Source organism: Arvicanthis niloticus, chromosome 8 (genome assembly GCF_011762505.2).
Source record: "Arvicanthis niloticus isolate mArvNil1 chromosome 8, mArvNil1.pat.X, whole genome shotgun sequence".
Classification (NCBI taxonomy): domain Eukaryota; kingdom Metazoa; phylum Chordata; class Mammalia; order Rodentia; family Muridae; genus Arvicanthis; species Arvicanthis niloticus.
Window position 1 is genome coordinate 61,735,473 of NC_047665.1, and position 144,179 is coordinate 61,879,651.

A 144,179-nucleotide genomic window follows, 5' to 3' on the forward strand; every position below is an offset into this window, starting at 1 on the left:
CATGGAGATCATATGGTGTTATTCTGCATCCTGTGGCACAGAAGGAGCTGTACCAGGGAGGGCTGCAGAGTTCTGCTCCTCGGCCCCGCTGTGGCAAGCTGCCATGGCTATTCCTCTCACCACTTTCCTTCTCTCCTGCCTGCCTTCGTGCAAGCTCCCGGCTTCCTGGAAGGTGTTTGCTTCCTTCTCTGCAAACCCTCAATCTCCTCATCAAGTAATATCCTGTGTGTGTGCAAGCACGCATACGATATGCTCACATGCGTTCACATGCTTGTAGGGGCCAGAGTTCAACATTTGGTAGCTTCCTCAGTCACTAACCCCTTTTTGTTCTCTTTGTGTGTGTGTGTGTGTGTGTGTGTGTGTGTGTGTGTCTGTGTGTGTCTGTGTGTCTCTATGTGTCTCTGTGTGTCTGTGTGCATCTGTGTGTGTGTCTGTGTATGTGTGTATGTCTCTGTGTATGTGTCTGTGTACATCTCTGTGTGTGTGTGTGTCTCTCTGTGTGTCTGTGTGTGTCTGTGTGTATGTGTATGTCTCTGTGTATGTGTCTGTGTGCATCTCTGTGTGTATGTGTGTCTGTGTGTGTGTCTGTGTGTGTATGTGTATGTCTCTGTGTGCCTCTGTGTGTGTGTGTGTCTCTGTGTGTGTCTGTGTGTGTATGTATATGTCTCTGTGTATGTGTCTGTGTAAATCTCTGTGTGTGTATATCTGTGTGTGTGTGTGTGTGTATATATCTGTGTGTGTCTGCATGTGTTTTATGTTGTTTTGAAACAGTCACTTTAAGCCTGGAGCCCATCCCTGGGCAGGACTAGCTGGTCAGCAAGCCTCAGGGATGCTCCCGTCTGCACCTCCTCTGAGCTCGAATTGAAGCTGTACACTTCATGCCCAGGTTTTCATTTGGATCTGCATTTGAACTCACTGAGCTATCTCCTCATGAATCCTTTGTGTCTGCCCCCCAGTAACAGTTCCAGTAACAAGCTATTTGTTTTCCTTTTTAAGATTTGATTTTTAAGTGTGTGTGTGTGTGTGTGTGTGTGTGTGTGTGTGTGTGTGTGTTGCATCTGTGGGGGCAATATATGTATGTGAGTACAGGTACCTGCAGAGACCAGAGGCGGGTCTGGAGATCCCCTGGAGCTGGAGTGACCAGAGGGTCCTGGGAACTCATTTCAGGTCCTCTGGAAAAGGAACCCTTGGCCTTTCCATCACCCTGAGCCTTGTCTTAACTTCCATGAGGGCAGGAATTTATCTTGATGATCTTTGAGTCCTCCTGGCCTGACTCAGTAACTTCCTATTGGATGATTCTCTTCTCTGTCCTTCAGACTAATATCTCACCCCCTGCCTGTTTTTCGGTTATCTATTATCACAGGATAAACACACATACACACACACACACACTATCTGTGGCTTTTTTGAGACAGGATCTTATGTAGCTCAGACCAGCCTTGAACTCTATCTGCAGCTGAGGGTGAACTTGAACTCCTGATCCTCCTGCCTCTCCCTCCCCAGGATTGCAGGCATGTACCACGTTTACACAGTGCTCAGGCACACACAGCAAGCACTCTGCCAACTCAGCCTCCTCCACAGCCCTGTTCCATCACTTCCTATGAGTCCATGGATAATTGGCTCAGCTCACCAGTTCTTCTGGATCCTGGTCACACATGCTGCTGGCTTCTACTGGGAGCTCAGCTGGGCAGAACACCCATGGAGATGTCACTCAGAAGACAAACAGCTGGTGCTAGTCTTTGCTTGGGCCTCTGGTTCTCCTCATCATGACCGTCCTCCTCCACAAACTAAAGAGGGTTTCTCAGGATGTGGCAGCTGGGCTCCAAGAAAGCAGAGATTATGTAGACATGGGATTCTGGTAATACTGCCTCTGCTCCATTCTGTTGACCTATACAAGCCACAAGACATCCCAGATCCAAGGGAGGGAAACAGAATCCACCTGTCAGTGGAGAGACATGTACAGCAAGGGAGAAACAGTTGAGCCAAGTGTGGTAGTGTATACCCATAATCCCAGCACTTGGGAGACTGAGGCACAAGGACTTTGAGAGGGACTTGGGCTCTATAGTGAGTTTCAGGCCAACATGGGCACCAACCCTATCTCAAACAAACAAACATGATGGTAATCTCCCATTGTGATCATTGCAGGATCTTTGTTTATGTTGCAGAAGTCACTCTATTCCAAAATGCTTGGCAGCTTATTGGCCTTCCTAATAAACAAGCACAATGTAGTCTCTCTGTCTCTATCCCTGCCCTGTCCCGTGTGTGCGTGTGCGTGTGTGTGTGTGTGTGTGTGTGTGTGTGTGTGTGTGTGAGAGAGAGAGAGAGAGAGAGAGAGAGACTTTATCCTGAGCTAATTTGCATTTTCCCTGACCTCTCTGCTGCCTTCTAATCTACAGATGTGCCTGCAGATCCAGCTCTGCCTATTGAACAACTGAGATAATGCCATTAAAACCTACACTGACCAAGGGTTCAGGGTCAAGCTAAGCAGGAGAACACTTACCCAGCATGCACAAGGCCTGGATGCCAGCCCTGAAATCATTTATTAATACATAAAAGTGGAACTTCTGTTTTGAAAGAAATGGGTTGCAGTATGTTGTTCAATTAGTATGCACTTGCCTAGGTAACGAGTTCAAGGCCATTCTGAGCTATATAAGACCCATTTTTAAAAAATGTAGTGGCATATACCTGTAAACCCAACTCTCGCAGTCTCAGAGGAATGAGGCAGGAGGATTGAAGTTAAGGCCAATCTGGATTACACAGAGAACTATTGTCTTAGAAAGCCAAAAAAAAAAAAAAAAAAAAAAAAAAAACAAAACCCACACACACAAAAACAAAAAAAACAAACCACAGGGGTCAGAGGAGAACTTTTACATCTCCTTGACAGGGATGGTCTTTTCCTATTCAGAAGGAAAATTCCCTATTGCAGGAAACTTGGTTATTTCCTATGAATGTCCCCTGCAGGATTGCCCCATTGAGGGGCTGTTGGAGTTTTATCAGATAATGTTTATATCCATTAGGTTTGAGTGATTACTGTAACAAACCTTATATTTTCACCCTAACATATCTGACTTTAATTCTTATACCTCTGACCTCCCAGTATATGTCCAAGTCTAGGCTCCAGGCGACCTGCTAGGACTCAGGGCAATGGCAGCTCCACCTTGACCTCCAAAGCTTATGGAGGAGAAATAAAATGAGGATTTGGGGTTGTTGTTGTTGTAAAGTCACTTTACAGATGTTATATACATTACTTGCTTTTGCATTTCATAGCCACCGCTTGGTCATGTAGCCTAATGCTGAAAACCCTTAAACAAGCTGTGGACACAGAAAAGAAGAAAGAAAGTCATTTCCATGACAGCCCCGTGGCTTTTGCCACCATAACCTGCACACTGTGCCTGATGCACACAGCTCAAGATCTTCGGGAGCCCTGGGAAGAGCTTGGTGAAAGTACAGGGGGACTTAAGAGACTGTTTAGGCTAGTGCACAGCGCCATCTGCTGCTCAGGACAAGAAACTGGCGGTGGATTACACTGGACTTGGGAATCCGGTTAGAAGAATCAGAAAATGGTATTACTACACTCAAATCCTAACTGGTTTGGAAACCACGGATATCCATGCAGATGCTCTTTTCCCCTTTTAACAGACACTACTTGTGCTGGTTAGTCTTTGTCAGCTTGACACAAGCTAGAGTTATTTGGAAAGAAGAACCATATAATTTGAGAAAATGTCCCCACCAGATTGCCTATAGGCTAGTCTGTGGGATCATGTTGTTGTTTGTTTGTTTGTTTGTTTGTTTGTTGTTTTTTACTAAGTGATTGATGTGGACAGGCCCAGGCCACAGAAGTGGTGCCATCCCTGGGCAGATGATCCTAAATGGTAAAACAAAGAAGGCTGAACAAGCCATAAGGGGCAGGTGAGTAAGCAGCACCCACTCCTCCATGGCCTCTGCCTCAGTTCCTGCCTGACGGTCCTGCCCTGCTTGAGCTCCTGCCCTGCCTTCCATCAGTGATAGACTGCTACCTGGTAGTATAAGGTAAAATAGATGCTTTCATCTAAAAGTTGCTTTGGGTCATGGTGTTTTATCACAGCAATAGAAACCCTAAATAAGACACCAACAAATACCGAGAGGATGGAGCACAGGAGTTGCTTGGTTTTTTGTTTATCTTCCTTTGAATTTAGACTAGAAAGCAAGCACAGGGATGAGAATCAAGAAGAGCATGTGAAGCCTCCGATGTAGGGATGCAGCTCTGCTGTTCTGTTGGTGATGGGATGCTTAGCTAGGACAGAAAGACCTAGATCTAGCCCTAGTTCACCTCAGTTTTAGAGTGAGGGAAACAGTGACTTTTAAATCCTCCCAGCTGAGAATTGTAAACAGGTCATATATAACACATTTCAAGATGGCAGCTGAAGCCAAAGGAACATACTGGGTTCCTCTGGGACTATTTTGTTTTGTTGTTTTTTATTTTTAATTTGGTTTATTTTCTTTTTTAAAAAAAAGTCCAAATCCGTATGCTATGATTTCCATATCTAAAACATCTGCCACTCAAAAGATTCTGAATATGCATGCACTCGGAAATCAGAGAGACAGGGCTTGCTAACTAATTGCAAGTTGGTGGTGAGGGGATACATTCACTAGCTTGGTATGGCTGATGACGTTCTATAATCAATCATGATCAATAGCTAATCAACTACTGAGTTTCAGCTGTGAGTCAAGAACATGCTACTTGCTGTGCATGTGTTGTATTAATTTGTATGTTATACAATTTATATATTAGATAATAAGTGTAGAGCCCTCCTGAATGGGACTAGTATCTCAATAAAAGATACTGATAGAAGTTCTTTGCCATTCACCATGTGAACACACAGTTAAGAAGAAACCATCAGCTCACCAAGCCTGCCAATGACTTGATCCTGGGCTCCTTGGCCCCCAGAATTCTGAGAAATAAATCATTGTCACTTATAAACTATCCAGCCTATGGTACTTTGCTATAGCCTCCCAAATAGACAAAGACATCAGTTCCACACCCTCTCTGGAGAGTAATATTGTTAGGCTGTGTTACCAGACAGAGAACAGAGACTCGGGAAGAATCGGAAATGTAGAAGAAGGGAAACTGTGTCAGGCAAGTAACTGACCATCAAAATTGGGTGCTATGCTCTGGTCACGATATGCAGGCAAACCGCTGGAACCTAACATTTCCCAGTGTGTACTGCTGACCTTAGGTGAGCCCTCTCTGTTCTCTCTTCTGCTCGTTCCTCCCTCCATCTGGGTGTTGACATCAAAATAGCTTTGGAAGCCAAATATTGAAGGTGGTAGTGTCGCCTTCAGTGTTGACCTTTGACTTAAAAAATGAAACATGTGTGTGTGTGAGAGAGAGAGACAGAGACAGAGAGTTTTACATATGAGCCAACTTGCAGGTGTCAATTCTCTCCTTTCATTATGCGGGTCCTGGGATCACTCAGGTTGTCTGGGTTGGTGGCAAGCTCCCTTATCCTCTGAGTCATCTCACTAGCCCAACCTTTTACTTTTGAAATAGATCTGTACCCAAACTTACACTCTATCTCCTGCCTCAGACCACCTCCCCTGTGCTGTTACACAGATAAGAAGTAAATGTTTATTGGCTAAGTCCCTTGAATCTGAAAACTTCTGCTACATCAATAAAGCAGAGTGAAGAACTCTCTGCATCCACTTAAAACCCTGGGAGCCAGTGTGATATGTATACTGATATTCCCAGCTGAGGCAGGAGGCTGAGGCAAGAGGATCTCAGGTTCTAGGACAGCTTGGGTTACAGAATGAGACCGGGCTTTTCAACAGTAACTGCTTCGTGTGTGATTATGGGGATGAAGTGTGAAATGAAATCTTGCAGAAAGTCAAACAATTAGAAATGAAGGCTCATTACGGTGCTTCTCAGGCACCAGAAAAACTTCCTCTCCGTGAAGCAACGAGCCAAGGTCCAGAGACACTCAGTCCCATCTCTCCGTAGAACTGATTCAATGCTGTTTTCTGGCTTCTGCAGGCACTAGGCACCCAGATGGTACACAGACATACATGTAGATAAAACATCTATACATGTCAATAAAATTGTGTATGTAAAAGAGCCTAAAAGGGTACCTGACAGGCAGTAGAACTCCAGGGATAAGAACTCCACTCCTTCCTTGGTAGAATGTGAATCCCTTAACAACAGGGCCCAGGCACAGTAACTTTTTGAAAGTTTAGTTTCAGAAAGAAAGAAAGAAAGAAAGAAAGAAAGAAAGAAAGAAAGAAAGAAAGAGTAAGAGGTATTATAAGAATATGTTTTTCTTTTAATTCCAGGTATGGGTCATGGGGCTGCTTCAGATTGACCACAGCAGCCGACTATGATTTTCCTCATGCTCTAGCAGGGGTGTGACTTTACCAGCAGCAGATAGTTGCTGTGTTTGTGTGACATTTGGAATTCTGGGGACTTTTTGCAAGGTGGGGTGGGTTGTTGGTTGGTTACTGTTGGTTGTTGTTGCCATGGTTTGTTAAGCCATAGTTTGGTTGCGTGAGAAATGTTACAGACCATACTCCTGTGAAATCCATGAAGTTTGTTTTCTAAAAAAAAAAAAAAAAAAAAAAAAAAAAAAAAAAAAAAAAAGGCTGAAGATATGGTTTAGTAATCGTGCAGCCTCATCTCAAAGGCAGTGTTCAGAAATAATATGTGTCAATGTCTTAACAAGAAATGTGCTCACGTATGGACTTAACATAAGGAATAATCCTTCTCTTGAGCAATTGGCCTCTGATGAGTAAACCAGTCAGGTTTCCCTTTTTGCAATGGTTGCTAAGAAGCTTAAAGCCAAATGTGTGGCCTGCCCATTGCATGTACAAAGGAAAACTAGTGTGCTTTTGTGTCTCAGTTTATGGTTACCATTGCTGTGATGAAACACCATAACCAAAAGCAAGTTAGGGAGGAAAGGGCTTGTTGGGCGTACACTTCTACAATGTAATCCATCACTGGAGGAAGTCAGGACAGAAACTCAAGCAGGGCAGGAACCTGGAGGCAGGAGCTGACCCAGAGGCCATGGAGGGGTGCTGCCTGCTGGCTTGCTCTCCAAGGCTTTCTCAGCCTGATTTCTTATAGAACCCAGGGCCACTAGCCCAAGGGATGGCACCGCCCACAAAGAGCTGGCTCCTCCCCCATCAGTCACCAATCAGGAAAATGCCTTACGGCCGGATCTTATGGAGGCCTTTTCTCAATTGAGTTTCCTTCCTTTCAGGTAACTCTAGCTTGTATGACATAAGACTTGCCAGCACACTTTGTATACATGTGTGGTATATGTATGTGTACACATTGTACACATGCCTGTGGAGATATGATGCCAACATTAGCATCTTTCTCGATTGCTCTCCATCTTGTTTTTTGAGACAGGGTCTCTCATTGAACCTGGAGCGCATAGATTCTGATAACAGGTTGACCAGTGAGCTCCAAAGCGCCTCCTTTCTCCGCCCTCCCCCAACGCCCACCTGATGCTGGAGCTATGGATATGCTACCACACTTGGCTTTTCCTGTGGGTGCTGAGGAGCCAAACTCAGAACCTTGTGCTTGCACGGTAAGCGTCTTGACTGAGCATCTCCCCAGACCCGGTATGCACGGTTACCACTTCCTTTGTCCTTGCCCTTGCTAGTCTCTAGCTTTAAACAAACACAATGCAGTTTTAGATTACACATTCTTACAAAGAGTCTTAAATACTTTCATCACAAAGAAAGAAGAAAGGAAGATTCTTTTTCAGCCCCATTTTATATTTGATTTTCAAGGATAGTTCATGAATCTCCAGTCTACCTGTACACTCCATGAAAATGAAACAGTCAGGTCACCGTGTATCATTGATCTTAGTCTAGGCCAGTCTGAATGAATGGCTTACACATATGCGTATGAATGTGCATAGAGGCATTCAGTCATCATAACCTTTTCATGGCTGCAGACAACCACTCAAGTTTAAGTGGCTGCAACAAAGACACACAAGCAATAAGATGGAACTGGGATTGTAAACTCAATCACTGGGCTCCAGAGTCTGTTCTACCCATTGGACTATCCTACCTCTGTAAAACATCCCTAGAATACACTTTGTTAGTTATTCTGGTGTAGGTACTCTGTAAGATAGTAATAGAGAGAAGGCTGAGTCTGGGGAAGGAGGACCAGACTCAAATTTCTTTTACATAATATGATGCTGTCTTAGTTAGGGTTTTATTGCTGTGAACAGACACCATGACCACAGCAACTCCTATAATGGACAACATTTAACGGGGGCTGGCTTACAGGTTCAGAGGTTCAGTCCATTGTCATGGTGGGAAGCAAGCACGGCAGCGTCTAGGCAGGCATGGCATTGGAGGAACTAAGAATTCTACCTCTTGTTCTGAAGGCATCTGGGATACAACTGACTTCCAAACAGTTAGGACGAGGGTCTCAAAGCCCATCCCCACTGTGACACACTTCCTCCACACTTACTCCAACAAGGCCACACCTCCTAACAATGCCCCTCCCTGGGCCAAGCATTTTCAAACCACCACAGATACTAAATTTTAATTCTCAACTTGATCGATAATAAACATGTAGGAGGTTGGTAACGTCCGCCTCTGGGTGTGTCCATGAGGGCATCTTTACAGGAAGATTCTTATCTACGGAGAGTGTTGGAAGTGGAGGCAGGGCCTCATGGAGGAAGTGGGTCCCTGCAGGAATGTCCTGGGGGGGGGGGGCTGATTTTATCCTAGTCACTCCTGCTTGTGCTCCTCTCCTCTACTTCCTGTTGTCATCCTGTGAACTACTCTGTTTGCTATATTCTCTCTGCCCTGGTAAACAATAGCTCTGAAACCAAGAGCCAACATCCATCCTCCCCCTTTTGAAGTTGCATCTTTCAGCTGTGTAGTCATTGGGACTAAAGCTAATGAATACACGTCTAACAAAGTCAGCAAAATGCAGGCAAGAAAGACAGCATGCTTAAGCAGAAGAACATAAATTCGCTTATAAATAGAAGTATGCTTAAAATAGGATGTAACTTTTAATCACATAATGTACCTCCCTTGACCCCAGGCCGAATTATCATCTACGATTATATCTATTAACATTCTTTGTGTGCCCTACTGTCAAATTTTAACTTTTTGGAAGTCATTGGACAAAGCAGACATAATTCCATGATAAAGATAGTAAATAAGCATGTAAGTTCACTGCATCAATGTTCCCTCGAAATTACAAGCAGTGTGTTTTATTTTGCATACATGGGTGTGTATATATGCATGTATGTCAGTGCACATACACTGTACACATATGTTGGTACCCGGTATTCATAGAGACCAGAGGTGTCAGATCCTCTGAAACTAGAATACAGATGGTTGTGGGCTCCCATGTTAATACTAGAAGTCAGCCTCAGAACCATCCACTGAGCTCTCCAAATTTGCTTTTTGGTACCAACACCAAATGGTCTCCTTTAAATCAAATGAAAGCATGGAGGCTTATGGGATTGCTCGGCAGTTAAGAGCACTTTCTGCTCTTGCAGAGGACTCAAGTTCAGTTCAGGTTCAGTTTCCAGAACCCAGATGTTCTGGTTCCATGAAATCCCAGGCTCTCCTTTGACCTCCGTGGGCAGCAGGCACACATACAATACATATGTGCAGGCAAAATACTCAGGCACATAGAAAGAATACTTTGTAAAGCAAGTTGGTTTTGCTGAGTCAGGCTTCTCCTCCTTCATTTCTCCTCTATAAGTGCTTAATGAGATTAGAGCTGTAATCCCTAGCCTGGCTTTGCTGCCTGGCTATCTTTAGTGTAGGCTAAAGAATATTAGCCATGTTCGTGCTTTGGAAGTAAAATGTAAAGCTAATTCTTCTCCATGGTCTTCACTAGTGTACTGTTCACTACTCATCAGTCAGCCCAGACAACATCCCACTGGGGACACAGACCAGCTGCTCCCCCCTCTAGTCTGGGTTCACATGATGTCCTTCAGAGGTCCCACAGCATCTAGGTATGGTGACAAATTCTGAAACCAATGCTTGAGATGTGAAGGCAGAAGGATCGAGAGTTCAAAGTCATCCTCCCCATTACAGATCGAGTCTCAAGGCCTGCCTACGTGGCATGAGACATATCTGAAAGAAAAATAGTGAAAATGTACCAATAAGCAAATACATTCCTGCAGCATAGTGTGTGAGATATATATGTACATGTATATTCATTATTTGCCATCTAACATTATAATTATTCACATAATATGTGACAATATATATATGGCTATATATGTCACTGTGTGTGTGTGTGTGTGTGTGTGTATCCTGCCAGGCAAGAATTGAGTCTTCCTTATATGTACTGAGTCTGGTGTCACAATAATAGAGCATAGAAATGGGTGTTGAACTAATAGACTCAAGAAAGGAAGGAAGGGAGGGAGGGAGGGAGGGAGGGAGGGAGAGAGAGAGAGAGAGAGAGAGAGAGAGAGAGAGAGAGAGAGAAGGAAGGAAAGAAAGAAAGAAAGAAAGAAAGAAAGAAAGAAAGAAAGAAAGAAAGAAAGAAAGAAAGAAAGAGAAGACACTGAGTTTGAAGGCCTCTCCAATAGGCCAACCTTTGCTTAGGTAATATTTCTCTGTGAGGTCTCTGGCTTCACATAGTACACATACTCATCCTATTTCTGGGGAGGCAGAGACAGGAAAGGCCTGTCTCTTGTCAAGACTTCCAGGCCAGGCTGGACAAACAAAAGAAAAATAGGTCTTGCTGTCCTCTGCACCTTAGTCCCCTGAAGTTATTGCTTAAACTGTCAACTTCTCTTTATTTACCTAGAACTCAGCTGGGAACCTGTATCTTGAAAAGTGAGTCTTTAGGACACAGAATTGAGCTGCTGATTTACCAGAAAATCTTTCATGGTTTGGAACTTTCTAAAATTATTAATTAGAAAAAAAAAAAAAAAAAGCCAGGCGGTGGTGGCGCACACCTTTAATCCCAGCACTTGGGAAGCAGAGGCAGGCAGATTTCTGAGTTCGAGGCCAGCCTGGTCTACAGAGTGAGTTCCAGGACAGCCAGGGCTACACAGAGAAACCCTGTCTCAAAAAAAAAAAAAAAAAAAAAAAAAAAAAAAAAAAAAAAAACCACACAGGAGAAGACTGTTCCTCTCTTACAGATTTTGTAACTATACCCAACCTGGTGGTATTCTTTGTGTAAGACATGGGCTTTCCTGGCAGGATGGGACTTTTGGTTTTGAGGCAACTGAAACGGTGGGGTGGGACGACGGGAACTTAGGTAGAGCGTGACGGCCAGTGCTGATGCAATGCTCCAAAGACTGTGCCTCCCGGTGCCTTTTGTCTTCTTTCTAAAATGTCTCAGAGTAAGTGACAGAACATTGAAGTGTGTGTGTGTGTGTGTGTGTGTGTGTGTGTGTGTGTGTGTGTGTAATCCCAAGGCCTTCTTGCAGGGTAGCACTCACTCCACCACTGAGCTTTACCCAACCCCCAGTCCCCAGAAGTGGCTTCCTAACTAGGCAGTGCAAACCGGTCTTGACTCTTATCCTCCTGCCTCTCTTCTGAGTGTAATACAGTTCCTGACTCACAGAGTTTATTTTAACGAGAGCTTATAAAAGCTTCACAGAGAGAATGTGAGCTCATGTTGACTATTCAAACTCACCAGTGAGTTTCCTGTCCCAGCCCACCTTTTTTAGCAGGACCCTGTCAGTGGGGCCAGTCCCAGACTCTAAGAGCACTGGATTTGAGTCTCTTGAAATGAATAACTCCACAGGATGGTCTCTGAATGAGCTGGAGCCCAACCCATCCCCCAATCTTCCATTTATACAATATTCATCCGAGATGACTGGAAAAAAAACAGGTTTGAGTAATTTCTTTGGGACTTCTAATGAATGCCTTTATATCAAGGCCTGACTCTCATATTCACTTGGACATACACACTCACACATACACACACACACACACACACGTTTGCACACACATTCACCTTTAATATCTTAACTCTCTTCAGAAGTTCTTCTAAATATTGTATGTCAGAACACAGTCCAAGAATGGAGTCCGGTGAGGAGAATTCTAAGTGCTTGTGAGAAAACTCCAAGAAAACAAGGCAAGAGTGTTGTGACCTGTTTCTTCCAAACACAGACTTGTTCCTGGAATGTGTTTTCATATCCCTCCCAAGTATGGAGACTAGGAGGGAGTTTACTTCAGGTTATTCATTTCAGCTGGCTATTGTTATTTGTTTATATGCCTGTGTAGACAAACATGTTTCTGCCATGCGTGGCTTGTCTTTGTGATTGTAAACTGTACTCATGTGATTCCTCTTAACTCTCAGAGTATAGGTGGTCTGATGCTCTGGGTGACGTTGGCTACGGCCTGAAACTTTAGTCTGTCTCAGTTTTTAGGCTCCATTCTCCCAGGTTCCACTGCCTCAAAGTGGCAAGCAATTGTCCCTTTGCCCTTTAAAAATGTGTCAAACCTTCCATTCCTCATCTATTTTATTCTTTAATTTTCCTCAAAGGTAAAAATATACATGCATACAGTCACACATGACTATATACATACATGTGTGCACACATACACTCATATCCCTCACAATCATACGCATCACTCACACATAACGTACACTATGAGCACGCTTGTATGTGACCACAGGCACCTACTCGCAAACACTCAACACATAGAGACACTATACATAAACCCCCGAGTGCACTTCTGCCCATATATTCACACACACACACACACACAGACACACACACGCACATACATACACATGTACGCATGTGCACACTCACGCATACACTTCTATACATGTGTAGACTCAAAATGCATGAGTACACACATGTATGCACAATCACAGGAGTACTTCCTGACCTCTGGTTCCATGATTCCACAGTCACAGTGAGGGAGGCCATTTCCTTGTCTGTTTTGTTGTTGTTGTTGTTGTTGTTGTTGTTGTTGTTGTTGTTGTTGTTGTTTTGATACACATGTACTATTAAAATGGGACAAATTAAAAGGTCTTAGTCTGACAAAGAGCAAGTTCCTTAAAAATGCTGACCTTGCATAGGCTCAACTTGGATTTTCCCTGAGAGGGCAAGCCAATGGACTCAGCCAGTCATTTGGCGCCATCTGCTGGACACAGACAGTCTGAGCAAATCACAGCTGAAGACCCCAGAATCCATATTGAGAACTAATAATTGTTAACTAATAATCCTGCCTAAACCGAGCTGTATCTGGCTTTTTTGCAAACCTGCAACTTCCTGTGCATATCTCCCGGTGACCTCATCCTATCCTCTCTGAATTTCTCAAAACAACTTTGCTTTATTGCCTCGGCCAAGTCAACTCACAATGGAGACCAGAAGCCACATCTTGCCACCATTGCATTCCCAGCATCCAGCACAGGGTCCAGGATATGGTAGGAGGTGTGCCACGTGTTTCTTCTGCTCTTTGGCTTTTGAATGGCACAGTGACTAATATGAGCCATAAGAGATGATGAACCATAGACACCATAAAGCTAGGGGTGAACTTGAACTCCTGATCCTCCTGCCTCTCCCTCCCCATGCCGGGATTGCAGGCATGTACCACCTGGTTTACACAGTGCTGGGCCTCAGGCACACACGGCAAGCACTCTGCCAACTCAGCCTCCTCCACAGCCCTGTTCCATCACTTCCTATGAGTCCATGGATAATTGGCTCAGCTCACCAGTTCTTCTGGATCCTGGTCACACATGCTGCTGGCTTCTACTGGGAGCTCAGCTGGGCAGAACACCCATGGAGATGTCACTCAGAAGACAAACAGCTGGTGCTAGTCTTTGCTTGGGCCTCTGGTTCTCCCCATCATGACCGTCCTCCTCCACAAACTAAAGAGGGTTTCTCAGGATGTGGCAGCTGGGCTGTGAGACAGCAGAAGTTATGAAGGGACATTGATGAAACAGAGAATTTTATTGCACTCAGACATGCATTGAGTAAGGGTTAAGGTCTCACTGGAAAGGGCTTCCTTGTGTAATCCCAATCCTCTAGTAGCTATGGCAGGAGAGTTAGAAACCCTAAGACAGAAGTTGGTACCAGGATCGGGGTATTGCTGATAAGCCTGACCATGTGGCTTCTTGGAAGAATGTAGAGTTTGGGACTGTGGATTAAAAACTTTGAATGCTCCTTCCGGTCTGGGCCCAGGAACTGAGCAGATCCAAGACGGTAGCTCTGCCCCCAATCACACAGAACCCAGAGGAAGCGGGGCTCCCAAGAACTCTAACCCGGGCAGTATCTTAGGTAAGCAGACAGCAACATTCACCCCAAACAGGGAGTAACTGGGACCCACAAGGACCCAGGAAGTCACTCCCAGCCCAGAGTACTGGTTCCTTCTGGTCTGGGCCAGAGCACTGAGAAGATCTTGGGTGGCAGCTCTGCCCCCAATCTCTAAGAACCCAGAGGGAGCAGGGATCCCAGGTGCTCTAACCTGGGCAGCATCCTGTCTGCACTTGAGCACTGAGCAGATTTTGGGCACCAGCGCTTACCCCAGTAGTTACACCCACCCCACAAAGTTCTGATACAACCAAGATAATAGGAAAGATAGGCTCCAGTCAGGGACAGGACAGGTAGCACTAAGGAGATACAGATGGCAAAAGGCAAGTACAAGAACATAAGCATCAGTAACCCAGGGTACTTGGCATCATTAGAACCTAGTTGTCCCACACTAGAAAGTCCTCAATTCCCCATATCACCAGGAAAATAAGATTCAGATTAAAAATCACTTCTAATGATGATGATAGAGAACTTTAAGAAGGACATAAATAACACTCTCAAAGAATTTGAGGAGAACACAAATAAACAGGTAGAAGCTCTTAAAGAGGAAACACAAAAATCCCTTAAAGAATTATAAGAGAACACAACCAAACAGATGAAGGAATTGAACAAAACCATCCAGGACATAAAAATGGAAGTAGAAACAATCAAGAAATCACAAAGGGAGACTATGCTGGAGATAGAAAACCTAGGAAAGAAATCAGGAGTCATAGACACAAGCATCACCAACAGAATACAAGAGATAGAAGAGAGAATCTCAGGTGCAGAAGATACCATAGAAAATATCGACACAACAGTCAAAGAAAATGCAAAATGCAAAAAGCTCTTAACACAAAATATCCAGGAAATCCAGGACACAATGAGGAGACCAAACCTAAGAATAATAGGTATAGATGAGAGTGAAGATTCCCAACTTAAAGGGCCGATGAATATCTTCAACAAAATTATAGAAGAAAACTTCCCTAATCTAAAGAAAGAGATGCCCATAAACATACAAGAAGCCTATAGAACACAAAATAGACTAGACCAGAAAAGAAATACCTCCTGTCACATAATAATCAAAACACCAAGTGCATAAAACAAAGAATGAATATTAAATGCAGTAAGGGAGAAAGGCCAAGTAACATATAAAGGCAGACTATCAGAATTATACCAGACTTCTCACCAGATACTATAAAAGCTAGAATATACTGGACAGATGTCATATAGACCCTAAGAGAACACAAATGCCAGACCAGGCTACTATACCCAGCAAAACTCTCAATTACCATAGATGGAGAAATCAAGATATTCCATGACAAAACCAAATTTACACAATATCTTTTCACAAACCCAGCATTACAAAGGATAATAGCAGGAAAGCTCCAATACAGGGAGGGAAATTATACCCTAAAAAGAGCAAGAAAGTAATCCTCTTCCAACAAATCCAAAAGAAGATAGCCACACAGAGATAACTTCACCTCTAATAACAAAAATAACAGGAGACAGCAATCACTATTCCTTAATATCTCTTAACATCAATGGACTCAGTTCCCCAATTAAAAAACATAGGCTAATGGACTGGATACATAAACGAGACCCAGCATTTTGCTGCATACAGGAAACCTACCTCAGTGCAAAGACATACTCTAACTTAGAGTAAAAGGCTGGAAAACAATTTTTCAAGCAAATAGTCCTAAGAAACAAGCTGGAGTAGCCATTCTAAAATCTCCAGCCCGAGAACACAAAGGGAGGGACTCATGGCTCCACCTGTATAGGTAGTTGAGGGTGGCCTTGTCAGGCATCAGTGGAAGTGGACAGCCTTGGTACCTGAAAGTTTGGATTCCCTAGTGTTGGGGAATTGCAAGAGCAGGGAGGCGGGAATGAGAGGATGGTGGGAGCATACCCTCATAGTAATTGGAGGGGGGGGGATGGGGTAAGGGGTTAGGCATTAGTGGAAGTGGAGGGCCTAGGTGCCCGAAAGCTTGGATTCCCTGATGTTGGAAAATTTAAGAGCAGGAAGGCAAAAATGGGAGGATGGTGGGAGCACACCCTCATAGAAACTCCCAGAATTATATGGATTAGACATGACAGAGGCAGGCCACCAGAAGACTAAATTCCAGAATTCAAACAAACAATTATCTTGATACTAAAATTTGTTTTGAGAATTATATATTGCAGAACGCATAGCCTTGGTGTATCTACTCATCAGGCAAGCTGAGCAGACCTGCTCGAACCTCTGATGTCCTGGAATTCCAGCTGGATGCAGTGAAGACACAGTGTCAGAAGCTTATCAATTTACTCTTCCCCCAACCCTCCTTCTAATATCTCAACACCCATAATCAGCTTGAAGAAGTTAATGAAGAGTCGGCGCCCCTATTCCCTGGGCTTGGGGACTGAGGTGGTTAATATTGGGCTGTCTTTCTAGGAAAAAGTAGTGGTTTTGGTGGAACAGGGAGGATTAACTAGGATTTATTGCATAGCCATAACTTACTGATAGAAATATGTATAATTATTATTAAGATGAAGTAATTTCTTAAATGGTACAAAATTTACTTTGATTTCAAATTTAAGGTTTTCATTGGTACGAGCTTCTTATTAATATAAAAGTGAGATGAATATTGTTACTATCATAGGCATTGCGCCTGTATAACACATTTAGGAATACAAGGCTTAGATCCAGTCCTTCTTTAAGTTTTTTAACTTATTTGAGATGGTTAGCCTGTGAGTTAAGGGCCTATAGCAAATTCATGGCTTTGAGTTTATTGTTAGGGTGTTTTCTATATTCTCTTTAGAAATAGCTGAGAGGAGTTAACAGACAACAGTCCAGATTGCCTTACATAAATAGTTGGTTTTCAAAACATCAGAAATCCACAGAATTGACGTTACAAACATTTCTGTATTAATGTTCATTTTGATTAGAGACCTGTCTGCTCCTGACAGCTTCCTTTCTTGGATTCTAAGAAGAAATTGAGCATCTTTGGAGTTATTCCAATTGTGGTGAGTCAGCCACTAGGCAAGAATTGCCTCTTTCCATCTACAGACAAATCACTGTCCAGAAAAGGACACACTTGCAGAATAGTCGATTGATTATATCTGCCAAAACAGAGTAATCAGCCCTTAATAATCCTGCATCACTAGGTCTGTCAGATGATCCTGGGCCAGAAGGCTGAAGATCGAATGCTCCAATGTTCTGTAGTATAGGGACTGTCCAGGTGTTCAGCGGTCTCTATAAATTGGCTATGTTTTAGAAGCTATGCTGTGTGCTTCCCATAATTTCAGTTAACTCAGTCATTCTGGATTTCTGATGGGGTTGAAAACTTATAGTCTCATAGCCAATCCTTGCTATTTACTTTGAGAGAAAAGATTTAAGAGGATGGTTTTTAGCTGACATTCATTCTAAAGCAAAAAAAAAAAAAAGCCAGGTTCAGAACTAAGTCTTTTATTTAGGAGAGATGACAGAGGTTCTGCTTAATCAACAAAATGATGAAATGATGGACTGGGTATTAGGTCCATCTTGCACCTTACTGACATAAATTGGTATAGTTATGCTCTAACTGTATTTTAAGAGAAAAGTTTTATTTTAACAGGAAGGGTGATATGTAGGAGGAGCTAAGGTGGGAGGAGTAAGGAGAGAAGGAGTAAGGAGAGGAGAAGGAAAGGAGGAGCTAGGTGATGAGAGAGAAGGGGGGGGACAGAGATGGAGGCAAATGTTCACATGTCTCTGCCAGTCAAAGATAGTTGATATATCTAGGTTGGGTATTAACTTCTGATTGATATTGAGCATTACCAAATTTATAAAGCCATTGGTTAACATTTAAAAAATTGTATAAAAGCAAAAAGGAGAAGGGGGTATGGGATAGGGGTTTTCTAGGGAGGGGAAATGGGGAAAGGGGGTAGCATCTGAAATGTAAATAAAATATCCAATAAAAAATAAATTTTAAAAAAACTTTGAATGCTTTGAGAAGGGCTTAATGGGTCATATCAGTAAAAGCATGCAAAAACAATATTGCTGAAAGGGATTTGAACTGTGGGAGCCCAGCTTAAGAGGTTTCAGAGGAGAAGAGTATTATTATGTGTCCTAAAGACCATTCTTGTAAAATTTTGGTGAAGAATGTGGCTTCATTTTGCTCATGTCCAAAATAAGTCTGCCTGAAACTAAATTGAAGAATTTTGGATTGTATTAGCAGAGGAGATTTCAAAAGAGCTTAGTGTTGACTTTGATGTATGGTGATTAGTGGCCAGTCTTACGCAGATCTATAGTGAAAAGAAGCAAGCTGAGTAAGGGAAAATACAAAATGTTCAGTCTGAGGAGAAAAGGGGCACAAGGAAGTATAAACAGATTAAAGAAAAGCCCAAGGCCAAGAGATAAAGGGATCGGTTAACTCAGAGCAAGTCCCCACCCGGCTAAGCTTCCAACTTGTTCAGAGGAAGTTTTAAAAAGTAAAAGGAATTTTTAAAAAGCTTAAGACCAGGTGCATGGTGCCCACTTTGTGGTTGTGAGCCTAGCCTTTAATGGCTGAGGCATCTCTCCAGCCCTCCGTGCACACTTTTAATCTTAGTACGCAGAAAGCTGAGGCCGGTGGATCTCTGAGTTTGAAACCAGCCTGGTCTACAGATCAAGTTCCAGGACAGCCAAGCTTAGGCAGTGAAGGAAACCATTGAAAACAGAAAGCTCGTGGAATGTATTTGAATGAGGAGGGCTATGTTTCAGTCCCAGCAAGGACCAGAACTTGGCAGCTTCAGCCTCATGGTTCTGGCTTTAGAGTCAAAGCTGTAAGGAAGGTGTTATGGGATCTCCCTCTGAGACTAAGAAAGGTGTTGAGATGAGTCAGGAGTGGTAAGAGTGTCCCGGCATGGAGACCCAGAGAGACCTTTTCTTGAAGCCATGAAGTCAAGCCTAGACTGCCTTTGAGAACCCAAGAGGCTGGAGATACCACAGCCATGGGATACCTACCAAAGAGAGCTGCTAAGAGGGGATGGAACCAGCCCAAGAGAGGTTATACTCAACATGGCTGAAAGGAGTTAGGGATCTGAAGGGCACACTGACATTAGACATGAAGATGCGGAGTTTGGAGTTTGCCCAGCTGGTTTCAGTCTTGCTTTGGTCCAGTCTTCCCTCACTGTGATCTCTTTCCTCCCTTTGGAAAGGTCATGTATATCCTGCATCCTTATATGTTAGAAGCATGTAATCTGCTTTTTTTATTTTGATTTTATAAATAGAGTACAGTAAAGATACTGCCATGAGTCTCAGAAGAGATTTTGGACCTTGGACTTTTACCCAGGGTTTAGACTCATAGACTGAGTTCTGTGCCTCCCTTACGGAATCTCATACCACACACTGGCATTATTAAAGGCTTCTAAAGGAAAGAAGTCCAAATTTTGCCAAACGAGAGTTTTTTTGAGCCTCCATGTAGAAAACCTATGGCTAGCCCATAAAACATTTGAAGTTCAGAGGGTCAAATGTTTATTTAAGAAGTCTGGATGAGAAGAAAATAAGTTAGAGGCTGGAGAGATTGCTCAGGCCTAAGTTTGACCCCCTAGAACCCATGTAAAATGTTAAGCTCAGCTGGGCAGTGATGGCACACACCTTTAACCCCAGCACTCAGGAGGCAAGGCAGGGGGGATCTCTGACAGAGTAGCCAGTCTGTCTACAGAGCAAGTCTCAACACAGTCAGGGTTACACAGAGAAAGCCTGTCTCAAAAAAAAAAGTTGGCCTCCATAGTATGCTTATAATCTCAGTGATGGGGAGATGGAGACCAGGGGATCCCTGGAGCTCACTAGGCATCCAACCTAGTGAACCACAGTTCCCAATGAGTGGTCCCGTTTCAAAAAACAGGATGTACAGCTCCTAAGGAACAACACTTAATGTTGACTACTGCCCTCCACGAAGATGGGCCTGCACACAAACAAAGAACATACACAAATAAGCTTTTTAAATGGAGAAAGAACACTTTTAGCAGATAGAAAAATATATTTGGAAATATGGTTGTGTGAGAAGGTGTAGCCCTGTTGGAGTAGGTGTGTCACTGTGGGTGTGGGCTTTAAGACCCTCATCCTAGCTGCCTGGAAGCCAGTATTCTGCTAGCAGCCTTCAGATGAAGATGTAGAACTCTCAGCTCCTCCTGTACCATGCCTGCTTGGATGCTGCCATGTTCCCACCTTGATAATACTGGACTGAACCTCTGGATCTATAAGCCAGCCCCAATTAAATGTCATCCTTATAAGAGTTGCCTTGGTCATGGTGTCTGTTCACAGCAGTAAAACCCTAACTAAGACAGGTTGTGTGGTCTGTGAGATGATTCAATAGATGAAAGGCACTTGTCACCAAGCTGAGTCCCGTTTCCAAAACCCACGTGACTGAAGGAGAAAAGCGAAGGGTGTCCACAAGCTGTCCCCGGAACACTACAGGCCCATGATGTCAGAGGCGATGGTTTGTCTCCTAACACACTAAGCCAGCAGTGAGGCAGAGTAAGTATATGATGGTAGAAATACACAGTAGGGAAAGCTGCCCACCCACAGTAGCCTAGTAACAGAAACTGAGTTCAGAATGATGCTGAAACTCCTCCTCCTTCAAAGCCTTCAAGCGTTGGCTCCAACACTAGAGGTCAGAGCCTTTGGGATTCGATGACCACCCAAATCCAAGACACTGCTACCCTTGAGCTCTTGGGAAACATTTCAGATGCGATCCCTGGCACCAACACAGTAAGAATCGGGCCTTGGACGTCAGAAAGGATAAAATCAAACCACAAAGTACAATGGGAACTCAATGTTGGGAGCTTGGGGTGAGGTGAGGGGCAGTAGAACAGGAGGCCCAAAGCAAGCGAGTCTCCCCTCCTTATTGAAAGGCAATATTATGTTGGAAGAGAGAGTGTGGTCTGTGGAAAACCTGCAGGAGTGAGCTGCACGGAGCAAAAAAAAGCCACAATGAGAAAGCCCCTTAGGAAGTCTGTCATGGACAACTAGAACCTGAAGATTTATGTTCTGCTAGACCTTCTGGGGAGACTCACACCAAGAGTCTGTGGGCAAGATCTACATGGCTGCCTTTTTCTTTCATGATAGGATTGTAGGCAGAGGGTTTCTATACAATTCTCAAATTCATTCTAATGGGGTAGCCGTTCCTGTAATCTCAGCACTTCATCAACTCTCCCCTAGGACCTTGCTGTTGGCTGCAGAGCTTTGGTGATTTAAAAATAAAAATTAAAAAGAGAGATTGCTTCCCCGGGAAGATGCTGCTCACACCAAATGGCACGGCTTAGCAAGTGCAATGCTAGCTATACATCAACCTGCATCCACTCGCCTGACCATGCTCCCTTGTGCAGTGCTGGGCTGCTCACCTGGAAGCGACAACCTCAACCAAACCCCAGCAAAAGGCTAGACCACTTAAATCCACAACAGCAAAGTAATGCACAGGAAGTCTAGGGAGCGTATTTATCATTCCTTTAAAAAGTATGTAGAAATGGATAGAGAGTGTTTGCATGCTGCTTCAGAGACAGAACGATTCCAGTTCTGTAGAGGTTATGTGCAACTCTCAAAAGTGTAGACAGAATGTGAGTTGAGCCAACTAGTGTTATAAACATAAGAGAGGGGCGTTATAAGATGAAACTTTCTAGAGTCCAGTAGAGGCTGTATCAACCGCAATTAACACATGTCTTCATGTTGGGTAAATTATATGTCAAACAGGCTTTTTGAAAAGAAAACCAACCTGCAATAGGCTCAAATGCAGGGGCACAGCTCAGTAGCTAAGCATGTAATTAGCATGCATGAGGCCCTGGATTTAATTTCTAAAACACACATACATGCACATGCACACACACACACATGCACACACATACACATGCACACACATGCATGCACACACATGCACACATGTGCATACATGTGCATGCACATACATATACATACACATACAAATGCACACACGCACACATACACACATATACGCATGCATTTCACCCCCTCTGGCAGATCCCTTGAAAGTCTTTTGACAGACAAGTGTGTTTTCATTTTAGTTTTTTTAATTATTAATTTTTTTGTCAGCATTCAGAGTGATAGGCTTCGTCGTGGTATCTTCATACCCATTGAATAGTAAACTTTGTCCTAATTCATTCCTCTCATTCACTTCCCTCCCAGAGTGTTTGGTTTTGATAAAAATCCATCCTAAATGGCATAAATTCTAGAAAGGTGGCCTCCTAAGCTGAGCACACTCCCAAGACATCAATGCTGCACCATTCAGCCTTTAGTAAGGAACTGAGAGACGAGGAGAAAGTAAGTGTGTGTGGAAAATGGGGAAAGGCGGGAGCAGGGAGGAAAAAGCAGAGAGCAAGGTTGGGGTGGTCTAATGGACAGAGAGGAGTTGCTATTGCTAAAACCACTGACTCCTGCCTCAAGCCAATAAGATCATTAAACACAGGTAAAAAGTCTGGCCCCTCTACCTTCATGTTATGCTTCCTTTCAAGATAAAAGGCCTACCGTCATCCAACATGGAAACTTGCTAATCGCAATTGATACAGCCTCTACTGGACTTTTAATGGTGTTGTCTTCTAATAGCCCTTTCTTATTTATAATACTTATCTTAGTTAGGGTTTTACTGCTGTGAACAGACACCATGACCAAGGACAACATTTAATTGGGGCTGGTTTAGGGTTCAATGGTTCAGTACATTATTATCAAGGTGGGAGCATAGCAGCATCCAGGCTGGCATGGCACAGGAGGAGCTGAGAGTTCTACATCTTCATCTGAAGGCTGCTAGGAAAAGACTGGCTTCTAGGAAGCTACAATGAGGGTCTTAAAGCCCCTGCCCACAGTGACACACCTACTCCAACAAGGCCACACTATCAAATAGTGCCACTCCCTGGGCCAAGCATATACAAACCATCACAACACTAGTCAGCTCACTTCAACTGGAGTCATTCTGTCCCTGAAGAAACATGCAAATGTTTTCTTTCTTTTCTATACAATTTCTAAACTGTCTGGTTTTTTTTTTTTTTTTTTTTTTTTTTTATGTATGGCAAATAAGCCGCCCAAACTTCCTGTGCATTAATTTGCTACTGGGAATTTAAGTGTGTCATCTCCTCTGCATTGTTTCAGACATGGTTCTGCACAGGCATGGTCATCACTCAAGAAGTCTCTGCAGGGGTTTGGGGGGCAGCTAGAGAGATGGCTCAGTGGTTAAGAGCACTTGTTGCTCTTGTGAAGGGCCCAGCCTCAATTCCCAGCATGGCGATTCACAACCATCTGCAACTCCTGCTCCAGGAAGTCCCATGTCCTCTTCTAACTTCCTTGGGTGCCAAATGTTTATGTGGTGCATTCATGCAAGCAAAACACTCATGCACAAAATAAATTGAATACATCTAATAAAACATATTTAAAGAAGTATCTGCTTGACCTATCTCATCCTCCTGAAGACACAAAGATAAATGGCTGCCTAAACCTGCATCCACCTTGGGTTTCAGGAACCACAATGCCTCATGGGATGGAGCACCCCGAGATCAGGATAATCATCCATTCTGCTGCTCCTTGGAGCATGAGCATCACCTCCAGAAAAATCTCCTCGTTCCTTCAAGCAATTAGAACATCTTCATACACGGTGGTGGTGCCGCACACCTTTAACTCCAGCACTCAGGAGGCAGAGACAGGCGGATCTCTGGGAGTTCTAGGCCAGCCTTCTCTACAGAGCTAGTTCTAGGATGGCAAGGGCTGCACAGAGAAACTGTTTCTTGAAAACAAAAGAAAACAACAACAAATAACATCTTCAGACCACCTTGCAAACCCAGAATGGAGACAATGATCTCAAGAGCACACCTGATCAGGACTGCTTCATTACACACATCTCGTCTGCTGCCCCAATCCATCCTCTGTTTAATCATCTAGAGAATGTGTGTTCATATAGTGTTCATATGTGTGGTGTGTGTGAGAGAGAGAAGGGGGGAGAAGGAATAAAAAAGGGATAAAGAGGCAGTAAGAAAAGAAGGAGAGAGGGAAAAGGGAGGAATGGAGGGAGGGAAATCAGGCATATGTGTGCCACACACAGATGTAAAAGTTAGAGGACAGCCTCAGGTGTCAGTCCTTTGCCTAGAACCTTGTTTGAGACAGAGTTTCTGTCCGTCACCCTGCATGTCTAACAGATTAGCTGGCCAGAGAGATTCCAGGGATTCTCCTGTCTCCACTTCCCACCTCCACATGGGAGCACTAGGATTCCAGATGTGAGCTTTACATGGGTTCTAGAGACTCAACCTCAGGTTCCCACATTTGCATAGCAAGCACTTTCCCCACTGAACCATCCCTCTAGCTCCAGTCATCTCTTTAATTGGTATTGAGGGATGGTAGCCAAACCTAGCTGGAGGTTTTTGCCCTAAAACTTCATAGAATTTAGTTGCAAATTTTAATAAGGGAGAGGTGAGCTGTGTACAGCATAACAATAGGACTTGGAAGGAAGAAACATCCTCCTGTCTTGTAGTCCTGAAGATCCAAGGAGACAAAGAGCTCACCTGTACCAGGACCTATATGCATCACTAATGAAGGCCCAAGATCATCTCTTCCTCCTGGGTTCACAAGAGCTTAGGTAAGCTGACAACTAAGCCATCCATAGTACGCCCCTTCCCTCCTTCATTCCTTTCTCTTCTGAGGCAGAGTCTTACTATGTATTCTAGGCTAACCTTGAACCCCAAATCTTCCTGCCCTGACCTCTCCCAAGTCCAAGAACACAAGGTGTGGACCACCAGAACTGCCACACTGTTGTGTAACTAGTTAGATATCATTGAGCCTGGGCTCCTCCCTCAGAGCACTGGGACATAAGTAGTGCTTTAATTGCTAGTCAGAAGAATGGTGAGAAGAAGGTTTTGTGGATGCTAGGCGCACACTCTACCAACTGATCTACACCCTCTATGAGTACACTGTGGCTGTCTTCAGACACACCAGAAGAGGGCATCAGATCTCATTACATATGGTTGTGAGCCACCATGTATTTGTTGGGATTTGAACTCAGGACTGAGCCAGCTTTCTGGCCCTGGTAGGAGACATAACATCCTAAATGTCCTAGAAGGTAATAAATGCATAATTGCCCCAACATGGCTTGAGGGTTCCTAAACCTTATACAATCACTGTATACTAGAGGCTTCCTCAAAAAATACAAAGACCACTTCCTCCTCAAGTAAGAATCAAACCAAGCAGGGTAATCAACTACTTGGACAGGACAAAAGACTCCAGGAAAGCTGAGTGATCTAAAGTGTTCAGTAATAGTGTAAAGCCTGACGACAGCATAGAGGAGCACAGTGCCCTCTCTCATAGCTTCAGAAGGCACGTCTCACACAAACACACACACATATATATATGTGTATATATATGTGTGTATATATATACACATATATATATGTGTGTGTGTGTATATATATATACACATATACACATGCACACACACACATATATACACACATATATATACATACACGCACATACATGCACACACACATATACACACACATGCACACACATATATATACACACATATATATACATACACACACATACATGCACACACACATATACACACACATGCACACACACACATATATATATACACACACATACACACATGCACACACACATATATATACATACACATACACATGTACACACACACATATATATATATATACATACACACATACATGCACACACACATATACACACACATGCACACACACATATATACATACACACACATACACACATGCACACACACACATACACACACTCTCTCTTTCTCCCTCTCAGGTCACACCCATTGCAGCAGCCTCTTTTGTTTATAAAGGAAACAGTAAATCTTACTACTAAGAGTCCAGCAGAAAATCTCTAATCCATTAAACAGACTCCCTGGGTGCCTGGATTACAGGAGAATATAGAGGCTATTCTCACTTCCCCCAGGAAAATTTATAGACCTCAGATTGTCCGGTACCTGGATTTCAAAGGGCCGCCAGTAACAACTTAATTTCCACCCACATATGTGCACCTAAAGGAGATGTGCCTGGCCTTGAACTAACTCACAATCTTCAGTCACAGAGTAGTCCATTGCTACTGCAGAATTTCCTCAGGGATTAGGGAACCCAGGGATTAGGGATAGGTTGAACCATGAAATTTTTCCTCTCCTCTGAGACCTATGAACCCCTACTTTGCATCATGGGCTGAACTCTTCTCAGAGTATTAACCATCTGTTTGTCTGTCTTTAATGCCAATGACTCTTCTAATAAATCTCTTATTCAAAAGGACAAACCCCAAACTCTCTTCTGCAATCTCCTCTCTCTCTCTTCTCTACTTTCTCTTCTCTCTTCTCTCATCTCTCCTCTCTCCTCTCTTCTCCCTAGCTGTAACCCCCAACCAGGTAACTGACAACCCACCTATCACTATTGCCTCCAATAACTGGTTGTAGCCATTTTTATTCAACCAATAGTTTTAAATTAAGGAACAAGGTTTGCACAAGAAAAGCTGGTGCTCATAAAGATCTGCCTGTCCTAAAGCAACCACATCTTGGGGTACAGAATTTAGCATTTGAATACAAGCAGCATCAGACCAACCCACTACATCCCAAAGGTCCTGGAACCTGTCAACACCAGCAGCAGATGGGGACAAAGTGTTCAAACAGACAAAGCTGTGGGGGACCCAGCACACCATAACATCCCAATACTAATATTTACAGAATGATGATCTATCAACTGAAAAACCAACTTCTGTTGGGATCTGGGTTTTCAGGAAGCACAACTTTGTTCTTGGGACTTGGTATGTTTGTCTGAGCTACAGGTTGAGCCCTTACTCAGAGCCTTTTACTAATGGTGATGGTTTGTATATACTCATCCCAGGGAGTGGCACTATTAGGAGGTGTGGCCTTGTTGGAATAGGTGTGTCACTGTGAGTGTGGGCTTTAAGACACTTATTCTAGCTGCCTGAGAGCCAGTATTCTACTAGCAGCCTTCAGATGAAGATGTAGAACTCTCATCTCCTCCTGCACCATGCCTGCCTGGATGCTGCCATGTTCCCTCTTTGATGATAATGGACTGAACCTCTGAACCTGTAAGCCAGCCCCAATTAAATATTGTCCTTTATAAGAGTTAACTTGGTCATGGTGTCTGTTCACAGTAGAAAAACACTAAGACACTAATGTTGCTGAAGCTGTACCCCTCACTTCTCAAACAGAGCCGATTACCACTAGGTAGAGTTTCTGAATAAAAGGGAGCTACCAACCAGAGGCAGATACACAGAGACACTTGTTTAAGTCCTTCTTTTCCATTTCTCTAGATGTACCTGGAAGCAAAATTGCTGGGTCAGATGCTAACCCTGTTTAGGTTTCAGGAGAGCCTGTCTGCTGACTATTTGGACCCAGTGGTAAGACAGGGCAAAGAACAGAGCTTGCTTAAATGCAAAGTAGATAACTAATACAGGTCACAATAATGACGCAACGTCATAGGAAATCCTTCCCTGACCCCTTCCCTCGTTGTTTGTTTCTTTGAGGGCCTCTGGGTAGTCTAGATGGTTTTCAGTTTTATAATTCCGGTTCTTAAGAACTATAATTACAGGCATGCACTTCGATACTTGGGTGAGACATCTTTTTTATTGGACTTCATTCTTACTTCAGTCTCTAGTGTGCTTTTTGTGACATTGGGTTGTGATATGTTGCCCAGCCCATCTTTGATCTCCTTGGCTCAATAATTCTCTCAGTTTGTGAGGGAGGTATAGTAAGAGAGAAGGACAAAGAGAGAGGGGCAAGAGATCAGGTCAAGAGGACCACATGGCCTAATAGGTTATTTAGGAATGAGAAGCTAGGAGAAGGAAAACCCATGAGCTGGGCAAGTTTATGATGGGGGGGATGTTGAGACGATTGAGAGGAACCATCATGCCAGCATGGACTCTGTAACAGGTACTTGTGATACTGCGAGCCTGCAGGCCAGCATGCAATTTTGTGTGCTAATAGGTGCCATGGTTAGCCATTCATCCTGGGTTTCTCTTGGAACTGACAGATATTAACAGTCTTGGAGTTCACTGGGAATGAACTCCTTCCTCATTATCAGCAGCTAATAAAACCAGGAATTGAAACTATAAAACTCTAATTGCTGGCCCAAAGAATGAGATCTGAGTTGTCTATCATTAGGTCCTGGTGGAGACATGACAGTATATCCTGCCTGGAAATTCCTATGATTACTTTCTAGCTGGCATCTTTCTGGTAAAAAAACAAATTCATTGTTCCCATTCTCAAGAGTTAACCCAAACTGGAGAAATGGCTTAGCAACTTAAGAGTACTTGCTGCTCTTCTAGAGGACCTAGGTTCAGTTCTCAGCCCCCACATCATGGCTAATGACCTTCTGTAACTCCAGTTCAGGGGATATATCACCCTCTGCTGGCCTCCTCAGGTACTAGGCCCATACATGGTATACCTACAGACATGCAGGCAAAAACTCATATGCACATTAAAAGGGGGAGGGTGAGTTAATTCAAATCAACCAGTGAATCATCTGGGGAGGAAAATTTACTCCAAGTCTGTTCTAGAAACTAAAATATTATAAAATGTAGGTGGACACAATGGTTTCTTTGGCCACTGTCCACTCTCACTTCTTGAGAGTGCATTCTCTGTACTCTGTGATAAAATGACTAACTTACATGCTCTGCTCTCATTCAAGGAAGATTACGGGACTGGAGAGCCAATGTAAGAGCCAAAGTTAACCTTAAGCCCACTTGCCCAAGGACAGATAACTTCCTGGAATGTTGGGTGCTATGGTTCTTGGGAAATAACCAGCCATATGTTTTCACTCCCTGTGGTGGTTTGAATATGTTTGGCCCTGGAAGTGGCACTATTAAGAGGTGTGGCCTTGGAGGTTGGAGACCCTCCTCCGATCTGCCTGGAAGCTAATCTTCTCCTGTTTGTCTTCAGAATAAGATGTAGAACTCTCAGCTCCTCATGTGCCATGCTTGCCTGGATGCTGCCATGCTCCCACCTTAATAATAATGGACTGAACCTCTGAACCTGCAAGCCAACCCCAATTAAATGTTGTCCCTATAAGAGTTGCCTTGGTCATGGTGTCTGTTCACAGCAGTAAACCCTAGCTAAGACACTCCCCTAAACAGGTTTTTGCATCAGATGTGTGAGAAGTATGAAGGCAGGAAGTGTCTCAGGATATATGCTTGCCCCCAATTAAACCAGATAGAAAATATGGTGGGTTTGTCTTTTTAAGCCCCTGCAACATGGGACTTGGGACCATTTTCTAGGAACCCAGGAGTGGACCTGGCCAGAGTCCATCTTCCTGGTATTTAATTAAAGCTTGCTTCAAATTTGGCTCAAAATTGTGGTAGTGGTCTTATCCTCAACTGGTAGGATTAGTATCCAGTGGATGCCAGAGCCAGAATCTGATGACCATGAGATAAAATGCTATGTGGCAAGGGTGACCTTGGGCTACGAGACCATTGAGATTTGCCTTAACTTTTGTATCTAACCTAACATTCTATTATAGAAATTTTTCAACTACAGGGCTAAGCTTAGCATGCTTCTAGGCCCCACCGACCCTAAAACTCAGAATTATATTATATCTGAAATTCATCAAAGAGATTTCCTCCCATATTTCTGTACATAGCTCATCTCTCTGATGTCCCCAGTAACAGAATCAGTAAATTAATTCACTTAACAATTTTTCTTTTGTTCTGTGATTATGTTATTAGAAATTTGTGGGAGCCCTACCTTGTATGGTACATGTTACTGGAGAAACTGGGATTTCCCTCTTGGTTTTCTTAGTCTTGCTAATAAAAGAATTTAAGAATGGACCCAGAAGAAAGCTTGAAACAATTTTACTAGAGTTTAAAAGAAAAGTTCCAGGGCAGGTGTAGAGTGAAAAATTATAAAGGCCATTTTATGAAATATGTGTAGATTTTTCCGCCTTACAGAACTCGGAACTGAAAATAAGATTTCAGGCCTTCACATTCCAGGTGAAGGACACTTGCTGGATTACATTCCCCAAGCCTCGCCCAAGGCAGGAAGGCATTCCTGATTACAGATAAAGATGCTACCACCTAGGTGGGGCCATAGCCCTATAGCTGGAAAAAGTAAAGATAGTAATTTGAAATGGCAGAATAGAACACAATAGCGTGGTGAAAACCACATTTTTGAGAAGAATGAGTGTGCAGAGTGATCTCACATGACTCTAGATCATTTGGGCTAGATTCTCTGAAATGTTCCACTGTTCTTGGTTACCCCCTCCCTTGGTCTTCCCAGTGCTATGTTCAAAATTTGTAAAACAACCAATCATGTGTAAGCACGCGAAAATGCCTTCCTCCCCCCACCCCATGCAATAAAAGACCCTTTAACCCACCACACGGGGCCAAAAACCCTGCTCTTGGAGCTAAAGAGCTTGTCGTTTTTGACCGCCGGCTCCTCCCCTAATAAACCTCTGCTGATTGCATCCAGGTATGGTTTCTTGTGATTTTTGGGTGGTCGAAATTTCCGGAGGCTTGAGGAAGGGTCTCCCGAGTATGGAGGTCTTCACAGGCAAGCTGTAAATCTTTCCCCTTGTGTCTTAGGATATCATTGCTGTGAAGAGACACCATGACCACAGAACTCTTATAAAGAAAAACATTTCATTGGGAATGGCTTACAGTTTCAATGGTTTAGTCCATTATCATCATGGCAGGAAGCATGGCAGCTTGCAGGCTGACATGGTGCTGGAGGAGCCAGAGAGATCTACATCTTGATTTGCAGGCAGCAGGAGACTGTCCCACAATGGGCATGGCTTGAGCAGATACAACATCGAAGCCCGCCCCAACAATGACACACTTCCTCCAACATGGCCACGCCTACTCCAACAAGGCCATGCTTTAGAATAGTGCCACTCATTCCCTATGGCCAAGCATTCAAACAGATGAGTCTATGGTGGCCATTCCTATTAAATCACCACACCCTGTCTATAAGAGAATAAAGGAGCAAAGGAAGAAAGAAATCCAGTTTGAGTTAAACCATCATGTTCAGCAACGAAGGTCAGGCATGTGGTAGACAAGAAACCACAAGATGTGGTGGATGGATGGTCAGAGAAAGAGTAAGGAAGCCCAACGTGTCAGGAAAAAAAAAAGTGTTTAGGAAAGAAATAGGAAGAAAGAAAAAAATCCTCAGAAAAGTAGGCATATTTAACACAGAACACAGGTGTGGCTTTTAAGTTGTCAGATTCAGGTTACAGATACTTTGATAGACTGTTTCTGGGTAAGGACTTTATTTAGAAAAGTTATTAGTACATAGACAGACAGACAGATACAATACAACAAACATGACAGGAACTCTGAGGAGAATTAAGCCTCCATGCCAAAGACAGACAGAATAGCAAGTCCCATGTGGCAAAAATGGAGTCTCATTTTTATACCTTTCTAAAGATGGAAATGTTTTTGTAACACAAGCCTACCTACAGCCAGGCTGTCTGATCCCAGGCAGGAGACAAGAAACAAGGAGGGATGGGCAGGATGTATAATCACCAACATCAAGGTTGAAGTAAACTTACTTCCCCAGGTGAGAGATCCTAACCCCTAGAGTTTGTTGACAAGGGTGCAGATAGTGTGCTGAGTAGGATGCCTGTTGGTATTTGCAAGAGAAGGACCCGCTGCCGACACTGTGGCCTGAGCAACAGCTGGATTCTAACATTACACTCCTATTCAGCTCCACAAGTACAGCTGCACAGAGAGCAGGGATTCTAGGAAGGAAAAGCAGATTTTCTCATTCATAGGATAATTATTCCTCCCATCTATTTAGCACGGCTTACTGGAATCAACCTTCTTGAAGGCTGATCCCTTGGTGTCTTCATTATGCTGCAATTCTATTGCTGCAATGAAGCACTGTGACCAACTAGCAAGTTGGGGAGGAAAGGGTTTATTTGGCTTACACTTCTAGGTTGTAGTCCATCACTCAAGGAAGTCAGGACAGAAATTCAAGCAGCACAGGAACTTGGAGGCAGGAGCTAATGCAGAAGCCATGAGAGGTGCTACTTACTGGCTTGCCCCCTCATGACTTGATCAGCCTGCTTTCTTATAGAACCCAGGACCAGCAGCCCAGGGATGGCACCACTCACCATGGGCTGGTCGTTCCCCCACCAATCACTAATTAAGAAAATGCCTTACAGCCAGATCTTAGGGAAGCATTTTCTCTCAAGCCTTTCTTCTGTAAATTGCCTTAGTCATGGCATTTTGAAATGATCAATAGGAGACAGTTACTGAAAACCATGCTGATTAAGCTAACTAAACTTTTTAATCTTTTTATTAATGGCCTGATGAAGAGCAGGCTCCTGCCTCTGTAAAGTCTCTTGGGTCTTAAGCTGAGAGGCACAGCGTTTTTAAAGGCAAGAAAACCACAAAGACCATAATTTACATCAAAGTTGCATGAGGACCAGAGAAACCTTGAAATGTTCACTGCTGGTAGAGCACAGTAATTATTTCAGATATAACATGACTTATATCTTCTTTTAGTTATTCTCATTTGCTTTAATTATTTTTGGTTAATACATCTGGACCACCATCAAGGGCATGGAAATCTCAAGTGTGCTGCCAAGAGAGATGTGACCATTCTGAGGAGCAGGGCCAAGGGCTGAAAACTGTCTAAGCAAACGCAAATTGGAGTCATTTGATGTTATCACAGCGATAGTAACTGAGTCACTGAGCAACTCCACCTTATTTTCAGCCTGACATGTTAGGATCTAGCTCAGGAGTTCGGTTCAGCAATGGTGACATGTAATTTTTAACGTGTACAGTGTGGCTCATTCCAGGAGCTCTTAACCAGTGGTAGATAGTAGTAGGTGGTTTCAGAACCATGAGTTCCAGGGATTTTGAAAGAGTCACATGTATGTAGTTTATGGAACATTGTACCTCCAGAGGTTCTGAAGCAGCTCTCACATAAATTAATTAATATAAAGCAGGACATGGTGTCAAAGCCTTTAATCCCAGAAGTGGGATAGGAGGGTAGCAGAGCTCTGTGAGTTCTAGGCTGGCCTGATCTACATAGTAAGTTTCATGCCAGTCAGGGCTGTTCAATGAGACCCTGTCAAAGAAGAAAATGGAGGAGGGAGGGAGGGAGGGAGAGAAGGAGGGAAGGAGGGAGGGAGGGAAGGAGGGAGGAGGTGAAGATGAAGCAAAGGCCAAAGCAGAAGCAGCAGCCACCGCCATTGAAGCTCCAGCAGCCCCAACAGGCTGGGCTGGGAATATGCTAAATAAGCACCTGGAAGGCTGAGACAGGAGGATTGCTGCAAGTTCCAGGTCAGCAAACTGGTAATAATGAGTTCCAAGTCATTCTAAACTATGAAGTGAGACACTGGGGGGAAAAGGTATATGTAATTGTAGTTATAGGTAATTAATTGTTATAATATATATATATTATAATATATATGTTATAATATATATATGTGTGTGTGTGTGTGTGTGTGTGTGTGTGTGTGTGTAAATATAGATATGGTTCATCACTTTTGGTTTTGATTCTGAAAGGGGATCCAGAGAAGTCCTTATCATCACTTTCAGAATCACGCTGGGTCTGAGGAGGAGATGACTTCTGGCCCAGGGTGTGGCACTGTGGTCATCTTGGATAACTGCCTAAGAATGACGCACAGAAAGATAAACATCATGGAGATCATGTACCTAAGTATGGAGTGCGCGTGCTGCTGCGTGTGCGTGTGCGTGGAGTCTGTTCCAGGAAGAGTGAATTGTCAGAGGGCACCTTGAGTCCATTTTCTACCTGAAACTGCCTCCCCTGCCCTCCCTCTCAAGGCCAGTGTGGCCTCTTCCCTGCATTCTCACAGTGTCCCCGATTGTCACTGTACTTCACCTTACCATGGCTTAAAATAGAGTCAAAAGAGAAAGTCACAACAACTCAGTTTAACTATCAAAGACAATTTGAATCTCTGGTCCTACTGAGCCTAACATTCCATCAATACAGGATTCCAGTAAGTGCTATTGTGTGGTTCTTAAGATGCTGGGAATCAAATCCAGAGCTTTATAAATGCTGGGCAAGCATGCTACCAACTATATCATCAACCCAAGAGTTTCTAAAGATATCTAAACCCTTGAGGAAAGGTGGCCTCTAGGAAGGAGGGAGGACACACCCCAACTCTACTGCGACAGGAGCTGTGCTTAGGAGCACTTCCAGACCTTGCCCTTCGTAACTCCCCATCTAGCTGTTTAAACAGACCTGTTAAAATACGCTTTTATGACAAGCTGGCAACCATAAGTGTTTCCTTGAGTTCTGTGAGCCGCATGGCAAATTAGTAAAGTCCAACAAGGACATCCTGCAAACTCCAACATACAGCAGGCTAGTGGGTCAGACACTAGGGAAAACAGCCTGAGGCTTCCCGTTGGCATTGGAAGGCTCAGGCAGGTCTGAAGGGTGGCATGTGGGACCTGCCACCACATTCGGGGACATGGTATCAGAACTCAGTAGAATGAAAGGACATTAGGCCGATATCCCTTGCAAACAGGACTGGTTGGTGGTGGAGAGATATGATAAGGGTTCACAGAAGTCTTCTATGTAATTGTGGAGAATATCATAGAAATGACAAGTCCCCATCCCACCTACCTCCGTACCCCTCCCCCAACACAGCTTTTCAGACATTCTCTGCCCAGCTTTAGGATTAACATTTGAGGCCAGGGCTTGGAAAGGTCAGCAGATGATCCGGTCTATGCAATTAGATGGGCTGTCTCTTGCTGTGTTAGTGAGGATCCCAACCTGTGTGCAGGTGCACATGCAATTCCAACCTTGTGTGTTCCTTATCTCTCCTGTAGCTCTTTCGTCAGTAATCAAAATTCTTCCCTGGCTATGACACCTCTTTGACCTTGAGCACAAAACCTGATCTCATGCTGTCTTCTGAGCCACCTAGGAGCTGGCCCCAGTTTCTACCTACTTACCTTTCACTGGGGTCTGGTTGTCAAGGCAACGCTTTGCCGGGAGCTCACCCTTCCGATCAAATATCATCTGCCTGCGTCCTGCGATGCCACCTTGCTGATGCCCAGGGGCTGGGAATGGAAACCAGGCGGGGTTCTCTATTATTTTCTAGCTTTTTGTTCTACAGTCTCAGTAGAGGCATCTTCCAGTATGGTATAGCGCCATCATAGTTAAGACTGCTTCCTGAGTGTAATCCGAATCGATGCATCAATCTCACCTGCCTGGGTCATCTGATGCAGCCATATGTTAATGAATCTGGTGGAACAAGAGCTCAAACACATTTTGCATTTTCTTTCTTTTCTTCTTTGGTTTTTAATTAAAGCCTCCAAAAGAGGACAGAAGATCAGTGGGAGGGTATGCCTAGTTGTAAGGTTTAAACACACACTCAGGTGGGAGTGGACAGGGAGAAGCAGAGAGACAGAAAGATGGAGGCCTTGCTCTGAGGATGCCTGAGACCCTTCTGAAGGGCTCAGAGACCCCGTGTGATTCTGATCTTTCTCTATAGAACAGAGAAGCCCGACTCGGCCCAATTGGTCTTATAGTTTACCGTAGTTAATTCCTCCTCTCTGACACTTGGGATCCCTCCTAATTCGCTTGCACCAGATCTCTATCCCTAAGAGATGGACCGCGGGGCTCAGGAAGAGCTACCAAGGGGCGGAGCGTTGGGCGTGGTTTTCAGGGGCGTGACCGAGTGGGCGTGGTCTGGGAAATTCCCCGGCTAGGGCGGGAGCGGGCGCCGCGGTCAGCTGAGCGGCGCCTGGCGGGTCGCGAGGCCGCGCGTCACCGTCCAGCTGCCCGGTCGCCGCCCCCCGGCCGGTCCCTGGCGGGCGTCGGCATTCAGAGCTTTGGGACAAGATGCCAACGAAGCAGTGACCTGAGAGGAGCGGATCCCTGTGGCCGGTGAGCCGGGCCGGGGGTGGCGGGCGCTGGCTGAGCGTGGCGACTCTCCCCAGCGGACTCCACTCCAACCTGGCAGCGGTTCTCGCTGTCGCCGGCTCCCGGAGCCTGCGGCGGGAAGGGTGACGAAGCTGGGGCGGCCCTCCTGTAGGACGGCTGTCCTGGGAAGGCTTCCGAGGCCCAGGCAGACCCTGACCTGGTGTGACAGGGCAGCGGGGATGGAGGTGGGGAGCGGGGAGTGACGGCCACCCCGGAGGACACCCCCTCTTTCACCAGGATAGTAAAACACAGGCTTGGCTGGCCGCAGGTGACTTCCAGTTCAAGTCACCGAGGTGGTTTGAAGGTGACGTCCCAGGTTGAGAGTGATTAAGCAAGCAGTCAGTTCATTTTAAGGAGGAAGTGGTTAAGGTACTGTCGCAGGGAATGAAGGTAGCCTGAATGAGGTCGCCCAGGAACAGTGAAGAATAGAGAGACCACCCCCGCCCCCGCCCCCGCCCCTTGCCAAATTGACAGGTTTACAGAAGGGTACATAAACTGTTGTGTCAATCTGGGAGAGTGTGCTATATCCATGCATGTATATACGCTCGTGGAGGCGGGGCAGAGGAGAGGGGGGTGGAATGTGAGATAATGAGAATGAATTTAATAAAGCTGAGGCGTTTAAAGGAATTGCTTTTACCACAGGCAATGTGTAAATTGGAGCTGTAAACAAGCGTCAGAGGAAAATGAAACCCAGCCCCCATCTGGCCTGCACTATCAGAACTCCTGTGTAGGAATGCATGCCAGGAGTATTTGAGGTTGAAATGGCAAATCTTATGGCGAACCTCAAGAGAATCACATAAGGCAGTATTGGGTCACTTGTGCCTTCAGAACTGAATCCAAAGCTGCCCTTTGACCCAAAGCAGGCACTTTGCTCTTTTGACCTAGAGAGAGAACTTAGGAGCCCATCGCCCCAGGGCTGATGATGGGGTAGATCTGGACTGAGCAGAGGCCACTGCCAGAGACAGCCTTGGATTTGATTGCACCGGGAAGTTTCACTGTGGATCCCGTGCATATTTGACCTGTTTACATTGAGCCGGTTTGAGCAGTACTTTATGTAGTGTGCGACACCATGAAAGTAGCTACAGTTTTTATAACTGGCCTATAAATTGTGTATTACATGTGTGGGAGAAGGGAGAGAGGGAGGGAAGGAGGGAGGGGGAGAGAGAGAGAGAGAGACAGAGACAGAGAGACAGACAGAGAGAGACAGACAGAGAGAGACAGACAGAGACTGACAGATTGACTGAGTCTCAGTCTTGAAAGGAATTGGTTATTACCTTCCCGGTTAATATCAAATTCCCTCATTTAAGTAGCACATAGTTGTTCTGGCCATGAACTAAACCTACTAATCCCCAAATCTGCTTTCCTGAAGGTTTGTTATAGAGACTTAGCATGTTGATAGATTCTTTGGTTTTCTGGAAAATCAAAATCCAAAAAATAAAATAAATTAAGCCCTTTAAATTTTATTATATTATTTCTGTGTGTTTGTGGGGGAGAGCAGTCGGGCATGTATGCATGTGCTTGTCATGGCGTTCGTGTAGACGGCAGGGGACAGTCTGTGAGAGATCCATGGATCCAATTCAGGTCAGCAGGTTTGGCAGGAAGTGCCTTTACCCACCGAGCCATCTCTCTGACCTGCACAATCTTTTTTGTTTTGATTGGGTTTTGAGAAGGGGGTCTCATTATGTCTACCTGGCTGGTCTGAAACTCATTTCATAGACCAAGCTGGCCTTGAACTCACAGAGATCTACTTTGCTTCTGCCCCTCAAGAGCTGAGATCAAAGGTGTGTACCACCACGCCTCCCCCAAATTTTTTTTCTTAATTAAATTTATTAAAGCTTTCCTTGCGTCTGCTTTGGCATGTGTATGATAAGAAAGGTGATAGAATAGAGACATAGATACAGCCAGATCCTTTGCAGTGTCAGAGAAAAACATTGATATAGATGTCTATGGATAAATAATCCCAGAACCTGATTTTTAAAATAAGTTTTAAAAGATGCCTTCAAGAATCTGGATGTGAACGTCATAGAACTGCAGGAAACTCATAACAATTTTAACATGTGTGGTTTGTGCCTGCTCAGCAGAGAGCATTTTACAGGTGTTAGACTTAAATAGACCTCAGTAAGCTGTGTTTGTGTGTCATTTCAACATTTAACGCAGAGGCTGCTGAGTGACAGAGAGAAAGTAGACAGTATAATACAGGCAGTAATTGCTAGGAGGGCTGAGGCACCGGAAATACAAATGGTTCTTAGGTTCTCAAAAGCATTGCTTCTCCACAAAATGTCGTCTTTGAGCTGGATGTTGAAATTGCCCCATGGATGTGCGCCAGAGCAAATGAGAAAGCCAAACCTTACCAGACAGAGGGCAACGAAGAGGACACAGAGGTGCAGAGTACGTGGAACCATGGGCACTTTGATGTGGTATTTGTGGCTTCGTGACAGGAGGTGACATTGATGTCTTATTCATATAAGTAAGCCCAGAACCTGAAAAGAAATACAAACAAGTTTCTCTCGTTAGCCTCTACAGCAATGGGGTTGAGATGGGGTTAAAAAGCACTCAGCAAGGACATGGTAGTTTTTTTTTTTTTTTTTTTTTTTTTTTTTTTCTTGTATGTATTGCAGTACTGGGGACAGAGCAGTAGACAAAATAGGCAAGAGTTGAACATTGCTACTCATAGGCCAAATAAAAGCCCAAGCTTAGCCTTTAAGGATGGAGGGGAGATGGGAGCACTTTGAAGGTAGAAGTGACCAGGCTTGATGATTGCTTAGATTTGGAAGAAGGGGGAATGGAAAGAAGGAAGCCTTACTCCCTCCCTCCTTCTTGCCTTCAAAACTGGGTTAAGTCTGTATTTTCCATGTGTGGCATGGAGTAGCCTTACTTAAGATAGCATTCCTAGTAAGCAACAGTGAGGTTTCTTTTCTCCAGAAGTAAGATGTATATGTGTCTCACCTTTCTTTCCCAAGCGGATAATGAGTTTAGACATCTGGTCATGGAATCTACTCAACCTCCCTTTAATTAATTACATCTATATATTTATTCCATCAGTATGGATGTGAATGTACACATGTCATGGCACCTATGAGAAAGACTCAGGACAGCTTGTAAGAGTCAGCTTTGTCCTTCTGACAGGTGGATCCTGGGGCTCAAACTGAGGTGATCAGGTTTGACATTAAGTGCGTTTACCTGTCCCCCTTTAGCCCCTTTTGTGAATGGAAACTACAATTTACCACAGCCAGCTGTTGGTTCTCTTTAGGAAACAGGTTTTCTTGTTTAAAACTAATGTACCAGGGCTGATGAGGTGGCTCGGCAGTAAAAGAACACTTTCTGCTCTTCTAGAGGATCTGAGTTCTGAGCCCCAGCTCCAGGGACTCCAATGCCTCTGGCACCTGAGGGTACCGATATTTACATTCACGTACCCACATGGGAACACACATACCTTCACATAAATAATAAAAATAAATATTAAAAAAAGAAAAAATTCATTTACCTATGGAGGGGTTGAACCTGATAATACTTTATCAGTAAATCTGAAAACTCATTTACACCAGGAAAAAAGACTAAGCTCATTTTGCAGCCAGTGTCCAGTGGATGCAAGTTGGCAGATAATGCTAGGCACATGGCCGTCTGGCTGTCAGAGCCATCCTGTAGTGGAAGAGACAGCGCCTGCTGGGGCAGAGTTGGGGTGGGACTTGGCTCTTGTGTCCTATCACTCAAGTGTCTAAGCCCACACTGTGCACCCATGTATCACGGAAACCACACAGACATTTTTATACTGAATACGAAGTCAGAGTGGATTAAGGCCAACTCAGGAGTGAGATTATGCCCATGTCTATAAGGTCAGGGCATTGCTCTAATTACTTGACCTCCGAGTAAATTCGGGTGTACGTGGCTAGGGACTCTGGGAACAGATATAGGGAAGAAAAACTGGAGATTTCACTTCTGACTTTCTACCTTGCTAGTTCCTGGTCTTTCTTGTTAGTGAAATCTTGACAAATCCTGTGCTCCATTGTTAAGTATCTTCTGTTTGTTTACTCTAAATCTGGGTTAGCTATGTCCCCCAGGCTAGCCTAGAACTTCTGGCAACCTTAGCTTTCCTACCTAGAGCTGGGATTATAGGCTTGCACCATCATGCATTCCTAAAATTTTTTGGCTTGCTAATCTCATGCTAATTTACTTTCTTTCTTTCTTTCTTTCTTTCTTTCTTTCTTTCTTTCTTGTCTTACACTGTAGACTCCGATGGTCTAGAACTCACTATATATTCCAAGTTATCCTCAAACTCAAGGCATTCCTCCTGCCTCAGCTTGCCAAGTACTGGGTTATAAGCATGTACCACCGTCCCCCTCTTACTAAATATGTTTGCCTAGATATGGTACTTCATACCCAAATCAATCAGTTGGATTTTTATGAGGAATTGTTGTTAGGGGGAACCTTGCAATAAATACTCCTTTTCAGTTGTAATCTCTGAAGATACATAAAAAGATGTAAATGTATCTCTGTTTGCACCATTTAATGTAGTTCAAGAGGAACTTAATGACTCAGACATTCAGGTACCAGTGAGTTCGTTTAACAAGTTAAGACTTTTGCTGCTAAGCTTGATGATCTGATTTCCATCCTTGGAACCCAGATGGTAGAAGGAGAGAGAAAGGCTGTCGTTTGAGCTCCACATAGACTGCAGGCATAGTGCTCGTGTGCTGGTGTGTGGTGTGTGTGTGCACATTCTCTCTCTCTCTCTCTCTCTCTCTCTCTCTCTCTCTCTCTCATATACATATACATATATATATATATATGCACAGACACACACACACAATAGTGTATATGCTTATCGATGGATGAGCATAGATAGATAGATAGATAGATAAGATAAAAATGTTTAGAGACTTTGAGATTTAAACATTCTGCTACTACATTCTACCAGTAGATATTTCATATGTGCACCATATAAAGATAATTCATATTGTTACCTTTAAAGCACTCAAAAATCCCAAAACATCCTTTGAGACTTCCACTATTACTAGAAACTACTTGTGATAAAATGGTGGTAGTGTTTGAATGCTCACATTTGCTGTATGTGCTGGTGTGGGGAGCCAACAGAAGGCGGCTATCATCCTTGCAGCCATCTTGAGCCATATACCCTGACAAGAGAATTGATTACAGTAGCCTACAACAGCTGAGCACATTCTGATAACATTTTGTTTTAGATACCCAGGATCTTTCCTTGGGCGTATGAGACTTAAAGGTGTGTGACTTAAGGGTGTGACTTAGAGATCAGATTTAGAGACAAGACCTAAGGGCATGACTTAAAGGCGTGACTTACAGGTGTGTCTTAGAAGTGAGACATATAAAAGGCAAGAGGCAGACAAAAGAAATTATTATTAGTTATTAGGCACTTGGCACTTGGATGAAGAACTTGGAATTAGACAGTAGGCACTTGAGACTCGAGACCGGCAACTAGGAATCAGACACTTGAACAGAGAACTAGGAATTAGACACTAGGATTAGACACTTGTACTTGGATGAGACTCGAGACTGGAACTTGAAACTTGGAACTTGTAGGTGAAGTTACCATCCTCCTTACATACTTCATGGGATGCTTTTCTTCTAGCCAGGTGCTCTAAGTTACACTGCGACTCATCTACAAGTTCTTCAGTCTAGAAGCCGTGCCCCAGACCCTTGATCTTAGAGAACCTGCAGTGAGCCCAGGATCATGCCTCCTGTGGGCATACAAAGCAGCTCTTGTTCTGTGCATCTGCTCTTATTTTCATATGTGGGCACGAAGTGTGCACACTTATGTTATGATGTGGTTGCATGGCAGGAAGGGTGGTTCTCCTCCTGCCAGAACAGGGACTGGTTTCATAACAGACTACAACTCAATAGAGTCATGAAACACCTTAATTGTGAGCAGCTGGCAGTCTGAGAGCACCATCTTCTCCCCCAGTTAGAAATAAGATTGTGTACTAGGGCTGTAGCACTTAACTAACCTGCCTGAGGTTCTAGATTCAATTCCCATTGAGAGCAGGAGAGCTCACCAACACCTGCCCATGTGCCATCCAGGATGAAGAAGCCACCTGCCTTTTTTGGCACCACTGGGCTCTCTGCTTCATCACAGTTGTGGAGCAAGCACCATTTGTTGCATAGATTTGTTTTAAATTATGTTATAATTAATTGTTAAAGATAAAGTTTTTTTTTTTAAAGATTTATGTGTATGTGTGTCTGTGTGAGTTTATGCCATATATATACATGTGTCTATGGAGCCCAGACAAGGACATCAAATCCCCTAGAGCTGGAGTAGCAGGAAATTTTGAGCCATCTGACATGGGTGCTAGGAGCCAAAGAGGAGTGAGTGCTTTTAAATACCGAGCCATCTCTCTAAGCCCAAGACATAATGCTTTTTAAAGTCATCTCTCTGGACTTCAGTTATTTGTCTTTGTAGAATAGGGCCATTCCTGATGGGAATAGCTATCGTTTTCATGAAGTGTGAAGATAATTTTTTTTTTTTTTTTTGCCTAGAATATGTCTGTAGCCAGTCATTGGCAGGATGCCTGTGTTTGCCTGAGTAGTAGATGATAAAGAAGTAGAACTGGCATGTATTCTTCTCTATGTGTTTTCATTGGCATGCCTATGAAACAAGCCATATCCGTAGACATGTTTTCAGGATGTGCAATAGGTAACAAGCTGCTTTAGTGTCAAATGTGTGTGCACTGATGAATACCGTATCAAAGCCTCAATAAAAATAAAACTTCACTCACACCTTTTGTGTATTATAAGATGGTGTCTGCACATCAGCCTTGCTGTGTGCTGCTTCTGACCTTGGGGAAGCTGCTGTACCTGCTTCCTCATGGAATGACCCAGAGTAGGCAGGGGCATGTCTGCAAGCCATGTATTCTAGCACATACTGTGCCTAAGAATGGCGAAAAATAAACAATCCTTTTTAATCAAAGAGAAAATATGGAGATCTTAATAGCTTTTACTAAATATAAAATATGCAGGTTTTAATAGCTTTCAGTAGGTCTAAACTATGGCTATTTTAATAGCTTTATTGAGATCTAATTTCCAAACAATACAATTCACTCGGAATAAGGATATTTGAACTTACAGATTTCAGGGGATCTAGTAGAGATCCTTCACCAAGGCTACAGATATTATCTCTATCATCTTCACAGCCTACACGTACCACCTCCTTTCCGGTTCCACCCCTTTCTTGCATGGTCTGGTGAAGCTGGGCAATGTTAACTGGATGTTTAAGGGGACCGTCTTCCTAGTACAACTGGAAGGAAAGCCAGCAATGAGAGGTTTACTACCTCTCGTTCCTAGTGGAGGCCTGTGGTAGACCAGCGACAGCTATATCTTTAGCTTGTGGCTTTTCCGTAGGACCTGTTACCATGTCCCATCAAGCTCTGAACTGCCTGGCTGAGAAGGGGGACAGCCCCCGTGAGACCCCAGGAAATGGACCCTCCAATATGGTTCGCCCCAGCCTGGATACATTCACCCCTGAGGAACTGCTGCAGCAAATGAAAGAACTCCTGGTCGAGAACCACCAGCTGAAAGGTGAGCTGGACTGTCCATCTGTCTATCTAGACTCTCCACTTAGGAAACACAATCCCTTCTGAAGACAGATTGTCAGTGAGGGCCTTTCTCAGCCTATTTCCCTAGAGGGAAAACAGCACAGCAAGACTTTGAGCAGGGCTAAGGGGGTTTGTTGTTTACATCTGTTTACAGGATAGACTAAAAAGTATTCTGTTTAGGGGCTAAGAGTATAGATCAGTAATCGAGAGCATGCCTAACATCTGCAAGGATCTAGAATGGATCCTTATCACCATACAAAAACAAAACTAAAAACAAAAAAAAAACCAAAACAAACAAAAAACAAAAACAAACAAAGAAAAAACAAAAACAAGTATTCCATCTCAGGAAATAGGATAAGGACATTTACCCCCATTTAAAAGGAAGTACAGAGGCTCTACTGTAGCTACAGAGTGTTAGGTGAGAGCATCCTGAGCTAGGCTCAATGGTACAGGGCTGTATCCTAGCTCCAGAAGAGAGGCAGGAGGATTTCAAGTTTAGTGCTACCCTGTGCTACAAAGCAAGTTCAAGGCCCTCCTAGGCTATACATATAGTGAAACTTTGTTTCAAGGGAGGGGTTACATTCTGATATCTCAAGCCATGGTTACTCCTTAAACTTTGTGATCAATGAATGATAGGACCTCCCTCAGTCTCCTAGACTTCTAGTCATTAACAGGACTTTATATCCCCAGATCGGTTTTTATTTGGGAGATTTTGTTGTTTTGAGACAGTGTCTCATGTAGTGTCTCATGTCTTATGCATGGCCTCCAGCTCATTATGTAGCTGACACTGACCAAGAACTCATTTGCCTATCTCTTGCCTCCCAAGTGTTGGGAGTACAGTCCTGAGCCACCATGCCTGGCCTTTCTCGTCACCTCTAAGGACTAGCAGTGATGTGTCTAGTTTGTCTGTTAACAAACTCTGCTCACATTACTATGGTCCTTTTTTCTGCTGACATACCCATCTCAGGCCACTCGGGCATGTTTAGATCCAGAGACCCAGGGTATTGAAATGGCCAGAGGGGAAGGCTGATTCATGAGATTCCATCCATTCCCTGGTGGGTGACTCCCTCTCTCTGAACCCCAAACAGAAGCCATGAAGCTAAATAATCAAGCTATGAAAGGGCGATTTGAGGAGCTTTCCGCCTGGGCAGAGAAGCAGAAGGAAGAACACCTGATGTTTGAGATGCAAAGCAAAGAGGCTAAGGAGCGCCTCGAGGCCCTGAGTCATGAAAATGAGAGGCTGAAGGAAGAGCTTGGAAAACTAAAAGAGAAGTCAGAAAGGCCATTTGAAGTGAGTACACGATCCACCGTGGTTTTATTTCCTGAATATGTACAGCTGTTGTGCAACAAAACTTTTCTCAGGGATACACACTCATTTGTCTATTCACCCAGAGAGATCCCATAACAGGTCAAAGTATGGATTCCACCAAAGTCCAACTTGATAAACCAATGAATGTTGTTAGGGTTGCTTATGTGGGAATATTGGTGAAGGGTTACTTACAGAAGCAGAAATGACTCAAAGGCAGATGCATCACCAAGGCCCACCGGAGCATGAGTGACAGCTCACAAAAGCTGGGAACCCTGGAGTTCACTGCAGCTCAATGGGTTGAAGTATCCCTTCTAGGTCTACACTCTGGTCTAAACCTCTTCCAAGAGGCTCGCCTGGTTTCTGCTTCTTTCAGGCAACTGACTTCCTCTCATAGTCTTCTTTGTACTTTATTCTCACATTGTCTTTGTAGCTCAGCTTTCTTGCCTCTAAAGGGGACTCTCAGCTTTTCTATTTGTTACTTTGGCTGGGCAGAACCTCTACTAATTCTGATCAGTTTCAGGGACTTCCTGAAGCTGCTTTGATTCCTTTGCTTTCCTGCAGAAAGAAATGTTTCTATCTGGAAGGAAACTGTTACACAATAGAAGGACAATCTTTTTAGTCTGGACTGTCAGATCAAAACTTTCCATGGTTTAGGCTGGACTAGTGTTTTACATGGTCTTGGAAGCAGTGTGGTTTTGCTGGAAACTCTGGCTGGGTCACATGTAATCTCTGTTGGGGAAGGATATTTGAAGGGCTGAGCTGAGGAGATGGCCTCAGCTGAGATTGCTTGCCATGCAATCATGAGGGCCTGCTCTCTAATACCTGTGTAAAATCTGGACTCAGAGATGCAGATCTGTAAATTCAGCACTAGGGGCCAAGATAAGTAGATCCCTGAAATTTGTTGGCCAGCTAGACAAATCAATGAGCTCCAGGTATAATGAGAGAGAGAGACCTTGTTTCAAAAAAATAAGATGGACAGTCATCTAGGAAGACACCCAGTGTCAATCTCTGGCCTCCATAATACACACCCACACATGTGTGCACCTTTACACATATGTACACATACACAGACAGATAAAGACAGAGGCAGGTGGCTTGAGAGTCCAAAGCCAGTCTGAATTACATAGTGAGTTCCAGGCAAGGCTGGGTAGTATGAGTCTTGCTGTCTCAAAAAATACAAAACTAAAACCATATTCAGGTTATAAATCAGTGTTTCATATTCATTAAAAATGGCAGGTGGACCTAAAAACCACCCAGTTGCTAGTTTTTAGATTATATCCTTGATATAAAATTAGATTTTACAATGCTGAAAAATGGCTCAGCAGTGCCATGTCAGATATTTGACACTGACTGCAGGCTGCCATGCACAGTTAAAGAGGAAAATGGTCACATTTGGTTGACCCAAAGGTCCTGGGAAATTCTTTGACCCCTGAGAATGCAGTCAGAGACATTAGCAAAGGACAAACCAGAGCACACTTGCTCCCAGCTGGTCCTCCAAGGCCCCAGGTGTTTCATCTAGGTGACAGTTATCCATTTCCTTCCAAGCCTTACACTTAACCCTTCAGAAAATGGAGAACTGAGCTGTTTTAGATACAAATGATTTTTCTTGAGAATTTACTCTGAATTTTGTTAATCTCACTCTTCTGTGTTTGAATAGAAATGGAAACAAAGTAAAACAAACAGAAAGTAATAGAAAGAGAATGATATAGAGTAACTTAAAGCATGAAAAACTACTTAGAACATTGTATCCATCGTGTGTGTGTGTGTGTGTGTGTGTGTGTGTGTGTGTGTGTGTGTGTGATATGCACATGTAGAAGCCACAGGACAGCCTCAGGTGTCATCCTCAAGAAGGCTAGCCTTCTCTTTTGAGACAGGCTCTCTTACTGGCCTGAAGCTCACTAAGCCCCAGGGTCCCCTTGCCCTTACCTCTCAGCCTTGGATTACAAGCATGCGCCTCTGCATCCAGAATTTTTTATACAGATGCTGGAAATGAGACTCAGGCATTTGCACAGAGTGAGCTTTATCAATGGAGCCATTCTCCCAGCTCCACCCACAGGAATCTTGTATCTGAGATAAGGCCTGAGTGTACAGGCAAGATTTGCAGATCTCTCAGGCATATTTTTATTTAATCAGATTGACAGTCAAGTTTAGCCGCCTCAGTTGGCCCATCTTCTGGCCAATGGAATGAGTACATGAAAAGACAAAGGAACTGTACCCCATGAGGCCAATGGCTAGAGCTCAAAGGGGATAAATGCTCTAACAGTGGAGTTGAGTTAGCTCAAAGGGGATAGATGGTAACAGTGGAGTCCAGATAGTTGGAGAGATAAACCATGTTGGTTTTAGTTCAAACCCTGGAAAACACCAATAGTAAAACAAAGGGGAACTAAAGAGTTCTCTTATAAGGTGGTTTATGGCCAAGTAAGTGGATTCATAATTTCCTACAGGTTACTAGGAGATCCTTAAGATTTAGGAGAACAAAATTAACCTAATAATGTGAGATTCTAATATCATGGCCTTCTATTCCAGGCTTTCAGACACTTGTTGAAAGCTCTGTTTTCTTCCCTTCTGCCAAGTATAATTGTAGAATATTTTTAATGAATTTATTCATTCCTCTCTCATACAATATATCCTGACCCCAGGCTCCATTCCCCTGTCCCCTCTCCCCTCTTCTCTCTCCTTTCTTCCCTCTCCCCTCCCCCCTCATCCCAGACCCACTGCTCCTGCATTTCCCTTCAGAAAAGAGCAGACCTCCCTGGGATATCAACCAAACACAAACAAGATGATAAGAGACTAAAACAACCCCCCACCCCCATATCAAGGTTATACAAGCCAACCCGGTAGGAGGACAAGGGTCCCAAGAGCAGGTAAAAGAGTCAGAGACACCCACACTTCCACTGTTAGGAGTCTCACCAAAACACTAACAAACAAAAATACAAGCTAAACAACCACAGCATGTATACAGAGGACCTAGCACAGACTCATGCAGGTTCTGAGTGGGCCAAGTTCTCCTGGTGTCCTTGACCCCTCTGGCTCCTATAATCCTTCCCCCTCCCCATCTCCTGTGGGGTGCCCTGAGCTCTGCCTAATGTTTGTCTGTGGGTCTCTAAAAAGCCTCTGTGATGACAATGGGTTAGGCACCAATCTATGAGTATAGCAGAATATCACTAGTGGTAATTTCATTGACTTTTTTTTTTTTTCCCAGTTGTATTTGGCTCTAGCCTAGGTTTCTGCTCTTTACTGCCCAGCAGAGTAGTTGGGCCTTTATAGTTCACATTCAATTGCCTGTCTGTTCAACTGAGATTGAGAAACCAGATGGAGTAGAGCCCAAGGCCTGGATTAAACCATGGCTCTGAAGCTTCCTGGTTTGGTTCTATTCTAACTGGCTACTCTTTGTTCCTATTTATTAAGTGAGTATGAGGACTAAGTGAGTTCATTCATGTAGAACACTTAAATCAGCATTTGCCATGGATCATTGTATCCATTCTTACCTGGGAATAGTGCATGTATCTATAGCTTTATGGAGCTTAGAGGGGTGTGTGTGTGTGTGTGTGTGTGTGTGTGTGTGTATAATATAATAAATAGTGTGTGCAAAATATATAGTTGATGTATTTAGGCATACTTAGTTGGGGCAGAAGAATTAGGAGATAGTAGACAAGGAAATTAAGAAATTACGCCTAACTTAAAAGAGCATTTTGTTGGTTTTTTTTTTTTCCTTGTCAGTGATTGGATTAATCTTAAATGCCAGTTACCCACTCTGCTCTCCTTTCCTCTTCACTCCCCACCCTGTCACTTTCCCACGACCTCACTTTGTAACCCAGGCTGGCCTTGTTGGACTCTAAAATCCAAAATCAGGGGACGAGCTCCCCCAGAAACTCACATGGACCGGATTCGCTGCAATAACATGAGGTTTAATGATAATAACAATAATAATCCAGTGCACTAGGGTTCTCTCACATGCAGACAAGAAGAACCCCAAATTGAAGTTAAGAGCAGTTTTTATACAGTTTAAGGGGTGGACTAGAGAAACAATGACTAGGCACAGTATGATTGGTGGAACAGTGTGACTTTTAAACTGATTAGTCTTTGGGGAATGAGGTGGCAAGGACCTCCCTTGTCTGTAAGTGACAAGGATTGGTCCATCCTGTGGAATGGAATGTGTCTAGTGGTTTCCCTTCCCTGTGGTTTGAAGAATGTTAATCCCTTCTTCCTCTGAATGTTAATCCAGCTGGTATCCTCCAACTAAGGAGCTCCTCCCAGGATGCATCCTGTGGCAGTTAATTTTTAGGTTTAGCCAATTCCTACAGCCTCATATTAGCCTGAGCTTTCCCAAAGGCTGTAGAATCTTCCTCTTAGATCAGAACCTTCCATTGTTTTGACTGACTAGTGTGTTACCTGATCTGAGAAACCAGTTTTGCTGAAAGACTGATTGCAATTTTAGGGATCATGTATGATCTCTGTGGAAGGGAAAGAAATGTGTAATGCTTTCTCTGTATTGGCTGGGGCCTACAACATACCCAGGTGATGAGCCTGAGTTTTATTTGTGTTCTTTCCAGCTGGTGCAGATGGGACCCTGCCTAGAGCCATCCAGTTTGTGGTTGTGATTTTAGTTTTATATGTTGCTTTATTTTTTTCAAGACAAGGGTTCTCTAGGCTCTGCAGGAACTTTCTCTGTAGACCAGGGTGACTTTGAACTCACAGATTACATGCCTCTGCCTCCTAAGTGATAGGATTAAAGGTGTTCACCACTATGCCTACATGACAGGATTGTTTGTCTGTTTGTTTTTAAGTTTACTATCTAATCCATTCTATCTCCTAATTCTCTGTTTTCTAATTCTTCTGCCCCAACTAAGTATGCCTAAACATATCAAGTATTATATTTCACACACACTATTATATTACACATACACACACCCCTCTAAGCTCCATAGAGCTATGGATACATGCACTATTCCCAGGTAAGAATGGTTACAATGATCCTAAAAATCCATTCTAGGACCATGAACTGATATATATTTGTGATCCCAGCACTCAAGAGGCTGAGGCAGGAGGAGTGCCACAAGTTGGAGTCCTGCCAGGGTTATATAATGAGTTCCAAGCCAACCTGGGCTACATAGCAAGGCTCTTAAATAAACAAACAACAATAAAAACAAAACAAAAGCCAGGTGTGGCAATGGACAAAGTTGGGTTATGGTATGGTGTGGGGAGCTGATAGAAGGCGGCTATCATCCTTGCAGCCATCTTGAGCCATATACCCTGACAACAGACTTGTTTACAATAGCCTACAACAACTGAGCACATTCTGATAACATTTTGTTTTAGATACCCAGGATTTTCCCTTGGGTGTGTGAGACTTAAGGGTGTGTGACTTAAGGGTGTGACTTAGAGATCAGATTTAGAGACAAGACCTAAGGGTATGACTTAAAGGTGTGACTTAAAGGCATGGCTTAGAAGTGAGACATATAAAAGGCGAGAGGCAGACAGAATAAATTATTATTAAGTACTGGGCACTTGGAAGGGAGCTTGGAAAGACGCTTAGAACTTGGAGGCACTAGGGACTAGGAACTCAAGACTTGGAACTTGGAGAGAAGAAGAGAGACTGAAGAATAAACGGGATTGAATCACACTCTGTCTGGTCTCTATTCCTTGTCTGTCCTTACTCTCTCTCTTGCTGAACCCCAGGCCCGCAGACCTGAGCAGCTTGGGACAGTGCGGGCTCTAACAGTTTAGCCCCCAAGGCTTTTGGCAGTGCAGGTCCCAACATTGATAGAGCGGTCCCCGACATTTTGGCCCCCAAGTGTGGGGCAGCTTGGGCCGCAACAGTATGGGCTTTCTGGGTAGTCAGTCTAGCTGAAATTCTGAGGGCCAGGTTCAGTGGGACACACTGTATCAAAATAATGAGCTAAAACTAAAATAAGTAAAAATAAGGCAAGGAAGATATTCTGACTCAGCCTCTGGCCTCGACTCTCACCAGCAAGTGCACCCACACACATGTGTCCACACTATACACCACATATACACAAAAATAATAAATTTATGCTAGGGCTGGGGTGTAGCTCAGGGGTAGAGCACTTGCCTAGCATTCACAAGATCCTGGGTCCAATCCCTAGCACTGAACAAACGACAAGAAAGACTGTAAAAATTCTGTAAAATACACTTAGAGAGGTGAAGGGTGAAGATCCTGATAAAGCAAAGTCTTCAGTGTCCCTTGACAAGTGCACTTCCTGGTTCAGGCTAAGAAGAACTCCACTTTGTACTGTAAGTTTGCTTGTTTGTTTTGGTTTGGTTTTTGTCTTTCCAGACAGGGTTTCTCTGTATAGCTTTGGCTGTCCTGGAACTCACTCTGTAGACCAGGCTAGCCTCGAACACAAAAATCCACCTGTCTCTGCCTCCCAAGCGCTGAGGTTAAAGGCATGCACCACCACTGCATTTTGTTTTGTTTTGTTTTGTTTGAGACAGGGCTTTCTTTGTGTTGCGCAGGCTGTCCTAGAACTTGCTCTATAGACCAAGCTGACTCAGAGACCTGCCTATCTCTGCCTCCCAAGTGCTGGGATTAAAGTGCACCACCACCACTGGGCTTGTTTAAATAAGTCTGAGCTGTTTCTGAAGCTATCCCGTGGGATTCTGACCTTTCCTTGCAGCCTGACTCCATGATCACTGGCACCTTGCTGGTTCCCCGGCTAGGGCTAATTCACAAAAGAGATCATTAACTCAGTGGTGTCATGGATTATCAGGCTCATTTTTTATATTTTGTGGACCACATGGTCCATGGTCAGAGAAGGCGAGGAGAAATGGAAAGGCTAAAACTCAGCTCAGCAATGGTGAGTACAAGTTTGGATTCACATATTAAATGACTTACTTAGAGAGTTTATAGATGGTGTTTAATCATGGTATTAATTCCCAAGGAGAATTAAGACTTTTCTTTAAAAATCTTGTCTGAAATTTAAGTGAGTGTGAACCAGGTATACTTCTTGTAATTCCAGGACTCAAGATTCAGGCTAAGGCAGGAGGATCATGAAGTCAAGATAGCCCAGGTTACTGCCTGAGTTCTTGGCCAGCCTGGGCTACATAGAAAGAGACTAACTCAAAAAGCAAACTAAATGTGTGTGTGTGTGTGTGTGTGTGTGTGTGTGTGTGTGTAGTCAGGGGAGGGAAGAAGCATGCATGTGAAGACCCCCAAATTCGGGAGACCCTTACTCAAGTCTCAAGAAGTCACGGCCACCCAAAAATTGGCCACCCAAAAATCGCAAGACACCATACCTGGATGCAATCAGCAGAGGTTTATTAGGGAGAGTTGGCCAGCCAACAGTCAAACTGCTTGCCCATGCAGGAGCAGAATTTGACAAAAGACCAACAAGCTGAGGGGCTTTTTATAGCATGGGGTGGGGAAAGGGAGGAATTTTCATGGGTTATACATGATTGGTTGCTTTACAATTTTTGAACATCAGCAGGCTGTACCAGTCAATGGGGCCAGAGGGCAGTTCCTGCAGGCGGAAGCTTATCCAGGTTAGCAGAATATCTAGTTAGACTTAAATTACAGCTTTCTGGAACACTGGGAAGACCTCAAGGCGGGTGGAGGGGTAACCAAGGAAACATAACATAAAAACAGTAGAAAGTACACTTATCTTTTGTAAGGATGTAACCTCGCCCAACCATTCATCTTGTGGTCAGCCAGTTCTTGGGACCACCCAGATGACTTGCATCTTTCTTTGTAGTCAGGAATGTGTCTTCCTGCTTTGGGACTTCCCCACCTATAGGTGGGTTCTCTTCCCTGAGGCTTGAGGAATGTTAATACAGCAAGTGTCCTCTGACTCAGGGATAATGTACTCCTCCTGAAATGTATCCCAGGGCAGCGAAAGCCTGAAATCTTACATTCAGTTCTACTTTCTGGAACTAGTGAACCTGCATTTTTTTTTTTTTTTGCTCAGGTCTAGGGGTTATAAATTATATATAATATATATAAGTATATATAAATTATAAAATGATCTTTATAATTTTTCACTCTACACATGCACATTTTCTTGTTTCTCCTGAGTATTTGCACTTGAAGTTTGAAAGGGGGAGTAAAGCATGATGTATTGTACGCTGAGATGTAGAGATTTCCTGGGGAGGGATCCAGGAAGGCCTGGATGGCCATGGACTATGTACTGTCACATTTTCCTTCTGACCCAAGAAGACTGAGGCCAGTACTTTAGAGAGTCTGCTAGGATCGCACCCCTAGTGATCAGATCAGTGAAGCAGAAAGGTCTGTTTTCCCTATGCTCCAGAAAAAAAAAAGGACCCTACATGAACAGCCTTGTTCCCCTGTTGTTTTCATGCATGGTCATTACAAGGGGGTGAATTCGACACACGTGTGTTTATACTTCACAGATGTACAATACTACTTAATGTGCATTTCCTTACCACGTGACCTTTCCTTACCTTGCCGCCACTGAGCCACATGGTGCTCCTGGTGCTCTGGCTTCTGGCTGCACAAATGACTATGGGGGACATAGAAATACACAGGGACATGTGTGGGGGGGGAAGGAGAAAAGGTAGAGGTTGAGCTTTAAGAGCTCTTGTCCTTGTTTTCTGAAATTTTGAATTACAGCATCTGAGTCTACCATTGTCAAAGTCTGGTTGGTTCTTTTTATGATTTTAACCCCTCATCTCAGCATGCGGTGGGAGCCTTTCTTTCTTGTCACTAAGTTATCCTGAATTTCTTTCTGGAAAGTATGGCTCAGTGGATTGAACACATTTGAGATGAGCTAACACTGAGCTGTATCACTAGCCCCCAAATTCTCATTTTTAAATAGTGCATCAAAATAAGTTGTTGAGTAACAAGGAGAACCTTCTACTTAAAGCACAGGGGGAAAAGATGTTAGAAAATTGCCTTTTCTACAAACAGGCATGGGGCTGGAGATGTAGCTCAGCCAAGGAACTACTGAGGACCTGAGTTTACTTTCCAGAACATACATGAGAAGGCCAGGCATGGTGATGTATGTGTATAATCCCAGTGCTGGGGTTGCAAAGACAGGCAGGTTCCTGGGCTCACTGGCCAGCCAGCTTAGCCTCCTTGGCAAGTCTCAGCCAATAGGAGACCCTGTCTCCAAACTAGAGCAAAAGCAGAAAAGGTGGACTAGGTGGATGGCACCTGAACAGGGAGGGATCCCCAAGGTTGTTTTCCTCTACGTTTGCACATGGTTACCACGAGCATACCTACACATGTGCACCCCTAACATACAAAAATAAAGTGGGGCCTAGTGGTGTATGTCGATAATACCAGCACTTGGGAGGTAGAGGTAGTACCATCCTCAGCTCTGAGTTCAAGGTCAACCTGGGCTACATGATATCCTGCTTTGAGAAAGAGGGAGGAAGAGGAGAGAGAGAAAGAGAGAGAGAGAGAGAGAGAGAAAGAGAGAGAGAGAGAGAGAGAACACAACACTGTCTGTGATGCTTGACCATCAAGTTTACTAGCCAGACCTTTCCTGTGATTTCATGCTGGCTCATTCCTGGTCTTCCCAGGACCTCACAGATGGCTGCAGGTTTCCCAGAGCCAACTTTGAGCAGGAAGTGGAGAAGCTGAAGACCCAGGTGGAGCAGGAAGTGGAGCATCTGAAGATCCAGGTGATGCGCCTTCAGGCTGAGAAGGCAGACCTGCTGGGCATTGTCTCAGAGCTGCAGCTCAAACTCAACTCTGGTGGTTCCTCAGAAGACTCCTTCGTCGAGATCAGGATGACCGTAAGAGCTGTGGTTCTCTTTCTATGAAGCAAATGTCCAAGTCCCCTCTAGACATAAGAAACACAACACCTGAATGTGTTGTTAACACATCTGTTCCAAAGAGTGAGATTTAAGTGTAGCATGATGCTTGACAGAGGTGTCTTAGCTGAAAAATATATCACTCAGCTTTTGGTTTTTCAAGACAGGGTTTCTCTGTGTAGTCCTGGCTGTCCTGGAACTCACTCTGTAGACCAGGCTGGCCTCAAACTCAGAAATCCTCCTGCCTCTGCCTCCCAAGTGCTGGGATTAAAGGCTTGCACCACTGCCTGGCTATCATTCAGCTTTTTAATGAACGATAAAGCCCCCACCTTAAACATGTCCTCCCAAGTTGGACATTTTTCTGACTAATCTGAAAACAAACAAAATGTTCCAAGCAAAAAACATAAGCATAAACTGTCTTTTTTTTTTTTTTTTTTTTGCAAGACAAAGTTGTGTAGAATTGTGAGCAGAGTTGTGACCAGATGTTTGGATGGCTTTTAAACAGCTTGAATTATTTTTACACAAGTGCCATGACACTGCATGGAGGTCAGAGAGTGCCTTGCAGTGTGGGTTCAGGGAGTTGAACTCATGTCATCAGCCTTGGTGACAAGTGTCTTAACTCTGAGCCACCTCACCAGCCTTGAAACTGTGTTTAGCTGTGTTTAATAGACTGAAGTTTATTGAGGAAGCATGGTAATAAATGATAGGGGGGAGGGGCACCCTCTCAGAGGCAAAGGGGAGGGGGAATGGGAGAGGGGCAACATCTGGATTGTAAATAAACAAAATAATTAATTTAAAAACTAAGAGGGCCTGAAAGGATGGCTCAGCTGGAGAAGGTGTTTGCCACCTAAGCCTGGGCTCTAGAACCCACCCACATAAAGCGGAAAGGAGCCCAGTGACTTCCCAGGGTTCTCACCTGACCTTGCACCTGCTCCATGGCACAAGAACCCCCACATTCCCACACACTCCCCTACACATACAAATAGTAATAATAAATAACATCTCAGTGATTAAAAAGCACTGGCTGTGTAGCTTAATTGGTAAGAGTGCTTGCTTGCAAATTGGACCTAGGAAGCAAGCTTCAGAGCCTGCAGGGGCCATGTGAAACAATTACCACGATTTGCTGTCAGCACAGCTAAGCCAAATATTGAGGAGTAAAAATGTAACAGAGATAAAGTGCCTATTAAATTTTGCCAAGCCAGCTGCCATTATAAACTCACCTGCAGTACTGACTTGTTAAGGAATCAGAGGCCAAGACTAGGGCTGACAGGATTTGTGAGCTGGTTATATTTCAATAGGCTAATGGAGCAAACCTTCACAAATGCACAAAGATGGTTCTGGATGTTTTGACTACACTCTTCCTTTTTTTTGTTGTTCTTGTTTTGTTTTCGAGATAGGGTTTCTCTGTGTAGTCCTGGCTGTCCTGGAACTCACTATGTAGACCAGGCTGGGAACTCAGAAATCCGCCTGCCTCTGCCTCCCAAGTACTGGGATTAAAGGCTTGCACCACTGCCCGGCTGGCTACACTCTTCCTAAGCCACAGAGTTCTCCAGCCCACAGATGCAAAGCGAAGCTCACTCACACTCACAGTAACTGCCACTCATCTGGGAGGCAGCCAACGATACTGACACTGGGAGGAGACTCATTTGGAAACTCATTTATTCTTAAGTGGATAGTGACCGATAAAGGTTGTCCTAGTTGAATGTGATGGGTGCAGTAAAGGAACATTGAAATGGATACTTCATTATTAGGAGGAAGGGTTTTATTGTGAATAAAAGGGAAAATATCCAGAGGTATCTGGAAGAGTCCAGATCAAAGAGGCAAAGAAGCAGACTGGACTGACCAGGGCTATCTGCAAGAGAAGGGAAGTGGGTGGGTAGGTGGGGGCATGTGGAAATCATGTGGATTATAGGGAGGGGGAGAGGAGTCAGTGGGGGAAGAGAAGCCAAGCTAGGGCAGGCCTGGGAGTTTAGGAAAGGGGAAGAGGGAAGCCTGAGACAGAACAATGCTTGTATATAGAGACTGTAGGAGCCTGAGGCCAGTGTGCACTTTGATATGCAACTACAGGTATATGTTAGTGGGTAAGGAAAATGATTCCTTTTGGCAGCCAAGAACCCCAGTTCATAAGTTACTGAGGAATGCTGGCCTTTTTCTGAGCACCAGAAATCCTTGTTATAGTCTAGCTTCAGTTGGGTCAAAACTGTCATTTCTGGACATAGGCACTGCCTTTGTAGTTTGGGGAATTGGAACTTCCTTTGAACCTGACATTAGCCATATAAACCTGGCAATTTCATGAGTTGAGACCCTGGGTCCCTTCTTCAGCACCACATAAACTGGGTAGGATAGCACAAGTCCATAAGCCTGGGATTTGGTAGGTGGGGGCAGGAGCATACGAAGTTCAAGGTCATTCTTTCTCTGCTACATAGCCAGTTCAAAGCTAGCCTGTGATACATGAAACCATGTCTCAGAAAGAGGGGCACAACTCAGCAGTTAAAGGAATGGTGCCCTTTGAGAGGACCGGAGTTCTGGTCCCACATGGAGGCTCACAGCTGCCTTTAATTCCAGCTGCAGAGCATGACACCTTCTTTTGGCCTCTGATGATACCTGCCCTTATTTACACACCAGTATGTACATGTACATAATCAGTAATAAAATAAATATTTAAGCATAGAGAACAACTCTGGAGGTAGGTTGAGGAGATCTGGTCTTTACCTCCCTGCCAGAAGCCATGATTAAGCTTCTAAGAACAGAATTCAAAGCCAGAGCTATCAAACTTAAGTTCTGTGCAATACAAGTGAACTGCCAGCTAAGGCAGTCTGCACCCATCCCTGAGCTCCTGTGAGGCGCCCCTTTTGATGTGTCCTATAACAAAGAAAAGCAGATGAGTAGACACTGAAGGGACCTCTCTTTCTGTGCTGCTAAGAGACATCTGAAGTGAGGGTGAAACCACACCAGGACAAAGTCCTTTATAATAGAAGTGTCATTTCTACTTTGTCAAAGTTCATATCTGAAGGAGGAAGAGATTAAAGAGAGAAGTGTACTTTATAGATAAAGCAGGGGGTGGACAACATAGGCCTGGAATATTTAGTGTGGGACTCCTTACTCACCTCCTGCCCTGCAGAGCAGTCCAGTTGGAAAATGACCCTTACTCCATCCATTCCCTCTGAGACATTTAAGTGCAGTCGGGGTGCTCAGAGGAGGATTTGAAAAGCAAACTTCTCTAGAAGTGATGGGAGATGACTGAAACATGGAGTTCCAGCCCTGTCAATGGCTGATAAAAGTCAGGAAACCCAGACACTTTATCAAAAGTTTCCAAACACTGCTTCTCCCAGGGTTAGCATCATCGGCTGCCTCCCAGATGAGTGGTGGTTACTGTGAGTGCAGATGTGCTTCACTTTGCTTCTGTGGGCTGGAGAACTCTGTGGCTTAGGAAGAGTGTGGCCACAGCATCCTGGAGAACCGTCTTTGTGTATTTGTAAAGATTTGCTCCATTAGCTTATTGAAATATAACCAGCTCACAAATCCTGTCAGCCTTAGGGTGTAGGCTTTGGTTCCCTCACAGGCCACTGGTGCAGGCAAACGTACGATGGCCACCAGCTTGGCAAAGGCATTGCCCTGTAAGCCAAATCCACATTTATGGAGTCGGGTTGAGTGTATTCCAATGCAGGAGACTGACCTTCATGCCTTAGCTTAGATATTTATAATCCTGACAGGGAGTGCAGGCCCTGGGGAGAGTGTTTTCTGTTTCATTTGAGAGACCCAATTTAGATCCCATCTCATACAAAGGCTGAGTGAGTATTTTCCTTGGATGGAAACTTTTGACTTTTTCTTTTGAAAGGGCATCTGGCTTGCAGATCTATGGTGTTCAGTCCCTTTCATCTTTGCTTTTACAGGAAGGAGAGACTGAAGGGGCAATGAAGGAGATGAACGACCCTAGACCTACAAGAATAGACTCCATCAGCATGTAGGTGATGGGACTCCAGTATCTTGTCACTCTGAGCCTGTCACTGGGGGTCCAACATGATGAAGAAAAATTACTTACTTTGCTTTTTGAGGCAGGGTCTTGCTTTGTGATCCAGGTTTGATTTGAACCTGCAACCACCCTCTGCCTTAGCTTCCCAAGTGCTAACATTCATTTTCAATGGTATTTAATGTCACAACTCAAACTGACAGAGAATAGAAACAAAGTCCGGTGCCCTTTAAAGGCTGACAAATGCTGACCTCTCTGTTACAGAGGTGTTTGCTCTCCATTAGAAGTGGAAACACATCCCTCCTCAATCAAAAAGAGACTTGTTCCTAGTCGGCAGTCCTGTGCTGGCTCATTTGTCAGGGTTGCTTGGACTAAACAGGCTGTCCAGCTTCCTTAAGTGGGACACGCCCTTTTTCTTTCCCTATTCTGATTATCGGCCACAGTAATCAATGCTGGTGCTCTTCTGAGGCATTGGCTATGAGAACTGTCAATCTGTATGTGTATGTCTGTGTATTTGTATGTATGTGTATGTATGTGCATGTGCATATATGTATATGATGGAGAGGGAACATGCCACAGTATACATATGGAAGCCACAGGACAGCAGCAGCAGTTCTTGACCCATGGGTTACAACCCCTTTGGCAAACCTCTATCTCCATTTATGATTTACATTTATGATTCATAACAATAGCAAAGTATGGTTATGAAGTAGCAATGAAAATAATTTTTTGGTTGTGGTCACTACAAAATGAGGAACTAACTGTAAAGGGTCTCAGCGTCAGGTTGAGAAGCGGTGGTTTATGGAAACCTGTTCTCTGTACTATGTGGGTTCTGAGGATCAAACTCAGGCCATCAGGATTGATGGCAAGCGTCCTTACCCACTGTGCCGTCTCTTCAACCTCAGACGTGCCCAGGATCTTACCTTTGGAATCTCAAATCTGCCTGTCCCGAGCAGATTCTAAGAAACACATAATAAGTAATGGGAGGGCCTTGAGCAGAGGCAGTAGATCTAGGCCCTGAACTTCTTGGTTCTTGAAGGTAATATTACCCAGGGCTGGAGGTTTGCCCATCCTGTGTGTGTGCAGGCAACATTAGTCCATTTGCCTGGGGGCCTGTTCAGAATTTCTCTTATGTCACAGACCTTTAAGACCATATATTATTCTCTATGCATACTTATCAAATAATATAACACAGAAAAAGTAATACAAGACTTTCTAGGTCTGTCTCTATGTTCTCAGTCAGGGAGAATGTAAACAATGCAATCGTCTTTCACCAAACAGAGTCAATGTTATTCCTGTTTTTAGTGTTTTTTTTTTGTTTGTTTTGTTTTGTTTTGTTTTGTTTTGTTTTTGCTTTTTGTTTAGAATTTAACTTTCCCCAAATTGCTGCTTTTAGTATCAAGACTTTCCTGCAAGCAGTGGAAAGAAAAACTGTATTTGGAAATTTTAAGCCACTTCCCGTTCATTTATTTCCATATGCAGAGATCACTTCCTCTTTCAGGCCAATAGCTCTTAGCCTTCATGAAGCTGGTAAGGTCTGAGATTGGTTTCTAAGCTTGGGACTCAGCTCTGGACTCTAATCCTGGCAGATGCCTGAAAGACTAGCTGTCGTCCCTGGCGTCTTTGTCATCACTCCGAACATTCCGTTACTGGGTGGTGATCACAGTTGCTTGTTTGTCATGAATGTGCCTCCTGATAAGATTCTGAAACGTAGAAAAACATTTGCCTGTAGTATCTACATGTCTCTGCTTCATGTGAAAACCAAAGCCAGAAAGGTTTTCCTTCCCTTGACTCACAAAGGTGATAGTCTCTAACCAGTTGCAGTGGGCAGTGGTCTGAATGGCCCTGAACAGTCTGCCCAAAGTCCTCTCTGGAACTGATCTCTGGAGATCATGGCATCTCCTGCCACAACTGCTGAGCTGTCCCTGTGGATTCTGTGGTCTTGTGGACACAAAACATCTTTGGAGTGTGTGCTTACATTATGAGGTTAGCTTCCCTGAAGCATTGCTAGTCTCCACAGCCTCTGCTGCACACATATAAGGATTGAATCAGCCATGCTTGGGGCAAGAATTGATAGGAGGACATGGGCTTCAGTTGTATGATGCTTCTCTCTTACTCTTGACATTTTTGTTGGGATCAAAACCTTTTTAATTTCCATACTGAATGTGGCAGTGATGTCTTTTTAGGAGCAGATGTACAGAGGATGCCAGGACTTGTGTGGAGTTTGAGGAACTGACTGTGAGCCAGCTCCTGCTTTGTCTAAGGGAAGGAAACCAAAAAGTGGAGAGACTTGAAATCTCGCTCAGAGAAGCCAAAGAAAGGTATGAACTATTTACGTGAAAAATGAAAGGCTTTGGTAGGTAAAGTAAGGCACCATGAGAGGCAGTGCAAACGGTTGTGTGCCCACTGCCACAATGTAGTCTTAGGATATTTTCACGCCCACACAAGAGTCAGTACCCCTCAGCATTCACTACCCGGTTCTTCCCATGTCTTTGGAGATTTCTGCATCCTGCACTTTCATATATGAACAGTACAGGCTTTTAGAACTGATTTTTTCCACTCTTCATCCACAGTGTCCTGCTTGCCAGCCAACTCTGTCCTTAAGGCAGGTGAATAATAAAATAGAAGATGTGTATACTTGGCAGCTTGCCACTTACATATTTCTAATCTTTCATTCTGCTTTCAAACAAAACAAAAACACTCTCTCCCTGGATACCGAAGAGGTATATCTCTTTAGATTATAGTTAGTGGATCAGGCCTGCCTTTGAAGAAGGAGGGGAGGGTGCACACCCCACCTCGAGTACCCTGGAAAGAGTCCTTTTTCAATGACATTGAACTTCTATCTTGTGAGCCAGCTGACTCACAGTCAAATACTGACAGTATTTAACAGGGCAAGCCAGTAAGTACTTGAGGAGACTTGTGTTCTCTGCATGGGGACCAGGGTAGTGGCTGGTTGTCAGACAAGACAGGGCTGAAGCTAAGAAGCGGCAGGGACACATGGTCAGCAGCCTGACTGGCACACTCTGAAATCAGGTATGGCACAAACACATTGCAAGATGCTGTGTTTTCCTGAAATAAGTGAGCCAGCCTTCCGCCTTTCTCCCTAATCACTGGAAATAGGAATACGGATGTTCTGAATTTAATTTTTCTGAAAAAAAAAAAAATACTGGGTGATATGTGGGAGAGAAGGATGGATGTAGGTTTGCCTTCTGTCTTGGGGTGTGTGCAGCATTCATGTTTCACCTCATTTATAGGGTTTTCTGGGTTTGGTTTTCATTTGTCATTTTGGGATTTTCAGTTTTATTTGTTTGTTGTTTTGAGGTTCTATAGTTGTTTTGGTTTTTTTCGAGACAGGCTCTCACTATGTGGTCTTGGCTGGCCTGGAACATGCTGTGGTAGACCATGCTGATCTCACAGAGACCCCCTCTCAACCCCCTACCCCCCCCACCTCTGGCCCCTGAAGGCTGGATTAAAAGTGTGTGCAGAGCCACAACTGATTGAATTTATATTTTCTAAATAAGTCAGTAAGGAGAAAGAGGTTGTATAAGAAATGCAGCCCTTGTTTTAAAAAAAAAAAAAAAAATCAAGAAATAACGAGAAAGATGACCCAAAGTGAACATTTGACCTAGAAAATTAAGATAACTTGTAATTCACGTGTAGGTCAAAACCTGTGCCAAGTGTGAACTGTCCTACAGTGTTGATAAACCCACCCTCCTGCGTGTACCATCTGGTGCCTCACCCGCCGGTGTATTCACCTTAGCCAAAGGGACAGTACTGGCATACCAATTAGGGTTGACAGTTTGTAACAGAGAAATGATAAACAAAAACGTCTCTACAGACCTCCCATGGAGAAGCACTGCCTTGCAGAGCCTCTGAGGAAGCGGTGCTTTGAGCATCCCTTCCACACCCACTTCCTACTTCTCAGTCACTTCCAATCTGTCTGCTTGGTTCTTTCAGGAGCCGCCCCCATAGATAAGGTTTAAACTGCTACTTAATTTTTTGAAGATTTTAATCATGACCTATTGACCTAGGTATGAATGAGGAAGACTGAACTGTCTTGCACAACCATCAGCCACCCAGTACTTACATTTCTGGAACTTTCTCTACCTCCTGTTCCCAGATGAAATGGGTAGTTTTGAGTTTTACTCACATTACTACTCCGTTCCTGTCCCTGTGCATTTAGATGCATGCATACAATGTGCATGTGTGCTCACAGTCAGGTGGTGTTCTCTGTGATAGTCACTTCTCCGTTTATACTGTTTAGACCTCAATACAAAGTTAGCCACTTAACCGGTTACCTCATGTGTTGGTCTGTTTTCTGCTTCTTTAACGGAGTGCTAGGCTAGATAGGTTGTGAACTATGGAAGTGTTTTCAGCCTATAGTTCTGGGCTTTCAGCAGAAAACAATCACTTTTATCCCAGCCTTTATTAGGAACCCACTCCTGAAATGGTACCTTTGATGAAGGCAGTGCTGCCACAGTGCCATGGCAACTAAGTGCCAACATGGAGGGCTAGAGAGACACTCAGCTGTCAAGAGCATAAGCTGCTCTTATAGAGTAACTCAAGTTCAGGGATCTGATCCTCTCTCCTGACCCCTGCATTCACACACACACACACACACACACAGAGAGAGAGAGAGAGAGAGAGAGAGAGAGAGAGAGAGAGAGAGAGAGACAGAGAGAGAGAAATAAAGTTCTCTTACCCCTCAAAATTTTCACTGTGAGTTGAAAGGTATGTTTAGTTGTAGCTCCAAGTTTCCCCAGGGAGCCAGTCTCTCAATTACATACAATACATCATGATTCAGATTGTTCTTAAGGTATCTTGGTTCCACTACATTATAGTCATTCCTAAGACCACCCTTAGCCAGCATCCTATGGAATTCCTCAGCTCTCCTATGCTGGATGTTTCCTTGATCCAATGCCTTTCTTACTCTCCACCCCCTCTTAGTAAAGTACACTGTATCTCTACTGACTTAAGAACAAGAGAAGAGAATATTTTGTGAGACCTGCTTATCCAGAAATCTCCCACCTTTATACTCAGTGAACAGTTTGGCACAATGGAGCCCTCTTGACTGGCTGTTTTCCTGGTGGCATTTGAAAGCTTTGCTTCCTTATATGCTAGCTTCTGGTTTTACTGTTGAGAAACCCACTGCCCTTCTGAATCTGATTCTTTTTGTATGAAACTTTATGGTGCTGTTTTTTCATCACCCCTGCAAGTTCTTTGTTTATCCCACATAGTCAGAAATCTCACACATTTGGACTGAAGCTGTTTTTCATTCATTTGTTCTAGACACAATTGAACCCTCTCATTCTCCAAATTCCTGATCTTCTGACCTTATAAAACAATTTCAAATTAATGTAGGGATGGATTATCTCTTAACTTTGTCCTTTTTCATTTTTCTAGAACCTACTCTCATTTTTAGATAGAACTAGTCATGTGAATTTATTTTTTTTTATTTTTGTTTATTTGCTTGTTTGTTTTGGTTTTGTTCTTTTTTTTTTTTTTTTTTTTTTCTTTGAGAAAGGGTTTGTCTGTGTAGCCTTGGCTGTCCTGGAACTCACTCTGTAGATAAGACTGGCCTCAAACTCAGAGAGATCTGCCTCCCACTGCCTCCCAGTGTTTTTCTTAACCTGTGTTCCTCTGTGCCCCCTGTGTTCTCTTAACTTTCTGTCAGAGCTATCCAGTGCTCATCTTTTTATGGTGTTTAATGTTTATATTTTAATGATTGCAAATAACTCTTTGGGTCTCTAGGAATATTAATGATAATCTCTCCTCTACACTGACCTGTTCTGTTTTCAGTACAGAATATGTGTGAGTTGAAGGTCTTCCTCAAATGTCTCCTGATGTTGGTTGGTGAGGTTTAGCAATGAGGAGCGTTGGAAGCTACTTGAAGCTTTGGGAGCAACTGTAGGAAGACTCATTTCTTTGGCAAGGCTATATCTGAAATTTTTAATTGTTTTCCCTTTTCCTAGCCCAGTTCTCCAAAAAGATGCCTCCTGTCTCTTGCTTTAGATAGCAGGATTCTTGAGAGGAAAGGGAGAGGGCAAGGGTCTCATCAGCTAATACAGATTCCTTTCCTTTAAGTAGGAAGCACAATCCCTTAACTGTGCTGAACATCTCTGCATCCCAAGCCCCTTGTTTTATGATTTTCCTTTATTCGCCATCCTGCAGGTACACATGGTATCCCCAGTTCCCAGGCCACAAGGAATTTCAACAGTGTGACTTATTGGCCCTCCCTACTCTTGGTTTAGGATCTAGCTTTCTCAGAATACCAACCCTGCCCTATTCCTCCTTGTACTTTCTGTCCACTGTTGCTGGTTCTTTGCTCATGTGGGCATGTGACTGTGTGAAAGTCATATTTGTAGGGTTTACAGTGGGAGGAAAAAATTACACACATATATGAAACCTATGTGTATATATTTATGTACTGGAGATTGAACCCAGGGATGCAAGCACGCTAGGCAAGGAGTCTACACTGATCCACATCTCCAGCTCTGTTTTTGCTCTTTATTTTGATGCAGGGTCTCATGAAGCTGCCAGGGTTGACCTTGGACAACAATTGCTAGATCACCCAGGCAGCCTTTGAACCTGTGACTCTCTCACCTCAGATTCCCACAATTTCAGACTTGCACCACCATGCCCAGCCAGTCTTCCACCTTTAACCCCAGTCTCTCTTTGCTTCATCTGTATGGAGATATCTCTGCTCTGCATGTATTCATCTTAAGTCACAGGAATTCGAATCAACATTAGGATAAAAAACAAGATGACTGCAAATATAAAGAGACTTTGAAACCCCCAGCTTCCTCCGTGCTCTGACTGTGTGCATTCAAGTGCCTCTACAGCTGCTTGTCCTCGTGTGTCTAAACAGAAAGAAAAACTTCTCTACATTCTTATGTTGGTGGTGTTTTGTTTTTCAGAATTTCAGATTTTGAAAAGAAAGAAAATGGCCATTCTGTGATTGAGACCCAGACAGAGGGGAGAACAGACAAAGAAGAGGACAAAGGCCCAGAGAGTGTGGGTACAGCACTTCCAAAGGACTGGCACGTCCCTGTCAGGGCCCCATTGGTGACATGGTTCCTGGGTTCAAGTCTTATGTCACTATTTACCTTAGAAATGGAAACTTGTTACTGAATATTTTGTACTTCTCTTTCACTTAATCTGGATTTGAAGTGCATGTCAGTAAGATGTATCCCAGTCTGTACTACATAAGACATTCTCATATCTCTTCTTGACTGAAGTCATCTCCTAAATCCTTAAGTCCACCTCCAGAAAATGACATTTTGACTATGTCATGATGAGGTATCGTCTGTGGACATGGCTCTGAAACTTTTAGGATGGGAAGATCTTGACTCTGTCTCAGCACCGGTAGGAACAAAGGAGTTGGCATTAAAAAAAAAAAAAAAATGTTCCTGAATAACTTAGAGATATGTATGCCCTTGAGCCCGGAGAGTTTTAGGCTTAGGGAAAGTTCCTGAAGCCAAGAAGTTATGGTGTTCACAGTAGTTCATGAAGGAGACAGACTTATCAAAGGATCTTTTTGTTCATGTCTTCATCAGTACACACACACATACACACACACACACACACACACACACACACACACCACTATTGGCTATGTCCTTTGTGTGCTAGGATTACAGACAGGCAGCAGCTTCTCTGGTTCTGAGTCCCTACTTTGAGACAGTGGAGAACATTTTGAAGACAGGCACAATGGCACACACTCCTATGTTTCAGTGTCTGGCAGGCTGAGGTAGGTGGATTTCGAATTTAAGGACAGCATATGCGACATAGCAAGTTCAGCCCGGCTACAAAAGCAAAACAGAGGGGTGGGGGAATTGCAGCAATGATAGGATGAACTTAGATGAAGAGAGTACTCTGCCAGAACAGCACACCATTAACTGAAATGGACCAACAGTTAATGGGAAAGTATTGACGTTTCTAAGCTCTTATAAAACTCATATGCAAATTGACATCTGGCAGGCTTCCAGGAAAAGAGCCGGATAACAGAAGTAATTGCGTAAACTAGAAGCAGGCATTGGCAAGGCAATACAGGCTCTGAGTCTTTCCCCTAAATGAATAAGGTTGCACTTTGACCTGGTGTCCTATGATCCGGGAAGCACCAGTAGGGCCAGGTTTAGCAGTAAATCCTTTACCGCGCATGCTCAGACTGATCGTGAATGTGCTACATAGAAACAGAAACTTGCCCAGAAGATTGCTTTTCACGTAGGCCCTTGGGGCTATCTTACACAAATCAAGTCTACTTAGGGGATCAGTGTTAGCTGGATGCTAGTGGTCCACACTGTCTTTTCACACAAGGTTCATCTCCTGACGATCCGTCTCATGTGAATTGTCTAACATTGTCTAACAGGTTGGAAATGAAGTGGAAACACTGAACATGCAGATGACCTCTCTGTTTAAGGAGCTTCAAGAGGCACACACAAAACTCAGTGAGGCTGAGCTGATGAAGAAGAGACTTCAAGAAAAGTAATAACTCATTTCATCACATGATTTATGAAGTGTGTTACTGTAACAAAACAGTTTTGTTACTGTATTACTGACTAAAACAAGAACAGGGACCTGATATATGTTTTTTTTTTTTAATGTGTGTGTATATGTGTGTGTTTTATTTATTTATTTTATTTTGTTTTGGGGGGTTGTTTTGGTTTGGTTTGGTTTGGTTTTTGGTTTTTCGAGACAGGGTTTCTCTGTGTAGCCCTGGCTGTCCTGGAACTCACTCTGTAGACCAGGCTGGCCTCAAACTCAGAAATCTACCTGCCTCTGCCTCTCTGCCTCTCTCTACCTCTCTCTGCCTCTCTCTGCCTCTCTCTGCCTCTCTCTGCCTCTCTCTGCCTCTCTCTGCCTCTCTCTCTGCCTCTCTCTCTCTCTGCCTCTCTCTCTCTCTGCCTCTCTCTCTCTGCCTCTCTCTCTCTCTGCCTCTCTCTCTGCCTCTCTCTCTCTGCCTCTCTCTCTCTCTGCCTCTCTCTCTCTCTGCCTCTCTCTGCCTCTCTCTGCCTCTCTCTGCCTCTCTCTGCCTCTCTCTGCCTCTCTCTGCCTCTCTCTGCCTCTCTCTGCCTCTCTCTGCCTCTCTCTGCCTCTCTCTGCCTCTCTCTGCCTCTCTCTGCCCCTGCAGTGCTGGGATTAAAGGCATGCGCCACCACTGCCCGATATGTGGTTAAGAAAAAAGAGAGTTTAGTGTTGGCGTGTATTTCTGAAGTTGTTGTTATCACACGAGTCATTAGGGCACATGAGGATGTGTGCTGTGAAGAGCAGCAGCCTCTGACCCTTGTGCAGAGCTACGTTCCACATATAGCATTGTGACGTGAGAGATGTACCGTGCTTGGCATTAACACCCTGCACACAACTACAATTCGGTTTTTACTATTATTCCACTCAAGTTGTCTTTCTGCTCTCTTAAGAGGTGCTCAGGGCCTTTCCTTTTTGTTTACTGAATCCTTGTCAGAACTCAGAGTCTTTGTAATGGACAGATTTTAGATTCTGAAGGGTGCCCAGGGATTTTGCTGTAAGATGCACCTTAGTTCACTAGCAAGTTGGATTAAAATATCACCATATTTAAAATATTCTACCACATGATGGGAGGAAACAAAACAAAAGCAAATGGGAAGCAAAGAACAAAGTCTTTATTTTGCCTTCAAAATTCCTGTAGCCCTACCACACACTCCGTACTTGACGTCCTTTTGAGGATTTGTGCAGAAGCCAGGGAGAGTGACAACGCGTTGTTTCTCCTCATGGAATCGTCATCTTTTTCAGGTGTCAGGCTCTGGAAAGGAAAAACTCTGCAACCCCATCAGAGCTGAATGAAAAGCAAGAGCTCGTTTACAGTAACAAGAAGTTAGAGCTTCAGGTGGAGAGCATGCGCTCCGAAATCAAGATGGAGCAGGCTAAGACAGAGGAGGAGAAGTGAGTGTGCGCTTGGGCATGCGCAGGGGCGGGGCAGCAGCTTGCCCAGAAGGGGAAGGACAGCCAACTACAGATGGGAGGAGGACCTGAGAGTCATGGCACAAAATCTGTTTTGCCATCTGGAAAGTACATGTCTAGGAGACTCTTGGAGAGAATTAAATTTTTGAGTTGAATTGTAGCAAAAATATGAAAATTATTTTCATTCTATCTTTTGAGAGAAAGACAGTCTTTTGAAAGATACCATTTTCTTTGAGGGTAAGAACAATGCTGATATGTAGTGGCTGTAGTTTCATTTCTGTTACATGATAAAATAGCCTGACAAAGCAACTTAGTGGGCAGAGCGATTATCTTAACTTACAGTCCATGGTCCAGCCCCTTATTGGGAGGAAGTCAAGGTGCCCTGGGTTGGAAGCCGCTATTCATATCACACCCTCAGTCAAGAGCAGAGAAAAGTGAATGCTTAGTTCTCAGCTTGCTTTCCCTACTTCTGCTGTTTAGTTTTGGGGGTTTTTTTGAGATGGGATTTCTCTGCGTATCACTGGCTGTCCCGGAACTCACTCTGTAAACCAGGCTGGCCTCAAACTCACAGAGATCTGCCTGCCTCTTACACCCGAGTACCAGAATAATCTAGAGCCTTAAGCTAGGGACTGGAAGGTGTCACTCGATTTCATGTGGCAGGTCAACCTACATGGGTAAAGGCAATCCAGATAGTCCTCCACAGACAGGCCCACAAGCCAGCCTGATGAAAGCAATCTCTCACTGACCCTTTTCTCAGGTGACTCCTGGTTGTGTCAAGCTGAGAGTTAAAAGTTGGTGGGATGAAAAAAACAGAGATTTTTCTACTTGAGTTTTCCAAGTCTGTTTAGGGAGACAAGAGGATGGGTTTCTGGGATATTTCCCTCATTATTCCATTTTTAATATCATATTTTAATAGATCCAGGCTAGCCACTCTGCAGGCAACTCACAACAAGCTCCTTCAAGAACATAATAAAGCGCTGAAAACAATTGAAGAACTAACCAAACAACAGGTATTTATAGAGGAAGGTACTTCCATAGCCTGGAGGGATGGAACCATTGAATATTATATGTACAAAAAACATTGCATGCCTCCTCAACTAAGTCTACTTTCAAAAATCATTTTGCAGTTTATCAATTGTAACTGAATTATAGCTTTCCACTCTCAGCCTGTATATAAAACGTGACTTGTGTATGGAGAGTGCTGATGTCTACCAGGCAGGGCATGGACTTTCCCTTCTTCCTGAGGGTGTGTCTGAGGGAGAGCTGAGAGCCTGGGCTTCTTGTCAACAGGGTACAGGGAGACAACTGGCTGTGGCCGGCTGCTGAATGAGATTGTGCAAGGGCATCTTGCCTGCTGGCAGTGAACTTGGAACCCTGGGTTTACAGCATTTAATTTAAATTAGTAACAATGTTCAACATGGTATAAAATCTACAAACCATGGAGTCTTTGAATTAAGTCTCCATTTATAAGGCTATAAATATTCTTATAAATATGCTTTGCTCCCCTCCCTTCTCCTTTTACTCCCTCCTTCCCACCTTCAGGAGATATTCCTTATTCCTTCATTCCTATAGCAGGGGATAAACCTAGGGCCTCCTGCATGCTAGGCAAATGTTCTACCATTGAGCTACACCCTCCTCTGCCTTCGCCTCTTACAGGGTCTCAGAGTTACTTGAGCAGACCTTGAACTTGCAAGCCTTACTGCCTCAGTCTCCTGAGTAGTTACAATTGCAGGCCTCTGCCATAAGCCCATGTTTCCCTTTCCTGTTCCAGAGGCGGTGGGGTGTAGGTGGTGGTGTCCACATACATATTGGCGTATACATGTGGAGGCCAGAGGTTGATGGTTGGTAGTTTTGGAGACAGGTCACCTTAGTTTCTGAGGGTCTCTCTTATTGAAGCTTACCAATTAGCTAGGTTAGCGGACCAGCAAACCAGGGACCCTCCTGTCTCTGGCTCCCCAGGACTAGGGTTGCAAGCAAGAGTCATCATATCTGACTTTTAGATGGACATTGAGGATCTGGACTCAGGTCCTTATACACACAACAAGCACTTTAGTGACTAGATAATCTCCCAGGCCTTCTTACTTTATTTTAAAAAAAAAAAAGAATTTTATAACTCTCTTAAAACCTATAGCTTAAAAAAAATACATTTATTTATTTATTTATTTATTTATTTATTTATTTATTGAAAGAGTCTTTAGTGGCCTTAACTAACCTGGAACTCACTACATAAAAAAGGCTGGCCTTGAACTCAGAATTCTACCTGCCCCTGAAATTAAAGGTGTGAGCTGCAATGCTCACCAAGGATCTTATCCCTTTTAAATGTAAACATGTTTACAAAGTAACAAGATAAATAGCAGTATCCATGCCTCATACTCATCAGTGTAGGTTTCTTCCCATTTCGTATTTCACGTTATCTGGTGTTGATGTACGCTGAGATCTGAACTCATCTACTGGGAACTACTGGGAACAGTACTACCCTCAGTGTTATGTTTTAAGAAAGTGATTTTAGGAAGGGATTACTGGCAAGTCACAATTGACTACAACTTCCTGAATGAATTGTCACGGCTAAGTAACAGGCTGGAGCTGACAATTCTGAAGTGTAAACCTTTATATTTTCCTAAAATAGGCTGAATCAGTTCCAAGCTATTCCTAGAATGAAGTTGTGTTTTTCAGGCAGAAAAGGTGGATAAGATGGTGCTGCAAGAGCTCAGTGAGAAGCTGGAGCTGGCAGAGCGGGCGCTGGCATCCAAACAGCTCCAGATGGACGAGATGAAGCAGACCATCGCTAAGCAGGAGGAGGACCTGGAGACCATGGCTGTCCTCAGGGCTCAGGTGAGATGCTGTCTAAAACCTAAGCTGAGTGACAGCACCCTGTGTAGATTTCAAGTGTGAGAATGGAGGTGCTTAACATAACAGTGATTTTGTGTGTGTGTGTGTGTGTGTGTGTGTGTGTGTGTGTGTTCTTTCTGCCAGTTTCTTTTCTTGTTCTGTTCCATTTTGTAGATACATGGTCTCACTGTTTAGCTCTGGCTGACTTAGAACTTACTCTGTAGACCAGGTTGGCCTTAAACTCACAGATCTGCCTGCCCCTGCTTCCCAAATACTGAGATTAAAGGCCTGCACCACCATGCCTACCCAATGGATTTAAAAAACAAACAAACAAACAAACTTTTAAGTAAAAGCCAGACATGGTTGTCCACACCTGAATTTTCAGCACTTGAAATAAAGGCAGGGAAATTAATAGTTCAAGGCCAGCCTTAAACTCCCAGGTACTAGTATTGAACATATTTCTAAATATCTTTTGTGGTTTATACTGTTGATTATAAGTGGTGCTTTGGAGAAAGTGGTTTGTTTTTGTTTTTGTTTTGAAACAGGGCAAGGATGGCCTTGAACCCTTGATCTTTCTGCCTCTACTTTCTAAATACTAACTTCATATGGGTCTTTTTCTTAAAAGTTGCTATTAAATAGAAGTACTAGTCATAAGTTAAAAAAAAACAAAGATTGGGTGTGGTAGCATTTACTTGTGATCCCAGTGCAGAAATCTCTGAGTTCCCTGGCCAGTCAGTCTAGCACACATGGGGAGTTCTAGGCCAGTGACAGATGCTATCTCAAAAACCAGTGGATGGCACCTGAGGACATCTGAGGTTGTCCTCCAGCCTCCACATGTACATGTTCACATATGCACCCACACACACAGATGTAGATACAGAGAGGGAGGGATGATTATATCACTAAGTACATCACTTATTTTTTTTTAAAGATTTAGTTATTTTATTTATATGAGTACACTGTGGCTGTCAGACACACCAGAAGAGGGCATCAGATCCCATTACAGATGGTTGTAAATCACCATGTGGTTGCTGGGAATTGAACTTAGAACCTCTAGAAGAACAGTCAATGCTCTTAATCTCTGAGCCATCTCTCTAGCCCCGTACATTACTTATTTTAAAATTAAATAAACACTACCAGTTTATCTTACAAAATACATAACCAGAATTCTCTCAGGAGGACCCCAATGTCTTTACATTCTTGCGGTTTTTTTTACTTAGAAATGATGCCAGAATTTCTATGCTTCCTGAGGGCTCATTATCACCAGCTGCCCACTGTGGACAAACCGGCTTTAATGCCATTGTCACAGGAGCATCATGGATCCTGCCCCCTGGAGCCTTGTCTTCCCTTGGGTAGCCCACATTGCTGGGTTTTCTGCCCTGTGGTCTTGTGTCTGTGTCGTGACTGTGCATGGATGTTGGTTTTGGTAGATGCTCTCATTCATTGAGCAACTCTGGTTTCTGCACAGATGGATTGCACAGATTCCACATCATAGAAGTGAGTCTCCACCATGATCATTCACCATGCACCATAAGATGCTGCACCACCCAGAAATGATGGAACCCTCCTAAAATGGGTGTGTGTGTGTGTGTGTGTGTGTGCGTGCCATTTGCTAATTATAGTTTTGACATAATAGACCTTTTTGAGACAAGATGTAACATGGGCTGGCCCCAAACTCATGACCTTTTGTGTTAGCTACCCAAATGCTAGAAAGCAGGTATGTACTACTATTTGAAGCTTAGATTTTATTTCCTTTAAATAATAATAGATAATATAGCACAAAGCCATGAAATCCAGAGGTCAGTTTTAAACATAGTAAGTTGAAAACTTGGCACCAGGACACTGGAGAGGTGGCTTAGCATGTACAGCTCTTGCAGAAAAACTACCTTCAGGTCCCAGCAAGCAACCAGGTCAGGCAGCTCCCAAACCCCTATAACTCCAGTTACAGGGAACATAACAGCCTCTTCTGGCCTCTGCAGGTACTGCGCAAATGTGTACATGGAGGTACATGAACACAAGAGCACACACATACACAAAATAATAATCTTTAAAAAACAAACAAAGCAAAACCTTGGTACCCAATGCAATGATATAGTACTCAGAAAGCAGACAAACACATGAGTACAAGTCTGCAGTGAATCTGGTCTGCATATTGACCTCCAAGCCACTTAGGGCCATATAGAGAGACGTTGCTTCAAAAAAAAACAAAACAAAACAAAACAAAACAAAACAGGGCTGGAGAGATGGCTGAGTGGTTGATAGCTCAGTGGCTACTCTTCCAGGAGATGTGGGTTCAATTCCCAGCATCTACACGGCAGCTCATGCTATGTGTGGCTTCAATTCCAGGGGACCTGGCACCCTCACACAAGCATACATGCAGGCAAAACACCAATGCACACAAAAATAAATAAATCTTTAAAAAGATAAAGCAAAAGAAGATTAAAGACAATGTTCAGATCACCTTCATTCACTGTGAAATTGATTGTTTTATGTTATAATTTGAGAATAATGAAATTATTCTGATAATATATTAGTTATCTGTTTTTCTATGTGACAAGTTATGCACAAAGCATAGCAGCTAAAATATAAACAAACATCTGTCATCTCAAGTACAGATTCTATGAATGAAGAATCCAGGAGAAGCTCAGTAAAGGAGGTCTGGCTCAGAGTCTCTCATAAGGCTGCACTAGAAATGGATTTGGCAGGCCATTTCCAAGATGACTCAGTCACATGACTGTCAGGAGGCCTCCCTATGTGAGCCTCTCCAGAGACCTGCTCATGGCATGGCAGCTGGCCTCCTCCAAAGCAAGTGATCCAGAAGAAAATAAGGCATGAGCCACAGTCCCTTATGATGTAGTTTCAGAGTCCACGCCCACCCCTTCTGTAGCATCTTCGTATGTATACAGGCTTGGCCCTATTGTGCAAATAGACCATAGAAGAATTTCTCTACCAGGACATGAAGATCACTGGAGCCACCCACAGTAGAGGCTGGTGACCCCACATATACAGGAAGTGGCTTGATACATGCAAGAGTCCAGGAAAATAAGATCTCTATCTAGGTTCAAACACTGAGGTCACTAAACATTTCTTTTTTGATAGTCTTGCCATGTAGCCCAGGCTAGGCTAGAACCCAACATCCTCCTGCCTCTGCCTGTGGAACACTAAGGTTACAGCCTGTGCTACCATGCTCAGCCAGATTTTCCCAAGACTAAGTAAGGACTATTAAGCTCATGAGAAAAGTGACAAGCTTATATTTCCAGGACTTTTAAAAGACAGGGTCTTGTTGTGTAGCCCAGGACTTGCAACACAAACCTGAACAGACATGTGAGTGTCCTGCCTCCATCACCCAAGTGCTGATTCTGAGGACTTTTGATGAGGTAAAAGAAGCAACCAAGATAAGACCTCACACGTGTCTGGAACTTAACAAATAATGTGTGTTTGTTTATTTTAAATGTAGCTTAAGACCAACATCTTGGTAAGCTGTTTACTATCTGTTATTCCTGAATACGATTGTTAAAAAAGAATATTTTACTGATTCATGATTCATGTATCCCTTAAGCCATTTGCCTCAGCTCGGTTTGAGGGTTCCCATTGTTTAAAGCACCCACATACACACAACTTGTATCTGCTGTTTAATGGCATTGGAAAGCCGTGACTTATACCCATTCACAACAGAAGTCTCCGTCATTCCCAAGCCTGCCTACAGGGGCAGCATGGACCCTGATCTCAGGTCAGGGTCAGATCATTCCTGAGTCAGCTCATCTCCATGGTAACTTAACTTTTCCCTTTCACAGATGGAGGTGTACTGTTCAGATTTTCATGCTGAGAGAGCAGCAAGAGAGAAGATTCATGAAGAAAAGGAACAGCTGGCCTTGCAGCTCGCGATTTTGCTGAAAGAGAACAATGAGTTTGAAGACGGTGGCAGGTAAGAGAAAGCAAGGAGATGGGCACACAGACCAGCGCTATGGAGGGGTGGTGTGCAGACTGTGTCCTTACTCAGGCTAGCACTGCAGAGGGACAGTGTACAGACTGTGTCCTTACACAGGCCAGCACTGTGGAGGGACGGTGTGCAGACTATGTCCTTACACAGGCCAGCGCTGCAGAGGGAAGGTGTACAGACTGTGTCCTTAGCACACTGTGTGAAAATAACATTCTGTGTTCCAGTATCTTACCTGGCTTTACATTAGCTGTCTTAAAAAATACTTACCAAATTCCAACTTTAAAATTTTATTTTTACTTTGTTTGTTTGTTTGTTTGTTTGTTTGTTTGTTTTGAAACTGGTTATATCCTTTAACTCAGACTGGTCTAGAAAGTGCTACTGCATGCAGGCCTCAACCTTGTCCCCCTGCCTCAGTCTCTGGAGTGCTACTTGGGACTACAGACATATGCCATATGTCTGGCTAAAAATTATTGGGAGAGGTCTTAAAATATTTTAAATAAAAAATAAAATAACAGAAGTATTATATATGCCATTCTAAATTAACTGTTTCATTTGCTTCAAGTATTTTTTTTTTAATTTTCTTTAAACAACTGTGATTACATTTACTTATGTGTGGGATATGGATGCCTGCCATGATTTTGTGTGTGGAGATCAGAGGACAACTTGCAGGAGTCAGTTCTCTTCTACCATGTGGGTCCCAAGGAGTGAGTGCAGGTTTGTCAGGAAATGCCGTTCCCAGCTCAGCCATCGTACCAGCCCCAAGTCCTTTTTATCAAAGGTCTAAAAGGAGTCATGGCCAAAGCTGGTCTCTATTTGCCACCCTTCAGTACACCCCTGCCCCCCTACTTTGTCAAAACAGGAATTTGGTAAATAGCCATCCATCTGCATTATAATTTTACATATTGATATGTATACAAATCCCTGCATTATATTTTTAACCAATTTTTTGGATTTATTTATGTGTGTTTTGCCTGCATGTCTGTATGTATGCCACATGCATACCTCGTGCCAGCAGAAGTCAAAAGAGGATGTGCAATCCCCTGAACTGGAGTCACAGACTGTCACGAACACGTCATGTGTGGGTGCTGGGAAGCACACTTAGGTCCTCTGTTAGGGTATAAGTAGTCTCAACTGCTGAGCCATCTCTCCAGCTCCCAAGATGGTGCTTTTTAAGGAAGATAATACTAATTTTTTTTCTGTGTTTAAGTTACAAAATGATCATTATAGATATTGTTCTGCAATTTAATTTATATCATATGATTGTGAACTCTGATGCAGATTTAATTCATTATTATTTTTTTTAGAAATGAGGGGTATTTTCTCTTAGCCTATGAAATAATCTGTTCTATTTAATTGCTCTGTAATGTCTTGATCCAGAAATGTCTCGCCACTTTCTCTGACCCACATTGCTATCAATAAAGAGTTTGGTAGCTGGGCAGTGGTGGTACAGGTCCTTGATCCCAGCACTCAAGGGTCAGAGACAGGTGGACATCTGAGTCTGCCTGGTCTCCAAACCAAGTTCCCGACAGCCAAGGCTACACACACACACACACACACACACACACACACACACACACACACACAAACTGTCATTAAAAGTGGGGATGGGCAGGGGGCTGAAGAGATGACTCAGAGGTTAAGAGCACTGGCTGCTCTTCCAGAGGTCCTGAGTTCAGTTCCTAGCAAGATCTGGTGCCCTTTTCTGGCAGGTGAATATGCAGGCAAAACACTGTATACATAATAAATAGATCTTAAAAGAAGGAAGAAAGAAAGAAAAGAAAAAAAGAAAAAAGTAGAGTTGGGTTATTTGCTGATTTTATACAGCCCAACTTGGTGTCTTTATCACATTCTGTCCTGGTACTAGTAGAAGCTAAAAACCCAGTTAGTCTTGTGTTCTGGGTGGTTACTTTGTTGATTGGTACTGAGGGTTCAGTGCTTTGTGCATGCTAGGCAAGCACTCAGCCCTGCGCTGTATACTCAGTCAGGGTCAGTTTCCTTAGGAAGTTCAGCCTTGTGTTTTTCACTAGTTTCTCAAGCTTCCCAAGCTCACCCTTCTGTTGGCTGCTTGCCAGGTGTCCTGTTGCTGGTCTATAGAACATCACAGGTGTCTTGCTTTTGATCCCAGCAGGCAGTCCCTGATGGAAATGCAGTGCAGGCATGGGGCAAGAACCAGTGACTCTGACCAGCAGGCTTACATGTTTCAAAGAGGTGAGTCACCTATGAGTTAGGATTTCAGGTTACATTGTAGAGAATGGCTCCCAAATCAAACCAGTCAATACCATTTGTTTCCCCAGAATTCCAGCTCTGATAGCCTCTCATTTCATTCAGCCCAGACTCTCCACCAGCCAGGTATCACGTCACTGTTAGCTGATCCGAATCACCCTTATCAACTCACCCTGGACCTCTGTTTGTCTTCACTGGGGGGGCTTGCTTCACTTTATTTTGTTTGTGATGCTAGAAATTAAACCCAGATCCTCATGAAATGCTAGACAAGTCCAGGTCTGAAGAAATGCTTAGTGCTAGATTTTATTATGTGGTGGTATCAGTACATGGGTAACAATGTTTTGTAATTTATACTAAGTTATCAAAAGGGAATTATTATTCTTGATTTTTTATACAAAAAAATTTCAAAGAGCTAACATAGATAGGAAAAATGTTAATGGCAGTGTTCTGCTATAACAAGATGTCATCTTAAACTTCACAGATATAAAAAAGGTCCCCAAGTACTGGACCAGCCCGTGGGCCCCTCACAGTCTGTCCTGCTTTGGTTTCTGTTGCTCTGATAAGACAAGGGGAGGGCTTATTTTAACTCACATTTTAGTAGGTAGGTTATCATCCATCATTACAGGAGAGACAGTCACACCACATCCACAGTGAAAGTAGGTCTCTGCATGTCATTTTGTATTTCCTGTCTGTCCCTCCCTCCCCACGTCCCCCAGCAAAGTCTTTTTATAGGAAAGCAAGTTAAAAATACGTTTAGCAGCCAAGTGTTGTGACTCGACTCGTGCCTGTAATCCTTGTATGTGAGAGGCTGAGACTGGAAGACTGAGAAATCCAGGCCAGCCTGGGCTAGTCTATCCCAATAAATAAATTTTAAAAAATCAATCAATCAAAGATTAGTATACATATATGAATGTATCACAATGAAACCCACTATTTTGATAATTAGTATGCATTGATAAAGGAGCAAGAGAGATGACAACTCGTTGGTCTTCCAGAGGACCAAGTTCAGTTCCCAGCACCTGCATAGGCAGCTCACATCTGCCTGTAACTACAGCTCTAGGGGATCTGACTCCTCCTTCTGGTTTCTGCAAGCACCTGAATAAAAAATACACGTAGCACACATGAATAAAATAATAATCTTTTACATATATGAGTATATATTGATTAAAATCACAAAATAAATCCAAACAAACATATGCATCCTTGGAGCATGCAAAGGACAGAGCCCATGGCCAGATATAATACTGACCAGGGGCATTTTCATCATCAGTAGGGGAAGGCTAGCCTGTCTCAAAAAATGACATAGAACGATAACTACAAGTCAACCTGTGGCCTCCACATGTGTATACACAGGTGAGCATGTCCACACACACACACACGTGCATACAAACGTCTATACCACTCCCCCACCCCCACACAAACTTCTTGCTTCCATGGTAACATGCTTGCTTAACATGCCTAAGGCCCTAGTATAAGCCTCAGTATTACAAATGAATCAATAAGCCGGGCAGTGGTGGCACATGCCTTTAATCCCAGCACTTGGGAGGCAGAGGCAGGCGGATTTCTGAGTTCGAGGCCAGCCTGGTCTACAGAGTGAGTTCCAGGACAGCCAGGGCTACACAGAGAAAACACTGTCTCGAAAAACCAAAAAAAAAAAAAAAAAATCAATAAAAATGTCTTAAATTTGCTTGCCACAAGCCATCTATTAGCCTTGCATATCATAAATGTAAGTAATGTACTTTGAAGCAAACAAATGTTAAAGGACATTTTCTTTGTCATACACAAAAAAAAAAAAAAAAAAAAAGACACTTCAGGAGCTGAGCCAACTATTCGGCTAAGACTAAAGAGCCAAATGTTTGTTTGGTACAGGTCAGGTCACAGAGATGCCCTGGAAGCAGAAGCCCTTGTCAGCATTAATGGAATATTTATTGATCAGAAGATCTATTTAGAATTGGGATGCATTTCAAATATGTTTTGTAAAGAGCATCATGACAGTGCAAACATGTAGAAAGAGGAGGCTGCTGACATCACAGCAGGTCAGAGGCCAGCATCAGGGTACCTCTGAGCCCCAATACACTTGCAGTGACCTACTGCTACCTTCCAAAGGTCCACAGCCTTCCTGCCCTGTAATAGTGCTATACCTGAGATCAGTACAGGAGCCCCTGGAAAGGTGCTTCCTACCTGACAGAACAGGGCCTGGCTGCAGCACCAAGGGCCCTCAATCCTGTGGGACCCCTAGGGCCTGAGGCTGTACCTGCCTCATCTCCACCTGGCCTCCCCACCTCATGGATACCCAACACAGAGCAGTACTTTAGAGTCCTGGAGGGTTCTCCATCAACTGAATAAAGAGATTGCTGTCTGCTTCTGAGAGAAGCATGTCCTTCCAAGAACCCTCCCCAGCTTCTCTCATCGTTCCCTGGTTTACATCCTCATCTATGTCTTACTCTCTTGTGCATTTCACAAGTCTCAATAGACCATGCCTCGTCCTGTCCCTAGAAGTGGAACTATGCTTTCACAGACCTTGAGCTTGAGATGCAATTTAAGGAACAAACGCTAGTTTAGATTTCTCTGTATTCACAGTGATGGTTTCCATTAGTGACCCAAGTACTTTTCTAGCCCACGTGAGTCTGATTTTTAAGTTTCACAGATGCACACATTAACTAGCCATTACTAAGTCCAGGCTGACGTGCTCCTGAGACAGAGCTGACTGGCAGCACATGTCACTTCTTGTTTCCTCCCAGGAGCTGAGGACATGAGCTGGCAACATGGGCAGCAGCCTCGCAGTATTCCGATTCACTCGTGCCCCAAGTGTGGGGAGGTCCTGCCAGACATTGACACACTTCAGATCCATGTGATGGACTGCATCATTTGAGTGTTCTCTCCACTCCCCAAAGCTGTTGGTAAACTCCAGATTTCTCCTCCAACACTTGTACTTCTGTCTGATTTATTGTCACACAAATATTTTTGCCACACTATCCTTATGTCTGGAGAAAGAAAATGTACCCCTCCTAAGGAGAGCATCTTCTGGACCAACAGGAAGTCACAAAGAAGAATCTAATTAGCACCCTTCCAATAAGAGAGCCAGTGTTCTTTATGTTCTGCTCATGAGAGTTGCTGAGAGCAGCCAGTTAGGATGGGGACACCATATGACCAAGCTCATGAAATGACTAACGTGTGAGAACCTATAAGAGGCTGGAAATTAAAATGTTTGGGAAACATGGCCTGCAGTGTTTTTCTGGGTAAATCTTCACCCAGCAGGCATCTTGTTGTTCCGTGTGGAATTATGTAGAAGTTACATGTGGCTCTTTCTGACTGAACACTGTGGTATCTGTTGATACCAGGACAGATGAAAGCTGGGAATATAGCTCGGGACTGGAGTATTTCCCTACAGCTGTTCAGTGTGACATGACCTTCAGTCTCTCTTTGTACTGGAGAGGAATAGGCTAGTACAGTACATAGTTTAATTTTTAAAAGAACAGCTATTTTCTGCGCAGATGAAGTAGCAGCTTACAGACATCAGTTATTACAAAGTAAACTTTTGTGACATGTCTGTTCCACTGCTCATAAAAGACCAGCAGCACTGTAGTGTGTATATTCTGTATTAAGCTCACTAGACTTAAGTATACGCCTAATACTGAGATGTTCTGATAAGTAGGAGCAGATCCTTTTACTAGCGGGCCAGTGCATGTTTGAATGAGATTCCTGAGAAGAAGGCAAACAGAGCCAGGCTTGATGGTGCAAAGCACACCTGCAATTCCAGCACATGGGAGACCGAGGCAGGAGATTGCCAGCTCGGTCTACACAGGATAAATGGGGATTTGCCATATTTTGTGTTTAAAAAAAAAGTTAGCAAGAACTAAACAAGTCCAAAAGTAAACAGCATTGAGTCCTAAAACATTTAAGAAAATTGTTTTGTGTTTACCATAGGACCTCTGGTTAAATACATACAGATGTGTATTTAAATAAAATCAGAAATCAAAATAGTTCATTCATCTCAATGGAACATAGTATTCATATGACAGTTATCTTCATACCTGAACAGTCACCCCTTCCAAGACAGTAGAACACTGTACTATTCATCAGTGGTTAGATTAGACCCCCCTCAGACCCTGGGGACAATGTTTGCTAATGACATTTCTAAAATTACAATGAAATTTTTTCTTTTCTTATTGTTTCTAGTATAAATTTCTTTACTATTTTGTACTGGATAAAGTAGGTTTCTGTAGTATCCCAGATACAGGAGGAAACCAAACCATTTCACAATGACGTTACTGGGGAAATCCTTTTACTTTGTTCAAGTATAATTATCTGATAAATTCAAACTGTGAAGTGAAAACTCAAATGGTCTTAATAAGACTATGACCAAAGTATTTGTTTGATCATGAAGAGGATTACAAACGAAGGCAAGTTCAGATTAAGACCGTTGGAGAGAGATCTATGCCCCGCATCTCCCACGGCAGCTCGGATACAATGCGACCTAGGTGTCCATTCCCTGTGAGTGGGTAAGGAAAATGCATACACAGATAAGTGATGTCCAGCCTTGAAAAAAAAGAGGGGATTATATCACTTGATGACATAGATGGTCCCGGAGGACATCATGTCAAGTGAAATAAGCCAGTCATAGATAGCACATGATCTCACTTACATGTGGACGAGAAACAGCTCGTAGATGCTGAGAGCTGAATAGTGGTTAGCAGGATGGGGGAAGGTGTAGGAAGGGGGAGATGCTGGTCAAAGGTTCGAAGTCTCAAGAGGAATAAACTGTAGTGACCTGTACAGAATAGTGACTGTAATCATTTGTATATTAAGGCTATATCACCAGTTAGTAAACAACTTGTAAACCCTCTGTGTGTTATCTGATTTATTTAATCTACTATCTGCTCTAAGGCCTTGCTGCATGTTACCAGTCCGCATGCTACAATTCATAGGAGTTTTGTGCATGTTTTCTTTTCTTTCTTTCTTTCTTTCTTTTTTTTTTGTTTTGTTTTGTTTTGTTTATCTTGGTTTTTCTAGACAGGGTTGCACTGTGTAGCCCTGGCTGTCCTGGAACTCATTTTGTGAACCAGGCTGGCTTCAAACTCACAGAGAACCACCTGCCTCCTTCCTGAGCTCTAGAACTAAAGGCATGTACCACCACGCCTAGCTTATGCATGTTACTTTCCTGTCTGAACAGTCATCACCCACGTTTTAATAGCATGGTTATCTGCATGTGTTAATCAGATTTTTGCTGCTGTGACAAAATATCTGACCGAAAATGGAAAAGGAAGAAAAGTCTCTTATGCCTCAGTGGGTCAAAGGGTTCAAAGGTCTCCTATGGCTCAGTGTGTCAAAGGTTCTAGTCCTTCCTGGTGGAGAGTCTGTGGTGGAACTGGGCAGCTCACACCATGGGAGGCCAGGGAACAAGAGAGAGAAATGCCTGGTTCCACTGGGCCCCCACCTGCCAAGTAGTACCGCCCATGTTTAGTGTCAACCCTTCCCTCTCCAGAAACTAAGGAGAGAGGTACTAATTTCCAGGACACGTTGCAACACCAGTCACACTGACAGTCAAGTTAGCGACTATCTGAGCAACTCTCTGAGCAAAGCCCCCTGGTTGCCAGGCTTACAGGGCAAGCATGATAGCAACTTACCAGCCTCTCACCCTTATTAACATTTGCTGTCTGTCCATTCAGCTGTCTATCTGTCCTTCCTTCCTTCCTTCCTTCCTTCCTTCCTTCCTTCCTTCCTTCCTTCCTTTTTCTGGTAATAATGGCTATCTTAACAGGTGAAATAATATATTGTGTCATTTGGCTTTGTGTTTTCCCAGTGATCACTTATCTTGAGCCTTCTATATGCCTCTTGGCCACTTATAAGTCGTTCTTTGACCATTCTAAAATTGCATTACTTGGTTTGTTGGGTTTTATTCCATTTATGGTGGCTGATATTTTGTACATTAACCACTTCGTGTACACACACACACACACACTCACACACACACACACAGTTTTCTTTGCAAATACTTTCTACTGTAGTTGGTCCTAATGATTGTTGATTATTTCTTTGGCCAGGCAGACTTCTTTTATTCTGATATAGTTGAATTCCACCTTCCTATTTTCATTTCTCTTCTTATATTTTTAATAAATAGCTAATAGTGAGTGATTGTTGAACACCCAGATCTGTATTCCCCAATCCAAGACACAGGGAATATCTCAAGAGGAAATCAGATGGAGAGGGTGTGATGATATTCTGACCTCTGCACCCATGGATGCAGCAAGTGTGGATACCTGCACAATCCTACATAAGACAGGACTCCCATGAACATTCCCTCATGGATGAGGGAAGTGTTCTCAGTGTCCTACCCATCCTTGAACTATTGACAGTTAATGTGTTGCCAGAGCAACAGGAGTCAGTCTTAGCGTAACACTGGTAAGTTGTCCACACATTACTAAGAACTCCCCTCTGCTCATGCAGGCAACCCTAGTGAAACTCAGCGGGATTTATTAAGATATGACCGTCAGAGGAAGGGTAGTTGGAAAGATCAATCAGCAGGAAAGGGTGTGAACAAGACAGATTAATGGAGGATAAACCAGACTTATTCAGGCATGGAATTTTCAAAACGCATTCTTTACTTATAAAAATTTCAAGATGTCAGTTCTAACTTTTAATTCCAATCAAAATTCTGGCAAGCTATTTTGTGGATATCAACCAAATAACATCTAAATTTTAAATGGGAAGGTTTTATTATAAAAGACCTGAGATAACCAGTGCAGTATTGAATAATGAAGTCAAAGTCTTTGTTAAGTTTCTGCTTGTTGCTATTGTTTTGTTATTAAGTTGTGTTGTTTATTGGTGTGTCTGTATGCGTGTAGATAAACATATATGTACATGTTTTCCAAATGCTCTCAAGACACTGGAAAACTACAATGAACACTAGAGTATCGGCAATGAAATAGACAAACGGTACAGAATGGCATGCCCAGAAAGAAGCAAACCCACACAGATGCAGTCAGCTAACACTTGATGAAAGTGGGGTCACATAAGGGGTGAGGGCTTTGGGATGAAGACAGTTCATTGCCCTTCCTGCTCTGGCTATTTTGATCCTCGGCTCCTCCTCTCCCCAGTTTCTGACCTTATGCACCAGAGGCTCCCAAAACTCACTCTGTAGACCAGGCTAGCCTTGAACCCACAGAGATCCACGTGTTTCTGCCTCCCGAGTACTGAGATTAAAGTGTGTGTTGCCACCACATCCAATATCAGAAGCTCTTAATTTAAGAGGCATCTAGACTAGTTTCCAGAAAGTGTACAAACCACTGAAACACATATAAACAGTACACATTTTTCTAGAAGGGAGAAAAAACCCACTAGATTATTTTCTCAAGAGATCTGTGAGTACCTACCCCCTCCAGCACTAACTACCCTCCCCCCAAAAAAATTAAGAACCACTATATGGTGCAGTTTCTTTTTTTGTTGTTTGTTTGTTTGTTTGTTTTTTGAGATAGGGTTTCTCTGTGTAGCCCTGGCTGTCCTGGAACTCATTCTGCAGACCAAGCTGGCCTCCAACTCAGAAATCTACCTGCCTCTGCCTCCCAAGTGCTGGGATTAAAGGCGTGCGCCACCACTGCCTGGCTATGGTGCAGTTTCTAATACCACCCACTTGGGAGGCTGAGGCAGAAGGACTATCAGGAGTTCAAAGCCAGCCAGAGCAACACAGCAAATCAAAGCAAAAACAAAGTAAAAAAAACCCTCTAATAGTTTAAGGCTGATGTGTGAGTCTCAGTTCTTCTCCTAAAGAGAGTGAGGTGGCCTTTCCTCAGAGCCTCAGAATGAAGAGGAGCAAGCTGCTCCTGGGCCCTTCATCATTCTTTTAGTGTTATGCTTTAAATATGAAGTATCTGCCTCAAAAGCTTTCTGTACTGAAGGCCTGGCCTCCAGGAGAAGCAATGTTCAGAAGAGGAGCTTTCAGATCATATAAATTCATCCACTGTGGACCCCAGGTTTGAATACACTACTGGAAGCCGGATGGTGTACTGACAATTTTGGAATTTTGGCTTCTTTAAAAGCCACAAAAATATCTTAAGAATATGTCTTGGTGTTGGAATACGGGACTGCTTCAGCTGTGACGGCAGCTGACTATGGTTTGCCTCACACTGTGGTTGGGATGTGATTTTGCCAGCAGCAGATGGTTTCTTGGATTTTGTGATGTTTGGAATTCTGGGGACTTTTTGGAGGGTATGTAAATGCGAGAAACCTGGTGGGTTGTTAGTTGATGTTGATCACAGTTTGTTAATTAGCCATGTGCTAAGAAGGAAGGACAACAAGAAGAAATTAGATATCCTGATGGCAAAGATCAAACTTGCCCCAAGGAACTAGGCTGCCCCTAATCAGCAGGAAGTAGTCTAATGGTAATGTCACCCCATTTCTGACCCCTGACTTTATCCAGGGATCTCTTTCCTTCTCTATCCTTTTTTTTCCCTTTATCTAGTATTGGTGGGTTGAAAGGGTGGAAGAAAAAAGGGCGGAGAAGGGCAGAAGAAAGAAGAGCCCACAGAGTAGCCAAAGACAGCTACAGTGTGGTGGTGGCACACACCTTTAATCTTAGCATTTGGGAGGCAGAAGCAGGTGGATCTTGGAGTTCAAAACCAGCCTAGTCTACAGAGAACATTCCAGAACAGCCAAGCCTGCACAGCGATACCTTGTCTCAAAAAAACAAAAGACTACTCAGAAGTGGAAAGTGGGGCCTGGTTGGAGAAGTGGGTCACTGAGAGCAGGAATGGTAAACTTTGTTCTTGGCCTTCCTGTCATCCTGCTTCCAGGCTGCCATGAAATGAGCAGCCTGCTCAACCACACTACACCTTTCCACCATGCTGTGCCTTGTCCACCATACCTTCCACCATGGTTGCCCTTATCAACTGTACCCCTCTGCCTCACCTAGGTCTAGGAGCAATAGAGCCAAAATCCCTCCAACCTTATGTCGCCTCAGGTATTTCTGGTTTGATGTTTGCAATCAAGATATCTAATTTCTTCTTTAAAAAAAAAAAAAAGATTACTTTATGTATGAGTATACTTTAGCTGTCTTCAGACACCAGAAGAGGGCATTGATCTCATTACAGATGGTGGTAAGCCAACATGTGGTTGCTGGGAATTGAACTCAGGACCTCTGGAAGAGCAGCCAGTGCTCTTAACTGCTGAGCCATCTCCCCAGCCCTCTAATTTCTTCTTGTAATCCTTCCTGCCTGACGTTGTCACAGAAGCGAAAAGTCTAACATACACAGATGTCATTCTAAAACCAAATGGACTCTATCGTGTCTCTTAAACTTGACTTCCCATGTTCCCTGCTAAAGTGCATCACCTCAAGAAACGACTAGTTGCATACATCAGAAATGGATCAGCTAGCCTCCATTTGACTTTCCTGTGCCCTTTTCCTCTCTCCTCAATATCCCACATGCATTTGATTCTGAATTTTCCCCCCAAATCACTACCCCCTCTTTCCTCAAAATTGCCACTAAACCAATTAATATAAACTGCTTGGCTCTCCGTATCCATTGCTTGAGCACTTAGGTTGATACTGTTTCCTATTCCTGGGATCCCATGGGAAGCACCGGTTACCTGGAAAGTCACGGGGAAGAAAACATGAGAATACCAACAAGAGCTGGTCCATCTAATTATTGAAGTCTCTCTGTCACTAAAATGTTCACACTAGAATTACTCCTAAACCTGGGCTAGAAGCACGGGCTTTAATAACAATGAGATGGAGTTCATAAATGGAGCATTAATACCCATAGTACAAGAAAAAAACCATGTACATGGCGTCAGGATTCTGTGCTGTCTAGTCATCTTGAAGCTGGTCTTACTCAAAAATGAATGTAAACACAGTGGAGAGATAGAGACACCAATGCTGTCTTATCTAAAATCAGTTAGTGGATGAATTCAGTCCCTAAATACTGTCTTTTGGAACTGGGTGTGGTGACTGAAGCACTCTGGAAGCTAAGGCAAAAGGTTTCAAGAATTTTAGGCCAGAGGTGTGAATATAGCTCTGTGGCACAGGGCTTGCTTAGCATCCATGAACTGCTGAATCCAATCAATAGCACAAAGGAAAAAGAAGAGAGGGAAAGGAGGGAGGAGGAATCCCAGGACACTCCACGTCCTGTTACATACTGTTTTAAAATAATCCAGGCAGGCACTCTAATCCCACCACGTGGGAAGCAGAGTCTGTGAGTTCAAGGCTCACCTGATCTACATAGAAAGTTCAAGGCCAGAGCTACATGGAGAGCTCCTGTCTCAAGCATCAACAAACCTGTGCGTGGAAGTCTTTGGAATTATGAAGGCTAAATATTCTGCATTTGGAAAATGGTTTAAGGACCGGGCAGTGGTGGCGCACACCTTTAGTTCCAGCACTTGGGAGGCAGAGACAGGTGGATTTCTGAGTTCGAGGCCAGCCTGGTCTACAGAGTGAGTTCCAGGACAGCCAGGGCTACACAGAGAAACTCTGTCTTGAAAAAAAAAAAAAAGAAGAAGAAGGAAAGAAAAGAAAGAAAGAAATGAAAAAAAGGAAAGTGGTTTTAGTACTATGTATAAACACTTGTAAATAAGGTTTTTACTAAAGAATGATCTGATGAATTATTCTCAACTCTGACATAATCTAGTTCCCCGAATCTGCACTATTCTATGAATATTGGTTTCTGAATCCAAAAATATCATCTAGCCTTTTCCTCGTTTACAGGTGGAGAAACAAAATCTGAAGAAATGTTAGTTCCTGTCAGACAGAGTAAAAAGTAGAAACTTTCGTCTCTCTATATTTAATTTAAATCATAATATCTAAACTGGACAAGGAATCAGCAAAACTGGTTCGGATGTTCTTTTTTTTTTCTTTCTGTCTCTCTTTCTCTGTCTCTCTCTCTCTCTCTCTCTCTCTCTCTCTCTCTCTCTCTCTCTCTCTCTCTCTTTCTTTCTTTCTTTCTTTTTCAAGACAGGGTTTCTCTGTGTAGCCCTGGCTGTCCTGGAACTCACTCTGTAGGTTTACTTATTTACATCAGGGAAACCTGTGAGGACAGCAGTGGGTGTCCATTGGTAGAAGTTGAGGCTTCTTTAGTCCTTACTCTCCACTTGGATGGCCTGGAGCTCAGGAGTGGGTAAGAATGCTTGAACTCCTCAGCGCTAGAGGGCGCCAGACCCTCTATTTTAGTTATGGGAATCAGAGCTTCACCAACCGGAAGTTCTTTGCCCTTAACAAAGAAGGCGTCTGATAGCCTACACCAATCAGGTTGCTCCACTGAGAGGCGGTGCTTCCCGCCTGCCAAGAGTCTGTGTGGTCCGAGAGTTCCGGTGTTGCCAATCAGAGCGTCCTTCACAGACGAACACGTCGACGTCAGAGATGGGCGGAGTCCAGTTTTAATTTTTGGCGGGATCCGGTGTGGACCGGGAAGAGGATTCGGTCTTAGGTGAGCATCGTGGGCTTTGCGTGTGTCGGGGACTCTGGGCATCCACGCAGGGACTGGGATCTGAGGGAGAAAGGCGCGAACCTCTGAGGGTGAGAAGCGCCGAGATCTGGATCGGGCGGAGCAGACGACCTTCGGCCGAGGCTGTAAAGGGCAAGGCGCCGGGGCCTGGAAGACTGGGCTCAGGTGCTTAAGGAGCCTGTTTTGATTTGTTTTATTTTTTAGAAGCGCCCTTTTATTTCTGTTTTTTAAAAGAAAATTTCTGACAGTTTCATGCATGCACATGTAAATATGACAATTTTAGTTGTATTGAGCACCGTTCCTCTCTTAACCGCCTTCCTTTTCTCTGAACCCCTTCTTCACCGTATGTACCCTGCTACTTTCATGTCTTTTTTATTTTGTTTAAATAACCCACTGAATGCAGTTAGAGTTGCCTGCCTAACGAGCTTTTTAAAATGCTCGCCGGCTCACTGACTCCTCCCTCACCCCTATTATGTATGCCTTGTACGGGGCTCCTAGTGAGACACGTAGTATCTGCCCTACCCTTCCGACGTTTGAACTCCCAGAGGATCCAGATAACAAGCACACAGTAGTGGACAAATGTGCAGTTACTAGAGCAGAGGGGGTTCTAGAGGGGACCTTCAGGGTATGGCCGACTAGAAAGGCTCAGAAATTACCTAATTGGATATGAAAAAGAACTCCAGAAGAGCTTTCTAGACAAAGTGTGTGAGCCCGGAAGCAGTTCAAGAGGCTGAAAGCAAGCTAATCTAGCAGGAAGACGTAAACACAGAAAAGATGAGAAAATAGAAACAAAGAAGAAGGACCATTGATTTACGGGCTTTGTGAGTGGTGTTCTGAGGATAGTTGGAAAGTGTCAGAATGTTTCAGCTGAAAAGAACTCCATGGCTTGATTTATGGACCTAAATATCACTGACATAATGGCTGGGGGTGGTGGCAGCATTTGGGAGGCAGAGAGTCAAGGTGAGCTCTGTAGTTTTGGGGCCAGCCAGAGTTACACCGGGAGATCCCGTGGGGCAAGAGGGATGGTTGTGGGGGGAACCAAAGTAAAAGCAAAGAATGGCTTAAAGCTAATGGTGACTTAATTAGGTTTGTTAGCTGTGAGGTTGGAGAAAAGTGGAACATGTATGCAATGTTTGTAGGTTTGAGCTGTTGTACTTTCAGGATGTCCCTGGATGTCAGGACCAGAAGGGTATACTGGTTTGATTTAGGAACTAGGGTAAGATACTGGTAGGAATGAGCCCAGAGCGTTTGCTCCTAACTCTCAGAAGCTTCCAATTGGAAATGCTCCAGCAGATAACAATGACTGTTACTGGGTGAGTGAAGAAAACAGTACCATATTTAGCAGGGTGATGGTGGTGTGTGCCTTTAACAACTTCACTTTAGTTTCGGTGTGCTTGTGTACACAAATATAGCAAAGCAGTGGTTCAAGCAATTAGTCTGAGTTTAGGAAGACATGTAAATAAGTGTACAGCAAGAACATACTAAATATTAATAGAGCAACCCGTTTCCAGAACAGTTTAAGCACACTTGCCGGGCACACACTGTATAGTTTATATCTGAGCAAACAATAAAGCAAGGCAGAAGGGCATATCCAGATTCGGGGTACACGGTAGACAGCCTTCAGCCTGCCCTTTCACCAGATTGGGTTCTATAGCCATGTTCCTACATCCAACAAGAGCAAACGTGTCTTATAAGTTGAATGCAAATGTTTGTCGCAGGAGCCTGGAAATCAAGTCCAAGAACGATCCAGGGAACAAACTATACTTGAGGTTAAAGGCCTTCTGCCCTGCCCCCCACCCCCAGCCTCTCTCATAGTTCACTGTTTGACAGAATGGCCAGGGTTCCTGCTTCCACCTCCCTCAGTACTGCAAATAAAGGCATTTGATACCACACCCAACTTCAACATGATCTATCTTAATTGTTCTGGTCCTCTATGCTCCACTATCTAGTGTGGAAGTAAAATCCTAACTCAGGGTAGAGCTATGTATCTCACGCTTCAGTGGATAAAGTAGACCTCAGATGCATCATAACAAAACAGAGTAATAACCCTAAATCTTACCCCAGCCTGAATAGTTCTTGTTCACACTGAGTCTGTAGTCCACCTCATACCCTACACTGCACTGTTGCTTGGTCTCTAACCAGTTTGAAGCCAGGTAGAGGAGCTCTGCTGATGCGCGAGGAGGGGATGCTTCTGAGCTGTTGGCAATGGCAAAGGAGATGAGAAGTGCCAGGTGTGGGTGAATCCTAAGGTTAGCGTCACAGACTTGCTGGGATGTGGGTTTGTTGGATGTGCCTTGTGAGAAGAGTCAAGAGTGACTTCTCTAATACTGATTTTTATGCAGCCAAGAATCTCCGTTGTGTATCTCCTGGGCCGCCTACCTGGTCCTCCTTTACCCCTGCTCATCTCAGCCATTCTCATGACAACATGGACGGTAAGGCCTAGTTTTATGGATTCCTCTTTGGTTTTAGGAAAACTGCCATTTTGTCCTTCATTCTACCACGAAATAGCTGGGGGCCAGGACTGCTTAGTAACGACTGCCCAACTGTCAGACCAAGGGATTAAACTGAGTGTCTGACTTCAGGGTTACTTTGCATGTGGAAATCTTTTGAAATGGTTTTAGTCTAGATCTGTTTTAAATTCTGGTGGTCCTTTCTTTGGAATTGTGCTTGTTTTTTCAGGGATTTGTGCAAAGAAAAATCCCAGTGAAAAAATACTGCTCTGATGAGCAAAGCCCATTTGGAGCAACCATTTGTGCTGGTTCTCCAGGCCCTGAACCAGTGGACTGGACTGGGAGGGGCGGGAGGGTTGTTGTTCTTTTTGGTTACGTAGTTGAACTCATTGCCAGAAACTGTATTACTTTTTGACCTGGTTTATTTTCAAGAAAAGTAAAGACAGACATTGGAATTAATAACACTGTGTTGGGTATGATTGCTTTGCCCTTTAATCTCAACACTTGGTGGTCAGAAGCAAGTAAATCTCAGAGTTCGGCTACATAGTACTGGGCTAAGTGAGATTGGCTCAAAAAAAAAAAAAAAAGAAAGAAAGAAACAACTATATGTTCTGATTTGGGTTAATTTTATCTTTAACATGAAATTATCTGTGAAATAAAATGTTAATTCATGATTAAAGGTCAAATAGAAGCAAATCTGACAGAAATGTTAATGATAGCTAATTCTGGGTGGTGAATATTTTTATGTCTTTCTCCATTTAAAAGTAACAATTGGCTAGGCTGTGTGGAACCTGCCTTTAATCCCAGGATTAGGGAGGCAGAGGCAGGAGGATCTCTGAGTTTGAGGCCAGCTTGGTCTACAGATTGAGTTCCAGGTCAGCCAAAGCTAACACAGAGAAACCCTGACTCTTAAGAACGTAAATAAATAAATAAATAAATAAAATAACAAAAAGTGAAATAGTAGGCAAAGTCTATATCTATATTTAAGCTTTTTTCAATTCCTTACTGGTCAAATCTCATGAAACTTGGTGTCATAGGAAGATAGCACATTAAAGCAGTGCCAGGAAAAAGATGGAGCCTAGTGCCTGGCCTTGCATGCTCTTCACTCTCCTCAGTGTCTTCTGAGAAACACTCAGGCAGGAAAGTAGGTCAAGAGCAGCAGGCAGAGTGGCAGATCTGGAGTCTCCTCTCAGTTGCCCTGTCAGTGTTGACTAAGCGTGGTGTGCTTGTCTCTGACACTCTGCCTGGGGAAGACTTACAATCCCATTTCTCCTAGTGGAGGAAGACGACTTGTGTCTACTGACATCTCTGCTGGAGGAGAACGAGGCAGCCTTGCCTTGTAGTTCAGCAGAGAATAAGACCTTGTCCCTGGAAGACGGCGACCCTGATGAATTTGATGAACTTTTTGACGCTGACGGTGACGGTGAATCTTACACCGAAGAAGCTGACAGTGGAGAAGAGGGAAGGACCGGAAACCAGGAGGAAGGCTTGGCCGCTCTCTTTGGCGATGTGGAGGACTTAACAGATGATGAAGTTCCTACATCGCAGGCTGAAAACAGCGTCTCCCCTGCTCCTGCTCCCAGGCGAGAGAAAACCAATCAGGAGTTGCAAGGTAACCCCACTCGTGATGGCTTGCTTTCTCCAGTTTACTCAGTGAGACAGTGGGTGACCCCAAGTTTGACAGTTTTCATTAAAATAACTGCAGGTACAAGGGTGGTGACCAATGGGTTTATTTTGCAAAAAGGATAGATGACTTAGTAAGATGGACCCAAGTCTAGAACCTCAATATGAGAAGTTGGGGACACATAGGTCCCTGGGGCTCAGAGCCAACCTGGCAGAATCCATGAACTCAATGAGAGACCCCGCTTCAAAAAAAAAAAAATAGGCAGGAGCCATCAAGGAATACTGACCGAAAAGCCCTTTGTGTGCATGCACACACATGGCTGACCTTGAAGAGGGGGTGGATGGGGCATTTAAAGTCAGCATTGCAGCGTTCGGGGTCCTCCTTTCATCCTTGTCAGCCAGCTCGACTCGATCTTCCACAAAATGGCTCTAACACTGTGCTTCTTTCAAAATCTATACTTTAGGATTTATGTACTTGGGGGCCAGAGACAAGGCTACAAAGCTGCCACACAGTCTGGTTGAACGTTCCTGAACTGCCGCTTTGAAGCTTGCCCCCTCTGTTAGTCCTGGCCCCTTCTCATATCTAACACAGAAGCCAGCACTGATTGTACTAGTTATCGTATTTCAACTTACGATGCTTGTCGTTTGTAACACATTCGTACGAATTCCTCTTTGGGGATTTTGTTTGGGGTTTTTGTCTTTCTGACACAGGGTTTTATACAGCTTAGGCTAATCTCATCTCCCTCTCTGTCCCCCTCAGCCTCCTGAGTGCTGGAATTGCAGGTTTACCCCACTAGTCATGGCTCATGGCTAGCTCAACTGTCAAAAGGCTTGATTGCTAAGGATAAAAAGGGTTTAAAGAACCTCTCTGAAGTATAACAGTTACTATAGGATTGTATTATGAATCTCAAGGTCTTGGGTGGAGATAGCAGAAATACCGCCAGTGTTTTGGCGGGTACAGCATGCCATCTGATCTGATTCCTAATATACTTTTCTTTTGTAGATGAATTAAAGAAGTTGCAAGAGCAAATGAAATCCTTACAGGAGCAGCTAAAAGCTGCGTCAATCAAACAGCCTCCGAGTAGATCCCCTTTGCCGGAACCACCTGGTAATGTGACTGTAATTGTAGCAGTAATGCATTTTTGTTACCAAGAAACAATAGCATTAATATTTCCACCCAGCTCCGGCCAAAACCGTAGCATTGCTAATTTCTTTCATTTTTCAATCACGAAGGTCCCTCTCTGCAGCCCCCGATAAAGGAGAAGAAAATCCGGAGAATTCAAGAGTCAGCGTGCTTTTCTGCAGAACTTGATGTCCCTGCTTTACCCAGAGCCAAGCGGATGGCTCGGATGCCAAAGACTCCTGCAGGTGTGGTACTCAAGGCCTGGCTGGGTCTCACTGCTCAGCTCTGTTGAAAATATATCATTCGTGTGTGTGTGTGTGTGTGTGTGTGTGTGTGTGTGTGTGTGTGTGGTTTGTAAGAGAGGGTTACAGGCAAGTGAGCTTGTGTGTGCAGATGCTTACAGAGGGGTGGGATCCCTGGGGACCTGAGTCACAAGCATTTATGAGCTGCCCAGCCATTGCTACACAAAGTTCTACTGGACAGCGTTGTAGAGACCCGGATGATTATCACCAAGTGGTCTTCTTCTCTGGCAGGATCTGATTACCTGGGGCCTGTTGTACACACTTTTACGTCTAGCATTTGAAGGAACCTACATTCTAGGCCAGCTTGAGTTACAGAGTGAGACCCAGTCTCAAAATAGCAACAAAAAAATATCCTATGTGTTGATTGCAAAAAAATACCATAACAGGTCTTTTGCCTCTCAGTCATTCTGTCTCCACTTCTTATGCTAATTTTCTAGAGTCATCTTCAAGGACAAATACACCCTCACAACCACTACAGGTTACTTCCAGTTTTCTTGAGCCCAAAAGCTCCCCTTCAAGGTTGACAGGCGCACCCTCTCCTCAAACTGTTCCTGCAAACAAACGCTGTGGGATGACTAGAAATCAAAGCACGGCAGCCCCTGGGAATTCTGGGGAACGGCCCCCACAGGTTCCTCAGGTATCTATGGAAGCCTTCTCAGGCCTACGCCTCAGGTCAGTAACTGTAACATCCCTTTGTGACCCCTTTATCTGTCCTGCAAGATGGCTCTTACTCCTATCAGAAGGTGGATCTTCTAGAGGCCGTGTGTGTGTGTGTGTGTGTGTGGTCTACACAGCAGCAACTCTTGACTTGAGGGAGCTTAGCAGTGCAGCAAGCAGCACTGTCTTAACTCTGTGCACTGTAGTGTGTACTGTTTAAGGAAGGTTTGTCTACACAATGCTAATGGTGGTGCACACCTTTAATCCCAGCAATCTGGACCCAGAAGCAGGAGAAGCTTTGTGAGTTCAAGGCCAGCCTGGTCTACATAGTGATACAGATTTCATTATAAAACTTCCCAGGTTTGTATAGGTACAGTTTAGTCTATATTGTGTACAGAGTTAGGATCCTAGACAATTTTTAAATATGTACAACTGAAGTATATAGAGTCTTTAAATATATACAGTCTTTAATTCCCACATGCAGAAAGCTGAGGGAAAAGGGTTGGGAAGTAAGGCTAGCCTGCTTAACTCCGTGGCCAGCCTGAGCGTCAACATTAACCACAGTCTCGAAAGCAAAAAGAGATACAGAGTAGCAATACCTTCGTGTAGTGGTAATGAGACTACAAAGGATCACAAACTCTCTGTAGGTAAATCTATGTCCAGGGAAAAGTAATCCTCACTTTAAAATTATTTTTTAATCTACTTGAAGGGGAAAAAAATGTTTACTGAGGCAGGAAGATTATGAGTTCCAGGCCAGTCTGGGCTACACAGTGAGATCCTGTCCCAAGAAACCAAAACTAACTAAAAATAAATAAATATGCTGTCTAGATTACATAGAAGTACCCCGAAACACTGGAAAGGTTGCTTTCTGTAATGTTTCCCTAACCACCTGGTAAGGTTCCACATAGTCTGTTACCAGAATAATGACCTAGCAATTACCGGCTTCTTGACCCAGGCGACCTCGAGTCTCCTCCACAGAAATGAACAGGAAGATGACAGGCCGGAAACTGATCAGACTCTCTCAGATCAAGGACAAGATGGCAACTGAGAACCTGGAAGAAACGGACTGGGTGACATTTGGGGTTATACTGAGGAAGGTCACTCCACAGAGTGCTAACAGTGTAAGCTGCTTTACTGATTTCCTGAGCTGGGCCTGCCCAGGCTAAAGGGGTCCCCGGGTCTTCATCTGGCGCCTGTCAGCCCTTCTTTTGAAATAACTTCTAGTGGGCGCGTGTCTTTGGGTTGGTGTTCAAGGGTACTGTCTGCAAAGAACGCTCAGCGTAGAGACAGTGGAGCCGTGTATCGTCCAGCCATTCTGACTGCATTTCAGTTCTCACTGTTCAGGGGACACCTGTGTTGGTCCCTGAGATACTGTCATCTCTTCTGTGGAGAAGGCTGAGTAATCAGGCTGAATCCACAAATCCCAGAGATCCCTGTGAGCATAAGGGGCTGAGATCAATGGCCAAGTCAGTAAGTGTATACTGAGATAGCTCTTACTACTTAGTCCCTGCTATCTAGTCCTATGATCAGGCTATAAATGATAACGCTAGTTCTGCTTCTTGTCTCGTACTAGGGTGGTAGTGGGAAGTTGTCGCACACTTCCTGTGTACCTGTGACACTGACTCATGTACTGTGACACAGTGCGGGCTACCTGCTAAGTTACCCTCTCCTAAGTTTCCTTGTGGCCTCCCTGCCTTCTGAGGCAGGTAATAAACACTAAAGCCCAAAGAATTAATTTATAATTTGAAAGCACTCTGACAACCATTTATTTTAGGTGAATTATATTCAGATATTTTTCCACCATAAGACACCTGAACCATTACATAGAGGTACTGTAAGCCAGGGTTCAAACGTGACTGAAAGGAACTCTATTCACTCCAGGGGAAAACGTTTAGCATCTGGAAACTGAACGACCTTCGTGACCTGACTCAGTGTGTGTCCTTGTTCTTGTTTGGAGACGTTCACAAAGATCTCTGGAAGACAGAGCAAGGGACCGTCATAGGTCTGCTCAATGCAAATCCCATGAAGCCCAAAGATGGCTCGTCGGAGGTGAGACCTGAACTCAGCTTGGACTGCTTTGCTGGTGATTTCTACAGTTACTTTTTGATAAACATCTGTGTTAATCTTTCTCTGACCTTTACCTGATTCTCCCCCCATTATTCTTGCTCTTCCTTTGTTGGCTCATTGCCTGCCAATATTCTGTGACTCTACTTATCGTAAACGGTTTTGAGTTAGCGTCCCAGGTCTCAGAGTTTACTGAACTCTCATTATCACTGCTATTTTATTTGTTATCTGAGAGAACACACACACAGTGACACGGCTCACGTGTGGAGGTGAGAGAACAACTTTATGGAATCACTTCCCTACCTTTGTGGGTCTGGGGATTGAACTCAGGACTGCAGCTTCGAGCATTTGTACCTGCTGGGCCGTCTCGCCAGCTCAACTTTACTGAACGCTCCCACTCGGGTCTCCTTGGGTCCCTTCACAAATGTCCATGGTTGTATCCAGAGATCAGTGTGATGCAATGTGAGTGAATTTTATGGTCCTAGCTGGCACTTGGAGTCGAAGCGAATCTTCATGCTCCCAGTCTGCATCAGAGTTTTGTGTTACCTTTGCTTCCTAGTGAGTTGCTGACCAGTGTAAATTGCAGTGGATAGTTTTTCTGCTCTGTCTCAACAAGAGCTTTGTTTCCAGTAGAAACAGCAAAAGTCTTCATTTGTTGGTTGGCTGTGTATTTGATCATTCATAACAACACAACAACAACAACAAAAACCTTCTATACAGTTTCTTTTAAACAAACAGTGGGATTTAGATGGGCATGGTAGTTCACACCTGTAATCCCAGTGGTCCAAAGGCAAAGGCCAGAGGATTGCCATTACTTCAAGGCCAGTCTGGGCTCCAAGGTCAGATCTTGTGTGTGCTTGTGTGTTTGTGTGCATTTGCGTCTGTCTGTCTGTCTGTCTGTAACCTGTGCTGGCCTTGGACGAGCAGCAGGCCTCCTATCTCTGCCTCCCAAGTTCTAGGTTATAGGTATAAGTTACCGTTCCCAACTGTTTTTCCTTTTCTTTCTTCCTGTTTTCTCTTTTAACTTACTGCTGTATTAGTTGACTTGGGCTGGAGGTGGGAACATAGGTATCAGTATACATGTGGAGACCAGAGGACAACTTGCAGAATGGGTTCTCACCTTCCACCATGTGGGTTCCTAGAGTTGAACTCAGGGTTGTTAGCAAGTGCCTTTACCCACTGAGCCATCTTGCCATCCCAGTTTTCTTCTAAGTCCAGGCTAGTATTATGATAAGTATGGGGGAAGTCACCAGTTTTGGGCCAGTCTGGGCTATGTGATGAATTTGGGCTATCCTCTAGTATACAGCAAGACCCTGGCCTCTCCTCCCTCATAAAAACAAAAGACTAGAAACAGGCAACTTAGTGATGTCTGTGAGGCCATATCTCTGTGAGTGTCTTATTTACTGTTTTATCCCTGTGAAGAGACACCGTGACCACCACAACTTATAAAAGAAAGCCTTACAGTTTCAGAGGTTGGGTCCGTGATGATCGCGGTGGGGAGCATGGCAGCAGACAGGCAGGCATGGCACTATAGTGGTAGCTAAGAGCTTACATCCTGATCCATAAATCTGAGGCAGAGAGAGAGATACTAGGCCCGGTTGTGGACTTTCGAAACCTGGAAGCCCACCCCCAGTGATATTCCTCTTCCAACAAGGTCACACCTAATTCTCCAAATATTTCCAGCCAACCGGGTACCAAATATTCAAATATATGAACCTATGGGACAATTTTAGTCAAAGCACCACAGTGAGTTTCTGCCTTTCCCTCTTGGTCACTAAATGACACCAAATCACTGTGAAGCAGAATACTGTATCTCCCTGCCCTGGGAGGAGAATCTACTCCCTCATTGGTTATTGATCTTAGGTTGAGAGGCTCTGAACAGATTGATATTTTCTGCTGAAATTCCTAGATCTGGAGGGAGGTCTTGCACTGACTGAGCTACCAGGGTGTGAATGCAGTTAGGCAGAACAACTCTGCCTCAGATCAGCTGCTCTGTGGGCTCATCCCTCTAGACTCGGGAGAACGGTCCAGTGTAGATGGAGGCTTACCTGTGGCCAGGTTTGCACTGAGGCTAGCTGGGGGATTTGAAAGCATTCTGATCTGGATTCTGTTACCTAGCAACCACTGGGCCCTGTGACTTCCAAGTAGTGACAGGATGCCCTATTCTGGAAGCAAGGACAGAGCCCAGGCAGTTGAGGACAGGTCTTATCTCAGTCTGTATACTTGGTAAGTAGGCCTGCCTGAGAATTGGCAGCAGGGAGCAGGACTGAGTCAGCCAAGGTCATCGAGACTGCCCCCCTGCCTCTTATCACCACTGGCAGCAGTGGGATGAAGGTGAGCCAGCCTCTCTCTTTTTAGTAGGAAATCAAGAACTTCCCTATCAATTCCTGTTTCAGGCTAATTTGCCAAGCCTTAGTCACATGACCATTGTGTGCTGTAAGAAACGCTGGGAAAACAGGGCTGCATCTATTGCCCGAGGCTGAGTGTTTGACCAGCCTAGACAGTCAGAATTCCAACAGCCAATGGTTACAAAAAAGGGAGCCAAGGGCGGTGGTGGCGCACACCTTTAATCCCAGCACTTGGGAGGCAGAGGCAGGCAGATTTCTGAGTTTGAGGCCAGCCTGGTCTACAGAGTGAGTTCCAGGACAGCCAGGGCTACACAGAGAAACCCTGTCTAAAAAAAAAACAAAAAAAAACAAAAAAAAAAAAAAAAAGAAAGAAAAAAGGGAGCCAAGATTGACTCTTCTGCATTGCCTAGTCTGCAGCTGTATAGCGCACTGGCTTCAGAGATGCCTTCTAAAGCCAGCTGCAGACATACCTCCGCCGTTCTTAGGATAAAGACCCTCAGCACTTACATAAGCTCTCTCTCACAGGTGTGCTTATCTATTGATCATCCTCAAAAAGTCTTAATTATGGGAGAAGCTATGGACCTGGGAACCTGTAAAGCCAAGAAGAAGAATGGAGAGCCATGTACACAGACAGTCAACTTGGTGGGTGTCCAGTCCTTTAGTATTTGCCTATGAGCAGCCAATCATGAGGGACGGACTTAAGGTGGCCATGAGCAAATGGGATCACTGGAGGTCATAGGGATGCAGCAAGCACATAGTGGTGTGAGCCCAGGAGAGATGGGTGTCACCGCTGACCAGGCCCTCATTGGGTGCTTCTCCCTGCAGCATGACTGTGAATACTGCCAGTATCACATCCAGGCCCAGTACAAGAAGCTTAGCGCAAAGCGCTCCGATCTGCAGTCCACTTTCTCCGGGGGACGGATTCCCAAGAAGTTCCGCAAAAGCACCAGCCTGAAGGAGCGCCTGTGTCAAGATGGTTTCTACTACGGTGGAGTTTCTTCTGAATCCTTTGCAGCATCCATGTAAGGCATTTCCTGGGGCTGCTCTTGGGAAAGGATTTTGCTTCTCTCTTAGGAGGAAGTTGATGGTGGGCTGTTCTGTAACTGTCCTAGGGTGCTTACATGAGCTTCCTTCTTCATAGCTGAAGCCAGAGTGGCCAAGGACATCTTCTATTCCTAGGGAGACATTGAACGGGCAGGAGTCGTGTGATCTGAACATAGAGCCCATGCTTTACAGTTAGCCAGATGTGATATCTCCTACCTGCAATCCCAGCTCGTGGGAGAATGAGACAGAAAGAACATGAGTCCATAGACGGCCTGAGCTGTCTAGGGAGACCCTGTCCCAAATGGAGACAACAGTCTGGAGAGATGGCTCAGCAGCTAAGTGCGCACTGTTCACCAGAGGACCTGAGTTTGTCAGTGCCCATGTCAGGTGGCTCCACTGCTGTAACTCCAGCTTCAGGAGGTCTGATGCTCTTTTGTGGCCCCTCCGGTCAGTGTGCACAAACCTACTCTCAGACACATGCATATACACATAAAAGATTCAATAAATAAAACCTTGTTTTAAGTGAGGAAAACAAGCAAGAGGTGAAGACAGCAGACTCGGGAGTCCGAGCCAGCTGTGGCGACATTCCAGACCAGGCCAGGCCAGGGCACATAAGTTCCTGTGTCAAAACAACAGTGGTGACTTTCTTGAGTCACTATTGTTACTCTTGTTGTTTTGTTGTTGTTACTGTTGTTGTTATAGAGGGAGTTTGCAGCCCTCTTAGAAACCACGTGACTTCATGAACTCGTGTGATGTGGCTCACATCGTGTTCTGCAGCATGGTCCCTCCACCATGATTCTAGACTGTCTAAGGGTGATGTGTGGCCTTGTCGTCTTACCATAAGGATGGCATCTGAGCATATTACAGGTCAGAATATGTATAAAGGAACATGTATAAAGGATTTTCTGACCTTATGGAATTAGGCAAAAAGACTTCTACTGTATATTAAGTAATGACTCTTTAGTCATTATTTTTAGTAACTATAGAATATCCATTATACGGTTATTTACCATATTCCATATGGGTAAATGTTAATCATATTTCTAAGAACATTGTGGTTTTTTTCTTTTTTTTTTGAGACAAGATTTCATGTAGCCCAGGCTAGCTTGAACTGAATGTACACTCAAGCCTGGCCTTGAATTTCTCCTCCCTCCATCTCCCTAGTCCTGGGATAACGTGTATGCTGCTCTGCCCAGCTTTTAATAACATTTTAGAAGGACCTATAATTGTAACATACTAAATGTTAACAGTCATTAATTATTTTAAGACAAATTCTTAGGCTTCTGTATTATAGTGTTGGTGTATTTTTTGATGTCTCTGGCCCTTTGGCAAAGCCTCAAGTGAATCTGTAGGCTCTCTTCATCTGTGATTGAGTGTATAAACCAGAACTCCTGGGCTACCAAGCTGGGGCTGGCAAGGCCTGCGTGCATGCGCGGGGCTTGAGAGACTCGGACCGTTGGTAACAGATGCGTTGGGAATCCTCGTATTCTGTTTTGGAAAGCACTGTAGCTCAGTCACTTTCTGCTTTGGCTCTTGTCGTTACAGGGCAGCAGCCATCGCTCCTAAGAAAAAGGTTCAAACCACGCTGACCAATCTGGTTGTGAGGGGCACAAACGCAATCATCCAGGAAACAAAGCAAAAGCTGGGTAATTCTCTCCTTGCCCATCCTCTGGCTCTAGTGATACAGTATCTGGGACTGAGAATGGTTATGGCTTGCTCATAGTCTTCAGTGATGAGTGGCACACATCACCTGAGTTTAGTGGACTGTGTGGTGTAGGCTAAAGGAGAGAGCTTGGTGACCGATCGAGCAGTAAGAAAAATCTTCAGCTTGATCTTACTGGGTCAGCCTCTCAGTATTCAGCGTTAATACCAGATTCCCGGCTGATCTTATCAGTTACCTTTTGTTAAAATAGGCCTAGGTTAGACAGTGCCAGTCCACCCTTACCTTTGGTCCTAAGAGTGACCAGGAACTCCTGCATGACCTCTTATTCATCTTCTAGAAATGGCATGTCCATGGGTCCCACAATTCTTAGGGGCTTAGTGTCTGATGACCTTGCTGTCTTACTAGTCTGACCTTTAAGTTAAACATTCTGCATTGGCTGGAGAGATGGCTCAGTGGTTAAGAGCACTAACTACGTTTCCAGAGGTCCTGAGTTCAATTTTCACCCACCACATGGTGGCTCACAGCCATCTGTAATGGGATCTGATGCCCTCTTCTGATGTGTCTGAAGACAGCTACAGTGCACTCATAAAATAAATAAATCTTAAATCTTTTTTTTTTTTTAAGTTTTTTTTCTTTTTTTTTCTTTTTCTTTGTTTATCTTATTCACTAACAGGTTACTAAGTTATGACTCTAGGTTTTAAAAAGTGATCTCATGTGATATCAAACCATTTACATTTTGAATCCTCTAAAATTAATGTCTTTGTGTTTCAGGAATTCCCCAGAAGAGCTTGTCTTGCTCTGAGGAGTTCAGGGAATTGATGGCCCTGCCCACATTTGGAGCCAGAAACTTACAAAAACATCTAGCCAGAGCCAAGTCTTCGGGTACAGTCAGCATATGTGATTGTGGTGTGTGTGTTCATGCTTCCCCAGACCTTTCTCAAACCCTCAATGTGCGGCCTGTGTTTTAGGGAGCCCCAAACCTGCCATCCAGTCCATCTCGGCATCGGCACTCTTGAAGCAGCAGAAACAACAGATGTTGGAAATTCGGAAGAGGAAATCAGAGGAAATACAGAAACGGTAAGAGGCAGACTCACTCGGCTCCCTGCCTCTGATGACCGTTCCCGCTCCCAGAGCCTACTGGTGTTGGCAAGATCAGTTACTGCGGCCCTGGAAAGTAGGAAGGAGACTGGAGAGGCTTTCTGAGCTCAATAGTTTATCTGCAAAATGAGAAATGTGGGTGCAGGGGTTCTGAAGTGAAGCCACAGACTCTGTTATTTCAAAGGTGTTGGGCATGGGGCTGGCAAGACGGCTCAGTGGGTAAACATGACTGCTACCAAACTATACAGTCTGGGTTTCTTCCCCAAGCCAGCACAGTGAAAGGACAGAACCAACTCCCACAAGTTGTCCTCTGGCCTCCTGTATGTACACTGTGGTAGGCACGCATGCATGCACACATACATACATAAATGTAATCTTTTGAAACTGTCGAGCAGGGTAGCACCTGCCTATAATCCAGGTCTTGAAGGTCCAAGCAGGAGAGTTAGAAGTTTAAGCAATAGGGCAATCCTGGAGGAATCGGTTATGCATCCTTCTGGGGAAGGTAAAGGATGGTCTTGTGGATGTTGTAAACAACTGTATAATACGACATTCTTTTACTTCACTAACAGTATTTTGTACATTTTTGCATCTCCTGAAGCTTTATATCTGATTTTGTGTCCATGCTATAATTGATCAGGATTTTGTGGGTGTTTCATGCCTGTGTAGAAGGACCTCATATGGAGGTTACCTTAAAGAATGAATAGCTAGGGCATTATTGAAATGAAGGAAGGCTGGTGCTGAGTCAGGCAGGATGGGCGTGCCTCTCATCCTAACACTGAGGCAGGCAGGACGGGGCGTGCCTCTAATTCTAACACTGATGAATGAGGCTAAGACAGAATTGGTTGCTCAACGCCTTTGCTGCGAATGTAGCCCAGGTTGGCTCTGAACTCAGAATCCTCCTTGCTCAACTCCTAGGTGCTGGAATTTTAGGCGTGTACTACAGCACATGGCTTGAATTCTTTCTAATATGTTAAATCTATGTAAAAGAATCAACAAGTAGATTGCAGTGCCATTTTTATTAAGGATTTTTGTTTAGTTGGTTTGGGTTTTTTGTTGTTGTTGGGGGATTGTTTTGTTTTTTGTTTTTGTTTTTTTGTTTGTTTTTCAAGATAGGGTTTCTCTGTGTAGCCTTAGCTATCCTGGAACTTGTTCTGTGGACCAGGCTGGCTGGCTTCTAACTCAGAGAGCTGCCTGCTTCTGCCCCCTGGGTGTTGGGCTTAAAGGCACATGCCACCACCACCCAGCTTAGGTTGTTCGTTTTGCTTTTTTAATTCTCTGACAGTTGCATACATGCCTATGAGGAACTGTAGTCATTTCACCTCACGTCATTTCATCTTCTCGTCCCTCCTCCCTTGTGAAGGGTTTCTAGGCATCCCTTGTGTATTCCCTTCCTGTGGGATAAACTGAGATGCAAGGAGATGCAGTGAAGCCCATCACACACAGGTGCCTCTGCAGTACACTTTTAGATGTGTGTTGTGACAGCGTCTCCTACCGAGTTAGTTGGTAAAACAGTCATCAGTTACCATCCACATACTCAGGCAAAAGCTGGTGTTCTTAGTTGCAAATTTGAATTATTAGCCAAGAAAGGAAATTGTTTACCAACAACTAATTGTTCTCTCTAGCTTATCTGAGGTCTCCTGGACTATTTTGAAGTCTAAGTCTTTTGAGCCTTGGGTATATATTTATTTATGTTTATTTAGGTTGGGGTTTGTTTGTGGCATGGAGCCTAGGGGCTAGGGCATGCTAGACAGATGAATGATGTCCCACTGAGCCATGTACCCAACCCCATATTTAGCTACTTCGTATTCCTTTTAAGATTCCTCCAAAGCGCAAGTGAAGTCCAGAGCCCAGCAGTGCCATCTTCCTCTCGACAGGCTGCTGCCCAGTCTCCTCGAACTGGGGCTGAGTTCCCCAGGTTAGAAGGAACCACAGCCCCACGGATGCCTAAGCTGGGCAGAGGCATCTCAGAAGGAGACGATGTTCTCTTCTTTGATGAATTACCACCACCAAGACCAAAACTGGGTGCAGCAGCAGAAGCTAAAAAGGTAACTGGGGTGTCCAGCGGTGCTTGAGGATCTGAGTTTGGATCCCTAGCATGCAAGTAAAAAGCCAGGCATGGTGGCCGCATGTGACTCTGGGGGTGGGAAGAGGGTGGGGGAGGACAAATGGATCTATGTTAGCCAGCCATTCTGGCCAAGTGGTGAGTCCTGGGCTCAGGGAAAGATCTTGTCTGGAAAGATAAGGTGGGGGCTGGAGAGACTGGCCACTGGTTAAAGCATTGGGTGGTCTTGCAGAGGACCCAAGCTAGGTTCCTAGCACCTGCATCAGGCAACTCATATAGCATGTAACTCTAGCCTTCACCTGTACACACATGGCACACATACAGACAAGCAGGCACTAGACAGACAAACAAATAAAATTTAAAAAAGATGAGAGTGGTGAGGGAAGAAGACACTGTTAATTTATACACATGCATACAAGCACTCACATAATCTAGTTTTTAAAAAATTAAGGATTGATTTATTTATGATTTTTGCTGGCTTCTGTTTTCATTGCTTGGCTTTGGAGATGATATTTAAAACTATATTACTGGCCAGGAAAGAGTCATTGGGCAGCTGTTAACCCATACTAAATAGAATCAAAGTAAGTGCAGTGTTAGTGGTGTCAGGCTATTGGTGGTAATCCTGGCCCATGCTGATGAAGAGACAGGCCTGCTTCTGACCTTACCACATGTGCACTGTGTCCACTGGATGTTCCGTCACAGCACACAGCACCAACGAGCACTGTCTGGTGCCTTGGCTCAAGTTCACGCTGTTTTATATTATAGTCTACAGTGGTTTTGGTATATGCTCAATTTTCTACTCTTACAGATGATTTAAATATGGAAATTAAACATAATGGCTTAATTTCAGCAAGCAAAGACATTTAATATTTCCCTCCTATTTTTCCTCAGCATGAAAGTATCAAAATTAGTATATCTCTGAAATGTATTGTTAGAACATTTGATTTTAAAAGTTGCTAAATGAATTCTTTTGGCCCTAGATTTGGATAGACTTTCCAACAATTTCCAAAAGGGCCCTGAACAAACTTCTGCCATTTCATAGTGCGTATTTCTCTGAAACATCATTTATAGACTGACTTTTGTCCCATCAACTTTAGTGCGGTCTTTTGTCTGTCTGTGTACATGCACACGCCACACCTGTGGCGGGCAGACAACTTGCAGGAATGGGTTCTCTCTGGCCAGGATAGAACTCAGGCCCCACTGGGTTATCCATCTCACAGCCCAGTTTCTGTTAGAGAACCAAGGGCTGTGGAACACTGGGTGCCTGTCGTATCCCAATGTTTGTTTGTTTGTTTGTTTGTTTGTTTGTTTCTAGTTGGCTGCTATTGCCAAATTAAGGGCAAAGGGCCAGATCCTTACAAAAAGGGATCCAAACAATATTGTAAGGAAGCAAATGGACGCCCGAGGCATGCAGGGAGTGAAGGAGCGCGTGGAGAACAGCACTACGGTGTCTCCTGAAGGTATTGTGGCTTTGTCGTCATAGTGGGGGGCAGATGCTGTTTAGAGAGCTCTAATTACAGCTAGTCCTCCAACATCAAGTGTTGGGTCTCTAAATAGTCCAGGCTGCCTCGCTACAGCTCTGTCTTCTTGCTCCAGAGTCCTGAGGGCTGGGTTACAGTCATGTATCACCTGCCCGGTCCATCCAGTCACTCCCGTATAATCACACAACTTGGAATGGAATTATGTGCAGTCTGAGCAGGTGGGAAAGGGATTGCTCTCTGAATCTTTATGCATTTTTATAGTAACATAAGGTTTTTGAAAGGAATTTGCTGTTTTTGCTTTTTGAAGCATGGGAATGGCTAAATGTCATTTAAAATGGGTTTGTAAGTCAACTTTTTGTTCTCCTGTCACTGTAATCAGAAGAAAAGAGTGTCTCTTCTTGTCAAACATTCCACCTCAGACTAGGCTTCTTAATCTCTGCTTAATTTTTTGTTGCTGTATGTTTGAACAAAGTCTCATTCTGTAGCCAAGGATGTCTTCAAACTTGGCAATCCTCCTGCCTCACCTTTGCTAATAATGGGATCGTAGGCTATCATACCCAGCTTTCTGTACACTGAGGTCACCCTTGCCACTTAAAGCTGGGGTCCTGATATCAAGGTTGAAGAGCCTAGTGACAGGGAGAGAGTTAAGGATGAAGCACACTGGCTCTCCCCCCCCCAGCTTGCGCTATCTATCTATCTATCTATCTATCTATCTATACATACATACACACACACACACACACCTCTGTCTTCTCAGGAATAACTAGTGTAGTGTTGTGTTGTTCTTCTACAGATGAGCTGGAGCCTGCCAGGAAAAAAAGGAGAGAGCAGCTTGCCTACCTAGAGTCAGAGGAATTTCAGAAAATTCTAAAAGCAAAGTCCAAGCACACAGACATCCTGAAGGAGGTAAGCGCCCAAAGGGTCAGGCCCGTGACCTTCAAAACAGAGCTCTAGGGGGACTGAGGATCCAGTCTTACACAAGTGAAGTACCTGTATAGTATAGGATTTGAGGTACTGAGAGAGGGTGTGTGTGTGTGTGTGTGTGTGTGTGTGTGTGTGTGTGTGTGAACTCACTTTGTGTGACGACTCTAGCTCCAGAGCTGTATCATGGCTCTTCAGAGACAGCTCCCTGCCCCCATCCCTTCTGCTCTAATTGCTTGGGACATTCTTGTGCCCTGAGCATTTGGAGTGACCAGCACCTAGCCTATGGGGCTGTCACTATGTGTGCCTTCCCCCTGGAGTCTGTTAGAACGGTGTGCTGAACTGGCTGGCTGCTCATGCGCACTCAACTTACTGCCGCTGTTGAGAATCGCACCGGCTCTTATTTGAACTTCTTTTAAAAACCAAATGCCTGTTTGTATCTTCATTTATTCCCTATTTTAAGTTTTTGGTTTTCTGTGTTTTTGTTTTTTAACTATTACGATCTTTGGCTTGCAGTTGGTTTCCTCTATGTAGGTTTCCGACATTTTGCCTGTCTCTTCAGCTCTGCTTTAATAATGATTGAGTAAATCACAGCAGTCATTATTCTGAACATATATTGGATTTGGTGCAGTTACTTCTGTGTGTTTTGTCACTCAGGCTGAGGCTGAGCTACAGAATTCCTATTTTGAGCCACTGGTGAAAAAAGAACAGATGGAAGAAAAGATGAGAGCCACCCGAGAAGTGAAGTGCCGCGTGGTGACATGCAGGAAGGTGAGTGGGCAGGGCTCCCCTTCAAGGGCAACTTGGCAAGATCTGAGGAATTGTGGGATGTGAGGCCATAGCTTGTAATATGTCATTTAGAGTTGAAAATAAATAGTGCAAGATAGACAAGGTTCAGGTACTCTGCTGTGTGACCAGTAGGGCCACCTTGCTCCTGTTGCTGTTTGTTGAATTCTGACAAATCCTGATATATTGATAGTTCAGAGTTTGCTAACTCTGGGACTTTGACCAGAAATTTTTTTAAAGGGGGAAAAATATTTTGAATCTCATTATTAGCTCTGGCTGACCTAAAACTCACTGTGTGGCCAAAGCTGTCCTTGAGCTTGCAACCCTTCTGTGTGAGCCTCCCAAACACTGGGATAGAGGTTGCACCACCAAGCTTACCTTTCCTAACATCTAGTGTCGATGAATGTTATTATATGCTTCTACTTAAATAGGGCAGACATTAGAAAATAGGTATTTGTATAAGAGAGAGTCAAGAACTCCACTTGAGCCTGGTGTGGTGACTTGTGCCTCCACTCCCAGCATTTGGGAGGTAGTGATAAGAGGCTGTACATGAGCACAAGTTTAAGACCAGGCTAGCTACAGAACCCCATCTCAGAAGAGAAAAGCATCATTAGAGATGAGGTGGTCAAGTCCCAGCAGTGGCAGAGGATGGAGGGCCTTGAGAGCAGCTCCTCTGTCTTCAAAGCCCCTCACCCGGCATGTGGTCTGTGTTCCTCTGTGCAGTGCTCCTACACCCACTTCAAGCCCCTGGAGACCTGCGTCAGCGAACAGCATAACCTCCACTGGCATGACGGTGTGAAGAGGTTTTTCAAATGTCCTTGTGGAAACAGGACTATCTCCCTGGACAAGCTCCCAAATAAGCATTGCCGGTATGAACATCACGTGGGCTTCTCTGTCTCCGTGGTACTTCCCGTGTGGTCCCTGGAGCGGGAGATCATCTCCCTCAAGCTTTCCTATAGCTCCTGACAGTCCTCAAGTAGGAACCCTTACCTGAGACCCTTGAGGTAGCTGAAGGGTGTGCACATGTCAGGGCGAGCAGTGTGGACAGCCCGTGGTAGGGAGCCAGTTCTATTCAGCAGGCGGTGGTACTTCTCTGCCTTGTCTAGTCTCATTTCTTGACCTAGAACATTGTCCTCCAGTAGACAGAAGTTAGTGCCTAGATGGCGCCCCCACTGGGACATGCACTGCCCTGTAGCATCACCTGAAGTTTCATCTCTGAAGCCTCCAGGTTACTGAGCAATGGAAGGCTGTTGTTTCTCAAGCCATTGAAGTGCTTGTTCGTTATAGCTTCGAGCATAGCTGTAGATGAGGTGGATGGTATGGGTGCAGCTCTTCCTTGAATGAAGGGACAACTTTTTCCCTGTGACCCCACAGGCCCCATTGTCTTCATGCTGTTAATTTCTTTACTATTGAGTGAAACCATTTTTCTGTTTCAGTAACTGTGGCCTCTACAAGTGGGAACGGGATGGAATGCTAAAGGTACGTATGGCAATCTGTTTTTCATTACTGTAACAAAAATTACCTGAGATAATCATGTTAAAAAGGGCTGGAGACATGGTTCAGTGGTTAAAAGCACCGACTGCTCTTCCAGAAGTCCTGAGTTCAATTCCCAACAACCACATGGTGGCTCACAACCATCTGCAATGGGGTCTGGTGCCCTCTTCTGGTGTGTCTGAAGAGAGCAATGGTGAATACATAAAATAAATAAATCTTTTTAAAAATCAACTTTCAAAGAGGGAAAGTTTCCTTTGGTTCACAGTTCTCTGGCTTGTGCCTAGTTGGTCTGGTTTTGGACCTTTGGAAGGAGAAGATGACAAAGGTTTGTTTATCTCATACAGAAAAAAAAAGATCCCTGGGTCCTCCTGTTCCTTCAGGGTCTCGTCCCCAGTGATTTAAGAACTCCCACTACATCCACTACCTCCCGAGAGCACCAACTTGGTGGCAAAGCTGTAACAGATGGCCTTGGGGACATTGTAGACATTATCTAGCTGGGTACTACTCCATTCTAACTCATAATTAAGTTGGTGACCCCAGAAAATAAAGATAAACCATCTCTTACTAGTGCACTCTCCTTTTTCTAGGAGAAGACTGGTCCAAAGATAGGAGGAGAAACCCTGTTGCCCCGAGGAGAAGAGCATGCCAAGTTTCTGAACAGCCTTAAATGAGTCTCTTCAGACATCTCCCAACCAGCCTTACTTCTGTGGCTCTGAAAAGCAAGAGATTGGCTCCGTGCTCCTTTTTCCTGATTGACACCATGAGAAGGAAGTGCTTGGTCATCACAGTGCCTACTCACTTTCCTCTGTGTGCTGGACTGACACCATATTTAACATTCATGTGCACATGGGGAACCAGGGCACTGTGGCCTTTCCTCGTTACAGATGCCTGCCGTACAGCTGCCGCACAGATGTTTGCCCCAGATCTGAAAGCAAGAGCTTTGCTTCTGGGTCTCCTTCGAGTGTTAATGTGGACACTGAGAGACAAAAGAGCCGATGTGGCATGGTTATCTCCCCACTTCCATACTTGGTCCTTGTGTAGAAATGAAACCAGGGCAGCATATCTGTGTAATATCCCAACACTCGGGTTCTGGATGATGAATATCTCTGCTGTTTGTGTAGTCCGGATGTGCTGACATTGGATGCCACATTCTTTCCTTCTGTTGTACTGTGATTTCATCCTTTTCTTTGAAATGAAGTCACCGAGCCAATTTGTGACTCAGTCCCTTCATATAGAGAAGGAAGTTTCTCTCCTACATTCATGTGGGGCTCAGAAATGCCTAAGCTCTCGTCACCTTTAGTGTGGGTTTATTTAAAATAAAGTTCGATGCTCCTAATAAAAGCAGATATACAACTTGAGAAGCTGTAAAACGTGACTCAGAAACCAACAGTACAGACAGAATCCCAAGGACTTTGGGTAGGGTTACAGGTATACTTATTATGTGTGTTAAGAATCCTAAAGGTCAAAACATACATAGTTAACCCCAGTAAACATTTAGGTTAGGCTAGCTGAACAAACTGCCTTTCAAACAGTATTTGACCCATGTGAATGCTGGTGCTGTCTAAGGGTACAATAAGTCGGCAGGATCGTTACCCTGGCATCTGGACTCCAGCTAGTTTGGGTTTGTCTGAAACAACATGTCAAGAGGGTAATCCTGTGGGAAGTACTTATGGGAGATAGATGGTTGAGGCTTTCCAGAGCCAAAGACACAGTCACATGCCCCGCATGACATCCAGCTTTGTTTCTGCTCATGAAGTGTTTATTAGTAAGTACCAAAGGTTCTTGAAACTAATCTAAAGAGTGTTGTGCCTGAAGTCAGCACAGATCAGGAACAGCAGAATGTTCTCAGAGCTGCCTGCACTGTGTGGGAAATGTGTTCTCATCTGCTCAGGGCATGGCTGGGTCTTCACTGTCTATAAGATGTTCAGATGCTTACAGAGCTCTGAGGACCTGAATTTGGATGCCTTTATGTTTTTTCATTTTAATTCCTAAATAATTAGAAACACAGTGGAACCCCTTCCCACTCTTGGGGATATTGGAAGGTTGGATTTGTGTGCATTGTGTGTGGTTTCCCAGAATATTCAGGGGTGAGGAAGGGGTGGAGAGAACTCCCCATGAGCCTTGAAAATCTTCATTAATGAGATTAATCTTTTAATCCTTCCTTTTAGTGCTTTTACCAACCATTAAATAGTTTCATACAAATCCACTATATATTTATCTTTTTCTTGACTTAATATCAGAGCCCTATCTCATCATTGGGCACTTAGAACTGAGTAAGCAATCAGCAGAAACTGGCTGATATGAATCTATCTTCGGGATATTTTGTTTTAGGTTTTTCTTTTATATATATATATATATATAATTTATTTTATATATGATGAGTACACTGTAGCTGTCTTCAGACACACCAGAAGAGGGCACCAGATCTCATTACAAATGGTTGTGAGCCACCATGTGGTTGCTGGGAATTGAACTCAGGACCTCTGGAAGAACAAGCAGTGCTCTTAGCAGCTGAGCTATCTTTCCAGCCCCCCGTTTTAGGTTTTTCTTATGTGGGTTTTTTTTTTTTTTTCCTATTTAGAAAAAAAAAATAACTTCTAAAAACTAAATCTTGTTTCCAAACAAGAAAAAGAAAGATGAAGTCTTTTAGATAACAATCTTGCGGAATAGAAAATAGGGAATTTCTGAATGTCTGGTAAATTGTCCCCAACAGAAGCTAAAACTCTAGAAGCCTCAGGGTAGCTGGGGTTTTAGCAAAGTAAACTGGGGCTGGTTAAATAAATAATGTTCAAAGGCATTTATTTATTAGAGTGGGCACATGAGAGCCAGGGCAATGGCTCAGCAGTTAGGAACAGTCCATGTTCTTCCAGAAGAGCTGGGTGCACTTCCCAGCACCCACATGGTAACTAGCAATCAGCTATAACTCCAGTTCCAAGGAAAGCCTCCCCCCCCAAACACACACACACACACACTGGCTTATATAATGCAGTTACATGCAGGCAAAGCACTCCTACACATAAAATAAGTAAAAATCTTTTCAAAAAGCAGGAGCACAAATCCCTTTGCTTTAGTGTGTCATTAATAGCCATCAAAATGTATAATCTGCCATGAAAGTCATTATCACTACCTGTGGCAGGGCTTGGATACATTGTCCAGGCGAGGGGACTGAGCAGGATAGTGAGTGTTGACGGCCAAAAAACACACCAGGCCGGGAGTCTTGTTGAAGCAGGAACTCAACTTTATTGCATCAGCCTCTTGCTTATATAAACTTGGAGCATAGGGAGGGGGATTTTGGTGAAATGGGGAAGGATGACAGAGGGTATGGGGTGACTGACAGGGCCAATGGCAAAGCTCTACATTAGCAGAGGCAGGACCGAACAGGTTTTGCTGAGTTACCCCAGTTTTGGAAGTGACTGAAATAGATCTCAAAACTCAAGCCAGGCTTGGGTTTGTCCACAAGGCCCAAACCAGGACCAAAATGGGGCCCAACAATACACCAGAAATGTGGAGAGTTCAAAGATTTGAACATTTGAAATTCTACATTTGCCAATATTTGAAAAAACATAAATTTTAAAAATTGATAGCATAATCACTAGGACATTAGCCTAAAGCCAGTTTCCAGTAAAAGCCCAACCTAGACCCTGCCCCCATTAGGACAAAAGTAGAAAATAATCCATTTCCTATCATTCTCTACTTGTCTTTCCTAGAGTTTAGATAAATGGCATCACATAGAACACACTTCGATGTCGGGCGTCTTTCACTTGCATGGCATCGTGAGATTCATCCATGTGGCCACATGTGCCCTTATTATTACTAAGTATACTATTGAATGGATGTGCTTGTCGTTGGTTTATTTAATCACTCATTAATGGACATTTTGGTTAGATCTTTTCAGCTTTGGGGCTTTGACTTAAGCTGCTATGGTTATCTATTCAGAAGTATTTCTGTGCATATATCTTTGGGCTCCTTTGTGCTAAAAAAAAAAAATCTAGAAATGGAATATCTAGGTTGCATCATAAATAGATGTGTTAGCTTTATAAGAAGTTGCCAGCCTTACTCTAAAGTGGTTACTCTTACACACCATCTAGTAAACGTATGAGAATTCTCTCATTTGCTCCAAGGCTTTGCCAACACCTCATATTGTCAGTCTTTTTAAATTTTAATTTATATGCAAGAGAGAGAGAGAGAGAGAGAGAGAGAGAGAGAGAGAGAGAGAGAGAGAGAGAGCAAGTAATCACAGAGGCCAGAAGAGGGCATCAGATCCCCAGGAGCTGGAGTTACAGGCTGTGGTGAGCTGCCCTATGTGGGTATTGGGAACCTCGCTCACCTCCTCAAAGAGCAGCAAGCATCTTAACTGTTGGGGTCTCCCCAGCCCCTTGTCAGTCCTCCCTAAGCTCAGCTATTCAGTGTATGGTGACATCTCACTATGGTTTAAAGCCTTATCTCCAATACTGCTGAGCATCTGGTCATACTGTAGACCATCCAAATGTCTGTGCCATTAGGATGAGTTATAAAAACCTTTCTGCATTCTGAATACACATGCTTGCTTTAAGCATGGAGGGCTGAGAAGACTGCAGTGTGTAGTCCACAGCAGTGGCTCTCGGCTTCCCTAGTGCTGTGACTTATATCCTCACGTTGTGGTGACTCCTCCAGCCATAAGTTTATTTTCGTTGCTACTTTATAATTGTAATTCTGCCACTGTTATGGATCATAATGTAAATACTGATATGCAGAGTATCTGATATGCAACCCCTGTGAAAGTCATTCAACCTTCTTCCCCAATGGGCTCACAACTCAGAGGTTGAGAACCGATAGTCTAGAGACAATCTGCACTAGCCATATATTTTATTTATATTTTATTTTGAATGAGTGAGTTCATAATATATATATATATATATATATATATATATATATATATACTATATATATACTATATATATACTATATATACTATATATAGATATATTTAACAGTTACAGAATAAATAGATATAGCTAATGTGCTTGAGAGGTCAGAGGACAACTTGGAAGTAGTTGGTTCTCTGCTTCTACCATATGAGTCTTGGGGATCGAACTCTCCTATGTATCAGGTTTGGCACCAGGCAACTTTACTCTTTGACCATCTCACCAACCCAAATTATGATGATCTTACTAAAGCATTAGAACACTATTGTTTGAAAATGAATTAGAAATTAAATAACCCAACCGGACGGGGAAGCACAGGAGAAGGATAGAGAAAACACCAGCCAACTCACTGTGAGTCTTAGGAAAATCACCAGCCTCTTCTCAGAAAGTCAGAGTAAATAAAATCGCCCTGGAGCACACAGCTTCCTTAGTCACTGCCTTAGTTGGGTGGTGCTGGAAATTGAGCCCAGGACCTTGAACTTGGTGAGCAAGTGCTTTGCCAGTCTACCTCCCAGTTGAACCCCACCTCCCTGTATTTACAAATAAAACATGTGAGACTTAGGAATAGAAATTACCAAGGAATTTTTGACACATTTGCTCTCAACCTCTTCAGAATGAGGGCGTAGTGACAAAAGAATGGAAGGGTCAAAGCGAGCCTTGAAGCCGCACTTGACCAGGCCAGCCTCAAGTACAGATTGATCTATTGCTGCTCGACTATGAAATTTGGTCACTGAGATTCCTGGTTTTGTTACCTTTGGCGTCGTTCTCACTAGGAATGACAGTGCTTGGCTTTTAGTGAAGGAATCCTAGGCTGAACTTGAAAAAGCTAAGTATAATGGGCCCCTTGTTAAGGACAGGGGGTGCATGAGGTGAAAGGATTCCTACCCAGCCCCTCGAGGCCAGAACCCTTTATCTAGAGCCAGAATGCCAAGTGCAGCTGTTGAAGAGGCAATGGCAGTCTGTTCAGGGTTTGTTTCCTTCACTTTTAACTGGCTGTTCTCCCAAACCTTCCTCATCTTTGGACATCTACTCGGTGTGAGCATTCCTTCCCTCAGACACACAACAGGCAGGGGATGTGTGGGCTATGGCTCAGAATGCAACGAGCTATGACCATCTCCCCGTGTACTAGCCTGTGGGAGGAGATGCCAACCAGAAGGTGTGAAAGAAAGTGGGCCGCATGGACAGGGTCACCCAGATTAGGACCCTTACCTCCCTGGAAAGTAGAGAGAGCCGTGTTTTGTCTTTCTTCTGTTGCCCAGCTGGGCATGTAATTCAGGTATGTGTGGGTTTTGCATTCACCAGCTCAACAACCACAGATTAAAAACATTTCAGACAGATCACATCTGTACTGACTACAGACATTTTTGTAATTGTTCTCAGTCATTTGAGAGTAATATATACCACATACATTATATTACATTTACTTAATCTACAGATAAACTGGAGCACGCAAGGGAAGTGGGTGGGGGTTATATGCAAATGCTGCTGCATACATGGTTTATGTAAGAGACTTTAAATATTAGTATATCCGGGGCCCAGTCTTCCTCAGATACCATGAGACAACTGTAGTCAATTTGGAAAGCATCTTGTCTTCCTAATTACCCATCAAAGGGTAAAGTTCTCAAGGCCCGTGTTGTCTTCTAGTTCCTGGCCAACCAGGACAGTTTAAGTGACCACAATCCAACCTCCCTTGGATCACCAGCCCAATAACGTGTAACCTAACCTCAGCCCCTGAGCTCACAGCAAACTAAGCTTGCATCTCTGCCTACATGTTAGCCCCAGTCCAAAGGTTCACCGCCCCTGATGTTTGGTGGCCCAGAAGGTAAGAATGAAATTGGGTCTCTGGAATTTCTAGTCTAGGTGTGGATCAGGAATGTGAAGGAGCCTCCCCTAAGAGAACAACCTAAGGAATTAAAAGTGAAAAAAAAAAAAAACTTGCTATGCTCTTACTCTGTCCCTGTGGGATGGGATGGGACAGGAATCGGGCAGGATCTGTGTGAATGAGTCCCTTACCTAGTAAATCAGAGAAGGCCATCTCTGACATCTGCTCTGCTCAACCTGATTGCTTTCTTCACTTTGGCTCAGGGATTGACTTTGATGAGATTTTTATCTTCCAGACATTGAGATGTCATGTTTCCCATGTCACCCCAGCACTCTCAGGTAATAAAGTAATAAAAGCAGCTACAGAACAGTGAGGTACCTGCCAAGCTTTTGCTCCTAGTTCTACCAGTGTTAGCATGCCAACTTCCAGCTCATGGCACGTCCAGAGGGCAATGCAGAACAACGCCCGTCAGCTCCCCGTTCCTGTAACCAATACTTGTGGAGGAGCAGTTGATAGAATGGAGTTCTGGTCCTTCTTGGTTTGGAGGTTTCAATCTGTGATTGACTGGCTGTGTGGCTTTGCATGAGGCCTGTCATTTTGGCAGGAATATGTGGCACTCGTTTCATGGTCATCAACAAGAGAGAGAGGAAAGGCATTAAGGCACACAGCCCCTTGAGGTGTTTGTCCCAGAGCACCTCCTTCCAGTAGCACAAAATCGAATGCCAGTGGGCTCTTGCCGATAGACCAGATTTGCTTTATGACAGATGGGCTCCCAAACAGCTTTTCTGTTGGGCTTCACCCAGAAGCAATGGGGTGAAGTAGGAATATGCAAGCTGTACAGGCGGGGTGCACTGGTGACCGACCTGGTGAGGTCATGGGTGACAGTGAGGTGATGTCAGTAATAGTGTATATCTCACAACTGTCTTTCCTCAAGACTTTCCCTGTAAATGTTTTCAAATCCCTGATGTCTCCAGGTTGAAAGTGTAGAAGTTAGGGCACACATGGCACCACCTCACTGAAGAAGGAATGGAAACAGTGACACTAGATTATCCCATGGCATGGGAGGGTAGTGTTAGTATTCTGTCTAAACTCCACCTCCACAGTTACCTAGCAACAGCCAGGTAGGCCTGGTCCACTATAAAAGGGGCTGCTTGCCCCCTCCTCACTTTCTTACTCTTAATATCTATCTATCTATCTATCTATCTATCTATCTATCTATCTATCTCTATCTCTTACCCTTTTGCCTCTAGCTTCTCTGTCCCCTCCCCCTCTTCTCTTCCTCTCTCTCCATGTGTTCATGGCCAGCCTCTACTTCTCTTCTTCCATCTTCTTCCCCCCACCTTTGCCCTGTCTCCTGAATAAACCTCCCCCCCACCCCCGGAACCGTGTGGTCTGGAGTGGTCTGTTTGCTGCAGTCAGACAGCTAACAACTAACACTGGTGCATTGGACGGAGCCAAAAGCACCAGTGGTTTCAATATAAAACAGTTAAGGAAGAAAAACTTGAAAGCACAGATGGGTTTGGCTTTTGTTGTGATGGCATTTGTGTTCCAAGGTTGCTTCTCCCAAAACAAAAAGCTCTGTTTTGAAGACAGAGCACCAAAGAAATAAAGGAAAAAAAAAAAAAAAAAAAAAAAAAAGAAACAAAATAGATAAAAAAAGAAAAAAAAAAATAAGAAAAAAAAAAAAGAAGAAGAAGAAGACAGAGCACCAGGTGCTTGAGAGGAGGTGGTCTCTCCAGTCTGCCTGTCCACAGTTTCCATATTTAAAGTTAGAGCTGGGTGTAGCTCGGTGGTAGAGCATGGCTTAGCATGACACTCGGGCACACAGCAGCTCCCTTGGAGTTTTGTGGCAATGATACACAAGGTTGATTCAGTACATTTATTAATAGGCCATAAGCAAGCTTAAAATCTTTACGCTTCGATCCTTAAAGTGTCCTATCAGACGGGCATTCTAATTCTGTTTCTGGTGGCTAAGCAAGGGTGCAGAGTGTAGATTTGATGCTCAGAAGAACCACAGGCGGTTGCTCACTCAAAAAGCAAAACAAACATCCATAAAGAAGCAAAAGCCAGGCATTTGTAATGCATCAGAACAAAGGGTGTGTTTCCTGGAGCTGTTGACCAGGGCAGCGAGGGAGCTTCACCTTGTGGGTCCGTCTGTGGAGAGGTGAGAGGCATGTCTCATGCTTCTCTTCCCCAGCGGCTTCGGGATGAGGTCAGATGTTTTGGCGGTTGTAGAGGTAGGAAGGATACAGGCCGTCATAATGCCACTGACGCCACTGCTCCACTGCCTCCCTGGTCCTCTCTTCCTGCTCTGAGTGGGGAAGACAAAAGACCATTGTACACCCAGAAGACACCCAACCCAGCAGGAGTTGTTGATCAGCCCCCAGCGCCTGCTAAAGGAGCACTGAGCTAAGTGTGCCTGTGCAACCCGGACACTTCCCAAGGTTGGAGCTGGGAGGGGCCGATAAGCATTTGTACAAAGGTTTCTGTTTTGGAGCAGACCGGAGCAGGTCATAGGTGGTTCCGAGCAGAACTGAAACTAAGGCCAGCACCTGGCACCTGAGCTGCCTGCCTCCTTACCAGTGATGGGAGAAAGAGTCTTAAGCTGTCATCTGGCTTAAGCAAATGACTAGACAGCAAAGTAACAAGGAACAGCCAGAGGGTCACATGGAAATACAAGCCACCCCTCGAAATATTCATGGGCCAGTGAGATAGTTATCTGAGAGTAGTACTTGATATTAAGCCTAGCAGTCTGAGTCCCTAAAACCCACACAAAAGAAGAGAATCAAGTGTTCTCTCCACATGCATGTGCACACACACACACACACACACAAATAAATAATGTAATGTAAAGCAAATCATGAAGATTATTGTCAGCATGGATCGGTGTATCATGGATACTTTCTCTCGATAAGTTATCTTCTTGTTTTGCTTTTTTGAGATAAAGTCTTATTACGCAGCTCAGGCTGACCTGGAACTCGTGACCCTCATGCCTCAACTTCCTGAGAGCTGGCATTACAGATATGTTCTAAGTTTCAAGCATAGATCTATGTTGTCAAAACTAGCTGGAAAAGGAACAGATGAAGCCAATCAGACACCGTGGTGAAGTCAGACACCATGGCTACTAAGGATGTTCGGTTTCTGTGTGAGCCTACAGTAGGTGCTCCCCCTGGTGCTGAAAATCCCCTTCTGTATTTTGTACAGGAAACAACCGAGTGTACACACAGAGCCCAGCCCTGGTGGGAGTCTTAGCCTTTCAGACACTTCTCAAGCTCAATGGAGCAACTCCTTCCTCTTCTGGGTCTGACTTTGACCTAGGGGCAGATCTGGCATCCCTTTGTTGTTGAATAGGCATCCCTTTTATGAAGCAGCTCCCTGGGAGAGCTGGGACTTTCAGTGGCTTAACCTAAAACTGCTAACTGGAGGCAGACTGGCATGGGGGCCAGCAAAAGTTGCAGGTGAGTTCGAGGTAGCAGTCCAGGCAGTTGGACCCCTGTGATAGTCTTTCTAGGGCAGGGAGGCAGGAGGTTGGGGTAATGGGTTCACCTTTTTACAAAAATTAATTCTGTGGTGAGCTAGGCTTCTCTTCTGCCCCTCACCCCTCATTCCATCATCCTTGTGGACCAGTGGGAAGATCCCTTGAAGGCCACCATGAATGTGGCCGTCTGTGATGGAGACGAGCAGCATCCTTGCTGGCAAACACTGAACACCTATCCTAGGCCATCTCCTCTAGCACGTCAATGTATAGATTCTGTTTCCTTTTTAAGCCTCGATTTTTCAGTCTGTAAAGTGGGAATGATCTAAAGGCCTGTCTTCAGAGGAATGTGGCAGGAATTAGACAGTTTCTCACAAACGCTCAGGGCCAACAGCTGTTATAATGACAGTCCCCAACAACTTCTGCCCTGATGTGCTTCTCTGTGTGGGTGGAGCTCAAGGATCATGGTCTTGGTATCCTCTGGGTATCCACATCCTAACCCATCATGAAAGAGAAAACAGTTTTTTCCACCCATATGCTAGAAATTTGAAAATGATACATTTTGCTTGTTATTTGGGTTGTTTGGCTTTTTTTTTTTCTCCTTTTTGTTTTTTTACTCAGTTTCACTCTGTGGCCCAGGCTGGCTTCAAAACTGAGATTCTACCTACTTCAGTTCACCAAGTAAGTGCTAGGATTACGAGCCAGCACCACTAGGCCTGGCAAAGGCCTGAAACGTTTGAGATGGCACCGAGTCCAGTGTTATTAGGAACAGTGTGAGTAAAAATCACACTGAAGGAAATTTGGATTCCAAATCCTCAGGTTTTTAAAAAACAAGACTGCTCTCCTCAGCTGCTCCCCTCAGCTGCTCCCCTCAGCTGCCTGCCAAGGTCAACAGATCTCTGACAGCAGAAGCATTTGCCCCTGAGGTGACAGTCTGAGCTCTTTACACTCTGTTCTCAAGAAAGTCTGACTTCTGACTTCCTGGGATGGGAGCCCAGCACCTGCTTGCAGCATTTAGCTAGGTGACCCCTGCCGGGCAATGGGTACAGCCTTCAGTCCTCAGTCTTCAGAGTAGTGGCCTTTGCACTATGCCCTTAGAGGAACAACCTCCGTACCCATCAGAGCCCATGAGTCAGAACTAAGAGCCAATTTCTGAATCAGGACCTGCATGCAAGTGTGATATCTAAGCCCTGCACCAGGAGCTTCCGAAAGACTGTGTAAGAATATGTCAGGTTTGAAATTGGAAAGGACCAAAAGAGAAATGTTCATACCCTCATTCTCCCCATCAACCCTTTCTTCCACGGCTCCTCCCTTTTTCTCTCCCTCTTTCCATCAAGCGTCCCTATGGATATTTGTTGTGGGTGACACTTGAGACCTCTAGCCAGCCTTGGTTCAGTCAGAACCAACTTCCCTGAACTGTTGCCACCCACACCTCTAATGAGGCCTGGTTCGTGTCCTGAGGGCAGCTAGGAGGAGTGAAATAGCCTCCTGCCTCATCAGAGACTCTGAGCTGTCTGTAACTCTTCTACTCTATTGATGACAGAACCGAGGCATTAGTTTAAATGGGCACCTCTGACAGATGAGAAGAGAGACACAGAAAACCATGTGGGAAAAAAATCCACGTTGCTATTGGATGATTGAGAGGCCACAGTGGAACTGAGATATTAGAAGTCAGGTTTAAAAAAAAGCATGTAAAAGGAACGAATGCTTTTGCAATATCAGCTCTCTCGATCAAAGTGTTGTTATGGGACAGCAAGATGGCACAGTGGATGATGAGCCTGCCAAACACAAGTGTGAGCTCCAAAATCCATATAAAATCCTGGGTGGGCATGGTGCTCTCAGCCTCAGGAGGCAGAGACAGCCAAAGCAAGCTGGCTAGTGAGACTATCCATAGTGGCCAGCTCTAGATTTGATTAAGAAGCCCTGCCTCTGTGAATAGAATAGAAGAGTGAGGGCTGGAGAGATGGCTCAGCAATTAAGAGCACTGACTGCTCTTCCAGAGTTCCTGAGTTCGATTACCAGCAACCACACAGTGACTCAAAACCATCCTTAATGGGATCCAATGCCCTCTTCTGGTATGTCTGAAGACAGAAATAATGTATTCATATACATAAATAAATAAATCTTTAAGAAAGAATGATGGAAGAGTGTTTGAGGATTCCTGACCCTAACCACAGACCTATCATGTGTGCACTTGGGAACACACATGAAAATGCACAAAAGAAGAGAACACAGATTATAATGAATAGGTAAGTGGTCGTCATTTTCCTGGATTAAGCAGCACCTGGAATTAGTACATTAATGTCTAAGGAACTCAGGATCATGACTTTGATATTCACCTGTCAACTCTGTGGCAGCCAAGTCACCTTTGGAGTACTTAGATCCACAGTGATTCCAAAACAGAGATGGGGGAGTTATACTCCCATATAATCAGCCAATAACTCCCTGATCTCTACTGTCCCCTGGGGCCAGTGTGTCCCCAACCCCATGTCCTTTACCCCCTTCCACAACTTTTTAAGTCTGCGTAGCCTTTTATGTGGCTCGTTCTCTTCACATCTACCACTGATAGGAGTTTAAAATGGATTCTCCCATCCATACCTCCTTCCTCCAGTCATCATCGGGGAGACATGAGGGCAAGCATCAGATTCCCTCATTCCACCCTCCTCCCCAAGGATGTTGCTGGGAGTGCTTACCATCTCTTTGTTCCTCCACGAAGTTCTCAAACTCATTCCTTTGCTCCTCATAATATTCTCTCCGCAGCTCATCATCCCTCAGCTTCTGTCTGTTTTCCACTGTGAAGACAGAGTTGCTCTTGAGAAGGAGGAAGGAGGGTGCATGTTTGAGGGATACCATGCTATACCTGAGAAACTGGTTCTGGTGAAGAGGGATGGTCAAGGGTTTTGCTGAAATGGTTTGTGCCTTGCCTGGACTTTAAAACATGCAGGGCCTGGGAGACCATTCTATCCAGTGACCCCATTTTGCAGATGAAAAGATGGAGGCCCAAAGGGGGTAAGTGCTTTAGCTCTGGTCACAAAGTTACTGATGTGATCCAAGTACCAGACTACTTAGAAACTTGAACTTGTATGATGGGAAATGAACTGTTAAGATTACATGTCTTGAAAGTTAACCTTGGGGCTAACCTTAATTGCAGAGATGGTTCCGCAGTTAAGAGCACTGGCCACTCTTCCAGGGGACCTGTGTTTGATTCCCAGCACCCTCACTGCAGCTCAGAATCATTGGTAACTCCAGTTTCAGGGAATCAAGCGCCCTATTCTAGCCTTCATGGACACCAGTCATGCATGTTCTGCACAGACATACATGCAGGAAAAATACCCATGCACATAAAGTAAAAACAGAGTTTGTAAAAAGTGAATCTCCCATTGATAAATAACTTCAAGTCCATTCTGAGCACCTGTCTTGGACAGGATGGGCGATTAGCACTGAGATTAAAAGAATAAAGAGGGGCTGGCAAGATGCCTTAGTGGGTGAAAGTCCATGTCACCAAGCCTGATGACATGATTCAGTCCCTAGGACCCATACTGTAGAAGAGAACCAATTCCCACAAGCTGTACTCTGACATCTGTGCACTATAGCAGGCATGCACCTGCTACATACAAAATGCATGCACACATACAAAATGGATGCATAAATTTCATCACCTGCTACATACAAGATCCATGTGCACATGCAAATAGATGCATAAATGTCATCACTTGCTACATACGAGATCCATGTACATATACAAAATAGATGTATAAATATTGTAAAAATAAAAAAAACAATTAAAGGCAGATAAAGATGCCATCGACTTCTTAAGAGGGGAAGCAGCCCTGTCTTGCAGTTAAGAAGGGTGTGAAATCAAGTGTCAGCAGGTTCAGGGTGTGACTCTATGGTAGAGCATTTGCCTAGAATGTGCAAGACCTTGGGTTCAATTCTCAACACTGCAAAATAGCAATAATATTCAGATAAATTTTTACTTGCATAAAAAGTAAAACAGATGCCACATTCAGAGAGCTGTGATGTTCTGGAAGATGATATTTAAAGCTCCTTAAAGGTTCTTAGAACATGTGTCCTTCAACTAGAAAACACAGTGAAGGCCTGTGGGTCACAGAGTGGGTCCTTCAGATTGCCTTGTGTTGTCAAGGCAAGGGTCCCCCCACATCACTACATTACAGTGCCTTTACATACAATACCGGTATGCAAAGGAGAATAGGACCCAGAAAACCTAAGGCAAGCCACAGTACAGTGTTGGGCTTGCCTAGCATGCACAAGGCCTTGAAATCCAAACCTAGCACTGGGGGAAATGGGGAGCGGGAGAGGAGAGAAAGACAAAGGGGAGGTCAGGAAGATGGCTCAGCAATAAGGTTTTGCCACCAAGCCTGACAACCTGCATTGAACCCCAGAATCCACAAGTGGGAGGAGAGAATCAGCTTCCACAAATTGCCTTCTGACCTCTACACACACACACACACACACACACACACACACACCACACCACAAATATACACCCATCCAATTCTTACTCTAAAGCAGTTCTAAGTTCAAGTTAATTCCAAGGTCATGCTTCCCTACCTGTCCGCAGAACGTGGCCTAGTGACTGCTGATGTACATATGTGAAGTCCTGGTTCTTCACTTGGATACTCTGGGCCTCCTCTACTGCCTGCCTGAGCTTCTATCTAAGGAAAAGACCTCAGGCTTAATCATGTACCTCATTATTTTGAGTCAGTTTTACAGGACGGAAGATAATTGCCTCCCTGGAGTCTGCCAGAAGTTACTTCTCTGATTGCAATCAAGGACTGCACCTCCAGCACAGACTTTCAGTGTTGCCTAACATGAGCCCACTTCAAATTTCAACCTGTGTGCAGTCTGGCCATTTTCCTACTCTGGTTGGTTAGCTGTCTCATGCATTTCCATCTGTTCTTTCTCATCATTTGAAAATAATCTGGCTGTTTTTACTGAGCAACAAGTCACCTTGCTGAGTGTGGTAAGGGATACAAAGAGTTCATTCACCCACACGCACAAGAAAAAAATCAAACCACACACTCAGCCAGGAAGGCCTGAGCTCAGAGGCTTGGGGGAAATCAATTTCAGGGATCAGAAACCCAGTGCCTCCTGGGTCAGCAGCTGGGGTATTCAGAGTACTGGAGAGCCTGAAATTCACAGAAATAAACTGAAGAAAAACAAAACAAACAAAACACGTGCATATACCAACTCCCTCCCTTGATACATTGTCACCAGCTCCCTTGATACATTGTCACCAGCTTTGCCCCCAGATTTATAGATAAGGAAATTGGAATCAAAGCGAGGGAGTGGCTAAGGCCACTCAGCAGCAAAACTGTCACCAAACCTCCTCTTCTCAGCACTTGGGTCCCTTGTGCTTGTCTCTTGAGTGACAGACACATTGTTGTCCTGGGTGCATCAGGCCACTACCCTTTAAAGCATACTGAAGAATCCCATTCCTTTTACACCTAGTAGACGTTCTAAGTTTCACTTTCTGAATCTGGGTGCATCCTGGTGTTCTCGATGTGGTTTATTTTATATTGTTCTTTACTCTGATGCCACATTCAGTTCAACCTGTGGCCCACAACCAGCAAAACATGGTATCCTTTCTATATTTTTATTTATTCCATTTGCTAGGGACATATTCATACCACTGTGTGCATGTGGAGGTCAGAGAGCCACATGTTGGGGCCAGTTGTCTTCTACCAAGTGCGGTCCAAGGATTGGATTCCGCTCACCTTCACCCTTTGGGCCATCTCACTGGCCCCAGATATGGTACTATTGCTCTTAGAACTCTAATATCCCAGGGCTTTGGTCTTCCACTGTGGGAGGGAGCCTATCCAGCATCCTTACCATTGGCTTCATCTCGGGACTTAGGAGACCGTTTGCCACGCCTCTTGAGGAAATTTGAGGCATCAAATTCTTGCATAAAAATCTTCTGTTTCATACCTGAAACCAGAAAAGAGCTCTTCACAACCAGCATGGGGTGGGGGAGCAGGATATACCTCTCCCACATGTAGCAATAGCCCCTAGACTTACCTTCTTGCACCTCCTCTCCAGCTGCCTGTCTGTTGCCCACAGAAGCACTGGTCCCCTCCTGTAACACTGTAGGGCAGGGTACAAGGAAAGGCCACAACATCAGAGGCCCCTGTGGGGCTTCAATAGTTCTGGGAGCAGTGGCTTGGGGCCTTTGCCCCTTAGCATACCAGCCACATAGCCAATCTTGATGGGAACCCACCATATGAGCTGGGTTATTTCCTATTATTTATCTTTGCTGTTTTTCTCTGTGTTACATTATCTTTTGCACACACACAAACACACACCAAGAATAGTTACCTTACTAAACACACCCCTCCTACCTATGCCACTTGAACAAATTTACCTATTCATAGTAAGTCTTACTGTGTAGCTAAACAGCCCACCCTTTGACCCTTCCATACTCACTACACAGGAACACCAGAGCCGAGAGAGATGACAGGAGAATGACCTGTCTCCAAGACATCTTTACAGTGCACCCCAGAAACCACAAGGCAGATAATAAGGTGAGGTATCTCGGAAGCCCCCAGTCCTCCTGAAGCTGCCACCCAGTAAGTCCTCAGTTCTGAGTCAGGCAGACAGGCAAGAGAGAGAAACAGGAGGCAGGAAGCTGGGATGTCACTGGGGGAGAATGGGAGGGGTCCTGGTTTCCATTGGCTGCTCCAGGCCAGAGCACTGGAGATGTTTTTGGCACCTGGAAAAACCTCCACAGAAGTGGAGCTTGTAGTTGGTGGGGGCCCTGGCAGGGGCAGCTTTGAACTGTCCTTGCCAACATCCGTGGCCAAGGAGATGCTATGAAGAAGACTCAGCCTGAGTCAGAGTGGGAGAGGCAAATGGCATGTTTGCATGAGTTCTTTGCAAGTCCTCAAGATGGTGTAGGATGCTGGTAAGCGTGGCTGGAACATATGTGGCCAGAGGAAGAAGGAATTATACAGAGATCATTTGCATCCAAATGTCAGACAAGGATGGCTCCTGATATCTGAATACAAGATGTCTGTCTGGCGATGCTCACTGAGACAGTGCCATTCTGATGACACCTACAGGATTTCCTCACTTGGTACATTGTTCGAAGGGATAATTACTATAAAGTAAAACCTGGAGCCCTTGGCCTAAGGATATAGCTGTGATAGTATGCCTGGTATGTGTGAGGCCCTAGGTTCAACCTCCAGGACTGCATTAATATGCATTAATTAATGAACTATATTAATATTAATGAATTCATTATAAACAGCTTTAAAACATGAAACTCCAGGTTTGCGGAGATGGAGGAAGACAACGATAGCAAAATAGTTATACTTCTTTATAACCTGGCTGGGGGGATGGCTCAGCATTTAAATGCTCTTGCAGAAGACTGGAAGAAAACACCCTCTTCTCACCTCACCTCAAAGAGAACACACATACACACACATACACACACACACACACACACACACAACACACACACACACATACACACACACACACACACACACACACACACACACACACCAAATATAATAAATAAATACTTCCTAATAACCACTTACATCCAGCCCTTCCAGCCTTCTGGGCTGTGGGGAGCATCAGAACACAGTTCCTTTACCGTTTCAATGTGTTTCTGGGACGGCCATCCATACAAGCTGTGATTCTTTCCTACAAACTGAAAAACTACCCTTTGGACAACTGAAGTTTTTCCAGTAGTGACCATCATTAATAGTGACAATTTTGGAATTTTCATTTCTGTAAGAAACACAGAAGTATTTTAGGAATGTGTTTTCCTTTTAGTCCCAGGTATAGGATAAGGGACTGCTTCCATCGGACAGCAGCAGCTGATTATGACTTACCTCGTGCTCCAGCAGAGACATGGGGTTGCCAGCTGCAGATAGTTTCTGCAATTGTGTAACATTTGGAATTCTGGGACATTTTCAGAGGGTGTATAAATACTAGGGCTCTGAGAGGCAGGTGGGTTGTTATTGGTCATCCAGGGTTGCTTGTGGTTTCTTCGTGGTTGTACTCAAAGAAGAAAAAAGCAATTAGATTCAGGGTTCTCCTTTTTTTCCTCTCAGTTCTCTATTTTTTCGCTCCTATCTAGTGTTAGGGGTTGAAGGGGTGGAAAAGGGGTGAATCGTGGAATAAAGACGAACCCACAAAGAAGCAATGCCCACTATAAGCATTAGCTCTGGAAGCACACCCACCGGAAGCTCCCCTCTCGTAAGACTTTATATTAATATCTTCCATAAACTTAACTGGGAATTAAATGCCACTGGCAAAAAAAATGTAAGAGCAGACTAAATGGACAGATGTTTTCCAGTGGAGGAAGGCACAGCCAACACTGGCTCTCTCTGGGCTCTTCTTAGACTCTCACTGGCCTGCTTTTAACTAGAGGTGCTGGCTGCTTAGAACTGACCCAGAAATAGTCACCTGCATAAGAACACACCAAGAGTCATCTCAGATTAGACAGGTTGTCTGGGAAAGAGCCTTAGAGCAAAGACTTTTTTTTTTTTATTAATTTATTTATGTTAAATCCTGATTAGAGCTTCCCCTCCCTCCTCTCCTCCCAGTTCCTCTCTTTCTCCCCCTCCTCCCCACCCCCTCCCTTTCTCCTCAGAGAACGGTATGCCTCCCATGGACATCAATCCACTGTGGCATATCAAGTTGTAGTAAGACTAAGTGCATCTTCTCTCATGTAGGCTAGACAAGGCAGCCCAGTAGGGGAAAGGGTCCCAAAGGCAGGCAACAGAGAGACAGCCTCTACTCCTGCTGTTACCTCACATGAAGACCAAGCTGCACACCTGATACATATGTGTAGGGGGATTAGGTCTAGTCCACGCATGCTCTTTGGTTGGTGGTTCAGTCTCTGTGAGTCCCTATGGGCCCAGGTTAGTTGATTCTGTAGGTTTTCTTGCGGAGAGCAGAGCCATTTTGACAGGAATCCTGGGTGACAACAGTGGATGTGGGAAACACTGTGGCAGCCTTGACAGCCTCCGTCTGCCCATGGCCATTTAAAGACCATTCCATCCAATCACAGACACTCACTGAGCACTGACCTTCCTTCCCAAGCCCCTGTACTAGTCACTGACCAGTCAGCTTTGGGTAAACTTTACCAACTTCCTCCAACGTCACTTATTCCCACTTTGAGGTTTCATAAACCCACTGTCTCTGCCAAAAGGCTTAGAGAGTAAGCTCCATGGTGTTCTCTCAGAGCCAGCCTGGGAGAAGATGGCCAGGGATCAGAAGTCACTAAAGAGAGTAATAGAGCCCTCTAATGAGAATGAAGTGTGCATCTCACGTTTCTAAGCTTACATTTGTGCCAACCATGCTGACCTGGTCCAAGAAACGGTCCCTAGCTGCTTCCCGTGACCTCTCAGTTCCCTCAGAACTTTCTATCCCAAACCATTGGCACCCACTGTCATAACTCTTCAGTCTTCACTTGCTCTACCCCAGGGCTGCCCACCAGACTGTGTGTACGGTAGAGCTGGCCACCTCATGACCCTTCACCCTGAAGTATAAAAAGCCATGTCACCTCAAGAAAGGGTCACAACTCTAGTGACTGGAAATGAGAAGTGTTCTAGATCTGAAAGTGAAGTGACTTGCTCAAGCCACAGATGCAAAGCTGGAATTGAGCCCAAGCAGTGCAGCCCTGGCCTGCCAGCCTCTCCTGACGCTCGGCAGGTGAAAGTCTAACTTCTGTCCCCAGATTCTCCACAGACACCTATGATCTGGAACCACTGGGACACCTGCATGTTCTCAGGGATGCTTGGTTCTGGGTCTGTGGCAATGCCTTCCATCCTGACGGGGTTCCATGTATCTTCTTCAGAGCTGTGAGGTCTCTTGGAAGGAAGACGTACACCACGTTCATCCCTAATATAATCCCAAACTCAAATGACCCGCTTCATAAATGTTTATTGAGTCGATCCAGGACAACACTCTTGCCTGAGAATATGAGAAGACAACACATCCCATGAGCTCATTTCTAACTCCCGCCCTCTCTTCTCAAACTGCTGTGGAAACCGGGTCACTGGAGCTACAGTCCTCACCTTCTGAGGCATCACTTGCCCTTGAGACCCTCATGCTGCACCCTGTTCTATGACTCCCACACACGAGGACTTGATTCTATTTGTACGTGCTTGTGTCTGTGTGAGTGTATGAAGAGGTATGAGTGGTGTCTGAAGTGGTCCAAAGCAGGGCATCAGACTCCTTACATGAATTTACAGGATTTGGGGCTTTGTTTGTGTTTGCTAGCTTGCTTACTTGCTTGCCTTGTTTGTTTGTTTGTTTGTTTTAACTGAGTGCTGGAATTAAAGATGTGAGCAGCTCACCAGGCAGTGGTGCCTCACACCTTTAATCCCTGCACTCAGGAGGCCGAAGAAGGCAGATAACTGTGAGTCTGAGGCCAACTGGTCTACAGAGTGAGTTCCAGGACAGCCAGGGCTACACAGAGAAACCCTGTCTTGTGTGTGCCACCACACCTGTAGGTTACTCAAATTTGTGAGCTGCCCTGTGTTGGTGCTGGGATCTTAACTTCAGGGCTCAGGGTTGAGCAGCAAGTGTTCTTAGCCACTGATCTGTCTCTGAAACCCACACAATGACAAGCTTTTCGAGATGGAATTTGTGAGCCATATAATTCACCAACTTAAAAGTGTACAACTCAGCAGTTTTCAGCCTATTCACAAAATGGGGTACCCCTCACCACAATCAACTTCACTTTTTTTTTTTTTTTTGGAAACCCTGTATCATCAGCACCCAATTCCCCCATCTTCCTAAACCCCAAGGCCTTAGACAGTCTCCCACACATGCTCTGTGACTAGGGATTTGCCAAGTCTAGACATTTCCACCCAACAGAACCATACCTACTGTGCCTGGCATTTTTCATTTGGCATAATGTTTTCCAGACCTACTCACAGTGTGACATGAATTAGAGCTTCGTTCCTTCTCATTGGTGACCAATACTGAAGCATAGTGAATACCACATTTCCCTGTCACCATTGGGTCAATGTTTGGTTTCTCCCATTTGCTCACTCTGAATTATGCTACAGTGAACTTTTGTGTATGGGTGTTTGTATGGCCATCATGTCTCTTGGGGATGTCTGGATCCCAGGACAACTTTATGTTGAATATTTTTATTTATTCATCCTTCTTTTGGCATTTTGAGGTCTCTTTGAGGGGAATTTCCACCTGGCTCCTACCTAACATACCACCTGGCACAGCCGAGCTGCCTCATAAATGTTTATTGAATCACTCAATGAAAATACCCTTTCCTAACAACATTAAAAGGGAACATTCATGTGTTCATCTCAATGGGCCGTTCATGAGATGGAACTCATAGGGGCCTGAGAGCTCCCGTGGATAAGGTCCTTTTCAAACAGCAAGGATGAATTTGGGGATGGGCTTATGAAGAACACAAAAGGACCATCAAGATGCCCTTAACATCCCCACCCCACTTCTGTTTTAGTTAAACTATAGACAACTCTCTTCCTGCCTCAAAGGCCCTGAGTTACCTTTTCATGGAGCGTCTGTTCACTTCTGGGAGATAGTTCCTCAGTTGGGAGCAAGTCCCGGCCTCCCTGTGGATAGCCAAAGGGCTCAGGGCCCTTATGTGAATGTGGTACCGTACATGCATACCACCTATGCACATTTTCCATGCACTTCATTTTGCTTGTGCATTGAAACATCGCCTTGCTGTGTAGATCAAACTGGTCTCAGACCCACTCAGTAGTCCAGGCTGACCTTGAACTCATAATTCTATAGTCCAAGCTTCCCAAATGCTGGGATTATAAACCTGCAGCATGGTGACTGGCCACTTCAGGACATCTCTAGATTACTTATAATATCCAATACAATGTGCATGTTATGTAAGCAATTGTTATATTAGCTAAGGACTAATTTTCTGAGTTTGAGAGACCAGATCTTTTGGGGTCAGACTCCATCTTAGAGAACCTGACCTAAGGTTTGAACTTGAGTTAACTAACAGGCTGGTACCTAGCACCAGTTTCCAGGTTATTCCCCCAACAAATCTACACCTCTAACACTTCTAACCCCTGACACTTCACTTCCTAACAACCACCAATCAGGAGAAAAACAGAAGTTAAGTTTATGGTTTGGCTCCCAGCACCAGCCGATTATGTTAAAAGCCATAATGGCCTCCCAGTCCTAATCGGATGTGTGCCAGGCTAGGTGCCCCCTTCTTGCCTCTATAAATACTTGCCTGGAACTTGTCGGGGCTACACCTTCCCATTCTACTGCATCAGAGACGGGTGTGGCTCGAGCTCCAGCTTAAATAAAGAGACCCTAGTGAGATCACATCAGAATTGGCTCCTTGGTGGTCTTTTGGGGTTCATGAACACTTTCTGGCACAACAAGTTCACCTGCAATTTATTTTTATCTTATGTTGATGAGTATTTTGCCTGCTTGGAGGTCTGTGCATCACATGTGTATAGTGCTCAAAGCACTCAGAAAAGGGCATCAGATTTCCTGGGACTGGAGTTACAGCCAGTTGTGAGCAGCCATGCAAATGCTAGGAATCGAACCAAGGTCTCTAAAAGAAGTAATCAGTACTCCAAACTGGAAGCCATCTCTCCAGCTCCCTATCCCCACACAGACAGACAGAGAGAGAGAGAGAGAGAGAGAGAGAGAGAGAGAGAGAGAGACTTTTCTGAGACAAGGTCTTAATAGGTACCTCTGGCTGGCTTGGAACTCATTATGTAGACCAGGCTGGCTTTGAACTCATAGAGATGCCTGCCTCTGCCTCCCAAGTGCTGGGATTGATTGAGTGCCATCACACTCACTCAACACACCTACAATTTTTAAATTGAGGAGGCTGAAATGATGGCTCCATGGTTAAGAGCACTTATTGCTCTTCTAAAGGACTTAGGTTTGACTTACATGGTGTATGATGATCTCTTCTGGCTTCCCCAGGAACCAAACACTAATGTGGCGGTGACACACATGCAAGCAAAAATCACTCATACATATAAAATAAAAAATTTGTAAAAATATTTTGAATATTTTTGAAGAAATTGCAGATGTAACATTCTGGATTCAGAAGATTAACTATATAGATGACCTCTGGTCTCGCCCAGGAATGTCATTTAGAAGTCCCTGAGATTCATCTTTCTGTAATAGAAACTTGGAAAGACCAACACCCTTGTCTTCCAGTCTTGGTGAAAAGATAAATGCCTAACTTTAGAGTCGTGAAAGCCTTGAGGCTCTTTAAACCCATCCGGCCCTTTGGTTTTGGCTCAGTTGCTTCAGGCCCACTCAAATGTTACAATCGTTTTGAATAAAGACTAAAATGGTTGGATCCATTTTAGCTTTGACAGTAACATTGACTCAGTATGACATCTAATCCTCCAAGGACATTGGGCATAACTCATATACCATGTGGAAATGACCCTAGGGGGGTGTGTCCGTAAAAATGAGATGTCCAAATGCCCTGGCCCACCTATAATGTTACCTAGTATAAACAGACACAGCCTTGTCTGTTCCACGGTTGCTAATGTCTGTCAATAATACATGGTGTACTTTCATTTTTCTTTATTCTTTTGTCTTTAGACATGATCCCACTGTATACCCCTAATTGTCGTGGAATTCAATCTGTAGACCAGGCTGGCCTTGAACTCAGAGATTCACCTGTCTCTGCTTCCCTGAGTGCTGGGATTAAAGATGTGAAGTAGGGGTTGTATCACAAGAGGAATTTGTAACACTTGGAATCCAAGAGTTTCCAGAATTGAGCCCTGTATGAGAAGACGTGAGCATCTTCCCTCTATTCTCCCTGGAAGGGAAACATCTTAAATGTAAATGTGAGTTAGACCTGCTTATTAGATTCTTGCTGTAATAAAGACAGATTGTAATTTTTTTTATTAATCCATTTATTTGACATCCTTTTGGGGCTATGTTGACATGAGTGGGTGTGGGAAATGAGATCTCCACATGTCAGGACATTTCTAAATCCTACCTTACTTCCTGTGAAAGCCATCCATGTCCCTAGTTGACCCACAGCCTCACAGAGCATCTATATAGCACTTTTCCACCATTCATTTCTTACTGTGATAAAATTCCCTGACAGAAAGCAATTTACAGGAGAAAGTGTTGTTTACCTTATGATTTCAGGTTATAAACCATCTTCTTAGGGAAGTCACAGTGGCCAGAGCCTAAAACAGCTAGTCACCGATCAAGAGCAGAGAGAAATAGATGTGCACTCTTGTCGCTCAGCTAGCTCTCTCTACTCTTAGGCAGTCCAGGCACCCAACCTTGGTAATGGCACTGCTTATAATCAGGTGAGGTCTTTCTATACTAGTAAGGTGATCAAGAGAGTAATCCACAAACATGCCCACAGGACTACCTGATCAATATAATCACTCACATGCCAGGAGGTGGTGTATGCCTTTCATCTCAGCACTGGAGAGGCAGAGGCAGGTGAATCTCTGTTAAGTTTGAGATCAGCCTGTGAGTCCTAGGACAGCCAGGGCTACACAGAGAAACCCTGTCTCAACTTCCCCCAAAAGATAGTCACCCTCAAACATGCCCACGGGACAACCTGATCCAGACAGCCCTCACTGAGGCTGTCTTCCATGTGACTATGGGTTGTGTCAAGTTGGTAATCAAACTATCACAGGATATAAGCATTATTATAGCCACACAAGTTATTGAAATATCATGATACTTCCTTGCCTGGCAGGAGAGTACATAGTAATTGCAGCTACTCCCCAGAGGCTATGGTCAGAGGATCCTAAAATCAGGCCCAGCGGGGCAATTTAAGCAAGACTCTTGTCTCAAAACAAGCTTTTTATTTTTATTTATTTATTAATTTTTTTAAAGGTCTGAGGACACAGCCCTGTGGGCATGTATCCATTAGCGTGCATAGGCCCTAGGATCAATGTATACTGCATCTACCCTCAGTCTCTGTCCGTCATCAATAGCTACTACCCTGAGCCCTGTCCCAGTGCCCTCTAGTGCTGCCCTCAGGCCTTACCACCCAGAGTCCATTACCTGAAGGTGACCCGTGGCCCAGCCATTCAGAAAACCACTTGTGCTTACAGAGAGGCTTGGTTCTCGATGGTAAATGTCTGCCCTATGCCTGGGACATTTTTAATTTTGCTCTGAAGTCACAGGGTCGTCTTAGTGCTCACAGTTCTGAACTTGTCTTGTATGTTTCCTGTCTCTTCTTGGTTCCCGCCCTGAAATTCTATCCCCATTCCCATCAATATCTCATCTCTTCACAAAGACTCACATGCAAGTAAGATGAGATCATCTTTATCTATGAAAATGCAAAACTGGAGACAACTAAGATAGAAGACCATGGGGTACCCTATGGTATACTCACTTGAGAACAGAACATCCATTTATTAGAAATGTTTCCTCCCCCACTCCCTCCTTCCCTGCCTCTCCCACTCCTTCCTTCTCTCCTTCCCTCAGACACGGGTCTGCTTTCTGATCTCATGATAGGATTTATGGGGACTAGGGAGCGACTGTCGGCAGAGCCTCCAGAGGAGCACATAAATAAGGTCTGTGGGTAAAAGGCATCTACCCAACTGACTGGCCGCTGGCCTTCCAGGAATCCGTGAATGTGTGGCTTATTCTCGGAGTTCTCATCAGGTCTGGGCAACCGAGCCAGGACTCTGTCTAGATTGTGCTAGAGCTAAGTCCAGCAAGCAGGGAACTGAAGGGAGCCTGGGCCTGACTGAGCCATGCCAAGGAGAAGAAGAAACATAGGACCCACTCTTCTCCTCCTGGGCATGGCTCTGAAGGCCAGCCTTGTGCAGAGACGCTGCTTGGTAAAGTCCTAAGTGGATCAAGAGAATCAAGGAGATTGGAAACTCTGACCCCTGATCATCTCTGATTCTTTTCTCCTATTAGAGGTCAAAAGGCATCTGACTTGGAGAGACTATGCTCTGTACCTTTCCAATTTCTGCTTTTCTTCTTCTTCCTCTCCTTCTCCTTCCTCTTCTTGCTCTTTCCCTTCTCTTCCTTCTCCTCTTTCTCCTCTCTTAAGATACATCCTGACCTGCTGGGCAGTGGTGGTGCACACCTTTAATCCCAGTACTTGGGAGGCAGAGGCAGGCAGATTTCTGAGTTCGAGGCCACCCTGGTCTACAGAGTGAGTTCCAGGACAGCCAGGGCTACACAGAAAAACCCTGTCTCGAAAAACAAACAAACAAAAAAACAAAATGATACATCCTGACCACAGTATCCCCTTCTTCCTCTCCCTCCAGTCCCACCCCCACTCTGCCACCTCCCCTCTCCCCCAGATCCACTCCTCCATTGCCCTTCAGAAGTTCTTTTCCCAGCTTCCCTCAGCAAGTGCGGAGCTCAGGGATCCACCTCATCGCTTCCTGGGCTGCCAGTGGCTGCTTCTCTGCCCTGCACATCACCCACTGCCCTCCTCCTCTACAGTCTCTCCCAAAAGAACACGTGGCAAGCTCCACGTCTCCCAGTGTTTGGATGTCTTGAGCCCTTGGACTTCTTTGCTCTGCTGAAGTGAAAACAGAAATGCAGTCAACACAAAACAGATTCTGAAATGAATGTCTTTAAATTTTTATTGTATTTATTTATTTACTATTTGTGTATATGCATACACACAGATGTGTGGGTGAGCATGTGTGTGTCATGGCTCAGGTATGGGAAAGTAAGAAGACAACTTTTGGCCATCAGTTCTCTGATTCCCACAATGTAGATTGACAGCCATAGTTTTGCTTTGATTTTAAATTATTATAAATACTTCAGCTATATCCTAGGTATTAACATTCTAGGTAAAATGGCTACATTTTAAATCTAGTGGACTCCAGATACAATAGTGGATTAAAAGCCACTACTAGCTTTTTTTTTTTTTCAATATACATGAACAGGGTTTCTTTTTTACTGTTAGAAATTAGATATAGTTTCCTTTCTGTTCTTGAATTCTTACAGCACACCTACTGTGTGAAACTGCATGTACCACACACAGTCCTAGGGCCTTTCTATTCAGATCATACACACACACACACACACACACACACACACACACACTTTTTTTTTTTTTTTTTGAGACAGAGTTTCACTATCAGTCTTGGCTAGCCTAGAATTTACTATGTAGACCAGACTGGCCTCAGAGTCAGATCTGCCTGCTTCTGCCTCCTGGGTGTTGGGGTTAATACATGAGCCACTATACGAGGCACAGAATATTTCCTTATTGTTAATACATCTTTACCCTGTTGTATGGCTGTGCTAGCGTGTTTCCTCTGAGACCAGAATTCCCATTTTTTCTATTTTCCTATTATTTTCTTCTAGATTAGTTTGTCAGTATGATTCATATTCATGTAGTCACTGATCAAAAATATAATTATTATGTATTTAGCGATGAACGGATAAGTATGTTAAATAATCATCAAGTGTTCCTTCACGAGACAAGTGTCGCCATCTGTGAATTAGATTGTGTATGAGTGGATGACTATTCCTTATTGCTAGACTGAGAAAAGATTTAGTGAAAATTTTTTTTCCTATTTTTTGATTATGGAAGAGCTGAGTAAGCTTTTCCTCACAAGTTTGTAGACAGTGAGGCAAAAACTTATTATAAATAATGCCACATGGTTTACTTGAAAGTTTTCTGACTTATACCCCCAAATCTCCGTAATCAATCTGTCATCAAATAGTATTTGTAAGAACCTAGGCCACCTGCGTTGGTCTTCAGTCCTGCTGGGCTTCTTGCAAAGAGTGTCCCAGCTGGGTCTGCTATTACCCTCCTCGTAGAAGCAGGGGTGGGTCTGCTATCGACCGCCCTCGTAGAAGGAGGGGTGAGGAGGATCATGGGATCCTCACCTGAGTATCCAGTCACTTCTCAAAACCTGTGCTATGAGATTCTGCCCTAATTACATGTGATCTGGCTAAGGGCTATTGGTGGTGAAGACAAGGAGAGAGGGCTCCATCTAGGTATAGCCCCAAGGAAACCACTGTCTGCTGGGTGCAGACCTTCCAGTCTAGCTGCTTGAGATCATGTCTGCTCTACTCCTGCCCGTAACTCACCCTCTTGGCTTTGAAAGTAAACGTAATAAACTTGGGTGAACTTTCGTGGAATTGTACCTCAGTTTCTCCTTGGAACATGGGAAGGTGGGGTAGATGTTTCTTACTCCCACAGGGAAGGGATCTTAATGATAACCTATCAGCTAACAGCTAATTAGGTCTTTTCATTATGAAGAAATAAAGTAATTAAAAACAATATAGTTGAAAAAGAATTTGTTACCTGTCACTAAAATAACTTTCTTTGCGATCTTCTTGAATACAAAATAAGAAAGATGTCGTCAAGCCTTCTAAAACTGGACTGGTGGTGTGGCTCAGTGGTTAAGTGCTTGCCTAGAAGATATAGGGTTCTAGACTTAAGTTCCAGTACAGGAATGGGGAGGGGGAAAATTGAAATTATTTACTAAACATTAATAAAAATAAGCAAAAGTTTTGCCATAACGGTGCCTTAAATATATTTCATCAAACACTGAACTATGTCATTTTTTTCTAGGGTTGGGGAGTAAGGAACCCAAGGATATGCCCAAAGCAGGCAAGTACTCTACCACTGAGCTGCACGCCATTAGGGGGGGCCATTTTACTGAATAAATCTTGTCACCTAACCACGCTGAAGAGTCCACTTTATCATGAAGTCAGACCAACCCACTCTAAGTTGCTGTCCCCAAAACATTGACCACGTTTTTTAGGTAAAATAAATCTGCTCACGCATTTCTCACTACAACTGTCTTATTCTAAACTTTTCTGGGGAACCACAAGAGAACTCACATGGGCTTCACCAAGAGTTCACCCCTCACCTTTCCTCTCTGATATGCTCTTTGCTTGCCTCTCAGCAGACGTTCTCAACGTTCTCAGCAGCAGTTATGCCTAGAGGGTTTTATGTCTTTGATGAATGAGTCTCACGGAGGTAAGAAATTTGGGGCTGGAGAAACGGCTCAGCACGATGCTCTTACAGAAGACCTGGATTCTGTTCCCATCACCATATGGCAGCTCATAACCACCTGGAGCGCCAGTTCCAGAGGATCTCATGCACCCTTCTGGTCTCCAATGGACACCACACACACGGTCCCTGTTGACACATGTACATAAAAATGTAAATAAATCTTTGTTTCAAAGATCCAGAACTTTAAAGGAACTTGTTACCTCTTTCTCCCTCTATTTTTAATTATGGCAAAACGCACATCACATAAAATTTACCAGGATGGACTAGAGATCCAGAAAAACAAACAAACAAAACAAAACAAAACAAAAACAAACAAACAAAAAAACCGCAAAAGCAACCTGGCTTTTCCATCACCACTCTTTCCCATAGGGTCTCATTGTGTAGCCCTGACTGGCCTGAAATTCACTATGCAGACCAGGTTGGCCTCCAGTCACAGAGATCTGCCTCTACCTCTGCCGCTGCCTCTGACTCCCTTGCACTTATGCTGGGATTAAAGGCGTGTGCCACCACGTCCAGCTGAACACTCTTTATTCTGACATCCCAGTTCTATGAGGAAATACCTTTTCTTTACTGGTCAAGCCTGAGGAATAGTTTTTTTGTTTTGTTTTGTTTTGTTTTGTTTTTTGTTTTTTGTTTTTTCTGTGACTTACCACCAAAAGCATCACTGAAGACTGAATGCGTTTTAAATGACTTGGCGAGACATGACATTTTTTGTTAACTGTCTCTCGGTGCTCTCCAACCACAAGGCTGTCCTGTCCTCTCTTCTTAGGCACAGCACACTCTGGCCATGAAGTCCATTCTCCACATACTTTGGTAAGCAACTTTCTAAAAAAAAAAAAAATCTTTAGCAGTTTGCTGGTTTTCTCTCAAAGGTCCTTCTTTCCCAGGTCTCGCTCCTTAATTCCAGGGAGACACCAACTTCTTTTCCTAGCGCTCCCTCTTCTCATCTTTCCCTTTGTTTACACGTTGCTTTGTGCTTCCCCTTCAGATCTACAACTTGCCTCTCTCTGTACACAAGATTTCATGAGGGATCCCCAAACCCTTCTTCCAGAGCACAGGCTAGGCCTCATCCGGTTCTTTTTCTCCCAGGGGTCCCATAGCGTGCTGGATACATGGTATCAGCAAATATTTGCTAGCGGAGATTGATACGGAGATGTTGGGTAGAAGCCGGAAGAAGGGGAGCTGTGGCCAGGCAAAGCTGGGGGACCAGGCTGGAAGCTGGTGTGCGGCCTATGCACACACGCCCAAGGAAACGCGTGAAAGGGCAGCAGTGAACAGCTCAAGTGTTAACTAGGTGAGTGAGTGAAGACTTGTGCGAGGCAAGCCTCCTGTGAGAAGAGCTATGAAAGGGAGCTTGTTCGAGGGACTGGGGACGTCTTTGAGATGGTTGGCATCAAGACTGGTCAGAGGTGCGCCAGGAATGTACAAAAATGTTCCTGGTCCCTCACCATTTGGACGGTCAGAGACCGTTTCCTCGGGCTGGCTTTGGCCCTCATGAAACCCTCATTTTTAAACCTTTCATTATGCTTCTCCTCTCTCACAGTGCAAGCTGGCCACATCCCTTTCAAGGAAGAAGACTTTACCAAAGCAAACTGTCCCAATAACAAGCAGGTCACCACTGTGTATGTGGCCCAGGTATTCTTAGAAAATAAATGATGGTTTTTCTGTCTTACCATTTTAACGTTTACTAGCATGTATTGATTACACAAAGTAATGTATTTCAATATGTTATTTGCATGTCTTTACCTAATGCACTTCAATTGTATTCATTCTCTTGTCCCACTGAAAATTTGATTTTATGCTCGTTCTTGGAATTACCTGATGGCCTACAGCTCTTTAGGTACTAGAAGATGTAGCTTTGAAGGCACCATCACAACGACACTGGCCCCTTCTTCCCGTGGTTCAAAGTTTTAAATGCAGTTGTTACTGACATGAGATAGCATTATACATTTTCACTTTGAGATGGTCAGGGTTGCAGGGCGGTGGTGGCACACGCCTTTAATCCCAGCACTTGGGAGGCAGAGGCAGGCGGATTTCTGAGTTCGAGGCCAGCCTGGTCTACAGAGTGAGTTCCAGGACAGCCAGGGCTACACAGAGAAACCCTGTCTCAAAAACAAACAAACAAATAAACAACAACAACAACAAAAAAAAAACAGAGAGAGAGAGAGAGAGAGAGAGAGAGAGAGAGAGAGAGAGTGTCAGGGTTGTTTGCTTTTAGTCAGGCTGGCCCCCAACTAGATTTGTAGCTGAGGATGACCTTGAATTTCTGTTCTCCTTCCTCCTACTCTCAAGTGCTCAGATTACTAATTCGGGCAACCACATTCAGTTTTCTGCAGTGCTGGGGATCAAACCCAGGAGTTTAGCATGCTAGGTAAATAAATGCTCTCCCTGCTGAGCTATGCTCCTAGTCCCTGGTTTGGATTGTTGGGTTTGGTTTTTTTGTTTGGCTTATTTTAATTTAATTTTAGAGATAGGGTCTAGCCTTGTGTCACAGTCTAGCCTTGAACTTGATGAGCCTCTGGTTTCTGCCTCTCAAATGCTGGCATTATAGATGTACACTGTCATACCTGGCATGACCTCCATTTTTAAGATATTTATCAAAAAAACCTCTGAATGGGTTGCTCAACAGAGAGTAAAGATGGGGGGGGGGGCAGGGGAAATACCCAACACTCTTACCTTGTGTTTAATCTCCAAAACCACCTCATGAAGCCCCATTCCATAAAAATAATGTTTAGAGATGTCTAGTGACTCACACAAGGTACTATGAAACGGACCTCAATTTCCCTCCAGGCCTGTCTGTGGGCACCTTCCAAGGAGCTGTCTTGTCTTTTGTACTTGATTTAGGATTGTTTCTTTGTTTTGCTTTAAAAGCGTTTTTTTAGAGCTGTGGGGGAAGTGGACAGTGCCATCAGACAGAAGAACTGAAAAGGTTGAGCCAGGCTAAACCCCAAGAAATCTCAGAATTGAGAATGGTAGGCGTTTCGGCCAGCTCCTTGCCAAACTACATGATCTGGAACATGTAACCATGACACCCACTGAGAGGACCCTGACAATCAGTCAGGTAGCATTAAAAACAGGAAGTTCTCCATGCTAATGAGGTATCTAGATAGGCCCAGAGTGGAGTGTCTAGCCAATGAGCTTCCCTTCCTGGGCATTCCTTCCCTAAAAAGGTATTTAATCCCTGGTTCACCCTAAATAAGACGAATGTATTCACATCCACCATTAAATAAAGCAATTCAGGCAGTGACTGTCTCCTTCATCTGGGTTTGGGGTGGGGGCTTTATCATTAAGAGCCATGCCTAAATCTCCCAGAGAAGGCCTTCTCTCTTCTACCTCCTCTGAACCAAACCAGATTCTCACCCGACCCCCATCCTGGGCTTTGCTATCCCCTTCCTGACTATTAAGTATGGGAAGTGGCAACCTGCGAACCATCGAACCATCGTTCCCAACCCCTGCGGTCCCCAGCAGCATCTGGGTACACAGGAGGCCAGGAACCAGAGCATCTGTCCCAGACCTTGCTGTTTCTCATCTAGGAAAATGTGGGCTGGGACCCCTAACATGGACTGTGCTCTGCCTCCCCTGAGAGAGTGCCTTGGGACACCCCAGCGTCGAGGCTGACATGCATCTCTGAGCAGAGTAGGGTATAAAGATAGCCATGGTTAAGTTATATGAACTAGCCAGAGACTATCCAACAAAAGGCTTTAAACTTCATTAGCAGCCCCTATATCATTTTCTATACCATTGGTGGGTCTGCAGAAAGTCCCGCTATAAGTGGTGATCAAATTAGTGACTCCCACATGCTAGGCAAGAGCTCTACCACCAATCTCCAGGCCTCAGACCCTTTTAATTTATTTAAAAAAATTGAGACACGATCTTGTTTTGTAGCTTAGACTGGTCTCAAACTCACTATTCTTCTGCCTCTTCCTGCTGAATAGCTTCCTACTACAGCGTGAACTACTATGCCAAGTCCTTGTTTCTAAAAGTAAAGGCCTGCAAGGTGGCTCAGTGGGCCAATGTACCCACATGATGGAGAGAACAGATTCCTGCAAGTCGAACTCCACCTGTATACCCCCTCTCTCTCACACACACACAAACTGTAAGTATTCTTGTCCCCCCCCCCCCCCCCCCCGTGCACAGCCACCCTAGCAAAAGGCTTGGCTGCCCGTGCACTCGAGGGAGGCTCGCTCTCTCTCCCTCTCTGCCCGGAACCTGTAAAGTGAGTGCAGACTCTAGCCGCCAAAGGCACTGGGCAGTGACTTCCGGCTGCTAATAGGAAGTCCCACCCTACTGTCACAGCGGACTGACCTGCAACAACTATGCCCTTAGCTTCAGGCCCATAGCCCCAACTTTCCAGCCATTTGATCGTATGCCACTATTGCCAGCTTTCTTATTCTGTTCCTAGCCAAATGTTTCCTTGCTAATACTAAAATGTGCTTTTCTCTACCTACAGAACCTGCCAAAGCTACTTAAAACTCTTTCCTATCCTGTCTTAATAGATTTTTTTCTACTGCTATTAAATTCTATTCAGTTACAACCAAACCTTATGGCTCTCAATCTTGTCAAAAGTCTGCTAATACTATATTTAAGTTTGTAGCCGACAGAATTCCCAAAGCCTGTAACAGTTGACCCAAGATGGTTTCAGAAGACTTGGATACCTAGACAATACAGCCTGGATTGTATGCGATGATATTATCACTAACAAATGCAGTGGGCTAAACTGGATGCTGTGAGTCAAATGACTTGGCTAAAGCAAGGTAAGTCATTTCTCATGTCACATGTATCCATTCCACAGAGAAAAAGCCCTGCGTCTTCTGCGCTTGGAAGCCAAACTGACTTCGTCCAAGAGACTATGGAGACCACAGAAACTGTTGGCTAGTGGACTCTGTCAT

At 44.2% G+C, this 144,179-nt stretch overlaps 3 protein-coding genes across 5 annotated transcripts; 2 read left to right on the forward strand and 1 right to left on the reverse strand.

The window, feature by feature from the left end:
• Positions 1 to 35,857: 35,857 nt before the first annotated feature.
• Optn (optineurin) lies at positions 35,858 to 82,441 on the forward strand. Of its 3 annotated transcripts, none has more exons than XM_034510032.1 (14): positions 35,858 to 36,058; positions 43,460 to 43,636; positions 44,742 to 44,944; positions 54,464 to 54,679; positions 58,591 to 58,661; positions 60,854 to 60,988; positions 65,585 to 65,681; positions 67,036 to 67,151; positions 68,436 to 68,585; positions 69,520 to 69,613; positions 71,277 to 71,435; positions 75,227 to 75,357; positions 77,498 to 77,580; positions 80,337 to 82,441. In XM_034510032.1, the coding sequence occupies exons 2-14, from the start codon at positions 43,471 to 43,473 to the stop codon at positions 80,465 to 80,467; spliced, it is 1,752 nt and encodes a 583-aa protein (XP_034365923.1). In that variant the 5' UTR covers positions 35,858 to 36,058; positions 43,460 to 43,470; the 3' UTR covers positions 80,468 to 82,441. The 3 variants fall into 3 exon arrangements, with proteins under 3 accessions (XP_034365923.1, XP_076795580.1, XP_034365924.1); XM_034510033.2 differs by having other exon boundaries at positions 35,914 to 36,058; positions 77,501 to 77,580; XM_076939465.1 differs by lacking the exon at positions 60,854 to 60,988 and having other exon boundaries at positions 35,875 to 36,058.
• Positions 82,442 to 88,582: 6,141 nt separating this feature from the next.
• Mcm10 (minichromosome maintenance 10 replication initiation factor) lies at positions 88,583 to 112,354 on the forward strand. The gene is made up of 20 exons (XM_034510391.2): positions 88,583 to 89,009; positions 91,370 to 91,459; positions 92,754 to 93,089; positions 94,104 to 94,208; positions 94,334 to 94,468; positions 94,963 to 95,197; positions 96,138 to 96,303; positions 97,064 to 97,231; positions 100,120 to 100,236; positions 100,420 to 100,616; positions 102,184 to 102,284; positions 103,073 to 103,183; positions 103,270 to 103,378; positions 105,216 to 105,444; positions 106,777 to 106,921; positions 107,736 to 107,848; positions 108,521 to 108,634; positions 109,373 to 109,518; positions 110,086 to 110,128; positions 110,731 to 112,354. Exons 2-20 carry the CDS (start codon positions 91,453 to 91,455, stop codon positions 110,812 to 110,814), a joined length of 2,661 nt encoding a protein of 886 aa, XP_034366282.1. The 5' UTR covers positions 88,583 to 89,009; positions 91,370 to 91,452; the 3' UTR covers positions 110,815 to 112,354.
• Positions 112,355 to 118,734: 6,380 nt separating this feature from the next.
• Ucma (upper zone of growth plate and cartilage matrix associated) lies at positions 118,735 to 126,950 on the reverse strand. The gene is made up of 5 exons (XM_034510681.2): positions 126,789 to 126,950; positions 126,384 to 126,449; positions 126,198 to 126,293; positions 123,038 to 123,136; positions 118,735 to 119,180 (listed from the first exon to the last, which is right to left on the reverse strand). Exons 1-5 carry the CDS (start codon positions 126,844 to 126,846, stop codon positions 119,083 to 119,085), a joined length of 417 nt encoding a protein of 138 aa, XP_034366572.1. The 5' UTR covers positions 126,847 to 126,950; the 3' UTR covers positions 118,735 to 119,082.
• Positions 126,951 to 144,179: the final 17,229 nt, after the last annotated feature.

What these genes read in the sequence shown, in the direction of transcription:
- Mcm10 (XM_034510391.2), top strand. An exon ending in GGAAACAAAGCAAAAGCTGG is followed by an intron (nt 102,285 to 103,072) that starts GTAATTCTCTCC and finishes TTTGTGTTTCAG; the next exon opens with GAATTCCCCAGAAGAGCTTG. An exon ending in AACGGGATGGAATGCTAAAG is followed by an intron (nt 110,129 to 110,730) that starts GTACGTATGGCA and finishes TCCTTTTTCTAG; the next exon opens with GAGAAGACTGGTCCAAAGAT.
- Optn (XM_034510032.1), top strand. Translation starts at nt 43,471, where the DNA reads ATGTCCCATCAAGCTCTGAACTGCCTGGCTGAGAAGGGGGACAGCCCC. An exon ending in AGGACAAAGGCCCAGAGAGT is followed by an intron (nt 65,682 to 67,035) that starts GTGGGTACAGCA and finishes ATTGTCTAACAG; the next exon opens with GTTGGAAATGAAGTGGAAAC. An exon ending in GCTAAGACAGAGGAGGAGAA is followed by an intron (nt 68,586 to 69,519) that starts GTGAGTGTGCGC and finishes ATATTTTAATAG; the next exon opens with ATCCAGGCTAGCCACTCTGC.
- Ucma (XM_034510681.2), bottom strand. Translation starts at nt 126,846, where the DNA reads ATGTCTTGGAGACAGGTCATTCTCCTGTCATCTCTCTCGGCTCTGGTG. An exon ending in GTCCCGAGATGAAGCCAATG is followed by an intron (nt 123,137 to 126,197) that starts GTAAGGATGCTG and finishes CTGTCTTCACAG; the next exon opens with TGGAAAACAGACAGAAGCTG. An exon ending in CGTGGAGGAACAAAGAGATG is followed by an intron (nt 119,181 to 123,037) that starts GTAAGCACTCCC and finishes TTCCCCACTCAG; the next exon opens with AGCAGGAAGAGAGGACCAGG.